This window comes from Xenopus tropicalis, chromosome 3 (genome assembly GCF_000004195.4).
Source record: "Xenopus tropicalis strain Nigerian chromosome 3, UCB_Xtro_10.0, whole genome shotgun sequence".
Taxonomy (NCBI): Eukaryota; Metazoa; Chordata; class Amphibia; order Anura; family Pipidae; genus Xenopus; species Xenopus tropicalis.
The window spans coordinates 37365383-37509561 of record NC_030679.2 but is presented as its reverse complement, the minus strand read 5'-3'; the positions used below and the strand labels follow the sequence as shown (position 1 = coordinate 37509561).

Here is a 144179-nt window from a genome sequence, read left to right as displayed (position 1 = left end):
CCCCCACCCGGCTCACGCACACAAGCACCCGCCCCCCCCACCCGGGCTCACGCACACAAGCACCCGCCCCCCCACCCCGCTCACGCACACAAGCACCCGCCCCCCCACCCCGCTCACGCACACAAGCACCCGCCCCCCCCACCCGGCTCACGCACACAAGCACCCGCCCCCCCACCCCGCTCACGCACACAAGCACCCGCCCTCCCACCCCGCTCACGCACACAAGCACCCGCCCCCCCACCCCGCTCACGCACACAAGCACCCGCCCCCCCACCCCGCTCACGCACACAAGCACCCGCCCTCCCACCCCGCTCACGCACACAAGCACCCGCCCTCCCACCCCGCTCACGCACACAAGCACCCGCCCTCCCACCCCGCTCACGCACACAAGCACCCGCCCTCCCACCCCGCTCACGCACACAAGCACCCGCCCTCCCACCCCGCTCACGCACACAAGCACCCGCCCTCCCACCCCGCTCACGCACACAAGCACCCGCCCTCCCACCCCGCTCACGCACACAAGCACCCGCCCTCCCGCTCACGCACACAAGCACCCGCCCTCTCACCCCGCTCACGCACACAAGCACCCGCCCTCCCACCCCGCTCACGCACACAAGCACCGCCCTCCCACCCCGCTCACGCACACCAGCACCCGCCCTCCCACCCCCGCTCACGCACACAAAGCACCCGCCCTCCCACCCCGCTCACGCACACAAGCACCCGCCCTCCCACCCCGCTTCACGCACACAAGCACCCGCCCTCCCACCCCCGCTCACGCACACAAGCACCCGCCCTCCCACCCCGCTCACGCACACAAGCACCCGCCCTCCCACTCACGCACACAAGCACCCACCCTCCCACCCCACTCACGCACACAAGCACCCGCCCCCCACCCGGCTCACGCACACAAGCACCCGCCCCCCCACCCGGCTCACGAACACAAGCACCCGCCCCCCCACCCGGCTCACGCACACAAGCACCCGCCCCCCCACCCGGCTCACGCACACAAGCAACCGCCCCCCCTCCCGGCTCACGCACACAAGCACCCGCCCCCCCACCCGGCTCAAGCACAAACGCACCCACCCTCCCACCCCGCTCAAGCACAAACGCACCCACCGTCCCACCCCACTCAAGCACAAACGCACCCACCCTCCCACCCCACTCAAGCACAAACGCACCCACCCTCCCACCCCACTCAAGCACAAACGCACCCACCCTCCCACCCCACTCAAGCACAAACGCACCCACCCTCCCACCCCACTCAAGCACAAACGCACCCACCCTCCCACCCCACTCAAGCACAAACGCTCCCACCCCACTCAAGCACAAACGCACCCACCCTCCCACCCCACTCAAGCACAAACGCACCCACCCTCCCACCCCACTCAAGCACAAACGCACCCACCCTCCCACCCCACTCAAGCACAAACGCACCCACCCTCCCATCCCACTCAAGCACAAACGCACCCGCCCTCCCACCCCACTCAAGCACAAACGCACCCGCCTCCCACCCCACTCAGGCACAAACGCACCCGCCCTCTCACCCCACTCACGGGCACACACGCACCCGCCCTCCCACCCCACTCGCCGACACACGCACCCTCCCAGCCAACTCACCGACATACGCACCCGCCCCCCCACCCCGCTCACGCACACAAGCATCCGCCCCCCCACCCCGCTCACGCACACAAGCACCCGCCCCCCCACCCCGCTCACGCACACAAGCACCCGCCCCCCACCCCGCTCACGCACACAAGCACCCGCCCCCCACCCCGCTCACGCACACAAGCACCCGCCCCCCCACCCCGCTCACGCACACAAGCACCCGCCCCCCCACCCCGCTCACGCACACAAGCACCCGCCCCCCCACCCCGCTCACGCACACAAGCACCCGCCCCCCCACCCCGCTCACGCACACAAGCACCCGCCCCCCACCCGGCTCACGCACACAAGCACCCGCCCCCCACCCGGCTCACGCACACAAGCACCCGCCCCCCCACCCGGCTCACGCACACAAGCACCCGCCCCCCCACCCGGCTCACGCACACAAGCACCCGCCCCCCCACCCGGCTCACGCACACAAGCACCCGCCCCCCCACCCGGCTCACGCACACAAGCACCCGCCCCCCCCACCCGGCTCACGCACACAAGCACCCGCCCCCCCCACCCGGCTCACGCACACAAGCACCCGCCCCCCCACCCGGCTCACGCACACAAGCACCCGTCCCCCCACCCGGCTCACGCACACAAGCACCCGCCCCCCCACCCCGCTCACGCACACAAGCACCCGCCCTCCCACCCCGCTCACGCACACAAGCACCCGCCCTCCCACCCCGCTCACGCACACAAGCACCCGCCCTCCCACCCCGCTCACGCACACAAGCACCCGCCCTCCCACCCCGCTCACGCACACAAGCACCCGCCCTCCCACCCCCGCTCACGCACACAAGCACCCACCCTCCCACTCACGCACACAAGCACCCACCCTCCCACCCACTCACGCACACAAGCACCCGCCCCCCCACCCGGCTCACGCACACAAGCACCCGCCCCCCCACCCGGCTCACGCACACAAGCACCCGCCCCCCCACCCCGCTCACGCACACAAGCACCCGCCCCCCCACCCCGCTCACGCACACAAGCACCCGCCCCCCCACCCCGCTCACGCACACAAGCACCCGCCCTCCCACTCACGCACACAAGCACCCGCCCCCCCACCCGGCTCACGCACACAAGCACCCGTCCCCCCACCCGGCTCACGCACACAAGCACCCGCCCCCCCACCCGGCTCACGCACACAAGCACCCGCCCCCCACCCGGCTCACGCACACAAGCACCCGCCCTCCCACCCCGCTCACGCACACAAGCACCCGCCCTCCCACCCCGCTCACGCACACAAGCACCCGCCCTCCCACCCCGCTCACGCACACAAGCACCCGCCCTCCCACCCCGCTCACGCACACAAGCACCCGCCCTCCCACCCCGCTCACGCACACAAGCACCCGCCCTCCCACCCCGCTCACGCACACAAGCACCCGCCCTCCCACCCCGCTCACGCACACAAGCACCCGCCCTCCCACCCCGCTCACGCACACAAGCACCCGCCCTCCCACCCCGCTCACGCACACAAGCACCCGCCCTCCCACCCCGCTCACGCACACAAGCACCCGCCCTCCCACCCCGCTCACGCACACAAGCACCCGCCCCCCACCCGGCTCACGCACACAAGCACCCGCCCCCCCACCCGGCTCACGCACACAAGCACCCGCCCCCCCACCCGGCTCACGCACACAAGCACCCGCCCCCCCACCCGGCTCACGCACACAAGCACCCGCCCCCCCACCCGGCTCACGCACACAAGCACCCGCCCCCCCACCCGGCTCACGCACACAAGCACCCGCCCCCCACCCGGCTCACGCACACAAGCACCCGCCCCCCCACCCGGCTCACGCACACAAGCACCCGCCCCCCACCCGGCTCACGCACACAAGCACCCGCCCCCCCACCCGGCTCACGCACACAAGCACCCTCCCTCCCACCCCGCTCACGCACACAAGCACCCTCCCTCCCACCCCGCTCACGCACACAAGCACCCTCCCTCCCACCCCGCTCACGCACACACGCACCCGCCCTCCCACCCCGCTCACGCACACAAGCACCCTCCCTCCCACCCCGCTCACGCACACAAGCACCCTCCCTCCCACCCCGCTCACGCACACAAGCACCCTCCCTCCCACCCCGCTCACGCACACACGCACCCGCCCTCCCACCCCGCTCACGCACACAAGCACCCGCCCTCCCACCCCGCTCACGCACACAAGCACCCGCCCTCCCACCCCGCTCACGCACACAAGCACCCGCCCTCCCACCCCGCTCACGCACACAAGCACCCGCCCTCCCACCCCACTCACGCACACAAGCACCCGCCCTCCCATCCCACTCACGCACACAAGCACCCGCCCCCCCACCCGGCTCCCGCACACAAGCACCCGCCCCCCCACCCGGCTCCCGCACACAAGCACCCGCCCCCCCACCCGGCTCACGCACACAAGCACCCGCCCCCCCACCCGGCTCACGCACACAAGCACCCGCCCCCCCACCCGGCTCACGCACACAAGCACCCGCCCCCCCACCTGGCTCCCGCACACAAGCACCCGCCCCCCCACCCGGCTCACGCACACAAGCACCCGCCCCCCCACCCGGCTCACGCACACAAGCACCCGCCCCCCACCCGGCTCACGCACACAAGCACCCGCCCCCCCACCCGGCTCACGCACACAAGCACCCGCCCCCCCACCCGGCTCACGCACACAAGCAACCGCCCCCCCCCCAGTCTACCCACCGACACACGCACCCACCCTCCCACCCCACTCACGCACACAAGCACCCACCCTCCCAGCCCATTCACCGACACACGCACCCACCCACCCCACTTACGGTCACCCACGCACCCGCCCTCCCACCTCATTCACAGGCACACATGCACTCACCCTCCCACCCCACTCACGGGCACACACGCACCCACCCTCCCACCCCACTCACGGGTACACACGCACCCACCCTCCCACTCCACTCACGGGTACACATGCACCCACCCTCCCACCCCACTCACGGGTACACATGCACCCGCCCTCCCACCCCGCTCACGCACACAAGCACCCGCCCTCCCACCCCGCTCACGCACACAAGCACCCGCCCTCCCACCCCGCTCACGCACACAAGCACCCGCCCTCCCACCCCGCTCACGCACACAAGCACCCGCCCTCTCACCCCGCTCACGCACACAAGCACCCGCCCTCCCACCCCGCTCACGCACACAAGCACCCGCCCTCCCACCCCGCTCACGCACACAAGCACCCGCCCTCCCACCCCGCTCACGCACACAAGCACCCACCCTCCCACCCCGCTCACGCACACAAGCACCCACCCTCCCACCCCGCTCACGCACACAAGCACCCGCCCCCCCACCCGGCTCACGCACACAAGCACCCGCCCCCCCACCCGGCTCACGCACACAAGCACCCGCCCCCCCACCCGGCTCACGCACACAAGCACCCGCCCCCCACCCGGCTCACGCACACAAGCACCCGCCCCCCCACCCGGCTCACGCACACAAGCACCCGCCCCCCCACCCGGCTCACGCACACAAGCACCCGCCCCCCCACCCGGCTCACGCACACAAGCACCCGCCCCCCCACCCGGCTCACGCACACAAGCAACCGCCCCCCCACCCGGCTCACGCACACAAGCACACGTCCCCCCCCAGTCTACCCACCGTCACACGCACCCACCCTCCCACCCCACTCACGCACACAAGCACCCACCCTCCCAGCCCATTCACCGACACACGCACCCACCCACCCCACTTACGGTCACCCACGCACCCACCCTCCCACCTCATTCACAGGCACACACGCACTCACCCTCCCACCCCACTCACGGGCACACACGCACCCACCCTCCCACCCCACTCACGGGCACACACGCACCCACCCTCCCACCCCACTCACGGGCACACACGCACCCACCCTCCCACCCCACTCACGGGCACACACGCACCCACCCTCCCACCCCACTCACGGGCACACACGCACCCACCCTCCCACCCCACTCACGGGTACACACGCACCCACCCTCCCACCCCACTCACGGGTACACATGCACCCACCCTCCCACCCCACTCACGGGTACACATGCACCCACCCTCCCACCCCACCCTCCCACCCCACTCACGGGCACCCACGCATCCACCCCACTCACGGGCACCCACGCAGCCACCCCACTCACGGGCGCACACGCACCCACCCCACTCACGGGCACACACGCACCCACCCTACTCATGGGAACACACGCACCCACCCTCCCATCCCACTCACGGGGACACACGCACCCACCCCCCCACCCCACTCACGGGCACACACGCACCCACCCTCCCACCCCACTCACGGACACACACGCACCCACCCCACTCACGGGCACACACGCACCCACTCCCCCACCCCACTCACGGGCACACGCACCCACCCCACTCACGGGCACACACGCACCCACCCTCCTACCCCACTCATGGCACACACGCACCCACCCTCCTACCCCACTCACGGGCACCCACGCAGCCACCCTCCCACCCCACTCACGGGCAACCACGCACCCACTCTCCCACCCCACTCACGGGCAACCACTTATCCACCCCACTCACGGGCACCCACGCATCCACCCCACTCACGGGCACCCACGCAGCCACCCCACTCACGGGCACACACGCACCCACCCCACTCACGGGCACACACGCACCCACCCTCCTACCCCACTCACAGGCACGCACCCGCCTTCCCAGCCCACTCGCCAACAGACGCAACCGCCCTCCCACCCCAGTCGCCGACACACGCACCCGCCCTCCCAGCCAACTCACCAACATACGCACCCACCCTCACTCCAAGCCCACTGACTGACGCACGGACCCACCCTCCCTGTCTACTCACCAACAGACACACCTACAGGTGAAGTGCTGGGCGTCCCAAACGATGACTGGTTACAACCAGTTGTGATAACACAAGATAACTATTTTAGTTAACCAAACCTGCAAAGAAATGGTCACCACTAGATGCTCCTAGTGAGAGTATTCACTCAATACACATTGTAAAACCCAAGACAGGCACATTTGTGAACATGCTTGCTGGAATGCCTTTGATCTTTTTCAGTGTCACATTTGGCTTCTATGTTAACGAAGTGTTAGCTCTGGAGACTAGAACAATGTACAGACACTCACAGATTATTTACATGTGCAGAAGTGTAATGCACTAGTCATATGGATGCTGCCTTTGAATTACTGGTGAAAGTTAAAAGCTATAGGAGAAACCCCACTATGTGTTCTCTGGTTCCTCATATTGTGCGTATATAAATATCAGTATTAAAATAAATCCCATACCGTACATGTGCTCTTGTAGCTCAGTGAGTAAGTGAAGGGGTGTATGAATGTATTTATTTGTTTATATAGTACCAAAATAGTATGCAGTGCTTTACAAGGTGTGAACACAAACGGGTATAGTTATTATAAGTTATAATAAGTAGAGAAGTTGCAAGTTCAAACCCTTATAATTGTTATATTTCTTAGTTCTCAATATTGTTTATTGCGCTACTGCTAGATCTGTATATATATTATTTGCTGTGTAGGAGTAAACTGACACTACAGCTCCTCGCACCTTAATAAATGCTATTGTCAGGCACAATATTTGTGGCTAAACCCTGTATGTGTATTAGTTTCTCAAACGTGTGTGACAGTCTTGCTCTGGACTGCAACTCTCAGAAACTTGATAATCAGTAATGCCCAGTGGGGATTTCTGAACATTATTTCTCATTTCACTTTCTCTGTGCATTCAGTATGTGAGTTATAACCCTTAGAAGGCCCGGACTGGCAATCTGTAGATTCTCCCAAATGACAAAGGGGCTGCTATAAGATGCCGTAGTAGACAGTTGGGATTTATTGGGCCTGTGGGTGGGTTATTTGGGCCAGGCAGTTATAGCTTTACCCCTTTAGATTAGAGGAACGGAGCTTCCATTTGAAGCAGCGTACGTGGTTTTTCACGGTGAGGCAGTGAGGTTGGGGAATGCCCTTCCTAGAGATGTGGTAATGGCAGATTCTGTTAATGCCTTTAAGAGGGGCCTGGATGAGTTCTTGAACAATCAGAATATCCAAGGCTATTGTGATACTAATATCTACAGTTAGTATTAGTGGTTGTATATATAGTTTATGTATGTGAGTGTATAGATTGGTAGGTGTGGGTTGTAGGTGCTGGGTTTACTTGGATGGGTTGAACTTGATGGACTCTGGTCTTTTTTCAACCCTATGTATCTATGTAACTATATCTTGATATTAGGGTTACCACTTAGATTGTAAGCTCTACGGGGCAGGGACCTCCTTCCTATTGTGTCTCATACCACATGGCACTTACTCCCTGTGTATTTATACTTATTTATTGTATTTATTATAACATTTGTCCTCCCTGTGTCTATTTCTCTACAGCTGTGGCATCTCATAACTGGTAAACAGTTATTTAGAGACCATCTCCCATAGACTCTGCTTTAATCAGATAATTCAAATTTGTAAAATGTATTACCCTTTTCTTTGTAATAATAAAACAGTACCTGTACTTGATCCCAACTGAGATATAATTACCCCTTACTGGGGCAGAACACTCCTATTGGGTTTATTTAATAGTTAAATGATTCCCTTTTCTCTATAATAATAAAACAGTACCTGTACTTTATACCAGCGTTTTTCAACCACTGTTCCGCGGCACACTAGTGTGCCGCGAGATGTTGCCTGGTGTGCCGTAGGCAGGGCACCAATGTACTAGGGGGGCACTGCTCTTGGCACCAATGTACTAGGGGGGCACTGCTCTTGGCACCAATGTACTAGGGGGGCACTGCTGCTGGGCACCAATGTACTAGAGGGGCACTGCTCTTGGCACCAATGTACTAGGGGGGCACTGCTGCTGGGCACCAATGTACTAGGGGGGCACTGCTGCTGGGCACCAATGTACTAGGGGGGCACTGCTGCTGGGCACCAATGTACTAGGGGGGCACTGCTGCTGGGCACCAATGTACTAGGGGGGCACTGCTGCTGGGCACAGAGTTAAATTTTTTAACATTTTCTAATGGTGGTGTGCCTCGTGATTTTTTTCATGAAACAAGTGTGCCTTGGCCCAAAAAAGGTTGAAAAACACTGCTTTATACTGTTTGGTTTGTTTTGTGGTTAGGCTGGTTTGGGAGAGGCCCTTTTGTTGCCATGTGCAGCACTGATATCTGACCAATGTTACATTGTTACATAGTTACATAGGGTTGAAAAAAGACCAGTGTCCATCAAGTTCAACCCATCCAAGTAAACCCAGCACACCTACCAATCTATACACTCACATACATAAACTATAAATACAACCACTAGTACTAACTGTAGATTTTCAATCAGTCCCTCCCGAGAGCCCCATACACAGACAGGCCAATAGGTATCCATAGGGGTAAGCAGAGAACATGTATAACTGCTATAGACTGCTGAGACTGACATTACTAACAGATTCATTATTACGACCTGGGATGTTAGGAAACTATCATCTGCTGGTAAGTCTAGTTCCTATTATTGATATCATTTCTGACTGCAATAAGATTTACTTGAACTTATTTATTGTCTAGGCCCATTCTTTGAAGGGATCTGTGAGCTCTAATAATTAAGCTATTGAGGAAAACAAAATTGCATAATGTGTGAAGAGAGAAGGGAAAATTGCTAAACTACGGAATTAAAAGTATATGATTATGCGCCTGATAAACGCTGTACCAACTGGATTTGCCCAGAAACAGCCCAGTGACTATTGCTTTATTTGCTTTTACCAGGGGGAAGTCTTAATCACTTTTAGCACTTCTCACATTCCAGAAAAAAGAGCATAAAGATCAGGCAGGAGAAGCCGGTGTCAAAGTGGACCCCCTACTGTGCACGTTCTCATTACTTTCCTGGCACCACCTGCTGCCTGAAAACGGAATAACAGCCTAAGAAGCCTTTTATCCCGTGACACAGCAGGGAGACGGCACGAGATAACACAAGATAAGGCAGGCTATCCTGATTGTAACTAGTTACATTTTGGGACACCCAGTCACCGACACCCACCCTTCCAGCCCACTCACCGACACACACACCCACCCATCCAGCCCACTCACCGACACACACACCCACCCTTCCAGCCCACTCACCGACACACACCCACCCTTCCAGTCCACTCACCGACACACACACCCACCCTTCCAGCCCACTCACCGACACACCCACCCACCCATCCAGCCCACTCACCGACACACATACACACCCTTCCAGCCCACTCACCGACACACACACCCACCCTTCCAGCCCACTCACCGACACACACACCCACCCTTCCAGCCCACTCACCGACACACACACCCACCCTACCAGCCAACTCACCGGCACACACACCCACCCTTCCAGCCCACTCACCGCTACACACAATCTCCCTTCCAGCCCACTCACCGACACACACACCCACGCTCCCAGCCCACTCACCGACACACACACTTACCCTTCCAGCCCATTCACTGACACACACACCCACCCTTCCAGCCCACTCCCCGACACACACACCCACCCTTCCAGCCCACTCACCGACACACGCACCCACCCTTCCAGCCCACTCACCAACACATGCACCCGCCCTCCCACCCCACTCACGCACGCAAGCACCCGCCCCCCCACCCCACTCACGCACGCAAGCACCCGCCCCCCCACCCCACTCACGCACGCAAGCACCCGCCCCCCCACCCCACTCACGCACCCAAGCACCCGCCCCCCCACCCCACGCACGCAAGCACCTGCCCTCCCACCCCACTCACGCACACAAGCACCCGCCCTCCCACCCCACTCACGCACACAAGCACCCGCCCTCCCACCCCACTCGCGCACACAAGCACCCGCCCTCCCACCCCACTCACCCAGACAAGCACCCGCCCTCCCACCCCACTCGCCGACACATGCACCCGCCATCCCACCCCACTCGCCGACACATGCACCCGCCATCCCACCCCACTCGCCGACACAAGCACCCGCCCTCCCAGCCCACTCGCCGACACACACACACCGTTCCAGCCCCACTCATCGACACATGCACCCACCCGCCCTCCCACCCCACTCATGCACACAAGCACCAACCCTTCCACCCCACTCACGCACACAAGCATCCACCCTCCCACCCCACTCACTCACACAAGCACCCGCCCTCCCACTCCACTCACTCACACAAGCACCCGCCCTCCCACCCCACTCACGCACACAAGCACCCGCCCCTCCCACCCCACTCACGCACACAAGCACCCGCCCTCCCACCCCACTCACGCACACAAGCACCCGCCCTCCCACCCCACTCACGCACACAAGCACCCGCCCTCCCACCCCACTCACGCACACAAGCACCCGCCCTCCCACCCCACTCACCCACACAAGCACCCGCCCTCCCACCCCACTCGCCGACACATGCACCCGCCATCCGACCCCACTCGCCGACACATGCACCCGCCATCCCACCCCACTCGCCGACACAAGCACCCGCCCTCCCAGCCCACTCGCCGACACACCACACACCGTTCCAGCCCACTCATCGACACATGCACCCACCCGCCCTCCCACCCCACTCACGCACACAAGCACCAACCTCCCACCCCACTCACGCACACAAGCATCCACCATCCCACCCCACTCACTCACACAAGCACCCACCCTCCCACCCCACTCACTCACACAAGCACCCACCCTCCCACCCCACTCACTCACACAAGCACCCACCCTCCCACCCCACTCACTCACACAAGCACCCACCCTCCCACCCCACTCACTCACACAAGCACCCACCCTCCCACCCCACTCACTCACACAAGCACCCACCCTCCCACCCCACTCACTCTAACAAGCACCCACCCTCCCAGTCACTCACTCACACAAGCACCCACCCTCCCATTCACTCACACAATCACCCACCCTCCCACCCCACTCACTCACACAAGCACCCACCCTCCCACCCCAGTCACTCACACAAGCACCCACCCTCCCACCAAGTCACTCACACAAGCGCCCACCCTCCCACCCCAGTCACTCACACAAGCGCCCACCCTCCCACCCAGTCACTCACACAAGCGCCCACCCTCCCACCCCAGTCACTCACACAAGCGCCCACCCTCCCACCCCAGTCACTCACACAAGCGCCCACCCTCCCACCCCAGTCACTCACACAAGCGCCCAACCCTCCCACCCCAGTCACTCACACAAGCGCCCACCCTCCCACCCCAGTCACTCACACAAGCGCCCACCCCTCCCACCCCAGTCACTCACACAAGCGCCCACCCTCCCACCCCAGTCACTCACACAAGCGCCCACCCTCCCACCCCAGTCACTCACACAAGCGCCCACCCTCCCACCCCAGTCACTCACACAAGCGCCCACCCTCCCACCCCAGTCACTCACACAAAGCACCCACCCTCCCACCCCCAGTCACTCACACAAGCACCCACCCTCCCACCCCAGTCACTCACACAAGCACCCACCCTCCCAGTCACTCACACAAGCACCCTCCCACCCAGTCACTCACACAAGCACCCACCCTCCCAGTCACTCACACAAGCACCCACCCTCCCAGTCCACTCACACAAGCAGCCACCCTCCCACCCCACTCACGCACACAAGCACCCACCCTCCCACCCCACTCACGCACACAAGCACCCACCCTCCCACCCCACTCACGCACACAAGCACCCACCCTCCACCCCACTCACGCACACAAGCACCCACCCTCCCACCCCACTCACGCACACAAGCACCCACCCTCCCACCCCACTCACGCACACAAGCACCCACCCTCCCACCCCAGTCACTCACACAAGCACCCACCCTCCCACCCCAGTCACTCACACAAGCACCCACCCTCCCACCCCAGTCACTCACACAAACACCCACCCTCCCACCCCAGTCACTCACACAAGCACCCACCCTCCCACCCCAGTCACTCACAAAAGCACCCACCCTCCCACCCCAGTCACTCACACAAGCACCCACCCTCCCACCCCAGTCACTCACACAAGCACCCACCCTCCCACCCCAGTCACTCACACAAGCACCCACCCTCCCACCCCAGTTCTCACACAAGCACCCACCCTCCCACCCCAGTCACTCACACAAGCACCCACCCTCCCACCCCACTCACGCACACAAGCACCCACCCTCCCACCCCAGTCACTCACACAAGCACCCACCCTCCCACCCCAGTCACTCACACAAGCACCCACCCTCCCACCCCACTCACGCACACAAGCACCCACCCTCCCACCCCACTCACGCACACAAGCACCCACCCTCCCACCCCACTCACGCACACAAGCACCCACCCTCCCACCCCACTCACGCACACAAGCACCCACCCTCCCACCCCAGTCACTCACACAAACACCCACCCTCCCACCCCAGTCACTCACACAAGCACCCACCCTCCCACCCCACTCACGCACACAAGCACCCACCCTCCCACCCCACTCACGCACACAAGCACCCACCCTCCCACCCCACTCACGCACACAAGCACCCACCCTCCCACCCCACTCACGCACACAAGCACCCACCCTCCCACCCCACTCACGCACACAAGCACCCACCCTCCCACCCCACTCACGCACACAAGCACCCACCCTCCCACCCCACTCACGCACACAAGCACCCACCCTCCCACCCCACTCACGCACACAAGCACCCACCCTCCCACCCCAGTCACTCACACAAGCACCCACCCTCCCACCCCAGTCACTCACACAAGCACCCACCCTCCCACCCCAGTCACTCACACAAGCACCCACCCTCCCACCCCAGTCACTCACACAAACACCCACCCTCCCACCCCAGTCACTCACACAAACACCCACCCTCCCACCCCAGTCACTCACAAACACCCATCCTCCCACCCCAGTCACTCACACAAGCACCCACCCTCCCACCCCAGTCACTCACACAAACACCCACCCTCCCAGTCACTCACACAAGCACCCACCCTCCCAGTCACTCACACAAGCACCCACCCTCCCACCCCAGTCACTCACACAAGCACCCACCCTCCCACCCCAGTCACTCACACAAACACCCACCCTCCCACCCCACTCACGCACACAAGCACCCACCCTCCCACCCCAGTCACTCACACAAGCACCCACCCTCCCACCCCAGTCACTCACACAAACACCCACCCTCCCACCCCACTCACGCACACAAGCACCCACCCTCCCACCCCACTCACGCACACAAGCACCCACCCTCCCACCCCACTCACGCACACAAGCACCCACCCTCCCACCCCACTCACGCACACAAACACCCATCCTCCCACCCCAGTCACTCACACAAGCACCCACCCTCCCACCCCACTCACGCACACAAGCACCCACCCTCCCACCCCACTCACGCACACAAGCACCCACCCTCCCACCCCACTCACGCACACAAGCACCCACCCTCCCACCCCAGTCACTCACACAAGCACCCACCCTCCCACCCCAGTCACTCACACAAACACCCACCCTCCCACCCCAGTCACTCACACAAACACCCACCCTCCCACCCCAGTCACTCACAAACACCCATCCTCCCACCCCAGTCACTCACACAAGCACCCACCCTCCCACCCCAGTCACTCACACAAACACCCACCCTCCCAGTCACTCACACAAGCACCCACCCTCCCAGTCACTCACACAAGCACCCACCCTCCCACCCCAGTCACTCACACAAGCACCCACCCTCCCAACCCAGTCACTCACACAAGGACCCGCCCTCCCAGTCACTCACACAAGCACCCGCCCTCCCAGTCACTCACACAAGCACCCACCCTCCCACCCCACTCACTCACACAAGCACCCACCCTCCCACCCCACTCACTCACACTAGCACCCACCCTCCCAGTCACTCACACAAGCACCCACCCTCCCACCCCAGTCACTCACAGAAGGACCCACCCTGCCAGTCACTCACACAAGCACCCACCCTCCCAGTCACTCACACAAGCACCCACCCTCCCACCCCAGTCATTCACACAAGCACCCACCCTCCCACCCCAGTCACTCACACAAACACCCATCCTCCCACCCCAGTCACTCACACAAGCACCCACCCTCCCAGTCACTCACACAAGCACCCTCCCTCCCACCCCAGTCATTCACACAAGCACCCACCCTCCCACCCCAGTCACTCACACAAACACCCCACCCCTCCCACCCCAGTCACTCACACAAGCACCCACCCTCCCACCCCAGTCACTCACACAAAGCACCCACCCTCCCACCCCAGTCACTCACACAAGCACCCACCCTCCCACCCCAGTCACTCACACAAACACCCGCCCTCCCACCCCAGTCACTCACACAAACACCCGCCCTCCCACCCCAGTCACTCACACAAACACCCGCCCTCCCACCCCAGTCACTCACACAAACACCCGCCCTCCCACCCCAGTCACTCACACAAACACCCGCCCTCCCACCCCAGTCACTCACACAAACACCCGCCCTCCCACCCCAGTCACTCACACAAACACCCGCCTTCCCACCCCAAGTCACTCACACAAACACCCATCCTCCCACCCCAGTCACTCACACAAGCACCCACCCTCCCACCCCAGTCACTCACACAAGCACCCGCCCTCCCACCCCAGTCACTCACACAAACACCCGCCCTCCCACCCCAGTCACTCACACAAACACCCGCCCTCCCACCCCAGTCACTCACACAAACACCCACCCTCCCAGTCACTCACACAAGCACCCACCCTCCCAGTCACTCACACAAGCACCCACCCTCCCAGTCACTCACACAAGCACCCACCCTCCCACCCCAGTCACTCACACAAGCACCCACCCTCCCACCCCAGTCACTCACACAAGCACCCACCCTCCCACCCCAGTCACTCACACAAGGACCCGCCCTCCCAGTCACTCACACAAGCACCCGCCCTCCCAGTCACTCACACAAGCACCCACCCTCCCACCCCAGCTATTCACACAAGCATCCACCCTCCCACCCAAGTCACTCACACAAAGCACCCACCCTCCCACCCCAGTCACTCACACAAGCACCCACCCTCCCACCCCAGTCACTCACACAAGCACCCACCCTCCCACCCCAGTCACTCACACAAGCACCCACCCTCCCACCCCAGTCACTCACACAAGCACCCACCCTCCCACCCCAGTCACTCACACAAGCAGCCACCCTCCCACCCCACTCACTCACACAAGCACCCACCCTCCCACCCCACTCACTCACACAAGCACCCACCCTCCCACCCCACTCACACAAGCACCCACCCTCCCACCCCACTCACTCACACAAGCACCCACCCTCCCACCCCACTCACTCACACAAGCACCCACCCTCCCACCCCCACTCACTCACACAAGCACCCACCCTCCCAGTCACTCACACAAGCACCCACCCTCCCACCCCACTCACTCACACAAGCACCCACCCTCCCACCCCACTCACTCACACTAGCACCCACCCTCCCAGTCACTCACACAAGCACCCACCCTCCCAGTCACTCACACAAGCACCCACCCTCCCACCCCAGTCACTCACAGAAGGACCCACCCTCCCAGTCACTCACACAAGCACCCACCCTCCCACCCCAGTCACTCACACAAGCACCCACCCTCCCACCCCCAGTCACTCACACAAGCACCCACCCTCCCACCCCAGTCACTCACACAAGCACCCACCCTCCCACCCCAGTCACTCACACAAGCACCCACCCTCCCACCCCAGTCACTCACACAAGCACCCACCCTCCCACCCCAGTCACTCACACAAGCACCCACCCTCCCACCCCAGTCACTCACACAAGCACCCACCCTCCCAGTCACTCACACAAGCACCCACCCTCCCAGTCACTCACACAAGCACCCTCCCTCCCATCCCAGTCACTCACACAAGCACCCGCCCTCCCACCCCATTCACTCACACAAGCACCCGCCCTCCCACCCCAGTCACTCACACAAGCACCCGCCCTCCCACCCCAGTCACTCACACAAGCACCCGCCCTCCCACCCCAGTCACTCACACAAGCACCCGCCCTCCCACCCCAGTCACTCACACAAGCACCCGCCCTCCCACCCCAGTCACTCACTCAAGCACCCGCCCTCCCACCCCAGTCACTCACACAAGCACCCGCCCTCCCACCCCAGTCACTCACACAAGCACCCGCCCTCCCACCCCAGTCACTCACACAAGCACCCGCTCTCCCATCCCAGTCACTCACACAAGCACCCGCCCTCCCACCCCAGTCACTCACACAAGCACCCACCCTCCCACCCCAGTCACTCACACAAGCACCCACCCTCCCAGTCACTCACACAAGCACCCGCCCTCCCAGTCACTCACACAAGCACCCGCCTCCCCCAGTCACTCACACAAGCACCCACCCTCCCACCCAGTCACTCACACAAGCACCCACCCTCCCACCCCAGTCACTCACACAAGCACCCACCCTCCCACCCCAGTCACTCACACAAGCACCCACCCTCCCACCCCAGTCACTCACACAAGCACCACCCTCCCACCCCAGTCACTCACACAAGCACCCACCCTCCCACCCCAGTCACTCACACAAGCACCCACCCTCCCACCCCAGTCACTCACACAAGCACCCACCCTCCCACCCCAGTCACTCACACAAGCACCCACCCTCCCACCCCAGTCACTCACACAAGCACCCACCCTCCCACCCCAGTCACTCACACAAGCACCCACCCTCCCACCCCAGTCACTCACACAAGCACCCACCCTCCCACCCCACCCCCACTCACTCACACAAGCACCCACCCTCCCACCCCACTCACTCACACAAGCACCCACCCTCCCACCCCACTCACTCACACAAGCACCCACCTCCCAGTCACTCACACAAAGCACCCACCCTCCCACCCCACTCACTCACACAAGCACCCACCCTCCCACCCCCACTCACTCACACTAGCACCCACCCTCCCAGTCACTCACACAAGCACCCACCCTCCCAGTCACTCACACAAGCACCCACCCTCCCACCCCAGTCACTCACAGAAGGACCCACCCTCCCCAGTCACTCACACAAGCACCCACCCTCCCACCCCAGTCATTCACACAAGCACCCACCCTCCCACCCCAGTCATTCACACAAGCACCCACCCTCCCACCCCAGTCATTCACACAAGCACCCACCCTCCCACCCTAGTCACTCACACAAGCACCCACCCTCCCACCCTAGTCACTCACACAAGCACCCACCCTCCCACCCTAGTCACTCACACAAGCACCCACCCTCCCACCCTAGTCACTCACACAAGCACCCACCCTCCCACCCCAGTCACTCACACAGCACCCACCCTCCCACCCCAGTCACTCACACAAGCACCCACCCTCCCACCCCAGTCACTCACACAAGCACCCACCCTCCCACCCCAGTCACTCACACAAGCACCCACCCTCCCACCCCAGTCACTCACACAAGCAACCACCCTCCCACCCCAGTCACTCACACAAGCACCCACCCTCCCACCCCAGTCACTCACACAAGCACCCACCCTCCCACCCCAGTCCACTCACACAAGCACCCACCCTCCCACCCCAGTCACACACACAAGCACCCACCCTCCCACCCCAGTCACTCACACAAGCACCCACCCTCCCACCCCAGTCACTCACACAAGCACCCACCCTCCCACCCCAGTCACTCACACAAGCACCCACCCTCCCACCCCAGTCACTCACACAAGCACCCACCTCCCACCCCAGTCACTCACAAGCACCCACCCTCCCACCCCAGTCACTCACACAAGCACCCACCCTCCCAGTCACTCACACAAGCACCCGCCCTCCCACCCCAGTCACTCACACAAGCACCCGCCCTCCCACCCCAGTCACTCACACAAGCACCCGCCCTCCCACCCCAGTCACTCACACAAGCACCCTCCCTCCCACCCCAGTCACTCACACAAGCACCCGCCCTCCCACCCCAGTCACTCACACAAGCACCCGCCCTCCCACCCCAGTCACTCACACAAGCACCCGCTCTCCCATCCCAGTCACTCACACAAGCACCCGCCCTCCCACCCCAGTCACTCACACAAGCACCCGCCCTCCCACCCCAGTCACTCACACAAGCACCCGCCCTCCCACCCCAGTCACTCACACAAGCACCCGCCCTCCCACCCCAGTCACTCACACAAGCACCCGCTCTCCCACCCCAGTCACTCACACAAGCACCCACCCTCCCACCCCAGTCACTCACACAAGCACCCACCCTCCCACCCCAGTCACTCACACAAGCACCCGCTCTCCCATCCCAGTCACTCACACAAGCACCCGCCCCCCACCCCAGTCACTCACACAAGTGACACCCTTCTAGCTCTCTATATAATATAATAATAATGTTACCTAATGAATATTAAGATTGAGTGTCTAAAAAGAGTTTACGCTCTCATACAAAACTACAGACTAACCACATATAATATTTTTAGTTTCTTATATTACAAAACATAAATTTAAAACTAGTAAAATAGACTAGAGTTTTATATATAATACATTTTCCAGCAAAGCAAATAAAGCAAAAGTCAAAGGACTTAGTTTCTTTATGGATTATGATAAGTTCTAATTTGGAGCACAAGTGATATCTCTACAGTTCCAATTTGTGTCTGTTATGTCCGGATTCCCACCCAGTATAAGACTTCTATGAGGCAACTAATACTGTACCAGCAGGTGACCTAGACACACGATTAGTTATTGGGGGATTAGCAGGTTTCCCTTCCCATATACAGAATAAAATTAGGTGGCTAATGTAATGAAATGACGAGATCCCAAGTGAACTGTTAAGGTTATATGGATATATATATATATATTAATTAAACTATATAGAGCAATTTTAATACTATGTTATTCTTTCATTGTGTAAAATCAATATTTCTGAACTAGGCTGAATCACAACATGACATTCTTAATCAGGGGTCCCCAACCACCGGGCCGGGGACCAGTGCCGGGCCGTGGGCTGTGCTGAACTGGGCCACCTCTGGTCCAAAATACCTGTTATCTCAATTCTCGAATGTATTACACAGCCATGACAACAGCAATTCGAATCCCAGGAAGCTTTCTACTTATTGCGACAAGGCCCAAAGTACTTAAAGTTCCATACTAAGCATCAGAGGATGTCACCCCTTAGGTGCGAGTAAGAAAAGCAAGGGTGCTGGGCGCATCTAGTTGCAGGGAAACAAGCTTAGGTCCCCCAATGAGTTTGAATTATGATGAGCTGTATTATATTGTATGATATAATAATAATAAAATAAAGTGCAATAATAATTACATTTACATCATATATGTAATAATTCAATTATATACTATGCATTGGCTGCGCCACCCCCCCAACCACAACCCCGGTCCTTGGAAAAAATGCCTTGCTTGAAACCGGTCCGTGGTGCAAAAAAGGTTGGGGACCACTGTTCTAAATGACATTTTTGTAAAGTTAAGTAAATAGTAATGTTTGAATTAACTATTGATTTAAGATGTACTGCCAAAACTTGTAATTAGGGGATAAGTCATTTTTGGTTTCATGATGAGTAGTCCTAAAAACTTATACGTGTCTAAAACGTGCTTTAATCTGATTGGTAAGCCAGCTAGGACCACCTTATACATCATGTAAGAACAATCAATATAAATAAAGGTCTGCCCACCAATCAGGTAGGACAGAACAACTAGGCTACGTGTCTGCGTCTGTTATCTTGCATGCATACAGCTGACAATCCTTTGGCTTCATATTCTACATTTGACCTTAACAGAACAAATGACACTATTATATTAAAAAAAATTGTCCCATCCGGGAACTTAATTGCCTGTGGGTAGCCTCTCTCTCTGCCATTCCTAACCGCGCAGTTGTATTGGGTCGTCTGACGTCACGCGCCTCAAAAGACTACAGGTCCCCACGGCGGACAAGCTTAGTATCTGCAGAGGACATGGTCAATTCTTTCAGCTCTTCCCTTTGTTCCTGAAATATAAAAGAAAGCAGAAATGTGAGAAATGAATCTATACATTTTTTTTCTCTTGGAATTAGACCTATAAGGGAAGGAATGGAAAGTAAGTTGTATCCACAAAGAGGAGATGTGTCCAGTGAAGGGTCTGTTATTGTTGGACATTTTTTATAGTTTAGCCGAGCAGTATCAGTGCTGTAAGTGTGTGATAGTTGTTGATAGTAAGGAAGGCATACTGTGCAGAACTGAATTACTCTGTACTTCAGTCTTAATACACAGAAGTTTTCACTACCATAGAGCTGCCATATTTTGATAGCCTGTTGGTTGCTATATAGTCACAAAGGCAAATAGTATGGCAGCTCCCACCTATATGTATGAATGGTAGTGACAGAAGTTGGATGCTATGCAGACAGACAGAGATGCTTTGTACAAATGAAACCAATGAATTTCATTAAGTGACAACATTCTCATCCCACTCATTGGCCTAAAGGCACAGTCAGTGACTCTCAAAATGTTAAAATTCATTTTTTGAAATATTTTTAGCTTTAATGCTACTGAGTGAACACCCTAAGATTTACCTTCTCCAATAGTTAAAAATAATAAATCAGGCCCTGTGTCCATAGTAAGTAAAAGTGCCCGTTGGAGGCAAAAAAGAGAAAATACAGTTGGACTCATTTATCATCTGCTCAGTAACCCATAGCAACCAGTTAGTGATTAGGTCTGGTCAGCTAACTGATTGCAGCAAAAATTTGATTGATCACCTTGGATTACTTTCCAGCGTTAATAATTGCCTCCCTGCCATACAAAATATTTAATGCGGGGCAGAGAGATAGAAAAACAGGCCAAATGCAAAATACAATTTGTTATGGGGCTGATAGCATAAGTAATGGGACAAATGGCCACTAAGTGCTCAAGGGGCAACTAGGCCATAGGGCTGTATTACTGGTAAAAAATTAGCAATACATTGTTTTAGTCCATACTGCCCCTTCCATGTACCCATTTTCCCTCCGTGGCTAGGGCATATAAAGGGAGAGTGCATGAGACATACTAATAAATGTTATTTTGTAAAAGCAAAAAGTATTGGTATTTATTCCGTTATATTCAATTACATGTTAAGGTTAGTACATAAGAGAAGCAGCAGATACCTGGGGGCAAAACTCTAAGGTGCCTGTCAATACTGGCAACAGAAATAAAGTAATTTATAGTGTCGCACAGGGATCCCCAAATGCCCAAATGTAACAATTTTATGGGGCGCCCGACTGAAATAAAAGTGTCTATTTACATGCCCAAATCCTGGCTCTGTGTCTCCCAATCCCTGAGTATGGGGCGCCCGACTGAAATAAAAGTGTCTATTTACATACCCAAATCCTGGCTCTGCGTCTCCCAATCCCTGAGTATGGGCGCCCGACTGAAATAAAAGTGTCTATTTACATACCCAAATCCTGGCTCTGTGTCTCCCAATCCCTGAGTATGGGGCGCCCGACTGAAATAAAAGTGTCTATTTACATGCCCAAATCCTGGCTCTGTGTCTCCCAATCCCTGAGTATGGGGCGCCCGACTGAAATAAAAGTGTCTATTTACATACCCAAATCCTGGCTCTGTGTCTCCCAATCCCTGAGTATGGGGCGCCCGACTGAAATAAAAGTGTCTATTTACATACCCAAATCCTGGCTCTGCGTCTCCCAATCCCTGAGTATGGGGCGCCCGACTGAAATAAAAGTGTCTATTTACATACCCAAATCCTGGCTCTGCGTCTCCCAATCCCTGAGTATGGGGTGCCCGACTGAAATAAAAGTGTATATTTACATGCCCAAATCCTGGCTCTGCGTCTCCCAATCCCTGAGTATGGGGCGCCCGACTGAAATAAAAGTGTATATTTACATGCCCAAATCCTGGCTCTGTGTCTCCCAATCCCTGAGTATGGGGCGCCCGACTGAAATAAAAGTGTCTATTTACATACCCAAATCCTGGCTCTGCGTCTCCCAATCCCTGAGTATGGGGCGCCCGACTGAAATAAAAGTGTATATTTACATGCCCAAATCCTGGCTCTGTGTCTCCCAATCCCTGAGTATGGGGCGCCCGACTGAAATAAAAGTGTCTATTTACATACCCAAATCCTGGCTCTGCGTCTCCCAATCCCTGAGTATGGGGCGCCCGACTGAAATAAAAGTGTATATTTACATGCCCAAATCCTGGCTCTGTGTCTCCCAATCCCTGAGTATGGGGCGCCCGACTGAAATAAAAGTGTATATTTACATACCCAAATCCTGGCTCTGTGTCTCCCAATCCCTGAGTATGGGGCGCCCGACTGAAATAAAAGTGTATATTTACATACCCAAATCCTGGCTCTGTGTCTCCCAATCCCTGAGTATGGGGCGCCCGACTGAAATAAAAGTGTATATTTACATACCCAAATCCTGGCTCTGTGTCTCCAACCAGCGCTAAGATTAAAGTCTTCTCCAAAGCCGATTTTAGGGGAAAATTCTCCAAATTCGCTAAAATTAGTGAGAGGATCAACATCTGCTAGTCTGGGGGGGTCGTCATCCAAATATTTCCAGTCTTTTTACAGCTAAAATAAGGTTTATCTGCCAATAAATCTCTCAGAGGGTCTCTGCTCTTAGCTTTCACTGCAATGACAACCAACCGACTCAACCAACCGACAAAACCAACCGACTCAACCAACTGCCACTTCCATTGTGACATGACAAGTGCTGCCATTAAAGAGGCAGTGTACCCTGCTGATGAGAGAGGTTAATATGGCATTTATTTGCCTTTAGATGTACAGTACATACATAGCATTGCTTTGTATGTGTGGCTTTTTGATTAAGTGCAGTTACTATGCTGCCATATGTGTTGGGAATTGTGGGTTCACAACTGAAATAAAAGTGTATATTTACATACCCAAATCCTGCTCTTAGCTTTCACTGCTATGACAACCAACGGACTCAACCAACTGCCACTTCCCTAGGAGTGAAGTCCCCTCTCATCACATGACAAGTGCTGCCATTAAAGAGGAAGTGTACCCTGTTGATGAGAGAGGTTAATATGGCGTTTATTTGCCTTTAGATGTACAGTACATACATAGCTTATTCTTTACAAAGAGCACTGCTTTGTAAGTGTAAGCTTATAGTAAATTAGCCCTTCTATTACCACAAGCTACACTGTATTTTACCCAGGATGAGACTGTATACTTCAGGGGTGAGCCCTCGCTTTATATGGAGGCCAGGTAGATGTGTGTTATATTTCTTAATAAATGGATGCCAGTGGTTCTTAACCTTGAAACCATGAACTGCCCCAGCCCGGGGTACCTGCAGCGCTTCGTCATTCCGACTTTAACAGAGAAGTCGGCTTCTCACTCTACTGCGCATGCGCCTATTGTGTTAGTCTTAGCGAAACGAAGCCGGAAGGAGGAAGCGCATCGCTACAGGTACCCCGGGCTGGTGCGGTTTTCTCCTAACAGGGGCAGCCTGGGGTAAACATTTTGGCACCCCCAAGTGACTTAGCATTTCCTTGTCCTTTAAACGGATTAACATGATCAGAACAAGTTTTTTTAATGCTTTTTATATTTGACCATGGGACTGTATTTTCTGATATTTTTCTTTTGAATTCCTTCCACCTATGGAATTTGAGCTCTATTATAGCAAATGAGTCCAAAGTTTTAGGCACAAATATGGATCCTCTGTATGGAAGGAAAATTACAGAAAACTGCAACCAGGGAACCATACACAATATGACTGAATGGATCAAAAAATGGCTACAGGGCAAATTTACCTTCACCTGTTACTTTTTCTTTGAAAAATTAATAACTGACCTAAATATATATAGTTATAGTTACATATAATATATATAGTTATTGTCAGTGTAAATTCCTGTTCCATAGTCGGCTGTAGAACCCATATAAGCTGCATCTTTGCTTTGCCTCCTCCAGAGATGAAGTGGTAGAATCATGGCTTTTATACCATTCCCTTGTCTGCTTCTGTCTCTCATCTCTCATGCATGCTCTTCTTAATTTATTTATTTCCTTTATTTTAATTTCCTAGTATTCTCAAGCAATATTGTTCATAAATTAAAAAGAAATAAGAATGAAATACCACACAATCACTCACTGCTGCAGCCTGCAGTATACAGTACTGTATTTGGAATTGAGTTTTATGTACCTATACCGTATTTTGTAAAGCAGGATTTAATATATTGTGGTCACCTAAATCAGCCCATATATTATTTGTTCATCTATACTGAAGAAATTATCTATCTAACCAGGTCCGGACTAGGGGGCAAAATAGGCTGGTATCTTGAGTACACAGAGACCCAAACAGGCCCCCACAGGCCCGTCGTTAATGCCCTACACGGGCCGATAAGCTGCTGAATCGGTCTAAGGGGCCGATATCGGCAGCTAGAATCAGCCCGTGTATGACCACCTTTAAACATGTAATGGTATCTGGGCCTAGTGTAACTTTGCACTGTGTTTTTAAATACAGCGTTAAAAACAGGGTCCTGTAATTTTTATACTATGTCTATATTTTTATGGGAATTGACCCTGGATATCAAGTTATCTGCTAGGCCCTAGGAGATCTAGCAAACACTTAATAATTAGTATTTACAAATAGGTTTCAAGGCTGATTAGAGAGCTTCTTTCACATAACATTTTTCCATGTTAACCATGTTGTTGTAGTTGTTGTGCACAGCAAAGTGATAACTCCTGGTGGAATCAGCCACTTAGACCTGATAAGTAACTTACAACAAAACAGTTTGTGAAATGAATTTAATATCCTCTAGTGGAGTTTATAATAGTAACCATTCCCCATTAAGGTTAGTTGGGTGATGTTTGAGCACCTAAGTTTTCAAACAGATTCTCAGTCGCATTAAGATCTGGGCTTTTAATTGGTTTTTATACGACATTCAACTTTTTGTTCTTAAATTACATTATTCATGGTACTTTGCATTTTTGCTTTTGTATTTTTAAAAGACGGGCAGAGGTTCATTTGTAGGTTCTCATTTTAACAATATTTTAATATGGCTGAAGACAGGGAGCCTTACAACATTATGCAAAAAAGATTGTAGGTATTGTGCAGGTTTATATTTGCACCACACATATTGCTTTGGACGTTGGTGTATATTTACTCCAGTCTGGATTACATAACTCTGTAGCTCCTTTAGTATGATTGTGGCTTTTAAATTTACTTATTGATTGCTCAGAGATTTTTGATGAAGATTTTTTCTGGGCAATGTCTGGGTGGCTTAATGGAACTTCCGCTTTCTCATAATTGAGCCAACAGTGCCCACTAAGACACCAAAAATGTGAATATTGGTTTGCACTATTTTTTTCTAGTTTTTTTAGGATCCTTTTTATTTTAGCTTCAGCAAATATATCCTTCAGATTTACAACTCTGCCAATTCTGTAAAGCATTGGTTTACAAAATATTAGCAACACCCCTCTGCCGAAAAGTACCACGAGACAGAAAACTTCAATAATCTCTCCTGTATCCTATGCTTTATTATTTATATGTTGCCATTTGCTGTTAGCAGTAGTTAACAGACAAAATTGCTCTCCCTCACTCCCTTTTTTCTTATGAGGTTATTTATTGTGAATCTACCGTTGTCTCAACTTTTTCTAATTTCATGATTTTTCAGGCAATTGCCTGGAAAATACTGTACTGTATGGGGAGCTAAGCAGGGCTGGGAGTCAGTGCTTCTCGCTGCTCCAGGAGACTCCTAAGTGGGTGTGTTCATTCCTGTGACAGAAACTGCAGTTGCCATATTTTGTTTATTTATGGAATAACATTTTCAGTAAAAGTTGTGGCCGTTAACTTCTCTGACTTGAAAGGCTTGTTTGGCCCCAGGTTATTAAAACTGCTTTTCTATATGTTCATGTAGAAGCAGTGGAAATCACTACATTTACCAGATTTTTTCATAAAATGAAGAAGTATTTATATAGAATTAGCCCTCAGATGCTTCAGTAAGACAGTTCGTTCTGAGTTTGCTGTGTAAGTCACACCTGAGCGGGTTCATACATTCAGCTTTTGTTTGGTATAAAAACACTAAATCATTGTATGCACCTTTCTGTAAATGAAAACTGTGGAGCAATTTTCAAAAGCCCAAATTATCTAAACTGACACCAGGATTATGTTGTTGTAACACCTTAAAATCTAATAAAGTAAATAAAAAGCCTCTTAAAAATTAATTGATTATGCATAAATTATTTTCCTGGGCAACTCTACAATTTCTGCATTGCACAACCTGCATTGCACACAGTTTTTGTATTGAAAAATGCATAAATATATATTACTACTTGTAGTACAGTTTCTCTGTGCAGTTTGTCTATATCAGAGAATATGCTGTGCAATGTGCCCAGATATGTTCTGTGGTACACACAACTTGTTTAAAAAATGTACTGATGATGATTAAGTTAATTACACAATGTGAACTTATTTGCATGGAGATAAATGAATGCTGTCATATTTAATATCACAGCCTTGAATGGAGAGTTGAACAAACCTCACATATTGCAGCGGCGAGGGCTAATTCAGTTAGCCGGGGCCATTCAGTGTGGAACTGGTCGATGCGCTGTGCATTACATTGGATACGGGTGCCTCTGTGGACTGGGAGGACAAGGAGTGCCAAAAGATAACACCGGTTGGTATGTAGCTTTAAACAGTGATTATAGTTAATAATGACTGAGCTTTCCATTTATGTGACTGGTTATGTTTTCAACTGGTAAAAGGTTAAGGGCATAAAACATATACATAGGTAGACACAATCTAAGCACAGCCCCAGTCCCTGATTCAGGTGAATCCAAAGTGATTTCAAACTTTAAGCTGCAGCAAATCTGACTGTACGCCATAACATTTCTTAGTTTTTATTATTTCAGCTAGTGATATTTGGGTTGACAAGAAGTTGGCCCGCACTGAACCAGCCCTGACCCACCTGCTCTGAGCACTAACTGACCCACCAAGCCATCACTATTTATGTACCCGTGCCCTAACCAGCCATCTGTGATGTCACTGAATGGGGTGGGGTAATATTGCCACAAGCATGTAAATAGCGATGGGCAGAGGTGGGAACAGGGCATAATGATATCATGGGTGGGGTGGGCCAAGGGCTGCCTCCTTTCCTTTCTCTGACCTCTCTTGCTTCTTCTTTCTCTGACTCAGCGAATGGCTACCTGGCCAGGGCCTCCTTGCCCTTCTTGTTCTCTCTTATACTTTATTTTCCTGCAGTTCTACAAAATTCTTTTAGTTAACCTCTGTTTGTTTTTTTGTTATTTCAGATGTTACAGCAATAGCAAGGTTGTGGTCCTTGCTAGCATGGAGTTGAATAGTGTCTTTCAAAATTAAGTACTTAATAGCAAGGATGGTTATTTACTATGCTTAATAAAGCTGCGGGCGACCCTTACCCACTACAAATTGCTGCTGGTGTAATTTATTTGTGGGTAGTGTGGTCTGGATGGAAGCATTTAGGGTTCTCAAAGGGGGGATGCATCGCCACAGTCTGAAAGATCCATTTAGTTGGAAAGGTCAGCAAAACTATTCCTGAGTTAGGCACCCAGTCAAGGCTCAGAGCAAATAGATAAAGAATAGTTTCACACAACTTCCTGGGATATGGTTTTCATTAAATAATTATTACATCTACTTTCAATAAATAATTATTACATCTATTTTTAATAAATAATCATGTCCTTTCTTCACCTGTTCTTTTTTGCTTTAATTATTTTCATATGCTTTATTCCAATAGAGGAGGTGGCATCTTGGGTGCATCTTGTGCATGCCCCCTGTCTTTTTTGTATTTATGTTACCATATGCAAACATGATTAGTCAGGATAAGTAAACATAAAATGTTCCCACCAATCACTTTAAAGGAGAAGGAAAGGCTAATAAAGAGTTAATCTCAAGCTGCAGGCCGCCTTCAGTTGTCTCAATAGTGCCCTTAAGTCTCCCCATATTTCACTTGTTCAGATGATCAGAAGCCAAACAGGAAGAAAAAACGCTGAGCTGTGTAAAGAAAGTTCCCATAATGCCTTGCTCCTGCACAGTCACTCAGACCAAGTGAACATGCTCAGTGTGTAAGAATATGAGTCAGCTTCCTGCTGATTGGCTCAGATCCACATTCCTAAGGGGGGGGCACAACTGGCACAGCAATTACAGACACAAAAAATCTTTTCACAGAGAAGTCAGTGCAGCGTTTCTGTGAGTGCCTATGGCTGTATTTACATAGACCTTTCTGATAAAGCTTACCTTTCCTTCTCCTTTAGGTCTAATGTTCCATGGAGAGACTAGTCGCCCGTGATAGATCTCTGCTACAGTGGTTGACTAATCTTTCATTCGGCAATAGAGGGTGGTGGAATCACTGGTGGAAAGGCCTGTGCATTCTTTCAGTTTTCCAAAGTCGTAGCAAGAGAATAGCCGCTCGCTGTAGCAGAGATCTATCGCGGGCAACTGATCTCTCCGTGGGACATTAGCCTAAAGGAAAAGGAAAGCCTTATCCACTTGGGGGGGGGGGGGGGTGCCAAAATGTTAGTCGAATTTTTATCACTGTTGATAAGATATGAATCTGAAATGAGTAAATTGGATCTCTCAGTCACTCTTTGGTGCTATATCTAATTTGTTTACACAAATGATTTTACTGCCTAGAATTGTTCTTTTAAATGGCATTCAAGCTTGACATTTGATTAAGAACAACCAACAGCAAATTATTATGGAAAAAATAATTCACTGAAAATGGAAGTTTAATTTACTTCATGTCATAAACTCCTTGTCTTCCTTGATCCTACATGTCAGTACACTTAGGGACACATTTATCAAAGTACAATTTTCGTACCCTTAAAAAGCACAATACAAAAAAATATTATCAAAAAAATTTTTTTTGTATTGTGCTTTTTAAAGTACGAAAAATTCGTATATGATTGTTCCGTATTTTACGATCGTAAAATGCAGGAAAACCTTTCTGACTTTGATCCTTGTGTGCATGATTTTTGAAGTCTCCCATAGGACTCAATGGCACTCTGCAGCTCCAACCCGGCCCAAGGAAAGTCTCCCATAGGAATCAATGGCACTCTGCAGCTCCAACCTGGCCCAAGGAAAGTCTCCCATAGGGCTCAATGGCACTCTGCAGCTCCAACCCGGCCCAAGGAAAGTCTCCCATAGGGCTCAATGGCACTCTGCAGCTCCAACCTGGCCCAAGGAAAGTCTCCCATAGGGCTCAATGGCACTCTGCAGCTCCAACCCGGCCCAAGGAAAGTCTCCCATAGGGCTCAATGGCACTCTGCAGCTCCAACCTGGCCCAAGGAAAGTCTCCCATAGGGCTCAATGGCACTCTGCAGCTCCAACCTGGCCCAAGGAAAGTCTCCCATAGGGCTCAATGGCACTCTGCAGCTCCAACCCGGCCCAAGGAAAGTCGCCCATAGGGCTCAATGGCACTCTGCAGCTCCAACCCGGCCCAAGGAAAGTCTCCCATAGGGCTCAATGGCACTCTGCAGCTCCAACCCGGCCCAAGGAAAGTCTCCCAGTATGATGAATTAAACAATATCTTCAAAGGTGAATACAGGTATTTAAGTGAAAAACAAATAGATATGCCAAGCACAAAAGACTATTTACCAGCAATATATTTTAATACTAGTGTGTGCCCATTTCTTCATATCAAGGCAGGGTCATTAAAAAAAAACAGGAATGATTGTAAATACTGCTACAGGTATGTACAACCAATGAAGGCAGGCACGACTGTTGCTATGAATTTGCCGGAAAATATGGGTGCAAAACCAAATTGGGACAATACAGCTGGACTTGTAAAGACAACACTGTAAAATGTGGTAGGTATAATACATGGACCACTAAGAGCTGGCAAAGAATCCAAACAAAATATATAACAACAGTGCAATCCAAAGTGGCTCCAGTGCAGTTTCAAAGAGTCATAGCTTCCTTGTAGTAAACATTGCTGTTCTCGAGATTTCTCTATGCCACATATGAAGAAAGAGACTACAGTTTTTTTTAACCAAGCTGACCTTCTAGTACAATTAAATTAAAGCCTGAGATTCTACTGAACTGTGTTTAGCTTCCGCTGGTCAGACCTACAACAGCCAATTTGAAGGCTTTGGGAAGGAAGTCAGTTGCAGTAATTACAATGAATTAATTCCAGGAACAGCCGGTGTCTCCTGAAAGATGGTTACTCTAGTTACACGAGTTATCTGTGCTTTATATTTGGTAAACATGCATTTCAGGCACATTTACAGTAGTACATATATCTCTATACTGTATATACTAAATTATTTTTCTATTCAGCTTTCTGAAGACTCCATGAATAAGTAGGACAATAAACAATGTTGTAACATGCTGTAACAATGTTAGCACATTCATTTTACTAAGTGCTATAAAAATACAGAATTCACCTTCAAAATCCTGACCTTGGAGGATGAAAACTGGCCAAGCATGTACAGTACATGCTAATTATATTGTCGAAAAAAGTCATTTTAGAGTATTATTGGTACGTGTACGCTGGCCCACTCATATGTATGCACTAGGAATATTGCTCAGTCATGCCAGTGCATGGTTGGTGCAGATGCAGCTTCTCTCCCTGCTGTTCCAGTTGTTGGGTCCAATGGTGTCTGCTGCGCAGTTCAATTTTCCTTACCCTTTCCTGCCTATGTTAGTAGTAAACTGCATGTATACATGGGTGGTGGTGGCTTAAGTCCTGAATTATCTTTCTGTGGGGCACATGGAGGCACTGGAGGCACATTGTACCACGGGATTGCACCTTGGGTTCAGGCTCTTTGTGTAAACAATTAGAACAATAGGAAGGTGGCCTTATGATGCGTTGCCCTTGTATGCCCTCCAAGGCCTCCATCTGTTTGGCCCATGGGCCAATTGGTCAGAGAGCAAGCTATATCAAAGTATATATGGCCACTAAGTTTACTGGTTGTCGCTTTGGCAGAGTCAATTACAGAAATGTAAAAGTTGTTTTGATTGGCATAAAAACAAAAAAAAAACATAGGCATGTGATTTGGAATATCTGATTAATGGCATCTGGACTGCAATGGCTGCACTCCTGTGGATGTTAAAACACTATAATAGGGATCTGGGGCCCTTGTCCTGTTTAAAACAAAAGGTCCAAGTCATGGTCCCCCCATATATCAGGGTACAGATTATTTATTTTCCAGAAGGAAATAGAAAATGTGTGTCATTTAGATTTATAGATAAAGCTGGGTACATATGGGCCAGTAAAAGCTGCCAATTTGGCCCCCCGTGTATGGAGGGCTTGGTCCTGCCTTCCTGCGACAGGCAAGGACTGCATCATCACAACCATAAGGTCCTCACCCAATGTGTCACTGTACTCCTGCAGGGGCCAACAATCATATCAGTATGATTTGGCCCTGCCCATGGATGGTCAACTAGGAAGGACATCAGCTTGTCTTGGTGAGATCGAAAGCCAGTAGAGGACATATCCATCAATGTTACACATTGGGTCAGCAGGGGTGTCAAGCACTGCAGCCATGGACCCCAGATCACCTCAGACATCTTTGGGCAGCCCTGGGACAGGTATGTCAGTACTGACTGGGAGGGTATAATTCACCAATTATTGCCAAAAGATGAGAAATGGAGGAGCTGTAGACTTCAAGTAAAGTAATATAGCATTTTGTAGCGTTATAGAGGAGTTCAAGTCCCAGGTTATGGGGCATAATCAGTAAGCATACCAGTGGGGACTTGTTACATAGAACATTCAGGGTATAGGAGGTATATTACAGCACTTCTCCCTAGAAACATTGAATGAGGGAACAGTCCTAGAATACATGACTGTAACAGCCCACATCTTGACAACACTTTACAAACTGATCAGAGGTCAGTGGGTACAACTTCAAAAGTCTATACAGTGTAAGATACACTCGATAAAGAAACTTTACTTGTATGTACCTGTGTCGGACTGACATGGTTATAGCAGGAACCTGCTTTTCAATGTCTACCAACAGTTCCTTATCAAGATCCGGTATATCTCCGATCTATTTTTCTCATGATTTGGCCATAAGATGATATAAAACCAGGACATCGGTTTGCTGAGGTCCTCAATTCATAAATATGAATCAAGGGTAGAGTCCACTACTTCATTTGGCCTAGTTGGAAATTAAGTTCTAAAGGCATGCCAAAGTTGAAGATACCGGTACCAGAAAAACATAGACTGAGGTAGGTGGTGACTATCTCTGAGGGTCTGAAACTGCTGTATATCCCCTTTTCAGCTATGTCATGTAGAATTTAGATTTCCTGGGTGGCCCAACAGTTAGTACCTGGTAACACATTAAAATGTTGAATAGACCCATTTCCCCACAGTGACATCCAAAGGGACCGTACGGGTTGCACCTTTTGCAAACGCTTAAGGGTCTTTAAATGCTTGGGCAACTGTGACCATTGTGGTTGTGGTCATAAAAAATGAGGAGGTTCCGCCAAGGCTTCCATTGAGCACTGCACTGTGGCCTTATAATGATGCCCCCACATGTGGATCCACTCCCCTGGCTCTACATACCAGTATGCTGATCAGAATGCTCTACACTACAATGGGAACCCCCAACTGTGATACTGCTCCTACTTTTTATGTAAATGTGTAATTAGCTCACTTTCAACTAGAACTAGTTTTCCAAAAGACTCTACAACTGACACTAGGTTGTTGGCAAGGTATATTGACTCCATGATTAGTTTAACATCTCCTATAGGCTAGACTTGCCTTCAGTGCATGTCCCCATCTTGCTTGGGATAAATGTTATCAAACATGTTGCTTTTTCTAAGCTTCTGCTGAATTATTTGTAGTGAATGGAGCAAATAAAACAATATGATATTGTCACTAACATTCATCATTCACCATATTTATATATAAAAGGGCTGTGGTTTATTTGCCATTTATTTTCCACTAAACAGGCACTGAGGTATAAGGGTACTTTTCTGCATTTCTCTCATCATATTGTTTGTGTCCGTTTAAGGGAAAACACTCTTTAACAATGTGCCAATAACAGCGCATCCTCCTATGCACTGATGGTTAGTGTTCATGTTTCGGGCTCTGCCCTATCTTCTTTTCACATCCTGCAAAACAATTAAAAAATAAAATATATTAGTAGCTACTATCAATCTATCTACGATCTATCTATCTATCTATCTATCTATCTATCTATCTATCGAGCACATTGGTTGTAGATATCCTGTCAGACTGACACAGTCATAACCGTTGATCCTGCAAATGATGTGCCCTGTTTCACATAAGCACTACCACAGATGCAGATCCGGTCTGGATATAACGTACAAAAGTTTTATGGAAGCTGCACAGGACTAAGAGGAAGCAGGTACTGTGCTCCCAAAAAAGAGTACAAAAACTGGTTTATAAAAAGAGTTTATACATTATGTACTCTTGTGTTACAGCGAATTAATACACAGGTTTATCAGTACATATTATACATTATAGCAACATCCAAAAGAAACCTTTGTGCACTTACTGATTGAAGCAGCCTGATGAAATATCTTTGAAATGATCGTACGGGTTTTCTGTGGACAGTACAGCAAAGCACAGCCAACAGAAGTCTTTGTTACATTTTCTACAAATCATCTTGTTGCAGCCGCCATCTTTCTGTAGAAGTAAACATGCAGTGGGTACTATTAAGAAATTTATGGTTTATAGGTTGCGCCAGTTTAATAAAACAATTGCAGGCAGTAACACAATGCTCCCAGGGACTTGTAATCCACTGGAAGGTTTGATGCAACTGATTTGTATGCACACATACTGTATAACTAACTATTATTCTTTAACAAAAAATGGAGAGTCGGGCAAGGACTTAGTGCTAAAGGTTGCAGTTTGTTCCTTGACTTGCCTGGATACTGGCATTGCAGTTTGGGCACTGCTGGGTATTTGTCTCCAGCCATTCAGTAGATTTTCTTTCCACTGCTTTTAGTATCTTATGCTTGCCATAGCGCTTCTCCAGTAACTTCTTACCAGCCGCATCTGCCTCCAGGTATTCCTCACGCACTAAAATTAGCTTTTCTGGGGTGAACACTGCAAAAAAACAAATGAAATGAATTGCTTTTACATAGGTTGAAAAAAAAATTGACCTTTAATATCTAAGTGAAACCTGCTCCATTTGAAGCCTCATGAATTTGCCTCAGAGAGGGAAAAATTCCATTCAGACTCCAAAGTGACAAATGGACTAGTCTCTGGATCACCTTTCTACTAAGAGCTATTTTCAGTAGCCCTGTATTTTCTGGTTTGCTAAAAAGCCATCCAATCTCTGAAGCTATCTACTGTAATACATAGTAACATAGTAAGTTGGGTTGAAAAAAGACATACGTCCATCAAGTTCAACCATAATGCCTATATATATAGGCTATATATATAGCCTATATATAACCTGCCTAACTACTAGTTGATCCAGAGGAAGGCAAAATGGTAATGTATCAGCCAGTGTGAATTCCACAACTTCATAACTCAGTGTAAAAAGCCCTTTCTGAATATTTAGATGGAACCTCCTCATGTTGTGATGACCCCCAACCATAAAATTATTCCTAAGACCATTGGAAATATGTGTTTTCCCATAGTCTTGGGCTACCCCAGTGAAAGGGTCATTCGACCCCCAAAGGGGTGGCGACCCACAGGTTGAGAACCACTGCTTTAAGCTCTTTTGAGCAGGTGTATAAAGCTACTTATTCTACAGTGCTGCAGAATATGTTGGCCCTTTGTAAAAACATGTTAATAATAATAATGAAGTCATAAGTCATTTCTTTTAGAATCACATTGTTGCCATAGCTCTTTTTCAGTAACTTCTTACCATCGTGGTCCTCCTCCAAGTCTTCCTCAACCAGCTTTTCTGGGGACAATATGAAATGAAAGCCAAGTGAAAATGACTGTGTTTGCAATGTAGCAGGACCAGCACTCCCTTGGTAAAAAAAAGGGGATTTTAGACTTACCGGAAAATTCCTTTCTAGTAAGCCCGGACTGTTATTGCACACGTAGAGGTTTTGTCTTTCTTTCACCTCTTGAGGCAGTCAGAAGAACAAGACTCCTCTTTCCCAATATATGTGCTGGCTGTGCCACTACTTACCAGATCAATGTAAAGCTCAGACAGGTGGAGACAACACAGTAGAAAGATGAGCAAGAGACAATGGCAAAAATGATAGTGAAAAATGAATAGACCCAAGACCATGTACTGAAAACCGGTGAGACTAACCGGTTAGTCTAAAATCCCCTTTTCTCTAGTTGGCCCTCCTGTCAGTGCAGACATAAGGGTAGAGCAGAAGTCATCCATGGTTACGACTGCCTGCAAAGTTTTCGGACCAAAAACAGCAGATGCGAAAGTAAAAACATGTAAATTGTTAAACTTTGAGCACTGGAGACCAAAACTGCATGGTATATTTTAAATGGGGCCTTATAACACTCTGTAAAGTAAAATAATGTTCTCCTCCTCCCACAAATCTATGCACCTTTTAATACAGCTAAAACCTTGTTTGCCCTTGCAGCTGCTGCCTGGCATTGCTTGCTACAGCCAAGTTTATTATCTACAAGGACTCCAAGGTCCTTCTCCATTATGGATTTGCCTAACACAGTCCCATTAAGGGTATAAGTGGCTTGCATATATTTACATCCCAGGTACATGACCTTACATTTATCAACAATGCATCTCATCTGCCACTCATATGTCAAAGGTTTCCGTCCTTATTAGAACCTCTCTCTCAATGATTACCCCCTATCCTTATAGATTGTAAGCTCCTTTGGGCAGGGCTTGTATCGGTTATTGGTTGCTTTGCATGTATTTATGTATGTCCAATGTATAAACCCACTTATTCTACAGTGTTGCAGGATATATTGGTGATTTATAAATACATGGTTATAATATAATAATAATAATAATAATGAAGTCATAAGTCATTTCTTTTAGAATCACATTGTTGCCATAGCTCTTTTTCAGTAACTTCTTACCATCCTGGTCCTCCTCTAGGTCTTCCTCAAACAGCTTCTCTGGGGACAATATGAAATGAAAGCCAAGTGAAAATTACTGCTTTTCTTCATCAAGTTCAATAAACTATATATTATATATATTACACACACAAGCATATATATGCAATATAGCAGGACCAGCACTCCCTTGGTAAAAAAAAGGAGATTTTAGACTTACCGGAAAATTCCTTTCTAGTAAGCCCGGACTGTTAGTGCACACGTAGAGGTTTTGTCTTTCTTTCACCTCTTGAGGCAGTCAGAAGAACAAGACTCCTCTTTCCCAATATATGTGCTGGCTGTGCCACTACTTACCAGATCAATGTAAAGCTCAGACAGGTGGAGACAACACAGTAGAAAGATGAGCAAGAGACAATGGCAAAAATGATAGTGAAAAATGAATAGACCCAAGACCATGTACTGAAAACCGGTGAGACTAACCGGTTAGTCTAAAATCCCCTTTTCTCTAGTTGGCCCTCCTGTCAGTGCAGACATAAGGGTAGAGCAGAAGTCATCCATGGTTACGACTGCCTGCAAAGTTTTCGGACCAAAAACAGCAGATGCGAAAGTAAAAACATGTAAATTGTTAAACTTTGAGCACTGGAGACCAAAACTGCATGGTATATTTAAAATGGGGCCTTACTAGCACTCTGTAAAGTAAAATAATGTTCTCCTCCTCCCGCAAATCTATACCCCTTTTAATACAGCTCAAACCTTGTTTGCCCTTGCAGCTGCTGCCTGGCATTGCTTGCTACAGCCAAGTTTAATTATCTACAAGGACTCCAAGGTCCTTCTCCATTATGGATTTGCCTAGTGCAGTCCCATTAAGGGTATAAGTGGCTTACGTATATTTCCATCCCAGGTGCATGACCTTACATTTATCAACAATGCATCTCATCTGCCACTCATATGTCAAAGGTTTCAGTCCTTATTAGAACCTCTCTCAATGATTACCCCCTATCCTTATAGATTGTAAGCTCTTTTGGGCAGGGCTTGTATCGGTTATTGGTTGCTTTGCATGTAATTTTGTATGTCCAATATATAAACCCACTTATTCTACAGTGTTGCAGGATATGTTGGTGATTTATAAATACATGGTTATAATATAATAATAATAATAATAATGAAGTCATAAGTCATTTCTTTTAGAATCACATTGTTGCCATAGCTCTTTTTCAGTAACTTCTTACCATCCTGGTCCTCCTCCAAGTCTTCCTCAACCAGCTTTTCTGGGGACAATATGAAATGAAAGCCAAGTGAAAATTACTGCTTTTCTTCATCAAGTTCAATAAACTATATATTTTATATATTACACACACAAGCATATATATGCAATATAGCAGGACCAGCACTCCATTTGTAAAAAAAAGGGGATTTTAGACTTACCAGAAAATTCCTTTCTAGTAGGCCCGGACTGTTAGTGCATGCGTAGAGGTTTTGTATTTTTTTCACATCTTGAGGCAGGTCAGAAGAACAAGGCTCTTGACTCTTTCCCAATATATGTGCTGGCTGTGCCACTACTTAGCAGATCAATGTAAAGCTCAGACAGGTGGAGACAGCACAGAAGCAAGAGACAATGGCAGAAACAATAGTGAAAAAGAAAGTTGTTTTGTATGGTCAATATGTGGAACCTTGCATAGGATCTTCTAGCGAATTGACTAACAGACTGGTCCAGCCTATGCTTTTTCCTTTGAGCTTGAAAAGTACTTTTCCACCCATGATGTCCATGATTATTTGCTTAAGGTCGGGGCCAAAAAGAGACTCCCTTGTGAATTTAAGGGCAAGTAACCTGTGATGTAGCCAAAGAGCATGTTGTGCCATGACTAAGCTGGCTGCGGCCTTTACCACTAGTCTGCCAATGTCCATAACAGCATTTGAGAGGATGGTCAGGTGCAGTTCAAGGTCAGATGTAAGATGATGTGAGGAGGAGGGAGGTTTGCAGGCCAGTTCTTAAGCCCAATGTCTCACAGTGCAAGCAAGATCTGTAAAGGTGACTGCTGGCCTAAGAATTGATGCCATCTTTGTAAAGGACTTTTTTAGAATGGTTTTCATCCTCTTGTCCATTGGGTCCTGAAATGCAGCCTCTTCAGCTTGCAAGATGGTATGCTTGGATAGTCTGGCCAAGGATGAATCAGTTTTCCCAGTAGGTGTTTTGAGGTTCCCGGTTTGGCCAATGAAGTATGGTCCTCTTCACTGACCTCTAAGGAGCTAGAATGAGGAGAGTTATTCTGAGTCACAGAGAGGCTCTGGATCTAAGTTGGAGAGCTGGCCCTCCTCTGAGTTGAGGAGTTGGAGGATGTAAGTAGGGGGCATGGTTCCCTGTGCTTCTTAAGTGGTGCAGTATTAGTGAGGGAGGATTTAATAGGATGTTTGATACAGTCCAAAAGGCTACCAAGCTGAGGTGACATCGGTGAGGTGGATGGTAGAGGGATCTGAGAGTTCTGTGATAGGATGCACAGGGGTCTCCTCAGTAGCTGTAGTGTGAATAGGAGTAGCACAAACAGTTGCAGGGGCTGGATGTGGAGATAATATAGGAGCCTTAGGTGCTTTGGGCTTGCAGTTAGAGCAGAAGTCATTCTTAACTTCCTTAGAGTGCGTTTACTCTTTTTTCACCTAGAAGGCTCTTCAGACTTTTTTAGCTTCTTTGCACTGGCACATGCAACTGGGTGAAGATCCTTCACTAATTCATTAAGAGACTGGTAGCAAGAAATGATACTGACGCGGGTAAGGGAGATAAGGTTGTTTAGTGATGTCTCGATGTGTCTGGAAAAAAGAAACTGGAAAGTAGAGATGGAGCCAGCCTATGTATGTGGAAGAAGGAGTCAGGAATCTTGTTCTTCTGTTCTGCCTACAGAGGTGAAGGAAGATAAAACGTCTACGTCTGCACTAACAGGAGGGCCAATAGAAGTGTTTTTATTACACGGGGGGCATCAACAGTTTGATGTCCAGTTTGCATAGGATTATCAAAATGTGTGGCATGTAGATTTTAAAAAACCATAGCCTATTTGCCCAATGTTTCAGCCTCCCCTACTTATTTTAGCATCCAGACGATATAAACAATAAACTGATCACCTGCAAAATAAGTGACAAAAGCAAGTTTTCACAATTCTTGAAGTCTTACTGGGTCTCCTAATGTCCTAATGTTTTATTAAATTGGCAATAGATAGTGCGAGTTTAAACTGTTGCATATAAAGGTGAGTTTCTATCTTATACAAAGCCCACATTATGGGGGTAAGGGGGATGTACACGAGTCAGGTCCTTATTCTGTATTTAGATGTGATCTGTGCTTGAATAAGGGGGTAAAGGGAGAGTAAAACGATCATTTACTTTATATATTTTGCACTTTGCTTTTCAATTCCTGCGGGACCCCCTATTGTCAGTTCTGCCCAGGGCACTAAAACACCCAACCCTCATCTGATTCTACTAACCTGTTGTTATATTACATCCTGCAACACCATGGTAGACCATTTTACAGAGGGTACAGAAAGCGTAATTGCAGTTGGAACAAATACCCATCGTGCCCCCAGGCTCCAGCATGACTGGAGTTTGGCAGTTTAGAAGTGGGCAGTAGACCACATCTGCCATCAGATCCAGGCTGGACTGCAGCAGGAGACGGTCATAGCGGCTGAACAATTCTTCCCCAACCAGCAACTTCACCTGCAAAGAAAATGATATTTAGCAAAAGCCTAGTTGTTGGTTTTTGTCCTGCAGCCTCCTCTGTGCTTTGGGCATCACAGGATTATATGCTGATATTTATGTATTTATACTGATATGATCTATGGTCAGAAACAGACACAGTGCAAAAGATAAACAAAGTAAAGGTTGTTTGGTTTCCTTTTTAATTGTATTTTACCTTTTATTATACCTCAGATAAAAGTGGGTAGATAGACTATGTTGCTGCATTTTATTCCATTTAACAATATTCTTGGAAAAAGGTTGGAACTGATTTCCTAGTGTAACGCCAAACACAACAGTAGTGAAATGCTGGTTAGCACAGATGCTTGCACCAGGAAAAGTTGTGCAACAAGCATCTACTGTTTCAGCAAACTCCCCACCAACAGGCTACAGCATAATGAGCACGTGCAGTGTCATATTTACAACTTACAAAGTGATATCAAAAATGCTCACAAATGCTCAAGTGTAACACTATTTAGAACAATGCGGTCAGGGTCGGACTGGGGGTGCAGGGCCCAAGTGATCTTTCCAGACACGTTTTCCAAGTATTTTTAGGTTTGTTGTGCTGTTAGGGCACAGGCTGGGCTCTCTAAATCTTCTTGAGTGGCTGATATATATATAGTCTACATTTCACTATAATAAAAAAGGGCAATCCAACTAAGATGATTTATTTGAGATTATTTTATGCTTTATTCAGAGCTATTCAGACCATTGATATAAATGACTGGAAAAACACTATAAAGTCCTTATTTATCTAATACTTTGCCAATGGACACACAGTGCCAGTTTTTGAAAAGATGCTAATTTACTTCAATAAGTTTACAGAATGGAGCACCTTTTACTCCAATTTGTGAAACAAATACCACAGTTTAGAGTACACCTTTCTAAATATCCCTTTGAATGCCCTGCCATTCACTTTCCTGGTCCAATATTATCAACTTTAAGCACCAGCATCAATACTTTTAAGAAATTCCGGACAAGATTCTGGCTAATTTGACTTCAAAGCTTTTGGCCAGAGTTCCAAAAAATCTCCTGGTGTACCAAGGCCCTAGTGAGGCAATTCCCATTATCCCTTTTCTTTCTACCCCCAAACCATTTAGCATAACAGCTATTTAACTGTAGGTTTATCTGATACTTAGCAAGAAACATTGCTGATTTTCAATGTAATATCCTTTTCTTATTCCCTGCTCTAGCCACCTTCCCCAAACTTTTTTCTCTCCTGCCTTCTAATACATTATCCCTGCCTTCCCTGATCTCAATATAATCTACATTTCTGGGTTCCTGTTTATTCACTGTGTTAATTTGGTCAGCATGTAATGGGCTAATATCTAATGTCTCCCAACTTAGCTACATGCTATAAAGATACACCATTAATGAACGTGCACATACACACAAGAATAAAGAACACTGTATATGGGTTACCTGTGCAGGTGTAGCAACAGAAGAGCACTTTGGCTCAGGACAGTTAAGAGCCTGGACCTGCCCATCCTGTATCTGAACTGTATAATAATCCTTAAGGCAGGCGTTGCAGTAGATATGCTCACACTTCTTAAAGTGAGTGCACTCGCTGCCCACCTTTTCTGAGAAGCAAATGTTGCACATATACCATTTGCTATCAAAGCACTTCTTCTGCTGAGCCTCATTAAAGTCCAAGATGCAGTCAATAAGGGCAGCGACAGATTCCACATCCTGGATAGCCCTTTTGTCCCAAATCACTGCTTCTGCTGGGCCTGTGGCACTACAGGAATCAGATATCCCCGAGTTATTCTTTATGCACTGTGGTCCAAACTCACAAACTTGTATTTCATATGGTGAGTTAATCTTTAAGTACTCCAGAGTCCCCTCCTTGAGAAACTGCATCCAAGCAAACAAAACAACTCCTCCTGCGTATTCCTCCCATAGGTCATCCAAGCGCTGACACAGCAGGGCAAGCTGGGATAAACAGAAATACAGAAATATTTATGGCTAATTGTCTCCTAATTCTCATCTCCATGCACCTGTAACAAGGCAACATCTAACTATAAAAATGGCCATCAAAACTATTCTTGAAAAGGCACAGCAAAAAATGCAATCAGGCTTTTTTTTATGACTTTTTAATATATTTCAAAATTAAGTTGTAAAAGACACAGCCAAAACCTGGCAAGACCTTCATAGAAGCCAATGGGAAGTATATTTTCAGTAAGTAATAAAGAAAGTTGCGAATCATGTTTTTTTAAAATTTGCAACTGCATTTTCATTTTTCCAACAGCTTTTGTCGCCACAACAAAATGTAATTGCAACCAACCCATACAATATTTTTCATTATAAAAATCATGTTTTGTTGCTATTATGTGAGTATTTTTAATAAAAATGCATGGTGCAAGGTTACATTCTGGATAGTGGCACGGTACTTACACACAAAGTACCACTGGCCAGTGGGGGTGCTTAACAAACTCCATGCACCAGTGAATTACACTTTACCTGACCTATAAATGTATCTGTTCATACATGAGATGCTGCTATACACACGCACTAACATGATCTAATTGTGTCCTGTTCTAGTAACAACGGGGAGCAATAAGCAAGTAACTCTCACAATCTAGTTCAAACAGAAATCTAAATTAATTAACCAGGGGTTACTTTAAATTCAAATCAATATACAATGGCCCTCTACTACCCTTACTCATTGGATACACTGAATGACATTATATATATAATATGAACTCTGGAAGCAGTCTGTGTGTGAGCTGACAGGCAAACCCTGCCTGCTAGTACACAGAAGAAAGTGGATCTGATGTGTGTGCCATTAGCTTTAAGCTTTAGGAAGTAGTACATTTCACAATAATAAATAATTAATTGAACTAGAATTTAATAGGCATCTATAAAGCTGTAAAGCTGTAATAAAACTCTATAATGCATTTTTACTGGATTCTGTTCCTGTTTCATCTCTGAAGTCACCTATGTGTAGAAGTTGTGAGGAGCCTGCAAGGTGTGTACTTTTGTTTATCTTTTTTTGTTTTACCTGACTTGGAGAAAGCCACTTGCAGCTAAGTGTGAAGGCTGGAGGGTCAGTGGATGGGTATCCTGGAGGCAGTTCAAAGTTCAGTATAATAGGAGGTAGGAAAGAGACAATACTCTCAAAGCTTCCCATGTATTCATTAGATGCACAGTCACCTTGGGTAAGCACAGAGTACAAAAACATTCAATATAAATAAACATTAATAAACCAAGCTACTACACAATGGGAATCCTCGTGCCCAAAATTTATTTCATAGGAACCTTCAAATCTGTGACAAAAAGAAAAAAGCAGCAGCTTAATTTTTCCTTGACCAAAAAATGTATCTATTTTAATCTATTTTAAAAAAGACAATTGCTTGTATTAAGAAGAGAAATGTTTCACCATGAGCTTGATAATGAAGAGTAACTGCATTAAATGTCTTCTCCTCCTCCTCCTCACACAGTTTCTCTAAAGAACCAGAAAGTTGCAATATGAAGGAGCTTTCTGTTTGTGCGCCCTTACATGCAATAAATAATAAAAATCATATATATTTCTTAATTAAAGTAATGGAGAGGTATTTATTTTTGCAAGCCCTATTCTTTGAATTCATAAAGGAGTATACTGACTCTGTAAAATATAATATGTCTTCCCGGCGATTCCCTTTGTTCTCTTTGTTTAGGTGGAAAGGCATTTCTGAGATCTGTCACAGGTAACTAATCTCTATGTAGGACATTACCCTTAAACTGTGCAAATTAAAATTAATGTCCAAAAAAAAGCTAACAATGTGTGTAAATGCATGTCTACCTTTTTTTTCCTGAAAAGAAAGGACAATGGCATCAATGGGGGGTTGCTATCTATCAAAGTATAGAAGAGCAGGAGGTGTGTGGGCTGTATTGAATGCCAGCATAACAGCAGATACATGATTGTCACATGCCTGGTGTTTCCTGTGATGATCCTGACAACCCCCTTAGCTTGTTGCCAAGAGGCTTGTCATTTTCCCCTGAACCTTGTTTACATCACCCCTGGCTCCTTGTGTTTTCACCCTTGAAAGCTCTACAGAGAATGTAGCTACTATGTTTTTGGCCTAATAAAAAGTAAAACATACTAAAGTATATGGCCATTAAGCACACATGGACTAGAGCAGTCCAAAACTTGCAGCCTGCGGGTGTACCTTGTGCAGCCCGACCTCTCCCTCTTTGCCACTACAGTCCCTCCCTGCCCTGTTCCACTCCTGGGCAAGGAAAGTGCTTAAATTTTCCTTGCCTTTAAGACAGGGTTATTTATAACATAACGCCACCATTGGCATCTCATTGTGCTCCTCCTTGCATCTAATTAAAATGTAAAAATGTATATTGCTTTCATGCAGTATACATTTCATAACATCAATGCATGTTACTTTAATGCTACTTTACAATTACATGTTGGGCAGTCAGTGCCATATGATGACAGATGTTACTGTACAATTTAATGTTGCGTGGTCAGTCTCTAGTAGTTTGGCCTTAAAGGTGGTTGTGGTAATGTGGGCATGGCTTAAAGTAGGTATTGTTTAAAGACTAGACATGGTCAACACTGATGTCCATTATCAGCCCTCCTACACGTAGGTCAGAAATATTCTGGCCCTTGGTACACAAAAAGTTGGACAGCACTGGACTAGAGAAACCTTCAGCATGTTAGGGCACTGAAGTGGTTACTTGAATATCTGACTCACCTTTTATGGCTACGCTAAAGTTTGGAGGAAGATCTAGACAGACACATATTTCCCCTCCTGGCGCAGTCTCCGATCTCTTGAATTCATCTTCAGAGTATATACTAGCGAGTGCTAGCAGTTCATCCTCCTGCGCTTCCTTGTCTTCTCTTGCCATTGGTTGTCTGTGCAAATCTGTAATATATTACATCCGTTAAAAAAGAGCAGATATGTCTTTTGCCATTATGGTGGGTTAAAAAGAGTAATTCATAGGAATCAATACAGTGGCTGTCTCTTATCAAAGGAGAGCTAAACCCCAAATAATACATTTATGCTAACTTATTGTGCCTCTGTGCTTATTTACAGTTTACATTTATTTTCCATTTTAAGTGGTTCTGAGATATTCGCAGTTTTAAACTGTTAATATAAGACTAGGATCACTGATATTCTAGGCATTTAAAAACCTGTTAGCAGTTTAAAACCCCTAATATATAATAAACCACTAAAAATAGAAAAGTGCTAAGAGAAGCAATCTGAGTAAGTTTACATTATTTCATTTTTGGAGGTTTAGGTCCCCTTTATGATATAAGCTGTGATGTTGGTAAATAAGCTGAACACGATAGTCAGAAAATGTTTCAGAAGAAAAGGAACCCAATATGGGCCAACATGAAAGACTAATTTACAATTTACAAATACACTGATGGTTAAGCACTTGGCTAAGGGCAGTGGCACACTGGGTGTTGTAGCACCTGATTCATCATCATTAGTTGCTTATTGTGTGCCCTCTATTTATTGTGTTGTTTCCAATAGTAATACTGCCTTCCCACAGGGCACAGGGTGCTACCCCGGTTACTTTTTTTTGGTGTACTTTGTATTTCTAAATTACACTGTTTACATAGCAAATAATTCACTCTTCCATTTAAAATTTTATTCATGAACCAATATTGGTGTGTAGGCAGCCATCTCAGTGCATTGTGCCTGAGTCTGAGCTTTCAGAAGGAGCCAGCGCTACACATTAGAATGGCTTTCTGGTAACCTATTGTTTCTCCTACTCCCATGTAACTGGAGGAGTCCCAAGCCGGACTTGGATTTGTTACTATTGAGTGCTATTCTGATACCTACTAGGAGCTGCTATCTTGCTCCCTTCCCGTTGTTCTGCTGATCGGCTGCTGGGAGGGGGGTGAAATCTCTCCAACCTGGAGCTCAGCAATAAAGTGTGACTGAAGTTTATCAGGACACTTTTATATTTAATTAAATATATTTAAAAAATCTGTGTTTTTGAAAAACAGATTTCAATGCAGGATTCTGCTGGAGAAGCTCTATTAACTGATGTTAATCAGTTAAATATATGTTATGTTAAATATATTTTCCCATGACAGTATTCCTTTAAGTAGTTCAGGAGGCAGCACCAAACAGTCCCTGTTACCTGAAAGCATTCCTGTGAGCCCTTGTCATGTAATTGTCTCTTGGAAATATGGCTGTCCAAAGTGCAATCACCTGACAAGCACTGGCACAACATGTATGTATGTATATCTTTATTTATGAAGTGATACGTATGTACGCAGCGCTGTACAGTAGAACAGATTAATACAAACCGGTGGTTATTAAAATAATAATAGATAAATACAACATATAACAATAAATACAAATAAATACAAGGTACAGTTGCAATAAGTTAAGAATCAAAGAGACAAGAGGATGGAGGTCCCTGCTCCATAGAACTTACAATCTAAACAGGCACAAAAATTAAATCCCCAGTGTCATTAACCCTTAAAATCATCTTGTTTTAAACACAGACTTCCAAAAGGTTTATTTGAACAGTACTTGCTAATAGAATATTTAAGTATGTAGTGGAATTACGTCTAAAGCAACTGGACTTTTTGAGTTTGTTGCAAAAGACTGGTAGGGCATTTCCCCACATGTAAACCCTTTAATTAAAAGGTGAACTAACCCTTTAAAATGAGGTAATAGGTGTGAAATGTATTTGCCCTTCCTGCGGCGCTTCCGCATTATAACCCGTCCCTCAGCTGCGCTTCCCAATGCTTGGGATACAAATGCTCACTCACTGTAATACACACCCTCTGGCCAGGGGGAATTTACAGTACAGTTGAACTACTCTGACTGCTCCATTATTACTCACTGTAACGCTGATAATGAAATCTACCTGGTGCTGCACCGTGTGGGCAACTCTGTCCCGGTCCCACCAACCTGTGTAAATGTTACCGTATCAGCCGCTCTTCCGTGTACATGTACATGTATTCATGTATGGACTGCACTGTCAAGGCAACACTGCGGGAAACACTGCCACCTGCTGGCTCATCATTTGCTGAGAAGGAAAGTAGTTAAGTAACGTCAGTCTCTATAACTTTACAGCTTGGCTATACAAAAATACTGCTGAAATACTCCTTTTGGCAACTACGAGGTTACACCGACAGTAAAAGGAAAGCAGCCAGATCACCTCATTAGTCGTAGTCGGACTACTTTGGGGTTTGGTGCCAGGGGTGCGCCCCCACCCACCCATCCCGCTCACACCTCATCTTGTGCCAGACAAAGGCTGCTGGGAATCACGACTGAGCGCTTTTCAATAGCTGAGTAGCAAGTGAGCTGCGGGCAGTTTTGTCATATATTCTGCCTAAATTATTTCCCTTACCTGCCTCTCTTCCAATTACAACACATTGGCTTGACTAAAAGCCCGCTATTCATTAGTTATATGAGCTCTGCCGGAGACACACGCTGCTTATACTGAATTATCTGTGCCCCTGTTTGTACCTGATAAATAGAAATAATTAGGCAGCAGAGCAACATTATATTAGGGCCCAGCCCCAAACTAGAATGCTGAAGCATATACCAAACCATCTTATTAGTCAGTATAGTACCCCATTGGGCGCCCTATATCTCACAGGCAGTTACAGGGTCTGCTTCTTTATGGTTCTAGTGTGCAGGGGCCCCAGATCCCACACTGTGTGTCTCTGCATTATTATTTCCTCTCTGCAGTTTTTGTGTCACAGAATCAAAATCAGACACTGGTTAAATTCTGTTATCTGATCAATACAGTGTCAGACTGGGCTAACCCAAGCCAAGGGCCAGCTACCATTTTACATTATCCCGCTGCTACTGTACTCGAAGCGCACCTGCTGATGTGTCCGGCCTGGTGAGTCCCAGCAAATCTGACATTAAATCAATAAAAAATCAGTTATTGATGAGTAAACAATCCACTCTGTTATGGATGTCATGGCTAGCTTTCCCATATGCTCCAGGAAATCATTGTTCTGCCTTAAAGGAGAAGGAAAGGTAAAACCTAAGCTTTATCAGAAAGGTCTGTGTAAATACAGCCACTCACAGAAACACTGTACTGAGTCCTCTATCAAAAGAAACAGGATTTATTGCCTTCTTTTGTGTACATATGTACTTTGGTATCAGACTTCCTCTCTCAGAAAAATCCTTCATTCCTAGGACCAGAGCCTGCACAGCTTTTTCTTATCTCCCTTCTCCTGCTCCCCCTCCCATCAGAATGTCTGATCCTAGAGCTGCAGCACTGAAGCTATGGAGACCAAGCTAAAATGGCAGCTGCTATCTTAAACAAACAGAGGGAGCTTCTATGGACGTTTACTCAGGTATGGTAAAGCTTTCTGCAGAATAAATATTTTCCTTCTCCTTTAAATTATTTTTTTTTACATTTATCCTGAGACAGTTTGAATTGGTCTTTTTTTATTTTCTGTGGATTTTTATCACTTCAGATACCCTAGCAACCAGGCAGTGGTGCAAAGAGAGACTGGAGTATGAGCAGGAGAAAGCCTGAATATTAAAATATATAATAAGAAATAACAATAAAACTGAAGCCTCTAGAAAGGGGTAGAAGAAGGCAAATAATAATTTAATAAACTATAAATATAAAAAATGAAACAAACTGAAAAGTTTCTAATAGGTTATTCCATAACTACCTCTTTTTTTTAAAAATGAGAAACTAGGGTTTGTTTGGAGGGGTTGAAATTGATGGATTTTGGTCATTTTTCAACCTAATTCAACTGTGTAACTATGCCCTGTGCCAATGGGAATACCTCCTTGATAAAAGCTTAATTGCAAAAATGTTGAGGTGATTCTTCAGTAGCCTGGGTATCTGCTCTCCTGCACACTTTATTGTCACTTTGTGCACGTACCTCAACATGTTACTGATATTTGCTGTTTTGCACACGTCTTTTTGATGCCTGACTGTAAAGAAATACATTTTCTATTAAGATATTTTTGCAATACTCCACTGTGTGCCTTTTATTCAGTGTGCAGGTTCAGCATGGATATATTGTTAGATTACCATAGCCTCCATTTTAAAAGGGGGGGGGGGGGGCTGGTTGTGGTCCTAGCACCTGGTTCACCATTAGTTGCGTATTGTGTGCTCTCTATTCATCATGTTGTTTCCAATGGGAAAACCTCCTCCCCACATGCCAGAGTGCTACCCAGGGACTTCATGCAAGGCAGGGGATTGTAAAACCCTTACTAAGCTTAGATACAAGTAAAGGTGCAGGACTTTCTGTTAAGCTCGGTTCCATTCCCCTAACCTGACTGTTGAACAAAGTCTTTCCTGTTGATGCAGAAACAGTACAATATGCAGTTTTATCGTCTCTGCTACAGAAAGAACACTTTGTGCCTTCCCACTGCGATAAGCTGTCCTGAGTGACAGCAGGAGGGTGGGCCATCATACAAATCCCTTGTCTATGGTTTAGAGCCCCATAAATTAAACTATGAATGAAAAGGCAGAGCCTAAAAGCTAAACTCCACAGGAGATTTTGTAGGATGGTGTCGGGTCGACAAAATGCATCCTACAAGTCAGATGTAGTTGCATGGGTCAAAATATAATAGAACTGATACAAATATCTGATGTGTAAACTACATGAAGCAGCACCTAGTGTGGGTCAGGTTTGGGCTTGAGTACAGCAGATGCAGTAGGATCACATGTCTGCATTTCATTTGATGGAACCTGGAAATGGAGGTTCTGCTGTTTGCCTATACCCTAGTGGGCCCACCACCGACTTCTTCCTCTGTATGTGACTAGTTTATATCTTGTGACCTCTGCCCTCTTGAGAAAGTAAATGCACAACTTTTTTAAAAAACTTAAAATGTTTGAGACGGTGAGGAGAAAAAACAAAACCAAAAAGGTCATCAGTCCCTACCTCCTCACCCTATTTAAACTTGTGTTAGGCCGTGGAGGGATGGGGCAGCCAAATAAGTGGCCAGCCCCCTTCTTCACCCAGCAGGCAGTCAGTCCACTATATGTATTTTATCATTTACTCTGCCAAAAAGTAAAGCTGGCCACACAAGGCCAAGATCCATTTGTTTGTTGAGGTTGCCCAGTTTGGCCACATACATGCTGGACCATAATACGATGATCCAATTGCATGTCCTCCGACTAACAATGGGAGTCCTGTCTGTAAATCTGTGTGTAAATATGGATACAAATAATTTAGCAAGGGTACTTATAATCAAGTATGGAAATCCCAAATAGGTGCACATTTTTAGGTGTTTGCTAGGCTTGGTTTAAAGTGCTGTTATATTTAAAGTAACCGTTTATATAAATGTATAACTAAAAGAGACAACTGCATCATAACATTCTTTCCTGTAATCAACACACAGAATATTTTATTGTGATAAAAGATTTATTATAATATAATACACTATATATCTCTTTTCTTAAATACATTTAAAGAAAATAAAAATAGAGATTTTACTCAATAACATTAACATGACAACCAGCCATAGTTCCCTAAGCATTGTATGAAGTTATACATACATCTAATCCTCTGACATTTTAGAAGTTTAGGTAGTGGCGTTTTGAGATACTGGGGCAAATCAAGCACACAATCATTTATGTTTTAAAAACACTGCGCCACTGGCATTTTATTGTGATATTTTTAAATCTTTCATTTATATTGAAAGCAAATTAGCAGAACACCTCCTAAAATATTACAGGAGATTCTGCAAAGAAATAAGGCCTCAATTACTAAAGCTAAACAATTTCTGAAGACAACCCTGTGCCCACACACAAGCACAGACACATGTTTCCTATATCTGTAGTTATGGAGCCAATCAACATGCTCCATTGGGTTACAATGAGAGTTTCTCAGTTCAGTGTTATAAGGATATCTATTTTAAACCGATTTGCAAAATGGATTCTTAAAGTGAAATATACCACTAGTGCTATATGTGATAAGTAATATGCTTAGTAACCATCTTGTCCCTTAGAAATGGCACAATAGCTTACACAGTCAACGGAACTCTGTCCTATAAGGAATAAATACGTAAAATAAGGCACTAATTATATGTAAATCCTGTTACTATTTTACAGCTATAACATTGTAAACAGGAAGCCCAGGGGGTGAGTGACAGAAAGGTTATATAAAACAATACTTGGTATTATACAGTACAGTAAAGCATACAGCTAAATAACTGCCCACAAAATGCACAGCGTTCCAAAACAGAACACATTGATATGGATGTTGTACAGGGCACCAATTTTAATTGTGATTTGGCTGAATCCAAGTCCTGCTTAAAAAGGCTGTGATTCTGCCAAACCCCAAACTGAATCCAGAATTCAGTGCATCCCTAGTAGCATTAGCTGCTATGACAAATGTAACCTCACTGGGTACTGATTTCCCACAACCCCTAAGCTTAACTTTTCAACAGCAGCCTAAGCACACTGAGCATGTGCAATGCCACTGGCACACAAACAATGGCCTAACAAAATAAGAATATGCAGAGAAAATGGACACATTTGAAGGTCTGGATCATAACTGTTATAGGGCCCATAAAATTCTGGGCTGCTACAGTAAGTTCAGTATCTAGAATACAGCATTTCTAGCCATATTCTTTATTATGGTTTAGCTCCCTTTGAAAATGCATTCTATATGTATAAACTGTACACTGTGAATATTTACACCTGTATTTGTGATGGAATACAGCTGGCATCCATAAAAATAAACTCAAGTAATGATTTAGAGGAGTGTGGGTTTTTTTTCTCTTTTCTAATATAAGTACCCTTGATACCGAGCACACATCTGCACACTAGTCCGTAAAAGTTTCAAAACTTTTTTTTGGTGAATGGAGCATATAAATTCCTATTATATGGAAGTATGGAAGGGTATAAGGGCACAGAGTGGAGCGGATTGGAGGTTGGCTTGGAAAATGTTCACTTTTGCGTTTTCCAGGCCAACCTCTAATCCGCTCTGTGTGCGGACGCACACACACACACACACAGTTGCCATAGCCTTTAGTGCAGGCACACAGAGGAGTGCAAGAAAACGGAACCACTTCTCTCAGCCTGGCAGAAAAATGCAGGCCTGAGAGAAGTGGATCTACGCTTTGTCTGTCCTCGCCCTTAGCATAGACTATTCATCACTCCTCACAAGGCAAGTGATTCGGCAGATGTAAACAAGCGTATCCTATGGGAAAAAAAAACCTCAGAGAATATATTTAAAAGTAGCGATCATAAACAATGAGCCAACACTAAGGAAAACCCCATTTTAAAATAAAGGAGACAATAACAGTGCCATTACAGTGCGTCTTTTCCAAGATTTCTTATGCCCTGATGGTTAGGCTTCATGCCTTTTGTGGCTCAAACAATCTGCAAAACAATTTAAATAAAATATATTAGTAGCTATATATTATATACTGTATAAGTATAAACTATGTAAGTTTTTTCTGGCTTAAGTCATTAGTGTAACTACCCATCTGCTGTACACAGGACTGGAGCAAAAAAAAAAAAAAAAATCTACCAATTCGGCTACCCCTTTACTAAGGGACCCATTTGAAGAAATTATTGGTCACCCTGGTGGTCTACTAAAATTTTTTTGGTCCTTAGAGTATTAATTATGAAGTCATGCTTGGCACCATTTCTGAAAGGGGGAGGCTATAACATAAGAATGTTCACATTTTCACTAATACTTTCTCCTAATGTGGGCTGAAACACTGGATACACAAGTATGCTAAATAAAAAGCATTGAGTCACAAGGACAGTAGCGCTGGTCTTTGTTAACATATGCAGTATAAATATGTATATAGAAAATCCCAGGTCCTGAGCATTCTGGATAACAGGTCCTATACCTGTTTATATACAATCATATGAAAAAGTTTGGGAACCCCTCTCAGCCTGCATAATAATTTACTCCACTTTCAACAAAAAAGATAACAGTGGTATGTCTTTCATTTCCCAGGAACATCCGAGTATTGGGGTGTTTTCTGAACAAAGATTTTTTGTGAAGCAGTATTTAGTTGTATGAAACTAAACAGGGGCGGGCCGAGCAGACCAGGCGCCCTAGGCAACCCGGTCGGCTACCTCACCCCTACACCGACGTCGTGCACACCCCCCACCCCGTGTGTTTTGGCACAGTTTGCGCAAAAAAGATTGTGATAATGGTTACAGACAACCCAAAGATCACCTCCAAAGACCTGCAAGAACATCATGCTGCAGATGGTGTATCTGTACATTGTTCTACAATTCAGCGCAATTGGCACAAAGAACATCTGTATGTCAGGGTGATGAGAAAAAAAGTCTTTTCTGCACTCACGCTACAAACAAAGTAGCTTGTTGTATGCAAAAGCTCATTTAGACAAGCCACAGTCATTTTGGAACAAAGTGAAGAACACCGCATTCCAAGAAAAACACCTGCTACCTACTGTCAAATTTGGTGGAGGTTCCATCATGCTGTGGTGCTGTGTGGCTAGTTCAGGGTCTGGGGCCCTTGTTAAAGTCGAGGGTGGGATGAATTCAACTCAGTATCAACAAATTCGTCAGGATAATGTTCAAGCATCAGTCACAATGTTGAAGTTACAGGGGTTGGATATTCCAACAAGACCCTCAACACAGTTGGAAATCTACAAAGGCATTTACAGTGGTGTGAAAAACTATTTGCCCCCTTCCTGATTTCTTATTCTTTTGCATGTTTGTCACACTTAAATGTTTCTGCTCATCAAAAACCGTTAACTGTTAGTCAAAGATAACATAATTGAACACAAAATGCAGTTTTTAAAAGGTTTACGTTATTAAGGGAGAAAAAAAACTCCAAATCTACATGGCCCTGTGTGAAAAAGTGATTGCCCCCCTTGTTAAAAAATAACTTAACTGTGGTTTATCAATTTCAATTTTCAATTTCAATATCAATTTGTGTAGTCACCCCCAGGCCTGATTACTGCCACACCTGTTTCAATCAAGAAATCACTTAAATAGGAGCTACCTGACACAGAGAAGTAGCCCAAAAGCACCTCAAAAGCTAGACATCATGCCAAGATCCAAAGAAATTCAGGAACAAATGAGAACAAAAGTAATTGAGATCTATCAGTCTGGTAAAGGTTATAAAGCCATTTCTAAAGCTTTGGGACTCCAGAGAACCCCAGTGAGAGCCATTATCCACAAATGGCAAAAACATGGAACAGTGGTGAACCTTCCCAGGAGTGGCCGACCAACCAAAATTACCCCAAGAGCGCAGAGACAACTCATCCGAGAGGCCACAAAAGACCCCAGGACAACATCTAAAGAACTGCAGGCCTCACTTGCCTCAATTAAGGTCAGTGTTCACGACTCCACCATAAGAAAGAGACTGGGCAAAAACAGCCTGCATGGCAGATTTCCAAGGCGCAAACCACTTTTAAGCTAAAAGAACATTAAGGCTCGTCTCAATTTTGCTAAAAAACATCTCAATGATTGCCAAGACTTTTGGGAAAATACCTTGTGGACCGACAAGACAAAAGTTGAACTTTTTGGAAGGTGCGTGTCCCGTTACATCTGGCGTAAAAGTAACACAGCATTTCAGAAAAAGAACATCATACCAACAGTAAAATATGGTGGCGGTAGTGTGATGGTCTGGGGTTGTTTTGCTGCTTCAGGACCTGGAAGGCTTGCTGTGATAGATGGAACCATGAATTCTACTGTCTACCAAAAAATCCTGAAGGAGAATGTCCGGCCATCTGTTCGTCAACTCAAGCTGAAGCGATCTTGGGTGCTGCAGCAGGACAATGACCCAAAACAAACCAGCAAATCCACCTCTGAATGGCTGAAGAAAAACAAAATGAAGACTTTGGAGTGGCCTAGTCAAAGTCCTGACCTGAATCCTATTGAGATGTTGTGGCATGACCTTAAAAAGGCGGTTCATGCTAGAAAACCCGCTGAATTACAACAATTCTGCAAAGATGAGTGGGCCAAAATTCCTCCAGAGCGCTGTAAAAGACTCGTTGAAAGTTATCGCAAACGCTTGATTGCAGTTATTGCTGCTAAGGGTGGCCCAACCAGTTATTAGGTTCAGGGGGCAATTACTTTTTCACACAGGGCCATGTAGGTTTGGATTTTTTTTCTCCCTAAATAATAAAAACCCTCATTTAAAAACTGCATTTTGTGTTTACTTGTGTTATCTTTGACTAATAGTTAAATGTGTTTGATGATCAGAAACATTTTGTGTGAAAAACATGCAAAAGAATAAGAAATCAGGAAGGGGGCAAATAGTTTTTCACACCACTGTATGCAGAGGGAGAAGTACTATATTCTGGAATGGACGTCACAGTCCCCTGACTTGAATATCATGGAAAATCTATGGGATGATTTGAAGCAGGCTGTCCATGCTCGGCAGCCATCAAATTTATCTGAACTGGAGAGATTTTGTAAGGACGAATGGTCAAAAATACAGCAATCCAGAATCCAAACACTCATCAAAGGCTATAGGAGGCATCTTAAGGCTGTTATATTTGCAAAAGGAAGCTCAACTAAGTATTGATGTAATATCTCTGTTGGGGTGCCCAAATTTATGCCCCTGTCTAATTTTGTTGCACATTGCATATTTTCTGTTAATCCAAAAAACTTTATGTCACTGCTGAAATACTACGGTTTCCATAAGGCATGTTATATATTAAAAGGAAGTTGCTACTTTGAAAGCTCAGCCAATGATAAACAAAACTCCAAAGGATTAAGAGGGTTTCCCAAACTTTTTGCACAATGGCTGTAGATATCTTGTCAGACTGACAGTCATCATTTTTTTTGTGCAAATGATGGACCCTGTCTTACATAAGCTCTACCATAGACACAAATCCATTTCACACTAATATATTGAACAATTTTACGCACAGGACTAAAAAGAAAGTAGCGAGACTGCTCTTTTCAAAAAGGGTCCATACAACAATTTTAAAATACCTAAACATAAAGTAAGATTTTTTCAAAAGTGCAATGATCAGATTATATTTTCTTGTGTTACAGTTACATCATACACAAGTTTATCCCTATATATTGTAGAAACTGTTGTGCACTTACAGATTGAAGCAGCCTGATGAGGAACTATTGAAATGATCATATGGGTCTCCGTTGGATAATACAGCCAAGCAAAGCCAACAAAAGTTTTTGTTACATCTTGTACAAAACATCCTGTTGCAGCCATCTATTTTCTGTAAAAGTAATCATGCAGTGGTTACCATTAATAAATGTATGATTTATAAGTTGTGCTAGTTTTATAAAACAGGCAGTAACACTATGCCCCTAGGGACTTGAAATACTCAACTTAAAGGCTCAATGCAATTAACATAAACCAAAAAAGTTGGTAGAAATACTACAAGAAAAAGGAGAGTTGGGGAAGCATGGCTACCGCTAAGTGCTGAGGACCTATCAGTATGTCTGCGGACTTGCCTCTACATTGGCTCTGCAGCTTGGGCAACGCTTGGAATTCTTCTCCAGCCATTCAAAAGATCTCATCTCCACTGCTTTAACTATCACATTCTTGCCATAGCGCCTTTCCAGTAACTTCTTTCCAGCCGCATCTGCCTCCAGGTATTCATCGCGCACTAACAGAAGCTTTTCTGCGGACAGAATTAAAAGAAAGCCAAATAAAATGTACTGCTTTTGTTTACCATATCAAAGCAGAAATTTCTGTACTTCCAGTAACTATACATATAAAGTATATATCATAGCTGTGGTGTTGCCATAAAACCAACTCCACAGAGCTATGAAATGGGAGTTGTGGAGTCAGAAGCAATTTTGGGTACCTGGAGTCGGAGTCCCTGGTATATTTATTGTACAAATATATGTAAACATACAGAACAAAAGAATGACCAACAATCACTTAGTGATCACATTTTGCCCAACATTGCAGTCCATATTACGACCTTTCTCAAAAAGTCGTCCCCCATAAATACCCATCCTCTGTGAGTCAAAAAAAGGCGCCAAATGTTGTCAAAATACTATAGTGTCTGTAGCAATATTATGCTATATACATATTACCGACATACTGACACATCCTTTTATATCTGAAAAAAAGACATTGACAAAATAATTTATACCCTAGACTTAATTTTTGGAAAGAATAACCAAAGTCAGATTCTTACTATAGCCATGAAAGAGCTTCCTAGATTTCTCTACTGACAGTTTGGACCAATTTGTTGCAAACTGCTTCAGTTCTCATTGCTGGCCATATTTAGTGTTTTGTTTTCACCATTCCTGGGTTCTTTCGAAGTGTTCTTTGGGTCAGTGTCTTCCTGGAAGATCCATGATCTGCTACAGAGACCTAGGCTTCTGACACTGAGGTTAATGTTGTGCTCCAAAATGCTTTGATAATATCATTGTTCCATGATGCCATGCAAATACTCAAGGCATCCAATCTACAGGGGCAGAGCAGCAACCTCAAAATATCAGTGAATTTCCTCTATGTTTGACTGTAAAGCTGTCCATACACCTTCAGATCTGCTCGCTTGGCGATGTCGCCAAGCGAGCTGATCTTCTCCCGATATCCCCCACCTACAGGTGAGGGATATCGGGAGAATCCAGGCTAATTCGGCCGTTTGGCCCTGGGGCCAAATAATCGATTTATAACAATGGGTATAGCCAAAGTTAGTTCAACGAGCCGATGCGTTCCCCGATCAGATATCAGTCGGGCAGGCCCATCGGTAGTGCCCATACACGGCCGATTAACTGCTGAATTGGTCTAAGGCAGGGCTGTCCAACTGGCGGCCTGCGACCCCCCTCTGTGTGGCCCCCCACCTGTCTGGCTTCTTTGATGGTTTACCTTTGTGGAAGCTTTAAATGGTATCCGTACTGAGATTAAATGGCCCCCTGCATGGTTCACACCTCAGATTCAGGCTGGAATCCCCCTGTATTGTTTAAATATGTAATCTCCTGTACTGTTCACACCTTTTAATCCCTACACTGTTCACCCCCTGAATTGTTCACACCTCAGGCTCAGGCTCTAATCACCCACATTGTTCTCCTGTTCACACCTCAGACTGTAGGAGCAGTGCCAGCATTGTGTCAGTGTATGCTGTCTGTGTGTGCCATACACACTGGAAGCATAGGGCAGAGAGAGTATGGCACACATAGGCAGGGTAGGGCAGGCAGAGTATGGGACACACAGGTAACATAGGTCAGACAGAGTATGGCACACATAGGCAGGGTAGGGCAGGCAGAGTATGGCACACACAGGCAGGGTAGGGCAGGCAGAGTATGGCACATACTCTGCCTGCCCTACCCTGCCTGTGTGTGCCATACTCTGCCTGCCCTATGCGGTCTGTGGGAGGTGAACCTGGCAGGGGTTTGTTCTGGGAGTTTGTTAGCATTTGAAAATAGTCATTATATGGTCCCTAAGATGTGTAATTATGTGCTGGGAGTTGCTATGCTATCCACAGGGGAAGAGGAGGCATAGGGATTTAAGGTTGTGTCTTAATATGGCATAATATAATTCTTTCACATAAAAGTGAGCACCAACCATTTGGGGTTTTGCTGCGCTATCACCATTAATGTGGGTATAGTCTTAAAAGCTCTTGTGATAACATGGATGTGGTTTTAAGTGGGTGTGGTTTAAAAAGGGGGAGTGGTCAAACTGGATTCCATTATCGGCCCTCTACCGCGTTGGCCAGAAAGATTCCGGCCCTCGGTACCACAGAAGTTGGACAGCCCTGGTCCAGGGACCGATATCGGCAGCTAGAATCAGCCCATGTATGGGCACCTTAAGAACAGTGCTTTTGCTTTGTTCAGGTGTGTTTTGATGAACAAGTTGGGCCTTTTTATGTTCTTTGTCAGGAGTGAGGTCTTTCGTTAAGTTGGGGAGGGATAGTGTTAATTTTTAACTGTTGCTTACAGAAGTCAGCTTGAATCTGTTTGGGAGTTGATGGAGGTTTCTTTCACTCTTTCACTCGAACAATCTTTGTTCTTGTTCAGAAAGAGTGGCTACAGTGCCTTGGCCTTTAAATTTCTTTATTTCTTTATGGTGGGCATAGGAACATTAAGCTTTCTGAAGATGTAACTTTTGTTCATTTTGTCTTAAATTTTTTCTCTCACCTCCTCAGATAGTTTACTGCTTTTCTTTTGTTTCTCTATGTTCTGTGTGGTGCATAAAGAAACAGGTTTCATCTGTATTTCTAATGCCAAATTTTGCATTGAGCAGTTTCTTCGCTGGCCTTTAAGATCTTAGGTCAGTAAGAGACATTAGCCTCCCCACTCATCAGACATGAACAAAGGCAAAATCTGCAGGTTAACTATCATGTTTGAAGCTAAACATATTAGTTTTTAGGAAGCTTAATTAGGAGGAGGTATGTATCAATTCTGCCAATGTTTACATGTGCCCCCACACTTCCGCGGTTACATACTTGGATCCTGGCTTTCGTGTGTGTTCATATTGACGTACTCCTCATAAACAGATGCTTTGTCCTTTAGTTTATTTGTGAGGTGACAGTCTTCCTGTGTTGTAACTGACCTTCATTCTGACTAAATCTCTGCCTGACTTGATTCCAGTTTCTGACCTCTGGCTGGCTACGGATCCGATTATGCCCTATGGGCTCTCTGATTATCCACCTAAACTTACCAAAAGAGACTGAACATTTGAATCCCAAATGCTATATACTTTGTACATTGCTTTTAAAATTAGTGCAGGCCCACATTGCCAGTTCTGACCAAAGTACTATGTACCAAAATAAGCACCCAACTGTCATCTATTCCACTAACCTGATGTTATATTACAATATGCGACTGCATGGTAGGCCAATTTGCAGAGGGTACAGAAAGCGTACTTGCAGCTGGAACAAATACCCATTTCGCCCCCAGGCTCCAGCATGACTGGAGTTCGGCAGTTTGGACGTGGGCAGTACACCACATCTGCCATCAGATCCAGGCTGGACTGCAGCAGGAGACGGTCATAGCGGCTGAACAATTCTTCCCCAACCAGCAACTTAACCTGCAAAGAAAGTGATCATTTGCTAAAGTTTAGTCCCAGTTTCCGTCCTTAAGCTTCCTCTTTTCTTTTGGGTATCACAGGATAATATACTGATATTTTTTCAAACAAAGTAAAATTTGGTTTATTTGCTTTTATTTTTTCATGTTCAAGTGGTTGAAACCTTGAAAGAAGGTTGGAACTGATTAACACACAGCAAGAATCAGTGTCCTTTTTAAATCACCAAGCTGGCAGAACAAGCTAGAGCGGCCTGGGCTGGCGTGCATACATAGCGGATTTTGTCTCAGAAACACAAAACTATGTATTTTCAAGACAAAATCTGCTACATGTGTCTGCATACAGAGTAACACTGTGCCTATCTGTGCAGATACAGGAAGCAGCAGACGGGAGTACATTGGCTTTTCTGTTCTTGTGTAGAAAATGCAGGCAGAGAAGAGCTGATCTTCAGCCCTGCATGCCATTAGCCTCAGGAAGAGCTGGTATCTTGTTACCTGCCCATTGATCTGCTGATAGGCTGCTGGGGGGCAGGGGAAGAGAGCATTTGACATCATGTCAGTTTGCAGTGTAGCAGTAAAGAGAGACTGAAGCTTATCAAGTCACAAGGCTTAGGGGGCATGGGAAAGTATGAAAATGGCTTGGCTCATATCAAATTTCAAATTAAATACATTGCATAAGAATATCTACAGTATTTTCCCTTTTAAAAAGCTGATTCCAGTACAAGATTCTGTTCAAAGCTATCAACTAATGTGTTTAGAAAAAAAAAAACAGTTTCCCTGTGACAGAATCCCTCTAAACATATAAAGCTGTTCATTATACAAGGAGTGTATGTGTAGACTGGTTATTTTGTTATGGGGGATGTTTCTCCAGAGACCTAAAAACCAGAGAATGTATCTCTCCTAACATATCTGGTAAAATATGTCCCCAGATATCCTGAGGCTGTACCTTTGGAGAAGAAGAAACAATTGGAAAAATTCAATCAACTATTTGATGATGGGCAGTTAAGTATCTTATTTTAATTAATATTAAAAATCTATTTAATATGCCTGACCATTTTCCGAGTTATTTTACTAGTAACATATAAATTTAGGTTAAAGGTACACATCCATCACGTTCAACCTTTTGATATAAATGAAAGCGACTAGTTTATCCAAAGACAAACAATCCCATCTGAAGCCTTCCCAATATCTCTCAGAGGAGGGGGAAATTCCCTTCTGACTCCAAGATGGCAATCAAACTAGATCCTGGATAAACTTTGTGCTAACAACTAAATTCAGTAACCCTATATTTTCTGGTAAAAAGCCATCTACCCCCTATCAAATCAAACCCTTTGCTTAAACATGTATATTTTTTCAGTTAATTCTTTACAAACTTATTTGTGACTTACTGTATACAGGGTTGTACTGGCCAGAGTACCAGAAGAAGAACCACCTAATAAGGCGATTCCCATCATCTCTTTCTTATTTTCTCCCAAATGATTTATCATTATGAGAGTGGGCCCTGGATGTGAGGTTTACAGGTTAGTTACTTGCACTCACCAACTTGTAATTCTGCTGCAGTTGTTGTAGGGTTCACAAGGAGGCCTCAGTAAACCCAGTCTGATACTTAACAAGTAACACTGCTGATTTTCAATGTAATCTCTTCCCTGTTCTATACCCCTTTCCCAAACCTTTTTATTCTCCATTTTCTAACACTTGATCCCTGCTTTCCCCTATTCCCAACATATTCTACATTTGTGGGTTTCTGTTTATTCAGTGTGGTAAATAGGCCAGCATGCAAAGGGTTAAAGTATAATGCCTTACAACTTAGCTACAAGCATACTACATAAATTCAATATTAATGAATCAAGAGCACTGTTATGGGTTACCTGTGCAGGTGTAGCAACAGAAGAGCACTTTGGCTCAGGACAGTTAAGAGACTGGACCTGCCCATCCTGTATCTGAACTGTATAATAATCCTTAAGGCAGGCGTTGCAGTAGATATGCTCACACTTCTTAAAGTGAGTGCACTCGCTGCCCACCTTTTCTGAGAAGCAAATGTCGCACATATATGATTTGCTATCAAAGAACTTCTTCTGCTGAGCCTCATTAAAGTCCAAGATGCAGTCAATAAGGGCAGTGACAGATTCCACATCCTGGATAGCCCTTTTGTCCCAAATCACTGCTTCTGCTGGGCCTGTGGCACCTTATGCACTTTGGTCCAAACTCACAAAGTTGTATTTCATATGGTGAGTTAATCTTTAAGTACTCCAGAGTCCCCTCCTTGAGAAACTGCATCCAAGCAAACAAAACAACTCCTCCTGCGTATTCCTCCCATAGGTTTTCCAAGCGCTGACACAGCAGGGCAAGCTGGGATAAACAGGAATACAGAGATTTATTCAAGGTTTTTTTACTCCTATTTATCATCTTCATGCACCTGCAACTAGGCAATCTCTAACTTTAAAATTGGGTGTAATTAAAACAGAGCAATGGTAACTGAACTGAAAAAGCCAAGTGCACTTTTTTCAAATATTCTATGGTGTAATATAAACTCAACCACCAATACTGCTCTTCAACAGACACCAAATGCGAAGTGGAGGAGAGGCCAGCCTAGAGTAACATGGTGACATACAGTTGGAGCAGAACAAGCAACAAACATGGGGAACAGTCATAAAACTGGACAAAGAAAGACAGAAGTGGAAGCCCTCTTTTGTCGCCGCCTTATAAGCCAGTGGATGTAACAAAGGATGATAACTATTTTCAAATACTTATGTAGCAATAGAAGTTAAAAAAAGTCTCCTGATAAGTTAGATACTGCAGAACATAAACAATAAACCGAGTAAAGATTGCTCTGGTCTAGAGTAACAACAGGAATTGAAAAAGGCTAATGTCACATGGGATAGAGAAACCCTCAACAGCTCCCAGTAACTTAAATAAAAGCCACACAAAGCCAACAAGTGTGAACCTTTCTCCACCTGAAAATGGTTCTTCACCAGTAGAGAATCATGACATGTGACAATAGCCTATGCAGTTAGCTCTTATTAGTCGAGATCAGTGATCCCCTATCAGTGGCTCCTAATGGCCTCCAAGTAGGTGCCCATTTTTAAATTTTTGGCTTGAAGGCAAAATTTTGGAAGCAGAGACACAGTTTTACTCCAAGCAGAGCCTTCTGCAGGCTAGCAGTCCACATGGGGCTTCCAAATTGCCTTATTTGTCATCCCCAAAGAACTTTTTTCATGCTTGTGTGGCCCACCAACACTTTTTACATCTAAGTGTAAAAAAGGTTGGGGATCCCTGGTATAGATAGTTTCTGGACCAGGTCCAATTTTTGCCCATGTTATTAGATCAAAAGATATGTATTTTAGTTTAACTTTGTGTTTGTTTAATCTTACGATCATTGCTGAAGCTATTTTTTTTTACCTGACTTGGAGAAAGCCACTTGCAGCTAAGTTTGAAGGCTGGAGGGTCAGTGGATGGGTATCCTGGAGGCAGTTCAAAGTCCAGTATGATAGGAGGTAGGAAAGAGACAATATCCTCAAAGCTTCCCATGTATTCATTAGATGCACAGTCACCTTGGGTGAGCAAAACGTACAAAAAGACTTCAAATATTCTATATACATAAATATTTCGTAAATCAAGTACTACAACTACACATTAGGAATCCTTATGCATGGATATTCAAAAATGATCTTGTGGTTCTTGTCCATAAATATATTTGTTATTTATGATATACTGTAATTATAAAGCCCTGTCCAGGGAATTGCAGGGACAGAAACAACAAATTACCCTTTTTTTAATATATGGTATTAAAACACTATGTTTCACACTTTTGTATTTAAAGCCAATTTTATCTAAACATTGTGGGCTTTCTCACTTAAGGGGCATTTCTTGAAGGGAACTTTTCTTAAAAAGAATATAGGATTCCACATACCTTAAAAACAAAAACTTAATTTTATAATATTTTATTTTTTATATTTTATTATAAGCGTGAATAAACAACTGATTTGGAAAGCCTCATGTCTCCCAGGCAGTCCTGACATGTGTAGATCAAAACCTTCAAGCAACACATACATTTTCAAAGCACCACTCAAGAAATCAGAATACTTTAGACTGAATGGGATAAGTGCCACTAACAGTTAGTTGACCCCTGAAAACCATATATTTTTAATTCAACATGGGTATCTATGTCTTTCCATGCCACAATGCAAAGTTTTACTGAAGTTAACAGTTTTTATAAAATGTTTCAAAAAGTACTCAAACATCCACTTTCCATCATTTTCTCTCTTCTGGTGGAAAGAGGAAACATCCTAAATAGGTATTTGGGGGGGGGAGGGGGGCCCCAAAATGAAAGTAGTCCATACAAATCGTCATGGGGTTCATGGCTGCTCAAAAGTCAACACCCTCTCTGCATACGCACCACAAACTAAGCTAACCCCATATGCTTTTGCAGCATTTACAACATTTTATTTCCCACATATCATTAGGTACAATAAACCAAATATGAATGCCAGGGCTTTCTAAACAGCTGATACTCAACATACATAGCGTTACAAGTATGTGGCTTTTAGAGACTCCAACATAAAAACTGTGCAAGCCAATTAGAATGGATTTCACTTCAGCTACTGCATAACCAATGCTTTGCATAATGTTATTTGTGGTAAAAGCTGCAAAAACTAATTTGACCCCAGGAAAGCACAAACAAAAATGTTTACTCCAAACTACCAAACACTGAACAGACTGAAGCCCAATATGCACAGGATTACATAGTAACATAGTAAGTTGGGTAAAAAAAGACATACGTCCATCACGTTCAACCATAATGCCTATATCTAACCTGTCTAACTACTAGTTGATCCAGAGGAAGGCAAAAAAAACCATCTGAAGCCTCTCTAATTTGCCGCAGAGAGGAAAAAATTCCTTCCTGACTCCAAGATGGCAATCGGACCAGTCCCTGGATCAACTAGTTCTAAGAGCTATCTCCCATAATCCTGTATTCCCTCACTTGCTAAGAATCCATCCAGCCCCTTCTTAAAGCTATATAATGTATCAGCCAGCACGACTGATTCGGGGAGGGAATTCCACAACTTCACAGCTCTCACAGTAAAAAATCCTTTCCGAATATTTAAATGGAACCTCCCTTCTTCTAAACGGAGTGGGTGCCTCGTGTCTGTTGGAAGGACCTACTGGTAAATAAAGCATTAGAAAGGTTATTATATGATCCCCTTATATATTTATAGATAGTTATCATGTCACCTCTTAAGCGCCTCTTCTCCAATGTAAACAGACCCAACTTGGCCAGTCTTTCTTCATAACTGAGACTTTCCATACCCTTTACCAGCTTAGTTGCCCTTCTCTGGACCCTCTCTAACTCAATAATGTCCCGTTTGAGCACTGGAGACCAAAACTGAACAGCATATTCTAGATGGAGCCTTACCAGTGCTCTGTAAAGGGGAAGAATAACCCCCTACTCCCGTGAATCTATACCCCTTTTAATACAGCTCAAAACCTTGTTTGCCCTTGCAGCTGCTGCCTGGCATTGCTTGCTACAGCCAAGTTTATTATCTACAAGGACTCCAAGGTCCTTCTCCATTATGGATTTGCCTAGTGCAGTCCAATTGAGGGTATAATTGATTTGCATATTTTTATATCCCAGGTGCATGACCTTACATTTATCCACATTAAATCTCATCTGCCACTTAGCCGCCCAGATTGCCAGTTGGTCAAGATCCTGCTGCAAGGATGCCACATCCTGGATAGAACAGACTGGTCTGCAGAGTTTTGTGTCATCTGCAAACACTGAAATATTGCTTGTAATACCCACCCTCTATAGGCTGTGGGCCTATAGAGGGCCGCTAAGGGCAGAAACAAGAACTCTGCAGAATGCAATACAGTCATTAAAAATTCAATAAATAAATCAGAGCATTAAATTAACTGGTCTTCAAACCCTCTCATCTGTAGTCCCACTACAGATTTGGTTTTATGTGCACAAACAAGCGAAGAACAGCATTATAGAACTGAAAACAAACTTTTAAATTATCATACTGTATATGTTATGATCTGTGCCACTAAAAATGGCCACACTTCCATAATCAATTGTTTTATTTTTGCCTGTAATAAGATATTTGTACTCTAGTTAGTATATACGGTATTTGTTAAATCTAAGAAAAACAGACACAGAAAACAGATGTGTGACAGAAGAGCACAGCCCATGTAGTAAGTTCTGTAGTTAAAATGCATCTGCAGTCTAACCAAGATACGGAGACCATGACATGCCATATACCATGATACATATATATCTCAATATTGCAAAATGCTCTTTCAGTACATAGCAGGGTAGGTTTGTGGCATTGTTTCTTTTGCATTTTGACTTCCACACCCCGTCTGTTATACTATGTAAGCTTTCCTCATCATAGCGCAAGTGAAAGAATAACAAAATACTCATGCAGGAAGGGCACAATACCTGTGGTAAATTGTGTTAAAGAAATTGTATGCCACTTTGACCAATAGGAGTTCAATAAGGCTTTTTGTTTTAATTAAGTCAAACTGCGTCTTTCTCCATCAGCACCACTGTTTTTGTTAATCTTCCTCTTGCATTATATATGTTACTTTATGTGCTTATTGGCCATAAGGAGCCTCATGCATATGAAAAACATGCTAAAGTATACGGCCATTAAGCACACATGGACAAGAGAAACCTCTAGCATGTTAGGGCACTGAAGTGGTTACCTGAATATCTGACTCACCTTTTATGGCTACGCTAAAGTTTGGAGGAAGATCTAGACAGACACATATTTCCCCTCCTGGCGCAGTCTCCGATCTCTTGAATTCATCTTCAGAGTATATACTAGCGAGTGCTAGCAGTTCATCCTCCTGCGCTTCCTTGTCTTCTCTTGACATTGGTTGTCTGTGCAAATCTGTAATATATTAAGCACAATATTAGCTTCCATCATAAATAGCCTAAAGAGCAAATATGTCTTCTGCTATTATGGTCAGAAGTTTTGTGTAATCCCTCCCCTCTAACATATCAAACATATATTTTATGATTGTGGAAATTTTCCATGGAGGGACGGGGCAAAGTCATTAACCAAAGGCAATCTGTTCTCCTACACTAAGCCTATATAAAGTAAGCATGTGCTAAGGCAGTTTTTTTTGCATAAAAACCATGTAAACCACCAAACAGAGCCTCTTGTAGGGGCTACCCAATAACCAATCACATCCCTTATTTGGTACCCCAGGTACATTTTTAATGCTTGTGTTGCTCCCAAACTCTTTTTGCATTTGAATGTGGCTCATGGGTAAAAAAAGTTTGTGGATCCATGTGCTAAGGTAACACCAGCTTCTAAAAATATGTTGTAGGAAATAAATTTATTGGCAAAACCCAACCCAACTCACAGCTTCCATAAATGTGTAACTAGGGGGGGCTGATTTAGTAGAGAGTATAAATAATAAAAATGTGTAGCATTACGGATAACACAATAATAGGTGATATCATTTGGTGGAAAAGGTTCCATCCTCATGCCCCAGTCCTGTTATTCATGGCAGCCCAGGTTCAATACCCATATCAGTTCCTTGGGAACTCATCTAATTTTCCTGTACTTCTGGCACCAGCACTTACAGTGTTAGCGATTAATACACAAAACAGCACAGATGGGAGAAAAGCAGCAGAAATTGCTGACTCCCATTTATAGTGTAAAATAGAGGATCTGGGACTCAAAAGCAGGTATTGTCCCCCAGGGAAAACTATGCCTAAATACACAAATATATCTCAGTAAGCCTCTGCTATACCAATATTACATATCTTATTATACATATTCTTGTGACTACAACCAACCTTGGTGGCCAAATAAGAAACCAGGCAGATGTGTGAATAAAAAAGGCTTGATGATGAATAGGAGAAGGCCTGAATGGAAAGATAAGTAATAAAAAATAACAAAACCGTAGCCTCAAAGAGTAGTTGTGTGTGGGCCAGACTGACCTGGGCACAGCAGAAGCGGGTTGCGGGTGCCTGTGTCTATTTATAGTCTTTAGCAGACCTTGAGTAGGGAGCGGGGAGAGAATACTCCCTGCGATCCCATGGGGTTAGTGCTAGCCGGGGGGGTTAAGTAGACTCCGGTGGGGGTCCTATTGGGCACCGGGTTCGCGCCACTGGCAGGGGTAGCGCTCCCATTGGTAGAGCAGGGCCACGGGATGCGAGGGGTTAAATAGTTTGCACACTCGCAGGGCTCACCTCTTCGTTCGGCGAGCCGTGTGGAGGAACTGCAGCCTGAACTTGCTGTGAGAGCAGCAGCGTCACAGAACATGGCAGCTGGGCGGAGATTATCCTTTCAAGAAATTCGTGACTGGCTGCAGAAGGAGGCTGGTCAGGAGGAGCTTAGGGAGCTTTCTCATATTGTAGCTCCAGCTTCTGACACGCCTTCTGAGGAGGCGGCAGTCCCAGCACCTGGCAGGGGAAGAGGAAAGAAGAGAGCAACAGTTACTCGTTCTGTCAGTGCAATTAAAGCTATAGCAGCTGTTAAGAAGGCAAAGAAAAGAAGGGTGGCTTCTGCAAGTGGTACTTCAGCTAATACTTACCAATGGCCAGCAATGTCTCCTCCTGCATCCATTGTTGCTTCGCATGCAGATTCAGCAGAAGCAGTTCCTAGCACATCAGCAGCTGGGGAAACAAGTCGCAGGAAGGATGGTAATGTATTAACTCCTTCTCATTTAATTAATTTTCCCTCTCAGAACACTGCCACAGCAGACACCCATAGGGATTTTGAAAATTATGTCCAGAACTTGGTACAGGCTATGTTAACTCCTACTGCTGATACCTCAAAGCCACAGTTTAGGACAGGGGTTCCTGAATTGTGCCATAGAGATATCATTACGTGTAAAGGCACTTTGTTGGGTTTACACTTACCTTTAGCTGTAAAGGAAAAAATTTATAGGGGTGATTATATTGATATTTTATCTTTGTTGCCAGCGGCTAAAGAGTTCATTAAAAAAAAGGATGACTCCGAAGAGGAAAGGAGAAGACCGGTAGCCAGGACTTTTTCAAACTGGCTTCAGGCCTTCTGCATTTTTGCAAATTTATTATCATCTAAACAGCCCCAATTAGCGCCAAATTTATTTAAGCACATAGACATAGTGCTTGAGGCCTATAAGAGTTTTGGTGGAATTGGGTGGTTTATTTATGAGGAAAGCTTCAGACAAAAGATGGCGGTGCATGCTGAATTGGAATGGGGCTCTAAGGACATTGATTTATGGCTAGGAATGATGTCCTATAGAGTGCAGAACCCCAGCCTAGTTACTAGTCAAAAGCAACCAGGTGCTAAGCCTAATGCATGCTGGGCATTTAATGAATCGGTGTGTAAATGGCAGGCCAATTGCCGCTATAAGCATGAGTGTTCTAGTTGTGGTGGCAACCACCCTGCTTTTCGTTGCCTTAAAAAATTCATGTCTAACACCTCAGCCAGAGGAGCAGGTAAAGAGCAAGTGGCAAAAGGCGAACACCCCAGTGAAGGTGGCAAGCATGGAGCCCTATTTAAAACTTTACCCAAATCAGGGGAAAGCATCTCTAATTAGGTCTGGTTTCAGTGAAGGTTTTTGGATTCCCCATTTTGACAGCCCTAAGTCCCAGCCAGTTTTTGCAAATTTGAAGTCTGTTATGGTGGCCCCTGATACAGTGAGGGAAAAAATTCAAAAGGAGCTCTTATTAGGGAGGATGGAAGGCCCATTTCAAAACATCCCCTTGGAAGGTTTTAGAGTTTCCCCGTTAGGTTTAGTTCCTAAAAAAGAGAGAGGTCAATTCAGACTGATTCATCGCCTTTCTTATCCGCAGGGTGAGTCCATAAATGATGGAATTGACCCTGAGGTTTGTTCCGTAAAGTATGCCTCTTTTGACCGTGCCTTATCTATGTTGAATCAGTGTGGTAGAGGTGCTTGGTTGGCAAAAAGTGACATTCAGTCAGCTTTCAGATTATTACCCATTCATCCGGGTTGTTTTAAATTATTTGGTTTTCATTTTGACGGGCAATATTATTTTGACAAGTGTCTTCCAATGGGTTGTTCCCTTTCTTGTTTTTATTTTGAACTTTTTTCTACATTTTTAGAATGGGTAGTTACGGTGGAATCCGGTTCTAAATTGGTAATGCATTACCTAGATGATTTTTTATTTTTAGGCCCATCCAATTCCAAGTTATGTGCATCTAATCTTGAGCATTTCATTTGGATTTGTAACAAGTTTGGAATTCCGTTGGCAAAAGAGAAGACAGTTCCCCCTTGTACAGTTATACAATTTTTGGGCATTGAAATAGATACAATAAAAATGGAATTTAGGCTTCCCCAAGACAAACTAGATAAACTTAAGGAGCTTGTGCGATTTGGCCTGCAGTGCAACAAAATTAAACTGAGGCAACTACAATCTTTACTCGGTCATTTGAATTTTGCAACTAAGGTTGTCCCAGCAGGGAGGGTTTTTAGTAGAAGATTAGCAGCTTTAACGGCCGGGGTTAAAAAGCCCAATTGGCACATTAGAATTCCGAAGGCATTGAAAGAGGATTTGGCCATTTGGAATTAATTCTTGTGCTCATTTAATGGGAAATCAGTATGGCAATCCGAATTTTTAGATAATGATTCCCTTAACCTTTTTACTGACGCAGCAGCTTCCTGTGGTTATGGGGCATTTCTACAGGGCCAGTGGAGTGCTGACAAGTGGCCAGAGCAGTGGAATGATTTTGGTTTGTTAAAAAATTTGGTATTTTTAGAGATGTTCCCGATAATAGTGGCATTGGAGTTATGGGGAAAAAGCTTGGCAAACAAAAGAATTATCCTTAATTGTGATAATGAAGGGGTAGTACATGTAATCAATAATCTTACTACCAGCTCCCCACCTGTTTGGAAACTATTACTTCATTTCATTTTAAAAACACTCAAGTTAAATATTTGGTTTAAAGCTAAACATCTTCCTGGCTATGCTAACAGAACTGCGGATGCTCTCTCACGATTCCAGATAGATGTGTTTCGGGAACTGCAGGATCAAGCAGACCCCATGAATACCCCTTGTCCGCCTCACATATGGGACATCGTCTGGATGGAGTAATGGAATTAGTTTGTGACTCTGTCTCCAAAACAACATGGGCAGCTTATTGCGCCGCATGGAGGGATTGGGTTCAATTCCTTGCATCTCACCCCATAGATAGTGAGCAGGTGGAAATATTGGCACGATTTGTGTTTGAAGCATATCAAGCAAAGCAAACAGTGGGCAACATTAAGAAAAAGCTAATGGGTATTGCGTTCTTTCTTAAATTAAAAAGTCAGCCGGATATCACTAAGTCCCACTTGATTAGGCAAATGTTAAAGGGTATGTCCAAAAAGAAACCAGTGATGGATTTAAGAAAGCCCATAACCCTCACCTTGCTTGAAAAGTTAATGCATTGCCTGGAAACAATTTGTTTTGACTTATATGAAACAAAGTTATTTCGTTCGGTATTTTCCATTACGTATTTCGGGGCTTTCAGGATTGGTGAAGTGGTAGCTTCTACCAAAACAGCAGTTAATGGTTTACATGTGCATGACGTCTCTTTATGTCAGCACAGGCTGAAAATTATTTTGAAAAGATCCAAGACCGACCAACTTGGCCTTGGGAAGAGCATTTGGTTGGGCCTGATTCAAAACATTTTACTATGTCCAGTTTCCAATTTTCTAAGCTTTATGAAGGTACGCCCCAAGTTAAACACCCAATTATTTATTCACATGGATGGTACCCCTGTTTCTAAATTCTAGTTTAACAGAGTGTTTTCCAAATGTTTCAAAATGATGGGAATGCAGGATTCCAATTTCACCTCCCATTCTTTTAGGATAGGTGCTGCGACCCAGGCATCCTTACTGGGATTTAGTGAGGAGCGTATAAAGAAGCTTGGTCGTTGGCAGTCCCACAGATTTCGCTCTTATATAAGACCGGCATTTGTCAGTTCTTGTTCTAACTAATTTGTTTTTGCACAGATCCAGTGCTGAAGACCGTTTGGATCATAGGAGACTCTTATATTACATGGTCAGAGAAGAGGGCCAGGGAGAGACCATATGGACTCAATTTAGAATTCGATGAAAATTCTGTCAAAGTTATCTGGAAAGGAGTTCGTGGTATGATTTGGTTTCAGGTGATGGAAGTTTTAGCTCAAATGCAGTGGGAATGCGGTATACCTAATATAGTTTTATTGCATGTTGGGGGAAATGATATCGGGAGAAGCAGTTCGATTAATATCATTAGGATGATTAGGAGAGATTTATCTTACCTGCATGTAATGTGGCCTGAAGTCGTGTTCATCTGGTCAGAGGTTGTATCCAGATGGATATGGACATCTAATTGGGGCCTGAGACACCTAGAAAAATGTAAAAAGAAAATTAATTTTTCTATTGCAAAATTTACAAAAACGGTAAATATGTTGAGTTATAGACATGTAGATCTTGAAGGAGGTGGTGTTGGCCTGTATCGTGCGGATGGAGTGCATTTATCCGACATTGGCCTGGATATATTCAATATAGGCCTGCAAACAGCAGTTGACAGAGCTTTAGTGAGATGGGAGGTGGCCAAGCCCCACTAAAAGTTCCTTTCGTTTTTTAGGGGGCTTGTCGTGGAGGAAAATTTGTTAAAAAGATTATACAAAGATGCTGGCCGGGTTAATGGCAGGATTTTTATTTGATAATTTTGGTATGACGGCCTGCTGAGGTTAGCAGAGGCTGGTCAGTCAGATAAAAATGTACAAGTTATTACTTACTGGAACTTAAGTTGTACTTTGACATGATTAATAAAGCAAGCTGCGGCCTTACACCACCTCACTCATGGTCTCTGCGTAGTTATTGTGCATCAAAGTTCATTATGTTAATGCGAGTTACTAACCCCAAGTAGGGAGCGGGGAGAGAATACTCCCTGCGATCCCATGGGGTTAGTGCTAGCCGGGGGGGTTAAGTAGACTCCGGTGGGGGTCCTATTGGGCACCGGGTTCGCGCCACTGGCAGGGGTAGCGCTCCCATTGGTAGGGCAGCAGGGCCACGGGATGCGAGGGGTTAAATAGTTTGCACACTCGCAGGGCTCACCTCTTCGTTCGGCGAGCCGTGTGGAGGAACTGCAGCCTGAACTTGCCCCACCCACCCACCCTATTTTGATATATAAATATATATATATATATCTATATAATTAAAAAAAAAAAAAAATTTGGATTCATTCTGGTTTGTCGCAGCTTGCATGGAGGAAAATTTGTTAAAAAGATTATACAAAGATGCTGGCCGGGTTAATGGCAGGATTTTTATTTGATAATTTTGGTATGACGGCCTGCTGAGGTTAGCAGAGGCTGGTCAGTCAGATAAAAATGTACAAGTTATTATTTACTGGAACTTAAGTTGTACTTTGACATGATTAATAAAGCAAGCTGCGGCCTTACACCACCTCACTCATGGTCTCTGTGTAGTTATTGTGCATCAAAGTTCATTATGTTAATGCGAGTTACTAACCCCATGAGATAACTTACATAGCATGGATGAGATAATAAATGAAACTTTAGTAAATCTGATCTTAGTGCTGGGCGGTATGACCAAAAATTTATATCACGGTATTTTTCAAAATTATATCGGTGTCACGGTATTTGACTGTATTTTTTTTTCCAATTAACATTGGTGGCCAGGGCCCCTAAATAGTTTGCAGGCCACCCCCCCCCCCAAAGACAGTGCCAATACATTGCCCCCCCATACAGCAAGCTGGCCAGGCACTAGTGCTGGGCGGTATACCGGTATAAACCGAACACCGTTTTTTTAAAAATAAATGATATAAATTTTTAACATACCGGCATACCGGTGTGCGCGCCTCCTGGCAATTTTTCTTAGTATTTCCGGGTTGCGCGCGTGACGTCAGCGCGCACACTCTACAAAAGCACCATCAGAGTCAGACACATCGCTGGAGCTTGAGGAACCAGGTAAGTTGAGTTCCACTCACTGAACACCAATGTGCGCTGTCGGGGGTGCCTGGCCTGCATATTTTATGGGGGTGCCTGCGACTGCCTGGCCAGTAATTTATATTTATGTGAAGGGGATGGGGGGGTGTTTGGGGTGGCGGGGGGGGGGGTTTGGGGTGGCGGGGGATGGGGGGTGTTTGGGGTGGCGGGGGGGGTGTTTGGGGTGGCGGGGGGGGGTGTTTGGGGTGGCGGGGGGTGTTTGGGGTGGCGGGGGGAAGGGTGTTTGGGGTGGCGGGGGGGGTGTTTGGGGTGGCGGGGGGAGGGGTGTTTGGGGTGGTGGGGGGGAGGGGTGTTTGGGGTGGCGGGGGGGAGGGGTGTTTGGGGTGGCGGGGGGGTGTTTGGGGTGGCGGGGGGGTGTTTGGGGTGGTGACCTAATCATGCATGGGGAAAAAAAAATACCGTCAAATACCGTGATACCGATATAATTTTGAAAAATATCGTGATATAAATTTTTGGTCATACCGCCCAGCACTACCAGGCACCCCCATAAAATATGCAGGATTGCAGGCCAGCCCCCCCCGAAGACAGCGCCCCCATGCACATTGGCGTTCAGTGGAACTTACTGAACTTCGGGATCCTCCAGGCCATCGATGCGGCCCGTGCCGCTTCTGTTGCGTACTGACGTCAGTACGCATGGGGCGCAACCCGATCTACACCGGTATGGGGGTATTTAAAAAATTAATATCAGTTTTTTAAAAAAAACAAAACGGTATTCGGTATATGGCGTATACTGCCCAGCACTACCTGATCTGGTGTTTTTTCTGTCTATTGCACTATAGTAAATAAACACTTTTTACTTAGAAACCGACAGGCAAAGGGATACATAGGAACTGAAACTAATTTATTACCTTTTGTTTTGATCAATATTAGTAAATCATACACAAGAGCCATGAATAGCCTGTAAATTATATACCTATAACTGTTGCTTAGTGATGTCATTAGTTATAATCAGCACTCAGTGATGTAATTTCACATGACTCACTGCAATTTGTGTATTAAAATAAATAATGCAACTCCTGTTGTACATTGTAAAGTATCAGGATATTACATGTAACTTCAGTGTTCCATGACCTGTAAAATAAAACACTCTCCCTTTGGCTTTATACTTTTGTATGGTCATGGAATTTATAGGCAGCGGCAGATTTTAGTTTGCTGCACCCAGAGGCCGCAATGATTTTATCAGTCCCATTATATTTTGACAAGTGCAACTACCAGCAACATCCTACAAAATCTCCCAAGTAGTTGAACCTTTCTAAAAACATGTGAAGCTGGGCATACATTGAAAGATCCGAGCATCTGGTGAGGTCGCCCAACGAATGGACCTTTCTCCGAAATGTCCACCTTGAAGTAGGCGATATTGGATTGATACGTTCAACCAATCACAACAACGGGGATGCAGGCTGTTGGGGTTAGGACTGCATCGAGCCAATGTGTCTGATATCTGCTCCATTTTTGGCCAGATATTGATCAGCAGGGCTGGTCTTATAAACCGTGAGGCCCAATTGGGACAATTTGGTGGGGCCCCCTACAAATGGTGGTGCCAGCTGGCACAGGACAGCTTTGTGTGCTTATTCCTGCTGGTGCGGGGCCCTATTGGGCCCAATAGGTCTAATTGGCCTCAGGCCGGCCCTATTGATCAGGTAGGCCTCTCAGACTGAAGGAGCCCAACTGGCAGCAAAAATCTGCCTGTTTATGGCCACCCTAATAATAAACAGACATGAATAAAACGAATGAACAGCTCTATTGCACAATATATATTTGCTGTCCTTTTATAACAAATACATTGAGTGTAACAATCCCAATACTGAGCTTAAAAGAGGTCTTTTACACACAGACATGGCTCTAGATGTGTGAAAGCCTCAGGCAGCAGCCATACACAAATGTACAGTATACTTTCTACACGTTATACCTTTACACCTAGGGTGCTGCCAGCGCTCCTGCGGGACCGATACTTGGGTGGGACACTTTAAACATTCCCCATTAACACTCACTGTAACGCTCATTATCAAACCACAGAGACAAGACGAGACTATTCGTATTAGCGATTTATCCCACCCACCTGCGCCAATGTGCCTGTAGCCGCCGCGCTTCCGGGTACAAAGCCGCACTGTCACAGGCAAGTAGCGATGCGACTCCCGGCAACTTTGCGGAGATACACTGGCACCTGCAGGTTCGGAGGATCCATTCGCTTCATTGCTCGGAGTTACAGCGGGGAAGCAGCCACTGCAGCGTCAGATTTTACAGCGATGCGCAATTCTGCGCTCCATGGTAAATGGCACAACCCTTTGACATAACTGGTCCAACCTTTTCCAACTTACAAAGGCTACTAGCACTTCTCTCTTCCCAGTTACTATCCCATATAGAGGCTGTATCATACGGGAACACACCCCTTCCAATAAAAGAGGAAGAAGGATTTTCAGTGCAAGACAGAAGCATAAGGAAATGTAGCAAAATGTGTGACATAGCGCCATCTGCTGTTCATACCGAAAACAGTCATGACTGCAAAAATCCCTCAGTGCTGCGCTACAGTAATTTGCCAAATTCTTAAAGGGAAATTACTCCCAATGTATGATTACGGTTTGTATTCCATATATTTAAGGGACACTTCACTTATCGGGGAAGAATAAGCTGCAGTTACAAGACTATCCTGAGAAATCATTTAATGAATTTGCTTTTATATCTGCAAGCTATAAAGGCCATTTTGGTTGAAGCATTCAAGTACCACAGGGCGGGCACCTAGCCTGCTTGACTTGTATGGCATTATTGTTTGAATAAGTATTTAATGGAAGCTTCATCTCACGGAAAGGATTTCCTACCTATAAAATCAATTAACACTGCTGTACAGTTTCTGAAAGTATCACGTATCAACAGCACCACCTGCTGGTCAGCTTTATGACTATACAATCCTGGAGAACATGTTGATGTTGCTCTGCTCAGTAAAAACATGAGAAATGTCATTTGAGGTTTTTGCTTTTTTGCTAAGCAGAGCAATAGCAGAAGAATTTTCAGCTTTCCTTCCAAACATGTTCCTCCTGACTGGAATAGCTTTGAAATAAAAAAAGGAAATAGCAGTGGGGAAAGAAGCCATGGGCAATAGCCATGAAGGATTTGGACAGTTGCCTCACTCCATGTGTCTTTATCAGAGTTAGTCTAAAAACCAGTGTAATCAGGTATTCAGATGTATGTTGGTGTAGTTTCAGCTGTATTAGCATGTAAGATGTTCTGGTAACTGGTTGGCATGGCTTGGAAGAAGATGTTCCCAGCAAACATTCACAAATTCTAACAAGCTACACCACTCTATATTCACTAGAGCAGTGCTGTCCAACTTCTGTTGTACCGAGGGCCGGAATTTTTCCGACCTACGTGGTGGAGGGCCGATAATGGAAGCCAGTTTTGACCACTCCCCTTTTTGAAACTGCACCCACTTGAAACCACACCCATGTTATCACATGACCATACCCATGTTAATGGTTGTAGTACAGCAAAAACCTGTCATACTCTGCCTGCCCTATGCTGCCTGTGTGTGCCATAATCTGCCTTCCCTACCCTGCCTGTGTGTGCCAGACTCTGCCTTCCCTACCCTGCCTGTGTGTGCCATACTCTGCCTTCCCTACCCTGCCTGTGTGCCATACTTGGCTGGTTTGTGCCATACTTGGCCTGTGTGTGCCATACTCTGCCTGCCCTACCCTGCCTGTGTGTTCCATACTCTGCCTGCCCTACCCTGCCTGTGTGTGCCATACTCTGCCTGCCCTACCCTGCCTGTGTGTGCCATACTCTGCCTGCCCTACCCTGCCTGTGTGTGCCATACTCTGCTTGCCCTATGCTGCCTGTGTGTATGGCACACACAGGCAGCATACAGTGACACAATGCTGGCACTGCTCCTACAGTCTGCACAATAACTATATATTAAAAAACTTTTTAATTGCAGTACCACCTCAGTATATGTTCTTTTTGTAGTGTGCAGGGATTATTTGTGGGTTTCTACTGCTCCTGAGGTGTGAACAGGGGAACAATATGGGTGATTACAGCCTGAGCCTGAGGTGTGAACACTGCAGGGGGTGAACAATGCAGAGATTAAAAGGTGTGAACAACATAGGGAATTACATATTTAAACAATACAGCCTGATTACAGCCTGAATCTGAGGTGAGAACCATGCAGGGGGGGGCAGTTAATCACAGTACTGATACCATTTAAAGCTTACACAAGAGTAAGCCATCAAAGCAGCCAGACAGGTGGGGGGCCACACAGAGGGGGGTCGCGGGCCGCATGCGGCCCGCGGGCCGCCAGTTGGACAGCACTGCACTAGAGTATGAGCCTGATTGATTTTCTCATTGATTAAAAAATTAATATACTAATGCCAGACAAACTGGCATCAAGAACAGAGCCCTTGTAATACTTTCTATGTTTGCTTGGAATACCCCAGTTCATGGGCGTCCGCAGAAAATTTTCCAAGGGGGGGCAAGTAAGCTAGCATCATCCTGCAACAGATAAATATATATATATATTTTTTTTTTTTGCAGGATGATACTAGGGGAGGCTAAATATGGCCCATACACAGACTGACCTACAGCTAATGTGACACTTAGTGGATTCACTGCTGACGTAAAAAGTTAACCTCCCAACTACCTCTTGCCGTTCCCACTGACTCCCAGGGATACTGTACAAAAGTGTGGGTGGGGGTGCTTTTTTTTTTTACCCTAAAATGTTTAGTATTAGTAGTAAAAGTATTCATACGCGCACTTCTGTTAGGGGATCTGCAAACATTTGTGTTTGGGATCAGTTAGCTTAAAGGGGTAGTTCGCATTCGAATTCACTTTTATTTTTAATGGTTTTTCAGTTATTTAGCTTTTTGTTCAGCAGCTCTCCATTTGGTATTTCAGCAGCTATCTGGTTGCTAGGGTCTTATTTACCCTAGCAACCAGGTAGTGATTTAAACAAGAGATGGGAATATGAATAGTTAAGGGGCCTACTTGGAAAAATAAGTAATACAAAATTATAATAATAATAAAATTGTAGCCTCGCAGAGCAATATTTTTTGGCCCCCATTTGAAATCTGTATAGAGGCAGAAGAGAAAGGCAAATTATTCAAAAAAATTAATTAGGAAGACCAATTGCAAAGTTGCTAGGAATAGGCCATTTTATAACATACTAAAGGTTAACTTAAAAGTGAACCACCCCTTTAGATGTGTTTATGTTAGTTTTATAGCAAGAAAGGCAGTGGGTACTGACTCCCCATTATATACAGTGAGATGCAGTCCGTATTTACAAACCCAGCACATTATATGCCATGAGGAGCAGTGGGTACTGATGGCAGATATTCAGGCCCTGGCACTATAACACTGGCACTGATACACAACATTGGCCCCACTGTAACTTACTATAAATGAACAAAACAATGACAAAAAAAAAAAAAAATAGTAAGTGCAAAAAACAACAACACATATATAAACACACAATGAGCTTTTTCAGAGGGAAAGAGTTAACTTACCCTCCATGTGTTAGGGTAGGGGATAGATTATAAATTAAACAATTTAAGGTCAGCTAGTGATTCTTTAGAACTGTATAGTACCTGTGGGATGAAAACTGCAGCAAAAGTTGAGAGTTGGTTCTCAGGTAAAGTTACAGCTGCAGATTCATCTTTTCAGTCTTTATTTCTGTTTCCAGTTTGCAAAATCTCCCGATCCCTGTGTGCATCTGTGCTCTGATTGGTCAATTTTACTGTCTGTCAAGGAAGCTGTGCTCTGATTGGTGAATCCACAAGAAGAAAGATCCAATCGGAGCACAGCAAAAACGGGCTTGAGGGGAAAGTGCAGAAACGGAGTAAGGTTTTTGTTTTTTTTGCTACTTTTCCAGGGGGGGGCAAGTGCCCCCTCTTGCCCCCTTCTGTGGACGCCCATGCCCCAGTTGGATGCCTCCAACTGCTGACGACTCACCCCTCTATTCGCACCACTTAACTACCAGTTTATGTTGCAAGATTATCAGCAAGGTTGCATTCTCTGTTAAGCTGGCTTTCACTGAATCCACTTGATTGCCGAGGGGCAGAAGAGGCACACTCCTAGGATGTAGTGGTGGTGGGGGCTCTAGGCACATACCTCTTTTGAACCCCTAGTCTGGTCCCTTGTCCTCCCACCACTAGCTCTTCCATTTACCCCAGTCATCAGCACTGGTGCACAAGTTGGGCAAGGAACCCAAGGCTCCCTGGAACACCTTGCCGGCTTAGCCTGGTGAGGTTGTCAAATTAGGGGCCAAACGATCGAATTAGATCTGCCCGATTTTAGGCCAGATGTTGGTCGGGCAGGCCCGTCATTAGTGCCCATACATGACCCGATAAGCTGCCGAATCAGTTTAAGGGACTGATATCGGCAGCTACAATCAGTCTGTGCACCTTTAAAGGCAAGGACCGCATGAACCAGTCAATGTGCTCCTCGTCCAACAGGATTTTCAAACCTGCACAGTTGGCATCTGTCAGATATTGGTCAGGTAGAGTGGGGAGGGCCACACACACAGACTGATAAGCTGCCAACGTGGTCTGTCAGCTTTTATTGGCCTGTGTATGGCCACCGTAAGAACTGCAGATCTATCAGCAAATAGCAGTGCTAAAGTGCTGAAATTGTGCTTGTCCACTTTGACATTTGTACCTAATAGGAAGGTGCATCATTGGCTTTACACAGGCAAGTCAAGAGTTAAAAGAGACGGATGCATTCTTGCTTGCACTAGTTGTTGAAAATCTATGCAGCTATCACATGATTGTGCAATAATAGCTTTACACACAAGTCTGATGCCTGAAGTGTTCTGCTAGCACAGCTAGATTTCTGCTAAGTAATACTGAGCCTGCTTCCTATAGCCGACATACAACCAAGAAGCTGTTCTGTACAGAATGTCTTGTAGATATTATCCCAGATCTATCTGCTGGTAAACAAGGGAGTTGCAGAATAAGCACATTTTCCAGTTTTCTTTGGTATCTTGAAATAATTCAAATAAATGTGAAAATTCACAACACTGCAGTACTTTATTTATTTATTAGTGGCACAGTGGAAAGCCTTGTTTGAAGCTGTACAGAATCTTTTCAGAATTGCAAGCAATTTTGTAGCCACTGGGGATGGAAGTCCTTCTGCATATTGTAGATGAAGAGGAGAGCATCATAATATTTTTAAAGATATTTTTAAAGCAGTGAATCTGCATTATGATGCTCTCCTCTTCATCTATATTGTGCTAGAAGGCTAAGCGGGAGCCATTGGGGATCGATGCATCGAGCTTGCGAGCAGTAAGGCTGTGCAGTTGAATAGCTAAACTTTGATTCTCCTTCTGCATATTGGTTTGTGCCCTGTGCCCCCCAGTGTTGCGCCCTAGGCACGTGCCTTTCTGCCTACTCCTAGTTCCGGCCCTGGTGGCGCTTTAAAGTAATTAAAATAAAATGTAATGTTGCTCTGCACTGGTAAAGCTGATCTGATTGCTCTGTCCAGGATCAGGGTGGACAGAGTTGGTGGGGCCCGGCCCAGACCCGATCCCCACCTGTCTCTTCCCTGTTGCCGATGCTCCCCTGAGGGGGTGTGGGGGCCCTTGGGGTAGCACAATCCAGTCCGACGCTGTACAAGATTAACACCATTTCGTTAGGGCAATGACACACGTAGTGCTTTGTTACCTGCAGAAAAAAATGGATCTCTGCATGAAGAATGAGAGATCCAAAGTAAGTTGGATTGCCGAAAGTAAAGTGTTTTCCATGCAGTGTTCTCCTTTTCTTCTCCATTAAAATATATTTTTAGCCTCTCTGAGGGGGCGGCAAAGTACTGTGTGTGTCATTGCCCTTAAAGGAGAAGGAAAGGCTAATAAAGAGTTAAGCTGCAGGCATACCTTCAGTTGTCTCAATAGTGCCCTTAAGTCTCCCCATATTTCTCCTGTTCAGATGATCAGAAGCCAAACAGGAAGAAAAAACACTGAGCTGTGTAAAGAAAGTTCCCATAATGCCTCTCTCCTGCACAGTCACTCAGACCAAGTGAACATGCTCAGTTAGTAAGACTATGAGGAAGCTGCTGATTGGCTCAGATCCACATTCCTAAGGGGGGGGGTGAGTTCTTAGCATTCTTGAGGGAGGGGGGAGCAGCAGAGAGGAAAGAGCTGAAAGCTGCATGTCTCTGGCAGAGGAAAACAGACACAACTAATCTTTTTACAGATAAGTCAGTGCAGCTTTTCTGTGAGTGCTTATGGCTGTATTTACATAGACCTTTCTGATAAAGCTTACTTAGTTTTTACCTTTCCTTCTCCTTTAAAGGCTAGCCCACACAAGCTGTCGGGAGATCACTGCTTTCACCCACATCTACAGAACCTATACATCACTTTAGGCTCCTACACAGTTCTAAGTCTGCAAGCAATCACTGGGTCTGTTTTCTCTTTTATTAGTATATTCCTGTAAACCAATAGGATTAGCAAAATATATCTTTATAAAAGTGTCAAATATATTGCCCCACTCTGTACAAATAATGAAAATATCGTACTTGCAATATAAACTGATATGTATATATATATAGAAGATAATGAACCGTTTGTTCTATATGATACGTATTCATGCTAAAAGCGCAACAAACTCTGTTTCAATAGGGACCTGTCACCCTACAGCTAATATCTCATGGGGCAATTAGTCACCCGCGGTAAATCTCTGCTACCGCGGGTGACCAATCTCCCAGAGAAGCCTATCCACCTACAATAAAAAGGAATTGCCGTTGGAAAGGCCTACGTATGGCTTTGGGTTTTTGAAGATTCCCACAGGAGGAAACCTTGTGCAACTTTGCAACCCACACCTAGTATTGAGTTTTTCCTGACACATCACTATTGTGAGGAGTTGGCTTGGCTCCAGCACTTCCTTATATAAGCTTCTTAAGGGTTGGTGCCACCTACTGGCTGAATTAAAAATTACCATAACTTTTTACATATAAATCTATAATTTACCTCCTTATACACCCTGATCCCTACTTCCAGTTTTAATTTAAAGGTAAACAGTTTTTTAAAGTTTTTATTAACTGCCAATATAATTAATTTTGTAACAACAGTGCCACCTACTGGTCATTTGCTGTAATTGTACAGTCAGAGAGGTATACCTTTAGAACAAGGCCCCCAACCTTTTTCGCACCAAGGCCCGGTAGGAGGCAAAAAAAATTTTCCACGGAAAGGGGGGCGTGGCGCTGCGAGGCACAAACTTCAGGCGCGTTATACATGCTGGGGGTGGTGGGCTCGATTGCTCCTTTAGGTGTGCGTTGCATGGTTTTTCTGCGCTGCGGGAACTGATGCGGCCCACTGCCATGCCATCCATGGCCCGGAACTGGTCTGCGGCCTGGCGGTTGGGGACCCCAGAAGGAAAACAGAGAAGTGTTCTGATGTTGCTCTGTTCAGGAAAGAGATCAGAAGCTTCAGATACCCTTTCCATCTAATTCCTGAACAAAGCAACATGTAAATTGCGAAAGTGCTTGGAAAAGAACCAAGCACATACATTTTTTAAGGAATACTTATGCTATAAGTTCTCATTTACACATGCAGAGCGCAGGTGAGACTATGCAAAGTTTTTCACAGCTGTTGTGCAACTATAGTATACGCCACTCTTTGAAGGTATTTGGATCTAAACCTGCTACTTGCACTTTCAAAGTCCCACTCAAAGGTGGCGGCAGCTCCAGAATTGCCATAGTTGTAGGGCCAGAAGGCAAAAGAGGCTAGTGCCTAGGGTGAAACACTACAGGGTACTGGGCCCAAGATTCCTTATCTAAGTTGGCACATCAAATCTCCCTGCGCCACAATGCAGAGGGCGGAATCAGTGCGCAAGTGGAGTCGCAAGGGATGGAGTGCAAGCAGAGGCTGTGTGTGTGTAGGGGGGGGGGGCAGGTGCACTTGCCTTGATTGCCCTCCCCTTTAGGCCTGGCACTACAGAGCTGCCTGTGTAAAAAGACACAGCAAACGGGCGCCAAAAGAATCAGTGCAGATGTCATTTTGCAAGGGTCTATTTTGAAGCCCAGTTCAGACCTGGCTGAAAAGGATGACATCTTAACACCGCTTCTGTTCAATTGTGCCGGCACATTGCCACATCATGGTCACAATTATGGGAGAAACTGCTGCAATGTGGGTGAAAAAAATGCTGACTTGTCCTCAAACTTGAACTTTGCACCCTACACTTGCTCTTAAGTTGGCCATACACGCACCGATAATATCATACGAAACCTTGTTTCATACAATATTCAGAGCGTGTATGGCGGCTCGACAAGGCAACTGATATTGCAAAAGGCTGCGGATATCAGTCGACTCATTGAATGGCCAGGTCAAAAGATTTTGATGGCGCTCAAGCAAAATCTACGCTCAGGGCTGAATCTGCAGAAGGAGGTAGAATTTCTATTGTTTCTACCTCCATATTGGACGATTCAGCCCTGAACATCAGTGGTGGGTGGTAATGACCTTTTGTGAGACCAATTGTCGCATGAAAGATCGAAATTGCTAAGTGTATGGCCACCTTTAGTTTCACCCAAAAATGAGCCCTATATTTAAACTAAATTGACACTTGAGCCCTATCTGAGAAAGGCTTTCTGCCGAAATGTTTGGGTAATTCTCATCATCGGCCAACTGATCGAATTATAATGGTGGCAATGGGCGCAGTTGGTGCGGTCGCCAATCTGACTAAATCTTTTAACCTGCCGATCAATATGTGGCCAATTTCAGGCCAGATATCAGTAAGGCATGCCCCTCGTTCCTGCCCCTACATGGGCCGATTGTAGCTGCGATATTGGTCCCTTGGAACGATTTGGCAGCTACAATCGGCCCGTGTATGGCCACCTTTACTTGTGTGTCTCTTTTTGCCTGTGCACATTTTTGTGGTATGTATTACTTTACAATTTTACGTGTTATTTTCTGTTTTTTTGTAATTAAAATTGATTGCCCTTTGCATATATAAAAGATAACTATTTTTTAATACTACCACTGTGCTTGTTTTGTGTGTGAAACCCTTATTCTATTGAAAATCATTGTTTTTGGTGCCCTATATGGGGGTACAACTTTTGGGTTTTTAGCACCAAACACCTATACTGTATTTTGAGAGTGTGAAGTGAGTGGCCTCCATTTATCTCTATTTATAATACTGGTACTGGTGACCTGTGCATTGTTGATAAATGTATCCCCTTCCCCTTTGGACTCCATATTGCTAAGTACAGTGTCTGTCAGTAAGCCCCTCGATTCCTTGTAGCGCTCAGTGCATGTCCCTGGCGAGTAACAGTGTGTCTGTCAGTCTTCCTGCTGTGTGTCCGTCTGTGTGACATGTCGCTGTGTGTGTCTTTCCCTTGCTGTACTAGTGTGGCAGTCTCCTCCTTGCATTGCTCCCTCCTCCCTCCATAGGGCAGTATTGGCCATCATTCAGTCGTTCTCCTTCCCGCAGCCGCCGCCTTGGTAGCAGCTTTGCCGGAGCCCACGAACAGTTTTCCGCCCGGGTCACCTCAGCAGAGATGTCCGAGCAGAGCAGCAGCAGATACCAGCAGGTAAGAGCCGGCTCCCGGTAGCGCTGATGCTCATAGCTGCCTGTGAAGTACGTGAGAGCCGCGGCTGTGGCGGAACAGACTAGGCCGCAGTGTTATTATCTGTCTGTGGGGCCATTTAAACGCTGGAACTCGTCGGTAGAAACAGAGTCGTCAGTGTTGGGGGCTATTCCTAATGTTTCTTATCTGAAGTACCTTTTATATGCTAACTAACATATTCTGCGTGTTAGTGCCCGAATTAGCGATACGGAATGAATAATTGCTTAATCCTGGATTTTAGTCTGACTCATTATAAACGTCCATTACCAGAATGGGATCTGCTCTTCCAACCTGGAGTTTTCTGGATAAGGGATCTTAGACTAAAAAACATTAAAACATAAATGTTTTGCCTGAAAGCAATATGCAGCATAGGTTCCATCAAGTACAAGTACTGTTTTATTAAAATAGAGACAAAGTAAAAAAAAAAAAAATGTTTGCTTTAATAGGACTCTTGCGGAAATGGGGTTTCTGTATTTTGGAGCCTTCTGGATCATAGATCCATTAGTAGATAGATACATTAGTTTTAATTGTAGAAAATACTATAATTAAGTTTTCTACATTGCTTGTGAGTTGTAATACTGATATTGGATCCTTTATATGGAAACCCTTAAACCAGATAATGTGGAAATACATATGTCAAATGCAGATGTAATGCTTCAACTACAACAGTGCAGACCTGGCTATGTTACTGTGTAGTTAATGTGTTTGACAAGACTTGGAATCATGTGACAACATACAATTTTTATGAGGTTTGATGTATATGACTGATTGAGATGCATTACTGTTGTGATGTAAAGCAATTTCTTCAAATACTTGCGTTTGTTCCGCCGCTTTGGGCTAAGATCTGCTGGTTGAATGAGGCCTAAGAGCGTTCAGTATTTATTATAATGGACTCAGGTTTAGTGCTTAAATAAAATGTATGATCAGTTCTTTCTCTGCCACTCACAGAAACAATTGCTGGTCCTTGACCAGGTCATTATCACATTTTTTGGTCAGTTTAATGATATTTGTGTTTGTTATCCTGTATATCATTAGATACATTTGTGTTATTTAAAACCTTGGGTGATGTTTACAGAAAACAAGTGTCAGCTCATGTCTGAAACACAGGCAGTTTTTCTTGTTTATCGACACTGATCGTAAAATCCGCCTTCACCTTTGAATCTTTACTACAAGTTACTAACTGTATTAAGCATTGCATCCCTTAAAGGAAAAGTTACACTAAAATTTTTTAATTAAAAAAGCTATTCTTCCCTGCACCAATAACTGCCCTATCCTGCAAACCACTTAGTATCTTAAATGCTTTAATAGAAAATACCTGCTAAAACTTGGCTTCCTGTAAATTGAACTACGGCGATACGGCGAAGGAAGGAGCTGCATCCACTATTCGACGATCGATTGATGGAGCCTAGCCTTCTTTCTGTATAGGAAGGAGTCAGTTGCTAGATAAATACATGCTGTTTTAATGCAGACATTGTGTGGAGATTCGACATTTGAATGAGATAGCCAAGTAGGCTAATGCATACAATGGGCATATTGTCTGAGGCCCCAATACACATCCTGACTGGGGTATACAGTGGGTCAACAATGGGTGACTGGCAAAAAATTACCAGTTTTTCATACTAACCTTGTCCATTTACGGCTTATTGTAGTTCATGCTGTTGTTTACTGTTTTCAGATGTTAAAGGAACAGTAACACCAAAAAAGGAAAGTGTTTTAAAGTAATTAAAATATAATGTACAGTTGCCCTGCGCTGGTAAAACTGGTAAGTTTGCAACAGAAACGCTAATATAGTTGGGAAAAAGAAGAAAAGGCACAGGCACATAGCAGATAACAGATAAGCTTTGTAGAATATAATGGGGTTTTATCTGTTATCTGCTAAGTAACCTGTGCCTTTTTTCCTGTAAATGACTGCCCCCATGGCTACACAGAAGCTTTATTTATATAAACTATAGTAGTCTTTCTAAGGAAAACACACCAGCTGTACTAGTGCAGAGCAGCATTACATTATATAGTAATTACTTTTATACACTTTCATTTTTTGGTGTTACTGTCCCTTTAAGAAACTCCCCGCTGTGCCCTTTAATATATTTACAGAGTGAGAATCCTAAAGTGTAGGGGAAAAAAACAGGGACCACAGATTAATCATAAATATTTTCAACATAATAATATGCTATTAATAATATACAGCAAATTGCATGCCTCATTATTGATAAATTATAATTTATAATCGCTGGGCAAGTCAACATTTCTTTCTTTTTTTTTTTAATTCAAGTCATGTTGTTAAAGTTCTAGCCAGTTCCTGAAGATTGCTATGGAATGGAATGGAATATGCCTCCCTGAAGACCTGTCTCAGTAATGTTTGATGCAATTAAATTGTGTCAATGTGTTAAATTGTGTGCAATTATAGTTGTGTGCCATTGCTAATGATTTTGCATGCTTTGGTGCCCATGTTTAAAAGAGACTCTGTGGTGGGTTGAATTTGCCTTAAAGCCCTTGCACAATCCTTGTCCCTTGGAAACATGGCTAGTCAGGGATGTTACAAAACTCAAGCTACTTGTCCATAGGTATTTGCTCAGGGCCCCATTTGCAGGCCATTCTACAACCAACCACCAGCAATAGCCAGGCCCAGACGACTGGCAATCTGTTGATTCTGGCAAATGCCAGAGGGGCTGCTGTAAGATACCATAGTCACTATTTATAGGGCTGGTGGGGGCTGTTTGGGCCTCTTTGAAATGCCAGGGCCTCTTGAATCCCAGGCCTGGCAATAGCAGGATGGTGCAGGACTTCCCTGTACATTTGCTGATTGGATGTTGCCTAGTATTACATTAACCTTTCTGATATATGCTGTGCTTGTGTCTGTGCTAATGATCTTGTATAGCTATCATTATTTTAGGCCCAGGGGATTTATCTGTGTAATGTTATATTTACAGCATAATTGCAATGCATTAGTGTTTAGCAGAACTGAGCATCAGTCTGACTTTGATGCACTGCCACTTGCCCATAATTAAATTCTGTGCCCCATTCCCTCAAACCCTAACCATTTGTATGCAGCTCATGTGAAAGCACAGCTGTACAATAAAGTATGTCTTTATTTGTAACTTACAGGATGTTTATAAAAGAAATTGGAGAGGAGCAACATAAAGCTTGAAGCCTGCTTGTCACAATCTCATTGTATGATGTATGTTTGTATTGAAAGCCTTTGTGGCCATTTACTGCTGTTGCAAATTTCATTGCCAGCAAATCACTATGTTTGTTCCCTCTCTATTTCTAGTCTTCTATTTTGTGAAATTTTAGTTTCACAAGACTCTCACTTAGATTGCAAAGGAGTTTGAATGTTCTCTCATGCTTTTGTAGGTTTCCTCCAGGTGCTCTGATTAAAATAGGCCCTGAGAATTGTGATAGGGACCTTAGGTCATAAGCTCCACAGGGGCAGGGACTAATGAGTGATGTATAATGTGAGTGATGTATAACATAAAAAGCTGAATAAAAAAAGTCCTTTTCAAGTTAAACATGAAACCCAAATTCCTTTTTTTAATAACACATCCATATCCATTATAAAGGCATTTAAAATATCATATATTGCATGCCCCCACCTCTATGCCTTAGGCAGACAGTAACTTTAGCTTTCTATTCAGCCCTTCCTAGATGTCACTGCACTTCTCACTTTCCCCTCCCCATCACCTACTTATGTAGCCAGTGCATGGGTATGGGCATCTGGTCCTCCAACAAGATTTTGGGGTGATGCAAAGCTTGCCATACTAACAGTGTCCACAAAATGTCAGCTGCCTACTTGCTGTGAATGAATAGTTCCAAGACGGAAGGAAACAAGATTTATACTATCTATATTGTGTAAATGAAGTTTATTTTGCTCAACTAACATGATAAAAAAGAGTTTGGAGTTATACTTAGGGCTCTGGCACACAAGGTAGTTTAGTTTAGAGCCCTTAGGTGACAAGTCCCCTTTAAGCAGCAAAACAGTGCTTACCTACCAAGCCATAGGGCCACATCAGGCACCTTTTAATCTACTGGTTACCCTGACTTTTCTTTTTTTCTGTTTTAAAGAGATACTGACACCAGAAATAAAACCTTTTTACATCTATCAGAACAATGTCTTTGCATGCTATTTATAATTTTGCCATAAAGGTATTTTCCCAATGCTTTTACATTAGCTATCTGGTGCCCCATGTTCCTCTATGAGTGGGCTGCCATATTTGTGCAGCAGGGGGCCGTTAGCATTAGAAGCTGTAACTGACAGGCTGAGAAGGGACAGTCAGATTGGCAAAACAGTCAGGTTCAGGAACTTCAAGTAACACTTACTGAAGCAACCCTATCGGCAAAGAATGGTCAACTTTACCTATAGGTAACTTTTTATGTATATTCATATTTTAAAAAAATTGTTTTTTCCTGTCAGTATCACTTTAAGGCCAGCTACTAATTGTGGTGTGCCCTCCAAAACTGTTTGTTTGTATCCTGGCTTTAGTACACATGGTGTGGGTGCATTTGTATGTATTTTACATTGGAAGTGAGGTTGCAGCTTGTTGCCTACCAAGAACATGTTTCTGTAAATGTAATAGAGCAAGGGTGGTTTATAACCACTATGGAGAATGCAGCGCAAAATCATGAATATAATAGCAGGATCAATTTCATTTATATAGAAGTCTCATGAGAAACAAGATCCTACAACAGCCTTAGAGGCCTCTATGTTAAGTGAACATAACTGGGCTGACCCTGACTCTTGCAGCAAATTTTTCATCAGTGGATATCTAGTACAAAAGTGCCTGTAGGTCATAATTGCTTTTAGAGTAATGACTTCCCTGTAAATGGCTTCTGAAAATAGGTATCATAGAGAAAACATTGAGATACATTTACCTTTACCAGAATAAATGGTCAAAAGGTTTCTTTGGCACTGGAAAAAAAATAAAATATATATATACAATTACCTATGCAGCTGGATGTATATCAGGGCAGAAATACTGTACAGGTATGGAATCCATTATCCAGAAAGCTCAGAATCACAGGAATCATGTCCAATAGACTATTTCAATCAAATAAGTCACATTTAATATGATTTTCTTTTAAAACAGTAGCTTGTACTTGATCCTAACTAAAATATAATTAATCCATATTGGAGGCAAAATAATCATATAGGGATTATTTAATGTTTAAACAATTATTTTGTAGACTTAGGGCAGGGGTACACGGGGAGATTAGTCTTGCCGCAACTAATCTCCCCGCAATGCCATCTCACCGACTAGAATGTAAATCGCCAGTGGGATGGCATACGCGGCGCCGCAATTTGCCGAAGTTGCCCGAAGTTTCCTCTCAAGGCGACTTTGGCAAATCGCTGAATGATTTACATTCTAGCCGGTGGGATGGCATTGCAGGGAGATTAGTGACCCGCGACAACGAAGATTTGTCATGCGGCGACTAATCTCCCCATGTGTCACTGCCCTTATGTATGGTGATCCAAATTACAGAGATACCCCTTATCAGGAAAACCCTAGGTCCCTAGTGTTCTGCATAACAGGTCCCATAGATGCTAAATTCTGGGGCTTTTAGAGCAAGTGCAACATTTTTACTGCATTAAAAAAGCACCTGGCCTCCACTCCATAAAAGAGATACAGGCCTTCAGCCAGGGGAGTATTCTAAATGACCTCAATGCAGCATATTAAATGTATTTTTAAGTGCTTTATTTATATTGTACCAGTTGCTGTAACTTAAAAGATAGGTAAACCTTCAAGGGAATGTATTTGGGGAACAGAACTAGATGGTCTGACTAGTAATTCAATTTGATCTGGTTGTAGGATCTGTCACACCCCCATTCATCTCTTTTGCACTGCATTGGAATTGGTTGCATGGCTAATAGGATGCATTGACTTGAAAATTGCATGTTAAAAATTTGAAATACCCTGAAATATTAATTGCAGTTGCCTTTTAATTGGAATAATTCAGACTCAGTTGGGCGATAGCCTGTAGTGAATGATTCTTTTAAGTAGCCCTTTTCCTTTAAATATGCTTTCTATTAGAAGCAATTTGTATTGGAGTAGCTAAAAAGGTATTTCCTGGTTCCTGTGTCCGTTAGTTGAGCACTAGATGCACCCTGTAAAGTTCTGCATTTACACAAGTCAAATAAATTACGTCTGAACATACACTTATTTTCCATGTGAAAGAATGATCTGCTCCAACCAGAGAGTTCCTTCTCTGGTTGCTGGGGCATGACATAAGCATAAGGTTCGGAAAAATGCTGATTGGTAGCACACCATAAAGTCTTCTGAATCCGGGTTCAGTAACCAGTAACCAGTCGACCCTATTTTTGAACTGAAAATGAACATTTTGCATACATGTATACACTTAATTTTTTTTTATATCTGTTACTTCTGTTTCTTAAACCACAGCCTCGTTACTAGGGTAAACTGGACCCTAGCAACCAGATAGCTGCTGAAAATCCAAAATGCTGAACAAAAAAGTATAAAAAATTAAAACCAGTTGCAAATAGTTTTAGAATATGAATGACTTCATAATTCTAAATCATTTTAAAGGTGAACCACCCCTTTAAGGTAAGGTACCATTCATTTTGACATTAGGGAATGCATCATAACCAATAAGATTTGCCCTCTGAGTGGGTCTTAAGTCTATGATTAAAGTGGTTTTTAGGCATTAACTTGACAGGTTAAAGCTACTCATCCTGGCTGGATGTGAGAATGGACAAAAATGATGGCAGATATTCTAAAGCTCCAAGTTTTGTGTTAAAGTGATGTGCCAAACGATCAAATTAGCCTTGATTCTCCCGATATTGCCCAACCATAGGTGGGGGATTTTAGGAGAAGATATCGCCAAGTGAGCGGATCTGAAGGTGTATGGGCACCTTTAGAAATGCGCTGAGTCCTGAATCCTTTGTGAAAGATTTGTCGAATACCAAACCAAATCCTAATTTGCACACGCAAAGAGAACCACACGCTGCAAAAAATTTGCTGCTTCCGTGTTTATGTGACAAAAAGTCACGGGATTTTAAGGATTTGGATGTGGTTCGGCCAGGAGTGTGGATTCACCAGAATCCTCCTGAAAACCTAGAATCTTGGTGAATCCTGGACCGAATCCTGGATTCGGTACATCCCTAATTTGGCTTTAGCAAATGTGCCAGGGAAAGTAAAGAATTGTGTGTGCAGCACAGGTAAAGTAAACTGTATCCTGGTAATGCTCCCCTTTATAACTTGCAGTAAGCGCTATCTGGTCTGACCTGCCTCCTCTACATAGCCCTAGGGTGTAGTTGCTCTTTCATGCCTTTATTGAAAGTTAAAAAGAACAGCAGATTTTAGAGTTTGAGTTCTCAACCATAGATTCATCTAATACATCAACACTCATAGGTTATCCATCTAAAAAGGAGTTACCCCAGATACAAAAGGTGCAGGTGCCTGCAAACCTCACTGTTTTAAACACTTTTGCATTAGCCACAATTGCACCTTGTCCTTTTTAGTGGTGGGCATGTATCACTCGAAATCACTGAATTCTCAAGTGATATTGGCCTGTCATTGAACCCGACAAGTGCTATTACTGCAATTCTCATTTGGTTTAAATAAGAAGGGTAGTTTAGAATCACAGGCACAATGCTACATGCTTATTAGCCACATATATGGAAATGGAAATGCACAGCCATTCCAGAACTGTGGGGCTGGCGCCCCTAATAAGGGAACCCATGGCTTCGCCTGGGCCCCTGACGGACGACTACATTTGGGGTTTGTGGCGGCTGCCTATTCATCGCCCTGCACATCCATTGTAGCCCAGTCTGCACACAAGTGGCTGTGAGATTTAGGGTGAAAACTATTTTACTACATTTTTTGTCATTGAATACAAAAATGCATATGTGAGGGAGTGGAGAGGCCTAAACAATTGTTGGATGGCTTGCATAGAAAAAAACATCCTCCTAACAAGGGCAGCTGGGAGGTTTGTGCCACTACTATGTAAAGCCCCAGACATGCCATTAAGCCCCAGCGGGGGTCAAACATATGGGTGACTCCTGAATAACATGGGAGGGCTGACAGGTTGGCTAAGCTTGTAGACCCCTGACCTATTGCACTCTGACTATTTCTGCCCTTTGATATCAACTAAACTGAAAGGACAAGTTAAGATGTCTGAAGCAGCACCTATATACAAATGTACACAAAAAATATCTGGATGTGGTTATATGTGCCAAATGTGTTAATAAGCACAGAGCCCACATTCCACACATCCATTTTCTGCCTGCCTTCTTTACCTACTGAAACCAAAACACATTCTTACAAAGGGTAACTTGATATCTTGTCTTTCCTATATCTTGCTTCTTCAGCGTGTTTACCATCTTCAGACAAATGCTGACTCAACAGAATCCATTTTCCTCCGTGACTGCTAGTTTAAAATCTGAGCTGCTTTGTTTTGCTCAGGAATACTGTTCTGTGGGAACAAAAGGTTTTTATTTGTATCTATTGGAATAGGGATTATGTGAGCGTGTACAGCCAGCTAAAGCCACTGGTCAGTAAAGCTCCCCATGCACGGGCCAATCCGCTCGCTTGGCGATGTCGCCAAGCGACCGGATCTTCTCCCGATATGCCTCCTACGGGTGGGCGATATCGGGAGAATCCAGGCTAATTCGATTGTTTGGCACTGGGGCCAAAGGATCGAATTATAATGACGGGCATAGGCAAAGTCGGTCCGGGGACCGCATCAACGAGCTGATGCGGTCCCCAATTTGACTAGATTTTCTAACCTGCCCAATCGAGATTTGCCCGATTTCTGGCCAGATATCGATCGGGCAGGCCCGTCGGTAGTCCCCATACATGGGCCGATTACCTGCCGAATTGGTTTAAGGGACTGATATCGGCAGCTAGAATCTGCCCATGTTTGGGGACCTTTAGACGTAGTCAGGTTTACTATGCCTTTATATATGCGCACATAAAATATTCAAAAACAACATTCCATGTTCCATATGCATCCGCTTACATATATATTAATGGACTGATGGATGGTTACTGTGTGAATCACTAGATGCCAGTCCACATTGTTGGCCAAACAGCATTGTCATATTTATTGGACCCATGACTTGCTAAGCTTTGTACTCATGCTCACAAATTAAATGAATGAGAAAACTATTGCAGGGCTGTCACACAGCAAAAATGCATTTTCAGACTTGGCTTGTAAGTTGGCTGCAGTCATTATTGGCATCATGGGACTTATTGAATAACTTTCATGTTCCTTGGCTCTTGCTGTGCCCTGTGTTTCCATAGGCAAAAACATACAATTTACAGAGCTGGCAAGTCCTTAACAGCTGTCACTGTAGATTTTACAATTTACAGCAGGCAAGCAGTTAAAAAAAATTATAATAGGGATATCTATTGTATATTATTTTTGTAATTAAAGAGTTCTTCACATATGTCCTTAAAGGAGAAGGAAAGTCTAATAAAGAGTTAATCTCAAGCTGCAGGCACGCCTTCAGTTGTCTCAATAGTGCTGAGCTGTGTAAAGAAAGTTCCCATTATGCCTCACTCCTGCATCGAGACCCAGACCAAGTGAACATGCTCAGTTAGTTAGACTATGAGTCAGCTTCCTGCTGATTGGCTCAGATCCACATTCCTAAGGGGGGGGGGAGTGAGTTCTTAGCATTCTTGAGAGAGGGGGGAGCAGGAGAGAGCAGAAAGCAAAGAGCTGTGTGTCTCTGGCAGAGGAAAACAGACAACTAATCTTTTGACAGGGAACTCAGTGCAGCGTTTCTGTGAGTGCTTATGGCTGTATTTACATAGACCTTTCTGAGCTTACTTAGCTTACCTTTCCTTCTCCTTTAGGGCTCTGGCACATGGGGAGATTAGTCGCCCACGACAAATTTCCCTGTTCGTGGGCGACTAATCTCCCCGAATTTCCATCCCACCGGCGAAAATGTAAGTCGCCGGTGGGATGGCACACACTGCGCAGGCGATTTCGGCCTTGCGAGGCATTTTCTGTGATTTGCCAAAATCGCCTGCGCATTGTGTGCCATCCCACCGACGACTTACATTTTCGCCGGTGGGATGGCAACTCGGGGAGATTAGTCGCCCGCGAACAGGGAGATTTGTCGCGGGCGACTAATCTTCCCGTGTGCCAGAGCCCTTAAAGCCACATGCCTCCTTTCATCCACAGAGAGCAGTTGTGCTGCTAAATGGGTGCAGTTTTTAGTTTTGCTGTCTTTATATTTGGTTCTCAAAGCCTCCAGTCAAAGGGGTTGTTCCCCTTTAAATATCTGTTAATATGACGGAGAGTGTAATATTTTGACACAATATGCAGTTGGTCTTACTTACTTTTATTTTTTAAGCTTTTTGAATTATTTAGCTTCTTGTTTAGCTGTATGGGACCTGTTATCCAGAATGCTCGGGACCTGGGGTTTTCCGGATAAGGGATCTTTCCGTAATTTGGATCTCCATAACTTAAGTCTGCTAAAAATCAATTAAATATTGAATAAACCCAATAGGATTGTTGCTTAAGTTGCTAAAAAGGGGTATTTTATAACACTTAAAGTTAACTTAAAGGTGAATTACAATTTTAATGCACAGACAGTAATACAACAGGGGAAACTATTTAATGGTCACTGAGTATGAGTATGCAGCAGTTTCCATAGACTACAGTTCATATCGATGGTATGAATGCAGGCCGCTATCAATGGAAGCTTCATTCAGCTTTGCTAGCAAATAAATATTTTTCTTTCACAGAGGCACCGTTTCTATAAAGTTATTCTGAATACAGATGATTGGGGATTAGTTTGGAGATAGGCAGCTGTTCTCTTGATTTTATTTCACTATTTCTGGTGTGGGGATTTTATTGTTGAGCAATTTAGATTTACAGGTGATTGATTAATATTTTTTCACTCTTTGAAAATAAAAAACTTTTTTTAAGCGCGGACAAGGTTTAGCATCTACAGATGAAACCAGTTAGTGACTGCAGTTATTGCAAAGGTTTCCGATTTTGCACGACTGAACTGTGTTACACACGCACAAGATTAAGGCTTAATGTTTTTGTGTCACATAATCCTAATAATAGCATTACAGAATCTTTGAGATCTTAGATCAGGTTGTCACATGCCCTTGAAAGCGTGACTAGTGGGGAAACGGTCTAGTGTGCATCAACTAAAGCAAATGACAGAAAGTCTGCTGATGCATGCTGATTGAGGAAAAAAGGTGCAGATAAAGTAACGAACACAATGGAAATGATTCTAGAGTTATAGGAAGTTTTAATGTATAAAAATGTAGAAGAGCTTATACACTTCCCCATTGTTTTTGGCACAGTGAAATTTACATATGCCAATTTATACTATAAAGCCAGAGTCACTCCTTAGTGTAATATTTACCATGAACCTCAGTAGTGTGTTAAGGTGGCCATACATGTTACAATTACGGATGGTCACAGTAAAGTTCACTTGTACCCTCAACATTCAGAGCTGAATCGTCAGATATGCAGGTAGTTACAAAATAATTCTACCCCTATCCTACGCTTGCCTTTGCTTGGGCACCTTTAACAGGGCCTGATCAAAATTTTCTGTCCTGTCCGATTTTCAAGACTACTTTTGCGGTATCGGGCGCTGATCAGTAAATGATCAGCATTGTTTATTTCTGCAGCCATGACAAGTAGCTGCTACATGCAGCTCTGTGTCGCTCCACCTTTTAGAGTTTGTTTTTATGTGTATTAAAGGGCTTGTGCCCTGCAGTCAAAATATCCCTGCTTAACCTTCGCAGACACTTGTTTCTTGTTGATGCAGATAGTTTTTATGTTTCCTGCAGTTTAAAAAGGCTTAGGGAAACACAGCGCTACATGTCATGGCTTCAAAATAGATAATGAAATAGATGTGCTGTCTCTATGTGTGTTTTAGCAGAGTCAGTTCTTAGTATTGTGTATGGAAGGGAATTTTCTGGAGTTTTGTAGCCACGACAAGAAGCAGGCCACAAGTAGCACCGTGTCGTAGCCCTTAAGCTACATGGGACTGATTCTTGGCCTGTGAATAAACACAGAACGTAGATTTTGCTTGGGCCCATTAACCTGGCCGATCGAGGAGAAGACTGATATCCGCAGGCTTTTGCGATATTGGTCACCTCTTCGAGCCGCCATACACGCACTAAAATATTGTACGAAACAAGGTTTCATACGAAAATATCGGTGCATGTTTGGCCAGCTTAGGAGTGTGGTCAGTAGCTATTCCCTCACTAGAAATAGCTACAGATAGGGCCATACTGGGTGACTTAATCACCTGTATGACCCTGGTCTGTAGACTTAGGCTAATGGCACATGGGTTGGTTAGTCTGCTGACGTACATACACCAGCAAAGAAAAGCAAATCCACTCCCACCCTGACCTTAATTTGTGTGCGCTGACATGGAATCAGTCCGCTAATGTACACACACAATGGGTTTTGGTGCTAAAATGCATGCGCATTTAAGTAGTTTAAGGCAGCAAATCAGCTTTTTTTTTCTGCTGGTATATACACCATAGGAGAAACTGACCCATTAGCCTTTTTTCGTGACTGGGAAAACAGTAAACATTTCTTTTTATTTTTTTTATTTAGTCAAAAAAAGAAAGTCGCCCATTACATGTACTCATGTTCTTATTTCTTATGAATGACTTGTTTAGTCTCAATTGTACAAAAACTGGAAATGACTGAAAAATAGATGTTTGCAGCTTTTAGTCACTTGCTAGTGATATTTGGTAAATATTGAGAGACCTGCGTTCCTGCGTGTTTGTTTATGCAAACAGATCTTGACACCTGTTACATCATTGCTTCCTTAGGGCGCGGTCACACAAAGCTTATATCCGCTTCTCTCAGCCCTGCGTTATTTCGGCCAGGTTAAGAGAAGTGGATCCACTTGCCTACACTCCACTGTGTGCAAAAGCAGACATTTTCCAGGCCGACCGCCGATCCGCTCCACTCTGTGTGCCCCCGCTCGGGCAGTTGCCATAGTCTTAAATGCAGGCACACAGAGGAGTGTAGGCAAGTGGTTCTGCTTCTCTTAGCCTGGCCGAAAAACGCAGGGCTGAAAGAAGCGGATATACAATTCGGATGACCTCTCCCTAAGGCAGATGTTCCTATAAACTGTAATAGTTACATAGTAAGTAATTCCTCACAGCAGAAACCTGATCCTTTCCATTCAATAAATAATATTCCAGCAAGAAACTACAAGGGTAAATATAGGATTATTGTACAACTTTTCATTATTTTGCTGACAGATTATGTGTATGATTGTGATGAAAGCTCATTGAAAAAGGACAACACTGCTAATCTTATAAAAGCCAACAAGGTGTGTGTAAATACAGTAAAAGTGAGACCCATGAAACTCCCAAAACACTGAACCATATCAGAAGATATGCCCCAACAAAGTCAAATCCCATGCATCTGATTTATATGCTTCTGAAACTGCCAAAATTAGTCATTAGTAGCCACCTGTAAGGACAACTCGGTCCCATTAGCGCAATTGGTAATCAGTTTTTGCTTTTGTTCTTCTAACCCATGTATGGGATACCATATCCAGAAAGCTCCAGATTACAGGAAGGACATCAGGCCATTTTGAGCAAATAATTATATTTTTAATTTCCTTTATCTCTGTAGTAATAAAACAGCCTATTGTGCTTGATTCTCAGTTTGTATACATCCGAATTGGGAGCAGAACTACCCTGTTGGTTAATTTAATGTTTAAATGTTGTTTTTTTAAGTAGTCTTAAGCTATGATGATCCATATTAGAGAAAAAGCACTTATGTGGAAAACCCAAGGTCCCAGTCATTCCATAACATAGATCAGAAACCTGTAGTATTTTTTTTCTAATGAGCAGTATAGATTGCTGCTATTCTGAGTGCTTACTGTTATGGTGCCGGGGGCTGTTCCTGCCTCAATCTGCTAATAACAACCATGGACATAATGTAAAAGATTTTCTGAACCTCACTATGTTCTGTGGAAACACAGCATCAAAAGTTAGTTGGTTAACATGCTTCAAAGTAACCTTTGATGTGAAGATATTAAAAAAGCCCGACAAGGTGTGGGCACCCCCACTCCTGCCTCTTAAGCTATTAAGTTTTTTATGTGTGTAATTCCTTGTGATATCCTCAAAGTAATTTTCAGAAAGCCAAGATGTACAGCAGGGTAATCCCACTGTGTTTGTGTTGTTCTTGCATTTGTATATGAAATTATAAACATGCTTAGAGCACGCTGTAGTAAAGGAGAAATCATATACCTTGTAGGCCATTTCTTGTGTACAGATCTACCCATGACATTAAAGCTGGCCACACATTTTCAGATTTTAGTCTTCTTCTGACGAACGTTTGGATCGGTCGTACGTTTAAATACAATTCTGAAACTAACATTTAGACTGAAATTGTAGGATAAAGCTCTAAAAATACAAATGGGAGGATGTTCTGAACATGAAATAGCTGGCAGGCACCAAACATACAAAAGTGACATTGTAGGTTCCCCAGGATATCAATACATGCACAGATTTTATTGTTAAATTTTCTAACCTGTCCGATTGTCTAAATCAGTGCTGTCCAACTGGCGGCCCGCGACCCCCCTCTGTGTGGCCCCCCACCTGTCTGGCTGCTTTGATGGCTTACTCTTGTGTAAGCTTTAAATGGTATCAGTACTGTGATTAACTGCCCCCCCTGCATGGTTCTCACCTTAGATTCAGGCTGTAATCAGGCTGTATTGTTTAAATATGTAATCCACTGTGTTGTTCACACCTTTTAATCTCTGCATTGTTCTACCCCTGCAGTGTTCACACCTCAGGCTCAGTCTGTAATCATCCCCATTGTTCCCCTGTTCACACCTCAGGAGCAGTAGAAACCCACAAATAATCCCTGCACACTACAAAAAGAACATATACTGAGGTGGTACTGCAATTAAAAAGTTTTTTAATATATAGTTATTGTGCAGACTGTAGTAGCAATGCCAGCATTGTGTCACTGTAGGCTGCCTGTGTGTGCCATACACACAGGCATCATAGGGCAAGCAGAATATGGCACACACAGGCAGGGTAGGGAAGGCAGAGTATGGTACACACAGGCAGGGTAGGCAAGGCAGAGTATGGCACAAACCAGCCAAGAAAGGCAAACACAGTGAAAGTATGGCACATGCAGGCAGGGTAGGGAAGGCAGAGTATGGCACACACAGGCAGAGTATGGCACACACAGGCCAAGTATAGCAGAAACCAGCCAAGTATGGCACACAGGCAGGGTAGGGAAGGCAGAGTATGGCACACACAGGTAGGGTAGGGAAGGCAGAGTATGGCACACACAGGCAGGGTAGGGCAGGCAGAGTATGGCAAGTTTTTGCTGTACTACAACCATTAATATGGGTATGGTCATGTGATAACATGGGTGTGGTTTCAAGTGGGTGCGGTTTCAAAAAGGGGAGTAGTCAAAACTGGCTTCCATTATCGGTCCTCCACCACGTAGGTCGGAAAAATTCCGGCCCTCAGTACCACAGAAGTTGGACAGCACTGGTCTAAATGACCGATCGCCATGGTACGAAAATTATCGACTATGATGACCTCAGATGCCTCAAGTGCCTACTAGGTATGCTCACTGCCTCTGCTCCACTTAAAATCAATCAGACATGCCCAGTAGACACATAGTCGGAGAGAGAAGGGGTGCTCAGAAAGCAAAAGGGAGCAAAGTTTCATGCTAGGCAGGGAATTCTGTAAAAGATTTGTAGTTAAACTGGCTCTAATAGAGAAGCAAAATAAATGTTATTCAGGGGCTGTACTGAATAATTTTAGAGATTAAAAAAAAAAAAAAAAAAGATTTACTTATTCTTTAATATTGCTGGCATTAAATAGAAGTGAAAATAATTTGTATATCTTGCCTGTTATTTAAAATCCAAAAATATTGTTTAGCAATATGCTTTATGGAAAAAAGTTATTATAAAGACATCAGATTTCCAGGGCAACTACGGGTGCCGCAAGAAGTGATGTTTATAAAGGTTAGACTGGTGTGTTCAGTGCCCACTGGGCACCCCCCGCTGCGACCCCACACCTGCCCCTCTGGTATTTAGGCTCTAACAAAACCTGACCTGTTTACCTGACACTGAGGGAATAAGGATTTTTTTTTTTAAACTTACAATGCATTTCAGGTTTTCAAAAGCTGCTATATGTGATCCTTCTTTCCATATCCCTGGATATGGAATCCCATTATTTAATCGTATGTACTGGTATTATTTAAGTTGTCTCTTAAGAACTCTTAAGAAGCTTTTTTTTCTCTTGAAATAAAAGGACTGCTAAATAATGAATTACATTGTGAGGAAATACTGAGTTAAATGGCCAAGAGCAAAAATATGGCTTTTAACTCTACTAATGCAAATTTCTGAAAGGCATCCTATTACAATAGCCATTTTATCTTCCTGGAGAGAAAAATAAAGGAAAACAAGTTCTGTAGAGTCAGTTATTAACTGTTTAGTTTGTGACGGACCATGATCTACAAATCCAGTGTGTAGTAAATTAAGTAAAAATGGTATGGGCAAATAGCCCATTTATTCATATTCTGCTATTAAGCAGTGGCGGGCCTGGCCGACACCCTAGCAAACTGACTGGCCATCTGCTTCGCATTTATGGATGTACAAACGTGTATTGGCCAAGGGGGATGGTTTGAAAATACATATCTGCATTATGGGACAAGGCCGCAGCCTGGGGGAAGGGAGCAAAGAGTTACACCTCTAGCGCCCCTCCATGGTTGCACCCTAGGCACGTGTCTTTTCTGCCTACCCATAATTCCGGCCCTTGATTTTAAGGGTGATGGCACATGAGAAATGTAGTTTCCCACATGAAATCTCTCCTGCATGCCACAAAGCTCCTGAAAATAACTTTGCATTGGGGGTTAATGTACATTTCCAAATTGACTATAGGCAATGGAGGCAAGTAAGTTTGATTACTTTTTTTAGCTGCAGTGATTTTCATTAACCCCCATGCAAAGGTACGGTATTTAAGGAGCTGTAAAAATTGGGAAGTAATGGGCAATGGTGAGATTTTGAGCACTCACGATTATTATTAGTTATGGAGATGGCACCAAATCCCGTTTAAGAGCAAGTGCCAAATCAGTCAGTCTATTTTTGCTTGTGAACTGCAACAGCTGTGCGTTTGGGCAGTTGCCATAGAGGGCAGTTGAGGGGGGGGGGGGGCAAATGCACTACGTTTGGCTTTGCATTCTTAGTGACAAATAAATAATGGGCAGCAAAAAAATGCCCTCTGTGCCAGTACCCTAAAGGGTTAATATTTTAAAAATAAAACATTTGCTTGAAAACAATGAATATATTATTATATTAGTTAATTAGATCAGTGTTGTTGAAAATATGATTTGCTTTTAGTTTTTTTATTTTCAGAGTTGTATCTGCTTTTCTGATTACATATTTCCTCCACCTACCTTGTAACTACCCTGGAGATATTCATCAGACTTTCTGACCCACAGCATGAGATGCTACAAAATCTGATCCTCCACTCTGTAATGTAAAACTGACCAGACACATTTGCATGGTTTCTTCTTTTCATGTATCTGCATGCAACAGTATTTCAGTCAGAATGAAATGGATAAAGATGCAGCACGCAGCGTGCCCTTCGGGCAGTCGAATCGCTTAAGGTGGTAAATATTTTATGTAGTTTTTAGATCAGTTCCATTATGTTTTAGACATATTCTACTACACGTCTAAAACAACATTCTTCAGTACATGCAATAGAAAGATAGTGGACAGCAGCAAACTACATCCGACTTGTTGGATGTAAACTATGCGACAACATCAAACAAAACCTCCCATATAACTCTCCTAAGCTACTAGGTGCCACCCACTGTAGAATCTATGGTGCCAGCATAAAAGTCCTCTCATGCCAGGGATGTAGATTTTACTTTCCGGGGTTGCATTAAAAATCACATTTTGCATCAAGATCAAAAGGGCTAAAATATCTTTATCAAACAACAAGGATTTGTGGGCAGGATAAAATACTTATAATTAAAGCATAAAAAGCCCACTTTTCATATTGTTTCATGGAAATTATTTACAGATAATGATATAATCTCTGTTTATGCGGCATTAAATAAGATGGATAAAATTGTAAATGAATGTATGTGGTGATGTTATTACTTTACCTATTCTCTCCCCCAGCTGCTGGGATATAAAGGCATAATAGCTAAATTTAGATAATGACTACTGATCATGACTCATTTGTGGTATACAAACCGCTAGAAGTACCAAGTAGGCATGCAAGTGGAATTATATATTTACTTATAATGTTAGGAAAAATGATAAGAACATTATCATTTATACATTAAGTTATGTTTGCTGGTGTAGTTACAACAGAAATGGTTGAGTTAATTGTCATAGGATATAATACTACCTTAATAATATGATTTCTCACTTGATATTCCATTAACTTAAAATGTAGACACTGTGAGTGATTTTCTATTTTTTTTTACCAGAGAATCAATATTTGCACTCTTGCAAGATTCCCAATAGCCTAAAATTACAAATGTCCAGGGCACATCAGGACTTAGGCAGGTTATTTTTACATGTACTTATCATGGCTGATATTTTGGTGCATCATTATACACTTTTCTCAAAACAAACCATTTACTAAGCATGTTCCTAGGCCAAATCCAAACCCTAACATGCTTACACTATTAATTGAAAGAACATCTAACCACATACAGGGCTGGAACAAGGCTGGGGCATTACAGGGCATGCTAGAAACGTGGCCAGGAACCTCCTGGAAAAACCAATGTAAAGTTGATGGCCCTGCACATAAATAATTATTTATAAAGGCAGGTGCTGAATTGCTCAAATGTGGTTTCCTGTAGGAACAAATCAGCAATTGGTATTGACCAGTCTACTGCCAGTTAAAATATGAAGGCAAACATTTGCTTTGCTTTTTGCAACTGCACCTGTGCAATTTAAAACTTTTTTTTTTTACCGTACACAGGTATATGTATATATAGGGGGGCACTGGACTTTTGTCCTATGCCCTCCTATACATACATATAATCCAGTGCCCTCCTGTATATGCTTTATACAGATATAATCTTGCTTTTGTAGTAACCTGTTTCCAAATGTAAATTAATACAATGAGATGATTTGCAGATCATTTAAACCTTATATTTAATTGTAAATAGTACAAAGACAACATATCTGATTTTAAAACAGAGCAATGTTATTGTTTTCTGGCAAATATATGCTTATTTTGAATTTGATGCCAGCAACATGTCTTCAGAAAAGTTGTGACTGGGGCAAATTTCCCACTGTGTTGTATTACCTCTTGTTTAAACACTCTGTAACCGTGAATACAGGATTTCAGCAGCTTAACAGTCTCCTTAGTTGTATTTCTATATATAACGTGCCAGATGTTTTAAATGGGTGACGGCAGGCTGATCGGTTTAGCGCCTGAACTCTCTTACTCTGGAGCCATGCTGTTGTAATATGCCCCAAATTCTTTGTAATATTACACTGAGGAAAATTACTTGGCAATATTTGCCTTCGCCCTCTCTGTTTCAGAGTGGAGTACCCCTCTATATCTTTCCTGTACTTCTGGGAGACTCAGCCACTCTGGGATCCTCTTTTTATACCCAGTCATGTTACTGACTTGTTGCCAGTTGATGAGAGGCTCCACCATGGGTTGTAACAGAGAAACTGGTAGTAATCTAGAAATAACGCATCTCAACCAAAAATAAACATTCTGTAATTTATTTATATATGTAATTTTAGTTGTCAGTGTCAATTTTGTTTGGTATCTTACTGCAGGGATAACAGTCCAAGGGCTTTTCCAATATGTTTTCTCAGGAAATTAAATTTTAGTATCAAATTTCCATTGGACTCCATAGTGAGGAATGAGTATATGATTCTTGATGCACCATGCTGGCACTTCTAACACTACCTATAGAATTGTACAGACAACCTATATATGGATATATATATGGCCATGTGATAATCAGAAATGTCACAATCTGACACAGCCTGACTGCTTGTACTTGTGGTGTCAGATGGGTTGCCGTTAAAGTTAGTAGAAGGTGACAGATGCAGGTTTGGGTGCTTATCTGCCGACTGAAATATGCTGGTATAATAAAGGCACTATGGACCAGTAGCCTAAAATGGTTTATATTTTAAGTCAATATAAAAATTAACTACAATACTGTAGTTCAGATTATGCTTTTTAATGTGTTTTTTTATTTTTTGTCTTAGTTACAAAATGAAGAGGAGCCTGGAGAAAATCCCCAGGCTTCCACAGATGCCCCTCCACCATACAGCAGTATCGCTGGTGAAAGTTCAGGTGAGTGAATTATACAATGACTGTAAAACCCATTGCCCTTCAGAGTAGTCATCCCACCCTATATAAAGGCACAAGAGAAGTCTTGCACGAGAAAAAGATCAGAATGTTCATAAGACCTTTCTCATGTCTTTCCTGATCAGAGCAACATCAGAAGAGTCATTTGTTTTCATTTTGAAAGTATTCTTAAATTTGTAAAACTGACCAGCAGGTGGTGCTGTTGTTACAAATTCATTATATTAGCTTTTAAACCAGCAAAAGATTAAAAAAAAGTTGACATTTCCTTTAATCGCAAAGCTGGCCATACACGCACCGATGAAATTGTGCAAAACCTCGGCGAGACAAGGCAACCGATATCACAGAAGGCTGGGGGAACCCGGTCGACTTGCCGATCGGGCAGGTTAAAAGATTTTGATCGGGTGCCATTGAAAATGCTCGAGCAAAATCTACCTTCAGGGCTGAAGGAGGTAGAAATCCTATTGTTTCTACCTTCATATCTGACTATTCAGCCCTGAGCATCTGTAGAGGGTGGGAACGATCTTTTGAAAGATTGAAAATCGCCACGTGTGGCCACCTTATGATGGTTCTCTGTTCATAATATTCAGTTGGAAGCTTTCTTAACTTAGCACACATGGCACACATTATTTCTGTATCAAGCTTTTTTTCCTCATTGCATCTCTATTATGTACTTAAATTACATATTTCAAATTGCCTTTATTTGCCAAAAGCCCTACACTGAAACTGATAGTGTTTGGGGATTGTGGGTTACTACAATTTATATTTATATAAGTTCAACTGTTCCCTTCTCTTTCTCTCTGTATATTTGTTTGTTTTGACAAAAGGACTTTTTGACTACAAGGACGAGTTAGGATTTCCAAAGCCACCTTCTTACAATGTGGCAACGTCCCTCCCCAGTTATGATGAAGCAGAGCGGACCAAAGCAGAGGCGACCATCCCTCTTGTCCCAGGGAGAGTAAGTATTCTGATTTACTGCCCAAAGTTGTGCATATAGTCAGGCTTTGCCATTTGCGGCACAATGTGACATGGGAAAGCGACATGTCACTTTAAATTACTTGTTTTTTTTTTTTTACACACAATACACTGTTCTTTTAAAATATAGAGGATATAACCTTTACATATTCCTGGTATGCTTCTTTTAAAATATATGTTACCCTTATTTTGTATCACAGAATTTGTAACATTATCAAGCAATGTCTTCAAATACAAAGATAAAGGCTTTCATATCCTGATACTATATGTGATTGCACAGTATGTTTTTATGTTAGTTGTTTATTGGCAAAGATTACTGCTTTATGTTTGGCTGCCACTCAAGATATTGCTTTACAGCAGAAAAAACACTATGATGCAGTTCTCTACCTATTAGGATTGTGAACAACAGAATCCTGCTTTAAAATCTGTCTTTCAAAAGAGCAAGCAGATTTTTTTTACATTTAATTTTGAAATTTGACATGGGGCTGGAAACTTCAGTCGTACCTTACAGCTATGCTGCAGTTTGGAGTGATAGCACCCCCCCCCCCCATCCCCCGATCAGCAGAACAAAGGGAAGGTAGCAGCTGCCTTAAGGTGGCCATACACGCTAAGATTCGCTGGCGAGGTCACCAAGCAAGCGGATCTTCTCCCGATTTCTCCACCCACAGGTGGGCGATATAGGGCTAACTCAGTCGTTTGGCCCTGGGGCCAAACAATTGAATTAGAACGATATGTATAGGCGTCCGTCAGTTCGGGGGCCACATCAACACACCGATGCAGTCCCCGATCCGAGTAATTTTTAAACCTGCCCGATGGAGATCTGCCCAATTTCAGGGGCAGGCCCATTGGTAGTGCCCATACACGGGCCGATAAGCTGCCGAATCGGTCTAAGGGACCGATATTGGCAACTAGAATCGACCAGTGTATGGCCACCTGCATTGCTAAAATGCTCCCATGTGGGAGAGATGACGCCTACACACCAGTATTACAACTAAAATAAATACATTTTTGGTTTATGAATAACATTTTAAATGGGAGAGTGAATTATTTGCTATGTAAACAGTGTCATTTAGAAATAAAAAGTATAGCATAAAACTCATGACCGAATCCCTCTGTAATAATAAATAATTAAATATGGTAAGGTTAATTTAAGTCATAATCCTGATAAAAAAAATGCCAAGAAAAGTTGCATCTGTATACTTTAAAAGTGTTACCAATACATATTGTGGCCACCACTTCTACATCTCTGCTCTATGTTTGTGCCTAATTTAGAGATGAAACACTCCTCTCCCATGCTACTAATGTTCCATAATGTGTACAGCTCTGAACAAGCCTATGTAGAGGTGCCTTCATTCTATAAAAGCTTTTTTGGGTTGATTTGCGCAAGAACAGCAAAAAAGCATAAAGTATTGTAGGTGAATGATATATTGGGAACCTACCTGGACGCAAGTTGCTGGCAACTTTTAGACTCGCTGATTGGCAGAAAAAGTGATGGGCAGGTCAGAAAATTTCCAACATGCACAAACCCTGCCTCACTTGTTGACAAATTGGCCCCTTAGTCTTCCTTTATTTTATAACCTGCATCAAGCCAAACCCTGGGTGTCCTGCCTATCACTAGTATGAATTTGGAGATATCCCATCCCCTGCAACCAACAACTACTTTCTCCTATTAAATTAAGCTTTTATACGTTTTTTTTTCACTGAGGAAAGTATCTTACACTGCAACAGTTTTTTATTAAAATAAGTGACCTGTCATTTGCAGAGGATGTTTCAGTCAAATGAAAGAGCCCCACATCATATGCTTTTGATAAGATGTATAAACACATATACATTTGATTTTGATTTATAAACACTGTTAGCATTTAATGTAGGGATCCCCAAACTTTCTTACTCGTGAGCCACAGTCAAATGTAAAAAGACTTGGAGAGTAACACAAGCACCATAAAAGTTCATGGAGGGGCCAAATAAGGGCTAAGATTGGCTATTTGGCAGCCTCTATGCACACTGTCTCCTTACAGGAGGCTGTATTTGGTAGTAAATCTTGTTTTTATTTAAAACTTGACAGCAAGTCAGGAATTTAAAAATAACTACCTGGTTTGGGGGCACTGGGAGCAACATCCACGTTTTTTTTTGTTAAAGATAGTTATTTCTCCATTAAAGGTGATTTAAACCCAATTACATTAATCTTAATTCAGTAGTGGTTTCTGACTTCTTAGCAGTTTTAGATTGCTAATATCAGGCTTTTACTTATGGCTCTCTTTGAAGACCAGAGTGTCCCTAAGGCTAGTGTTTTCTCAGCCTGTGTAGAAATGCAAGTAGAGAAAAAGCAGATCCGGTGTCTTCTACTTTGTGTTCTATATACAATAACAGGCATGGTATCCGCAGAGAAAATGGCTATTGTGCCACTAGCCTAAATGACTGTGCAGTTTCTGTATAGTCGGTTACTCCTAGTGCTGCTGACTCTCCAAATTTCAGAGAGAGCTGTTGCTCTAAAAGCCTGGAATTAAATTGAAAAATGCAAAAGTGCTCAAAGAACACTCTGAGTTAGATTACATAAGTTCATTTTTTTGGGTTCAGATCCCCTTTAATGAGATAGTAGTAATGTGTGAGGGTGTAGCTTGTTGATCCTGTTTGGTTTTAAAGCTAAGAGTTAATCAGGTAGCCACTTACAATCACTCTTATTAACAAATATTTATACATCACCAACATACTCCACAGTGCTGTAAAGCAAGAATGTGATGAACATTTGTTGTGCTTTTCTCTTTTTGGATATGATGTTCTCTCTCCCACAGCACAGGGAGAGATTGGATACCTTTGATGATTTCTTCCCTATTTCACTGGAGGTATGGCAAATGCTCCAACTCCTCAGTAGAAACAATCCTACTAGAAATAAGGTCTTACTGTTGTGTATGGTACAGAAATCTATGTAGATAGCCTTCTTAGAGAAGATAGTGGTACATATAGCTTTGTAGCATTTAGACCAAGGTGTGGTAATAGGTTATATACAAGTCTCTTTGTTTCTGACAATGCGTACAAACTATACTAGCAAGTACTTTAATTTTGTGTTAGATATGTTCTTCTTTAAGGCCTTTTCAGGTAAAATTCCATTTGGCTCTTCACTTTTTAGAATTCCCATAGCCTGCTGAATATGCAGGATTTAGCTCTGCAGTATAAGGGTGCTTTTATATTGAGAGACAGGGTAATTGGTCTCTTACACTGAGAGGAAATGGAGCAAGTTTTCATATCAGAAAAGGATAAAAGCAGCATCCCACAGTTTTACAATGCCAGTACACTACTGTGCCCCCTTCCCTGAAGTTATTAAAGGAGAAGGAATGGTTCAATGTACTTTTTTTTTTTTTTTTGTACGGTAAGTGATTACAGTCACTGGGGGGGCATTTTTGGGTACCCCCCCATCCCCTAGTGATTGAACCTTTTCTTCTCCTTTAAGCTTAACATTGTCATGGTTTTAATAACAAGTATTCCAACGGCTATGCCCAAGTCTCTGTTTTTAATTCAGGTGCCACTTATATATAATGGAGTCCCTTCAGCATTAATTTTAAACTATCAAATGATCCAGTGGTTGACTGTGTCATACAGACAATAGGTTGGTCTAAATGAGAAACATTTCTTTCAGACTAAACAGAGTTTTTGCAATTAAAGCAGCCCATGTTTGCTTTTCCCTCCTTATATTAATGTTGTTATATCTTGGAACAGAGTTTTCAAGGTGACCAAAGATAAGAATATTTCCTATATTTTATAATTAAGGCTGAGAGGTTCTTTATTTTTATTCTTGGCAATGAAAATGAAACATGTCGTCAGAGTTTAATGTTTTACCGTTGTGCACAATGCGATCACTTCATTGGATTCCGTTTTAATGCCTTTGCAAGGACACAGAATTAAATAACCTATTTTTGTTTTTAACAGGATGACGATTTTGTGGCGAGGGATGATTTTGATGATGCAGATCAGCTGAGGATAGGAAACGATGGCATTTTCATGCTTACTTTCTTCAGTAAGTAGAAAGAACATTACAGAGAAATGGACAGATATTTAAGGTACAGGTGTAGGATCTATTATCTGGGACACTAAGGACCTGGGGATTTCTTTCTTAGGAGTATTTCCATAAGTAAGGGCACCATTTTCTAAGGATGTAAGAAAAAAAAAAAAAAAAATCCAGTAGGATTGTTTGTCACCAAGATAGATTTATACAGTTTAGTTACCATGAAAAAAGGTATTGTCTTATTATTAGAGAGGAAAAGGAAATCACTCAAAAATAGAATTGTGTGCTTAAATAAAACTCTTTATAAATTTATATTCCTGTATTTTAGAGCTGTCTGGATAATAGATGTCCAAAAAATATGTTCCATAATGGTAGTACAGGTATAGGATCCGTTATCCAGAAAGCTCCAAATAGGTCATCTCCCATAGACTCCATTTTAATTAAATAATTCATCATTTTAAAACATATAATTTTTCTCTGTAATAATAAAACAGTACCTTGTACTTGATCCCAACTAAGATATAATTAATCCTTATTGGAGGCAAACAGTCCTATTGGGTTTATTTAATGTTTAAATTATTTTTTTTTAGTAGACTTTAGATATGGGGATTCAAATTACAGAAAAAATACCCTTATCCAGAAACCCCCAAATCCCAAGCATTATGAATAACAGGTCCCATACCTGTTACAGTGTTTTTCATTCAATGCAACATGCAGATCCAAACTGATTTTGGTTTGGTATTTTCCTTTTATCTTTTACTCCAATGCAATTATTCTTAACTTTGAGTTCCCTGTAATGCATTGCATTATTACATAACAAATTCAGTTCTGCAGTGCTATTTAGCAGTGTTTTTGGGCATCAGTTTTCCAAATGATTAAACAAATCTCCTTTGTGTTCTCACATCAGTAGGCTAACTTAATGAAGAGGTGACAGCTTGTGAGTTATAGGCATTTTTTGGCCTGGTGAAGTAGCAACAGTTGCTGCTGTTTTTTTATTTACTAAAAATGAAGGGAATTCAAATAATACAACTGAAAGTGTGGCATTGACCTTATTGCAAATTTTATTTTCAGTTGCTTATCTTTCTATTCAACCCCGCTGCTATGCATCTTATATTCTGATTTTCAAATTGCTGCCTTGGTTACTAGGGCAATAAAGCAAATATTTTGTAGTTAAAATTCACATCAGGTTACATGTATACACAGTATATCTGTTGCCCCAGTCATTTTGGTACAGACACACATCCTCTCACATATAAAGCCACAAGCTTACATTCTGTCCTCTCTCAGATCAAGGAGCTGAGGTTAATGAGTTACATTCTCATAAGACTTTATATTTTCTGGTTTATAACCACATGAGAGCTATTCTAATGTGGCGGCTATACAGTGTTAAAAAGGGTGTTTCAAGATATGTGAAAAGTATTAAAAACCAGAAGGTGTTTAAAGCAAATAAAGTGTTATATAAGATTGTGACTGAACTTTGTACTTGTGGTACAGCAGCAAGCAGCTGGCATTAGAATGTGTGCCTTGTTCCTGCATGCTGTCTTGGAGCCACTGTTCCAGGGTGCAACCCTAGGGTAAGATAGACTGCTCACTCAGCAGGTCTGGCAGCAGCTAGTAAAGATTTGGGGGTGGCAAAGGGCATTTGATGCGGGGAAAGGGGAGATAGATTTGTTACAGATTTTGTTAACACAGGGAGAGAAAGAGCAGACAGGTTGTGAGGTGTTCACCCCAAAGGTTTGCCATTTTTAGTCAAGATGTTAGGAAGGACAGAGCTAGTGAGGCAAAGCAGATCAAGCTACTAAGGGATTCAGTTATGAGAAAGGTGGTAGGGGAATGTGTTGCCAGGACTGCACATGGTGTGTTGTTTGCCTGGTGTAAGGCTGTAGAACCTAGAAAAATGAGGGGTTGATGATTGAGGGGTGCAGGGCAGAGGTTAGGAAGTGCAAAACCAAAAATGAAGAGGTGCAAATTTAAGGGAGAACAACTCCAATTATCAATTATAAAAAGTGTATCAGCCATCTGAGCCTTCCACAGCCATTCTCTAATAATCGTATAAAATCCTACACAGAATTACACACTGCACTAATGCCACTAAATCACACGCGTCATAATAACAGCTTGTTTTTGTGACTTGTAACTAGGGATGCATCAAATCCAGGATTTGGTACGGTATTTGGCCTTTTTCGGCAGGGTTCGGATTCAGCCAAATCCGTGGTCATGGCCGAACCGAATCCTAATTAGCATGTGCTAATTAGGATTTGAAATGGTCAAATGCCACCGCATGAGCACGGAAGTGGACGACATTTAACACTTCCAAATCCAAATTAGCAGATGCTAATTAGGATTTGGTTAGATGTTTGGGTGAATCCCTTACGATGGATTCGGGGACTTGGGGGTTCGGTGCATCCCTGCTTGTAACTCTCTTGACTGTGCATTTCTGCATGGTATTTTATAAGATTATTGAGGGGTGGCTGGGGAAGACTTAAAAGGGACCTGTCACCCTAAGAAATAATTTCAAATGTTCATCTTATCAGGTTAGTCAATCATAATAAACTTCTTAACACTATATAAATGATTTAAATCTTGTTTTCTTCATACTTAGAATTCCACAACCACAGCAAGCAGGAAGGTGCCATTTTGTTAGTAAGGAAAGCTTTGCATCATACCAAAATCTTGTTTATGTGCCAGAACGGTGGACCTGATGCCCATGCTCATGCCATATCAATGCCTTCTCTTTTTACCTTCACAGTGGCATTCCTGTTTAACTGGATTGGCTTTTTCCTTTCTTTCTGCCTAACCTCATCCGCAGCGGGCAGATATGGAGCCATTTCTGGTTTTGGTCTCTCTCTAATTAAGTGGATTCTAATTGTACGGGTGAGTCCTGTTAAAACTAGGGTTATTTGAAAGAATGATGGGTGTGGCCTAAATTTTAGTTATACAGGGGTTGTCTACATACACATACAAATCACACACGGCAGATCATCCACTTTTCCTATGCCTCTGACAGGCAGTGTCAGTAGTGGAGATAGGCCCGAACATGCCTACTTTTATGTTTTTGAACTGTAGAGGAAGCAGACCCCGAGGCTGCAGGGGGCCCCCGGACAGCAGCAGGCAGGCACACATGAATGGCATGGAGGGGGTGGTTGGCTAGGTTACTGGGCACCGGCCCTTTCGAAGATTTTTTTTTTTCTGTGGATGCAAAAAGTGCATGTCCTTTTTTCATTTTGTCATTTTAACATAATCTCTTTTTTTCTTGATTTTATTAGTTTTCCACTTACTTCCCTGGATATTTTGATGGGCAGTACTGGCTTTGGTGGGTGTTCCTTGTATTGGGTAAGTACAGATATCTTGGTTATGTAAATGATTGCTTCTCTATGAAAATTGGTTTGAGCAAAGGTGAGCTAGATAATGACTAACGAGCATACTCACTGATACTTATGAAACATTTTTCAACACCTGGCAACCTTGTTAGACTACAGAGGCACCAACCAACTTACAAGCTATTTACTATCATTATAATAATTTGAGTAGGATTAACAGAGCCAGCTGGTATTATATTCTCTGAAATTTATTGATGTATCATGTACTCTGGATCCTGATTTGGAACGATTTTAAAAGATAATCGCCTGACATGTTTATCCAACAGAAAAGTTATACCAGCATCAATACTGTAATAAAATAATTGGAATTTTAATTCTTTATTTCCTCTTTCCTTGTTCTGAAAAATTCTTATATTTGTTTATAGTGATACGGTCATATGAGAAAGTTTGGGAACCCCTCTTAAAATTCTTTGGAGTTTTGTTTATCATTGGCTGAACTTTCAAAGTAGCAACTTCCTTTTTAATACATAACATGCCTTATGGAAACCGTAGTATTTCATCAGTGACATAAAGTTTATTGGATTAATATACAAAGTGATCATAACAAAATTAGACAAGGGCATACATTTGGGAACCCCAACAGAGATATTACATCAATACTTAGTTGAGCCTCCTTTTGCAAATGTAACAGCCTCTAGATGCCTCCTATAGCCTTTAATGAGTGTCTGGATTCTGGAAGGTGGTATTTTTGATCATTCGTCCATACAAAATCTCTCCAATTCAGTTAAATTTGATGGCTGGCTGATGGCACAGCCTACCCAGCCAACAGGTGCATTTGTATGGCTTTCCTTTACTTCTCCTATCTATAGTTGCTACACTGTGGGGCCCTATTGTGTTCGGGATTCTGCACCATTACCTTCTACTTGCCAATCCCCCTTAGATGCTGTTATCTCAGTAATTTAGCAAATTGAATTGATTATGGCTATGCTCATGTATATGTCGATCTCTTGCAGGATTCCTCCTCTTTCTCAGAGGTTTTATTAATTATGCAAAGGTTCGGAAGATGCCTGATAACTTTTCCACTCTCCCCCGGACCAGAGTTCTCTTTATTTATTAAAGGTATAGTGCATTTGCTTATATCATTCAAAATAGAACTTTACTAAAATAAGGTATATATAGAAAGCTATCATTATTTGAGTAACATGACATACATAGCCAGCTGTGCTGTACTAAACAGTACATTTTTAAGGGACACATATTACTATGTATAACTGTACCGTAACAGCCCCCTACCTTGTTCTTCCTCTGCTTTCCATTATCACCAATTGATCCTAAGTGCCTGCCTTTGGCCTGTGAAGGTGAGTGATGCAAGTAGAGAAAGAAACACAGGAGTGCTATGTGGGTGCTGGTTGCCACTCAGTTCACTTCTGTGTTGTTCAGGTTCTGGAGCTGTTACTGAATCTCCATTCGGTGCAGTTTTGTGTCATTTGCCCCAAACCAAAGCAGTATGTTTTCCTTAAATACAATACAGTAGAACCCCCATTTTAAGTTTTTCAGGGGACCAGGAAAAAAATGGTGCAAAATTCGGGAAAATGTAAAATCAGGGAAGTTTATTATGTGTTATATATTAGTGGGGCCACAAACGATGGTGTAAAATGCAGGAACACTTAAAACCAGGGAATATAGAATTGAGGTTTCACTGTATATAGGTACGTTATAGTGTGTTTCTGGTTACCTTCCCTTTCTGTAGGTTCAGGCTTTACATTTATTTATTGCAGATTCCTTTATCCTGGAACCTGCAAGTAGGAGTTTATTACCTTTTGTTGCTTATATTGTAGCTCTTTCCACCCCTCTGTAATACTTTTCAAATGCTTACTTTGACGTGTGTATATCAGGGGATTTGTACTTATATACCATAGACATCAATAATGTCAGGACATCACCTAATGATACTACGGGTACTAGAGAAAGGATTGAGTAGTTAGTGGGGATAGCCCGGAATAGGGAGAATAACATGAGCAAACACCCAGCAAGAGAGCATACTGGACAGACAGCCAGAGTGACAGAATGGTTATAGTTTCCCTTTATATTTTTTTTTTACTAAAATAAAAGGTTGAATCACTTTTAAACTTTCATACATGTACAAATGGCTTGTATGTAGTTTAGTCACACTATTGCCAAATGCATTACATGAAATTTGCTCCCCTTCTATAAAGGGTCGGCCTCTAACTTCCCATGGCAGCTTTACCATATAGAGGTCTTAATGTATACATGACAGAGGAAGCTGATAATAACCATCTCCATGCAATTTCTGGAAATATTCTCCCCTTTTACTATCAGACATAGTAATTATATATATATATACAGTATATCTGTGTGATCTAATGATTTATTATGTTTATAATATTATAGAATAGTGCTGGAGTAAATTGCCATTTTATTGAAAAAAGCTTCCCAGTAGCCTTAACACTGCATGTGTTATGCCATTATATTTAAGGGGTTCAGGACACAGCTATATTCACCCTTTTTTCAACATGAGCAAAATAAGTAGAGCTGATGCTGAAAATGAATTTGTTATGTATTAGTTATTTTATTATAAGCATTATTTTGCTTTGCCATTTACTATCTTAGCATTAATTAGCTGAGTCAGTCAGTATACTAAGTTCTGCATAAACAACCCCCCCTCCCCCCCAATTTGCCCTTTATTTTGACTGATTTGGCTTACAGACATGTGCACAGTTTTTCTAACTACCTAGCAAAACACAAATATGGACTCTCTTATTGGCCTGTTCATTGCTCTCATATTGTACAAGGGGTGAATACTTACTCTTTAAAATAGGACAAACCCCCTGCATTGGGGAACATTTTGTGGCTTTGCTGTCAGGAGAAAAGCGATGTGACTGGTCCATCCTGTGCATGTACACCGCTTACTGGAACCCCCTTCTGATTATCTTCTGTGTACCTTTTTCATGCAGATGTATTTCGGTCTCAGCCTTCCTGCATCCACCATCGTCCCCCGTATCAGAACACACAGGACACCTGCAGGAAGAGAGTGAACTACTCGAAAAAAACTGAATGGGGAATAAAATCACGTAGGAATTAAAAATACAAAATTCTGACAAAAACATCAAGAAAACAAATAAAATAAGTAACTGCTGAAGATAATGAAGAAAAGGAGCATTTTTTTTTGTTTGTTTTTAGGTGTACAACTTTAATAGTTCTTGCAGAATTCTGGAATCATTAGTGGCTACTGTATAAAATCAAAGCTATCGCAATCAGTTTGTGATGTACTTAATAAAAAGCCTTATATATTGTTTGTAAAGGTTTCCACTGCGGTTACTGCACCTCTTGTGCCAGCAGGGGGCAGCATTGCTTTATTTTGTTTTTCCATCTCTTCTTTTACCTGCAGCGCAAATGTCTGTGTACTGTATTGTGTTTTGCTTTAGTCAGTCCTCAAACTTGAGGTTCCATTCGCTAGGCTCTTGCAAGCAGCACCCTGGTTCTTTCTATAAATATAATTTAATAATGTGTATATAACTTGATCGACAAGCAGAATTATGACATACACACTTAACTGGAAGGAAAACTTGGTTGTTTTTTTTTTTATTAAATAATTAAAAATATTATCTGAATGAAATTGTGGAAATTGCAGCAAAATAGAGTCTCTTTCCCTGCCGTAGTCCGAGCATTTTTAACAGAACCGTTGTACATGGTGATTATGCACAAGTAGGCACGGTGTAACCTTAACTTGTAAACGATAGCAACCAATTGGCTGCTTTTACTGATCTAGCAAAGTTGAAAATGATTGGTTGCTATGGATTACAAGGCAAGGGCAAACGTTGCCCATGTTTCGGTATAACCCAGTAACAATAAATAGGCAATCTTTATATTTAGTGTAGTCAATAACATATTAATTTGCCTATAAAATGAGCCAGTACTAAAAAACTGAAACCTGCTTTTGTGAAAGAAGCCATAGTACATACATAAAGCTGGAGTTATTTTGCTTTCTTTAAAGCACCCAAAGCCCCTTTGGCCCTTGAGATTTTCACAGGCGGTAAAGCAATGGCCTTGTTAATGGGAAGCTCAACAGAACCTTGGGCCCGACTTGGATCTCTACTGCCATATTTGCTGTGTTAGATCTAGGGCTTGTTGCTTCGGTACTGTTCGATTCCCAGGTTTCCAACTGGAAAATCTCATTCTAAGTGATTTACCCTCTAGCTAGCAACACATGGGCTTAGCAAGTATCCAGGCGAATAGGAACACCGGGCTTTGCAGCATGTCAAAACATTTTCCTAAATTCTAATTTATTCTAAATGATACGTTTAGATTCTATAAACCTTTGGAGCTTCTTTCCTCAAGCAGGGTCATAATTCATTTCAGCTGCCAGAGGGTGGTCCGGGTGGTGTTTATACAACCTCCAATACATCGATGCTTTACTGCTCAAATTGCAGGCTGCTGAACTCCACTCACATTAGTAAAGGGGTGCAAGGCTAGAATGTTGTCCCCTGTGGGCAGCAGAGTACAAATGGGCACCACATCATGTACCTGTACTTTATTGTGCTTTTAAATTGTGTAAGCAGAACTTTGCATTTTGTGTAGACTGATATGCACCTTGTTTTGCCAAGTGGCAATTCACTTTAAAGTTTTATGTTAAAAAGAAATGTAAATATAGCAGAATATTAATAAATGTCACTTATGTAGCTAATCTGGGAGTATCATTTGTTATTGCAATGATAGAGCTGGGGCACTGGCTCATTATGTACATGCATTGTGTCCCATTAGTTCACAAAGGGGGGTTCTTTACAAATTACTATTGTTTCCCTCAGCTGGAGTGCAGGCTCTATTAGCCCACAGCTCCAGTAGGTAAGGATGCACCAAATCCCCCTTTTCTGGATTCGGACGACTACTGAATTTTTCTTAGTATAGGGGTAAAATGCAATATACGTCATAATAAAGTTATCCATGTGGTAAACTATATGGAAATGAAACCTTAATAACAGCTATTTGCAATTTAAGCCAATAAATGCATTTTGTACATTATAACTAATGTATCACATTTAAAAGGGGACGGCTTGTTCCAACTAAGGTTTTCCCTTCAAGCAGGGCAAGAAGCCCTGGGTCCCCATATTGATGATTAAAGGGGATGTAAAGGCAAAGAAAAAAATATTGTAAAAATGTTTTTTTGTTTTCATTTTATGTAGAGAAGCAGTAGATGCAATTTTTTTGCCTCACATAAACTTCTTTCACAAATGAATTAAGGTGGATATCCCTGTAGTGAGCACTATTTTATTTTTTGGTGTACTACCACCATTAAGGTGGCCACACATGTGGCGATCTGACGATGTTTTGCGCACGAAACATTGTCAGACCCGCCACACACCGTCCAGGGCTGAAACAGCAGATTAGGAGGTAGAAACAATAGGATTTCTACCTCCTTCTGCCGATTCAGCCCTGACGGCAGATTTTGGTCAGGCGCCTTCTATGGCGCCCGATCAAAATTTTCTAACCTGGCCGATTGGCAAGTCGTCCGATTTCATCAGCTTCCTGCGATATCGGTTGACTCGCCGACATGCCATACACGCACCGAATATCGTACGAAATGAGGTTTCGTACGATATTATCGGTGCGTGTATGGCCAGCTTTAATGTGGGTATGGTCTTAAAAGCTCTTGTGATAACATGCGGGTGGTTTAAAAAAGGAATGGTCAAAAACAACACTGTCCTACTTGAACTTTCGAGCAGTGGAATGACTAGTTATTGTGCCCCATGGGGCCCCTGATATTTGGGAACAAGACCGTTTCTGTAAACATATATTACAGTTCCTTATCAGTCCTATGGGGACTCCTATAGTTCTTGGGCCCTCCAACAACTGCAGGATCTGTTTTCTCTATAGTCACACCTCTGCTTACAACTAAAATGATTGGTGGATTTCTATCACAGTAGAAACGTATTGATCGTTTGTGTAGTGCACACAAGGGATGTGGCCAAAAATGTTGGTACTATGTACTAGAGTTCATGAGGGGGGTTTCCAAATAAATGAATACAGGGCCCCAACATTTCTGATGGCAGCCCTGCATGTGATATTGGTATAACCGAGACTTGTTTGGATATGTTAATGTTTTGAGTAATAGTTTTTCTGTGGAGGACAATACAGGTATGGGACCTGTTATCCAGAATGCTCAGGACCTAAGGTTTTCCGGATAAGGGGTCTTTCCATAATTCGGATCTCCATACCTTAAGTCTACTAAAAAAAATATTTGAACAGTAATTAAACCCAATAGGATTGTTTTGCCTCCAATAGGGATTAATTTTATCTTAGTTGTGATCAAGTACAAGTACAAGGTTTTGTCTCATTATTACAGAGAAAAAGGAAACAACTTTTAAAAATGTGAATTATTTGATGAACATGGAGTCAATGGGAGATTGTTTTCTGTAATTCAGAACTTTCTGGGTAATGGATTTCTGGATAATGGGTCCCAAAATTGTACCTGCTTTTGAGACCCCCCTTGTATGTTATTTGGATCATTCTGACCATAAATAGAGTTACTTTAGAAGAGCAATAGTCCCCTTGTCCTCAAAGTTAAACTACTTTTCCAGTTTACTGCTGTGGTGCCCACCGGCTCCTCTATGCTACATTGTCTTTTGAGAGACATGTTTTCCAGTAATTCCTTGCCTTGGAGAGATTCTGTGTCACATATTTGCTCAGGTGTAGCACGCAAATATTATGAAATCCCCAGGGGGTTTGTAATATCTGGCGTTAATGCTGCATTAGGTAACCCTTTCCTTCTCATTAATGCTATGCTGTAATGCAGATAAGAATGATTAGGATTCAGCAGAGGTACATTCTTGTCTGATATATGACATATGAATTCAACCAGCTGTAATCTTGCCCCAACCTCCCTCTGCATTGGGATAGAATGCTGATACATACAGGAAAGAAATTTAGACTAGAAAATAATATAATAATTTTTGCAAGATGAGCAAAAAAAATGGTGACTGGGTGCTTATTTTATATGCTTGCTGAATGGTTATTACATAAGCCAGAGGCTGGCCGAGCAATAAAGGCACACAAGGCCAGCCAAAACTTTGCACCCCTTGCGTGCTCATTAGAAGCCAATGGATCCGAGTGACCCCCTGCTTGCCACAGCTCTTGTCCGTCACCCTATAGAGCTCCATAGTGTTCCATACAGGGAAGGCTGAGTAGGAAACAGTAGGTACATGCCTACCCCAGTTCTGGAACTGACACAAGCATTCACTAGGTAGCAGTAACTTCCTATGTTTTGGTTTGCAGGGCCTTATTTTCTATATAGGAAGCAGAGAGACCACTATTTTTCATTTTTCTGTGATCATTGCATACACAAACTTTCCTGTATCTGTGCAGAGGGGAGGGGGCAGCCAGAGGTCCAATGCTTATGGCAGCATCAGATTGAAACACAGTGTTAATGGTATGGAATGTAATATTGTAATAGGTACAAACTTGCTCTAGAAACTCAATCAGATACTTGCTTCCAAAGAGTAGACCTGTTCTATATTCCTATGGATTAGTAGAAGAGGAGCAAACTTATTATTAAATTATTATTAACAGAACATATGTTCTCCCCAACAATTATTTTGTAGGTTGGGGGTAAGTAAGCTGGATGTAAACAATTTTTGATCTCTGCGGGCTTGGATATGACTGTGTATAGCATAGAATAAAGCAGGGGGCCCCAGCCTGTTTAACCTGTGTGCCACATTCAATAGTAAAAAGAGTTGGGGTGCAAAACAAGTTCCTTGAGAATGCCAAATAAGGGCTTTGATTGGCTATGTGGTAGCCCCTATGTGTACTGGCAGCCTACACTAGTAGACCTGGTTTTTATGCAACCAAAACTTGCCTCCAAGCCAGGAATTCTAAAATAGGCACCTGATTTGAGGCCACTGGGAGCAACATCCAAGGGGTTGGGGAGCAACATGTTGCTCGTAAAGCTGGCCATACACGCACCGATAATATCGTACGAAACCTTATTTCGTACGATATTCGGTGCGTGTATGGCATGTCGGCGAGTCGACCGATATCGCAGGAAGCTGCTGAAATCGGTCGACTCGCCGATCGGGCAGGTTAGAAAATTTTGATTGGGCGCCATAGAAGGCGCCTGACCAAAATCTGCCGTCAGGGCTGAATCGGCAGAAGGAGGTAGAAATCCTATTGTTTCTACCTCCTTATCTGCTGTTTCAGCCCTGAACGGTGTGTGGCGGATCTGACGATGTTTCATGCGACCGATGGTCGCACGAAACATCGTCAGATCACCACGTGTATGGCCAGCTTAAGCCTATAGTTCTAGATTTTTCCTGAGGAGAACTGTACAGCTGATACTAAAGCACATTAATAAATACCTTTTTTAATTGTTAAGATCAGATCAACTTTTCTTATCTCAACATAAGATCTGTAACTACTGTGACTATTACTCTCTTATGAAAATTCCAGCCATACAGCATGACATAATTGCTACTTTGTGGGGAAACCAATACAGATAATAAGGATGCACCAAATCCAGGATTCAGTTCGGGATTCGGCCAAGATTCATCCTTTTTCAGCAGGATTCGGCCAAATACACGTGCCTGGCTGAACCAAATCTGAATCATGTAGATATTCATCATATAAACACAGAAGTTAAAAATTTTTAACCCTCTTTCACCCTTCTGCATGCGCAAATTAGGATATAAATTTGGATCAATATTTGGGCAAATCTTCTAAAAAGGTCTCTGTGTTCGGCCGGATATTGGATTCAATGCATCCCTAACAGATATCAATTTGAATACAGGTATGAGATCCCTTATCCAGAAACCCGTTATCCAGAAAGCTCTGAATTACGGAAAACCTGTCTCCCATAGACTCCATTTTAATCAAATAATTCAGAATTTTAAAACTGATTTCCTTTTTCTCTGTAATAATAAAACAGTACCTTGTACTTGATCCCAACTAAGATATCATTAATCCTTATTGGATGCAAAACAAACCTATTGGGTTTAAGTAATGTTTTATTAACTTTTTAGTAGACTTAAGGTATGGAGATCCAAATTACGGAAAGACCCCTTATCCAGAATACCCTTGGTCCCGAACATTCTGGATAATGGGTCCTATACTTGTACAAATTTCTGTGCAAGCACAAACAAATCTGTAATTTGTGATTTTTACATTTTTTTAATTCTAATTTTCAAATAAATCCCAACCAACACTACTATATTTTGCATTTTGTACATTTCTTTGAGCCTTAATTTTTTGTACCTTTACACAAACCTGTATTCCTTTATTGATACCTTCTAACAACTTCTGCCTTGTGATTGTGTGTTCCCCTCATAATAACTCTGGGCTAGCAAGCTCAGGGAATGACATACAGTAAACTTCAGTTAAACAATGTGGTTTGGGCCAAGCTTGTGAGCAGACACACCCTCCACTGTGCTATTTAATTTGGTATGCCATGCAGAAAATTGTCATGTACAGCTGTATGAACAATGGCTTCCTAGCCAAAGCTTGTTGGTATGATGGCTGAACACTGGCACACACCTCTCCTAGTTCACTGTGTTTTTCTCTTCCAGCAGAGAACGAGAAACAATCAGATGTCTTTGCGGCGCCCCGGATGTGTTTTGTGCACACTGCCATTGAGAGCGGCTTGTTTTGGTTTGCACGGCCCAGGTATCCTTTACACCTGGAGGCTCTGTTTGCTCACAGAAGCAGTTAAGAAAGGTCATTAGGGTTGTCATGCCAAAGAAGTTCCTATGGGAATCATTCGAGAGATTCAATGCCATGTTTTCTTAACTGTATTTGTCTTCCTGTTTTGTTTGCATCTGCTGTATTTTTGGTATCTCGATTGAATGAGTTCAGGAAGCCGCACCTTCTTATGATTTCCTGGTGTTCCACGGAACAAAAAAAAACTTTGACCAAGAGGATCATACCATTATGGACACCTTCTGACAACTGATTGTAAATGTATTTACCTACAACCTGATACAATAAAATGACTGCACGTGTTCATTTTAAGCAGTGACGCCCAACCAGTGGCTTGCGAGCAACATGTTTCTCACAAACAGGACTTGGGATTTATATTAAGGCACCCAAGGGTCTGTGCCTAGGGTGGCAGGTTTTGGGTGGGCAGCCCCCAGGTGCCTATTTAGTCATTACTAGTTTAGAAAAAAAAATGCTTCGCCATAGAAAAATCCATAGAAAATCTGGTGACGGAGCTGGGAGAATGTGTGCTGTGCGGACCTTAATACAGCCCTGCTCACAAACCCCTTGGATGTTCTTCCCAGTGGCCTTAAATCAGATGTTTAATTTGAAATAGTTGGCTTGGAGGCAAGTTTTGCTTGCATAAAAACCAGCTGTACTGCCAAACAGAACCTCCTGTGGACATATAGGAGCTACCAAATAGCCAATCACAGCTCATTTTTGGCACACTAGGATTTTTTTTTATGCTTATGTTGCACCCCAACTCTTTTTACATTTATATGTAGCTCATTGGTAAAAAGAGTTGGGGATCCCTAATATTATGACTGCTCAAGTGTACAGTAGGTAAGGCACAATGAGGCTCCTGCTGGGCTGTACTAAATGAACTATTAATAACCAGAGAAACCAGAAAAAGGACTTAATAACCTTACATATAACATAAATAAATACATTCCTGGTGCACATTCCTTATCTTAAATAGCAAAAGGGTCAAGTTCTAGGAACCAATTGTGTGTAGGTATGTACAAACCAGCACCAATGGGCAACATATATTGTAGTATTTGCGCCATTTAATTTAATCACAGAATGGCATTGTTATTGTTTTTTCCTGAACCAAAAAGGACAAAATCAGCAGAATCTGTTCCTCTGCTAATGATGAGTTCCCTAGGAACTGAAATGGGCATTGAACCTGGGCTGCCATGAATAACAGGACTGGGGCATAAGGATGGAACCTTTTTTCCCAAAAGATATCACTTATTATTGTGTAATCCATAGTATCCATATTCATTTTATACAAGTCAGCTCTCAGAGTTTATTTTGCCTTAGCACCTACTTACCACATACAGGATTAGTCTAGGAAAACAGGGTGCTCCCTATTGATTGCTATTGAAGAATGGGAGTCAAATGGAAATGTATAAGAAGTTTAAATGACAAAGTAAGAAACTGAACCCCTAGTCTGTGGCCTGGTTTGTGCCTTTGCAGAGCTTGGTGTTTGGTCATTTGTAGTTAATTTGTTGAGTGGGTGGGACAAGGCTTACCTTGTACTATTCATTTTATTTTGTAACCAAAAGGTTTTCCTTCTGTATTTACTGTATGAAACTGTAACATTTGGGTTATTGGGTGGAAAAGGGCTGGGCCAGTACAACTGCCTTAGGGCTACAGAGTTTTCTTTGCTCCCCAAGTCATTTTGCAAACAAACAGTCCTCTGCCCTCACCAACAGCAATATATGACAATATGTTGAGGTTCTTTAATACATTGACTAGGGCAAACATACATTTAGTTCCTTGTTTGCTTGTAACATTTAGTAACCCCCTTGATTTAACACTCGTCCTCTGCTCCTCTCATTTGTTCTTAGTTTACTTTTATTTTTGCTCTTTCTCTCTCAGTTTTGCTTCCCTTTACCCATGTCATTATTTCCTCTTTCACCTTATACTCCCTTTTCCCCCTATTTGCTAATAATCTGTTATTTGGGCTTCTCTTAGTGTTTTGAATACCTGTGTGTCAGTTTATATAAGGCTACTGAGTTCTTATGGGGAACATGGAATCTACACGAAAAATGAATATTGAAATCAGATTGCCTATATCGTCTGTACTGGATCTTGGGGCAAGATGCGGCACTGTCCAAACTGTATTTATTAATGTGCCCACCCCTAGTTTCTAGCTAGAAACCCGGCTAGGGACCGGGGCCCATAGCCAGATACACCATTGCTTGCCCCCTGCTTTAGTTGATGAGGAACAGTGCTCAGCCGTGCACTTTGAGCATGTTTACTTGAATTTCCCTTTGTATTTATATCCCCTTTAAAAATGTAGGCGCAAGTGCAATCATCCTATGTGATCTCCCTGCCTCTCAGCATCTGTGCTGCATTACCCAGGATCCTCTGCCAAGCAGCCATTTTGCAGAAGGTTTCTCAAACTCTAGCTATTGTTAAATATTCTTCTGTTTTTCAAGCTAATTCTGGAGCCTTTGGTTGTGTCACTTCTGAAAAATCCTTACATGGCAGTACGTTAGATTTTGGCATTTCATGCAAATTGAATTTGGGCCGGCAGCACCCTGAGGATCTTGACTCACAGCAAGAAATGTCACAGCGCTGCACACGTCAGTGCAAGATGAAATTGTTTTTAACAGCTCTGCTCCTGTAATCCTGGTGTTGAAACAGCTCAGTTCCTTTGAAATGGCTAAGTCAAGCATGTCGTCCTTAGAGTAATGGGCTTAAGAGGAACTTCCCTGGAATCATGTAGCGACAGAGCCTAGTAGGCAGGATTTTGCCAGTAAGAGGATGTATGCTAGTTGCTAGGCTGGAGCACTCCCACTGAGTATTTGTCACTTCACTGCCTTACATCTCGGGCTCCCAAGTCCCTCTGAATTACATGAACTTTAATGGCAGCCCAGCTATCCCAGTCACTGAAGTGTCAGAAGCATTTCTCAGTTCTTTTTGCATGACAATCATCCCATGGCATGGGTCTATGCAAGGTTACATAGGCGTCTGCCACTATTGCCCCCTATTAGTGAAGTTAACCTTTTCCTCTTTGGAAAACAGAAAACATGCAGTATAGGTTTACTAATGTGATCTCTGGATGCTGGCTTATTAAAAATGCAACATGCGGTGCCCTATGGATTCATAGGGCACAGTTTCTTTATTTACAAGGTTACAAGAATCTCAGCCTGGTGCAAGATGGCAGCAGTAGTGACCCACACCCTGAGCAGAAAGGTAGGGGAAATTTCCTTATAAATGCACAAAGACCTGGTGCTGAATGGCTTGTTGTAAGATAATTGACTTCCTTGTATGCATGTGTATTTCCTGATTAAGGGAAGGGATGGACATTTCATATATATTTGTTTTAGCAGGGGAGTTTTGGCACCTAGTGCTGCCCCAAGGTGGTTTAGGGGAGGCCTTTCCCTTTACCCATTTACGCTTAGTTTTTGCATCAGAGGGGGTCAAGGAGGGCCGCATCACCAGTGCAGAGAGTGCAATATCACATTTTGATAATGAAAATGTCTTGTTTTTATATATTTATATTAAATTTATATATAATAAAGCATATTGTTTCCAAAAATCGCTTTCTACACTAGAAAAGACAAAATTCTGATTTAAAAATCTGAAGTTACCAGGAGCGGCTTTTTGATGCCCCTGGTAACCTGAGGGCCCCTGCCACCTCAGACAAGTTTCTCAAATCACCTCATGGTAGCAGTGCCCCTGTCTTTTAGCTTCTTTTACCTTAATCTGTCATGGAGACCTTTGGCAAACTATCTGTGAGTTCATAACTTGCCTCTCTTCTTGTGTTCTTCTTCTATAAAGCCACCTTTCTCTTCAGGTTGCACTCCCAATTACTTGAGTGCCGTATTTAAACAGTTTCATCACAATTCATTTTACTAAGGCAAAAGAAAAGTGTTAGCGCCACCTATATGGTATCCAGTACCAGCAGTGAGGCTCATGGGTAGCGGCGGATAAAATACTCTTTGTCAAAAAAAATCCCTCCTCATTACAATAACCAGATTATGTGGGTGTTCCACCCTTTGTTAGATTATTGCTTCTCTTAAAAAATGGTATTGAGCGGCTTTATAAAGAACATATAAAGACATTATAACCGGAGACAACAGAGAAGTATAAAAACTCAGATCAAGAGGATGCCTGATAATAATGTTGACTTTACAGTTTATATGACTTTTTTTTGTTGAAGTTTATTACTAGAGCCAGTGCATTACTGAATAGCAAAACCCACAGTCGCCTATAAATCTCATGTTAAAATGTAACTAGTGACATAATAATAAAATGTATTTGCAGCAAGAGAGACATAATAATTTAGTATCAAGCTTATTACTTTTAATGACCATTATCTGCAAATATGTATTGATCTTTCTCTGTCAACATTGCTAAAGAGGATGACTTTGAAAAAAGAAAGCCAGAAAGGGAACAGCTTTACAGAGGCACAGTATAGTGATTTCATGGCTCCATATTGGAAGACAAAATCACAACCCTAGGGTGAGGAACACTGTATAGCAAGACTCTATAAGTGTTCTTTTCCATCTCTCTAAGCTTGGTTTTACTAAGAAGGCCAATTGTTACCAGGGGGCATTCTTTTGTGACTCAACAATGATGAAAACTGGCATTCTAAACCTTGTTTGAGTTACCTGCTTTAATGGAAAGCAGTTCTGAGAGGCAGGGTAAGTGCCTACTTGGGCCTTATGGGGAAATTGTTGGTTTATAATGGTCCATTTAGAAGCCTACCAGCATACCTGTGCCTGACTGTGTATTTACAGATTATTTCAATATGTACATGTGTTAGAATTTCTTTTCCCTATATCACCCTTGTTCAGGTGGGTGATATCAGACTGATCTGATCAGATCATATTGGCGGGAAGCAAGCCACTGGGCAAGTACCACATCAGCCACTTCAAGCCGATGTGTTCCTCATTCCAACTGAAGTTTTAAACCTGTCTGATCGACATCTGGCCAATTTTCTGCCAGATATCAGTTGGGTAGGCACTTTGGAGGGCTCTATACCTGGGTCGATAAGCTGAAAACTTGGTCTGTAGGCAGCTTTTATCTGCCCCTGTATGGCCACCTTTACTCAATGACCTTGCTATGTCTCGGTTTGATAGATTTAAACAGCTACAACCAAGGCCCATTCATATATAGGCATGGTAACCCCTTTTAACTAGGGATAATGTGCAGCAAGAACACATTTATGAATACTATACACATTAAAAAAGATGCACAAAAGGTGCTTGTTTGTTAAGGTGTCTATCAGTGTTTAAACAGAGCTGGCGGGAAGTATTAGCTTCTATATCAGCCCCTTATCTGGGACGATATTTATTCACACACATTCATCAGTCACGAGTCTGACTAACCACATTGACACAGGCTTTAAAAGCCCATACACCATACTACTGTGTAGCTGCCATTGTGTTCCCATCAAGAGAAAACATCCGATTCACAATGATGGGGCTTTACCATTTATGTAATGAATGGGTGTGTTCATTGAAGGTGCTTATGTACACTGCCAGAATTAATGAGAAATGGAGAAACAGTACTTGGCACTAGCAAAGGGAACACATTTAAATGATTTGGGAGGGACACATAACGCATAGGAGAGAAACGCATTTCAAAATTATTTCAGGGAGTGATAGTAATATGATACACTAAGTTAAATAAAATGGAAAATATATTGCAGTCGTTATCCATAGTGATGTCATCAGTTATAATCACTTCTTAGTGGTGCCACTTGTGTCACATGACCCGATGAAACGTGTGTCTTATAAACATAATGTAACCCCTGTAATGAAATATATTAGGGTGGTTTATGACCTTATAAAAGCATTTATTATACTTAACAGAGTGTGCATTATTTTCTACATTAACTGCCTCTCTGAAATGTTTTACTATCCTCTTATAGCTAAGGTAGTTTCAAAGTGTTTTACATTCCAGATTTTTTAACAATTAATCTGTTTCACTTTAGGCTAATGCCCCACAAAGAGATTAGTCGCCCACGATAAATCTTGGCTACCACAGGCGACTAATCTCGCCTAAATGCTTTTCCACTAGCAACAAAGTAAATCGCCGGAGGAAAGGCATACCCATCACTTTTCCAAAGTCACATGAAGTTTCCTCCTGCGACAAACTTTACGAGACTACAGAAAACAAAGGTTAAGGAAAGCCCTGGAGATATAAGCGTAGGGGCTGCATGACAAGGGATCCGAATAACCAGCAGCCAGATTACACTGGTTTATGTTTAGAGATTGGCAGAACCAGGTGCAACTGTGATTAGGTGAGAAGGAAAGAGTTAAGGTAGGAGAAGGCTGGCCTGGGGAGGGGCGGAGAACGAGAGGGATGTGATGTCAGAAAAGCACTCACTTCCTTATCTTCTGAGCAGGTAGAAACATCCCACCCACCCTCCCTCTTTTTGCATATTTTGAGAAATGTCAGGAGTTTCTCTTCTTTTGGTTTTCATATTATCTATTAATAACTGAATGTGGAATTTTACCTGAATGCATTTTATATTGTGCTTTCTGTATCTTTATATGATATAAACTTGAGAGTCAGCTTTGTGTTTAATTCATGTTAACAACGATTTCTTGATCCAGGGAATGTTTCCGATCGCCCAGGGGGTCAGGAAGGAATTTTTTCCCTCTTGAGGCATAATTGGCACTAGCTTCAGGTTGGGTTTTTTGCCTTCCTCTGGATCAAAATAGTGGATATATGATAATATATTTTAAGTTTTATTTGTCACAGCAGCGGTAGGACCTTGCCAGAGTACTGCACAGGTCATTTTAGCAGAGGGAGAAAGGAGGTTCTCTCCTGTGACTGCACGGTGGATTGATAGATACAGACGCTACTACTGCTTGTGCTAGGTGACAGCCTGCTTGGATTTCCTATCATCGAGACACTGCAGATCCAGGACCGGCAGCAGGGCTGCTGAACTTCTCTCATGGTTGGTAATGCAGCTCCTGCTGGTAGCAGAGTTTGGGGCCATCCTCTCTGTAGGTAGAGGCAGTCTAATACTCATTCAAGTCTTCAGCGAGGAACGGCAGAGCATAGTAGCGACCTCTTATGGAATTATGGCTTTAGAATATTGCCTTGGGTTAGGCTGGCAAGGTCCTATTTATTTTATAAAATGTGAATAAATGCTGTGGCCATTTTCTCCACCTCTATCTCCTGGTGTTTCATTGAGATATGTAAGAAGGGGGTTCAGTGGGGTGCCTCAAGGCGAAGGGTCAATTGAGGAGTCCCCTTGTCATGCCCTCTCACTTCACTTTGTTGCCGGTGAAAATGCATTTGAGAGAGATTAGTCGCCCATGGTAACATTACCTGTTGTAGTTATTTATGTATCATTCTTATTGTACTTATTTGTGCAATACTTTACTCTGATTGTTCATAATTAATCCTTCCCTGGTGGAGATTACGCTATATCTTAACTATTACATTCATACACACATGGGCCAGTTTTATCAGAAGCCAAATAAAGTGCCTGTACTGTGTTTTTGGAGTGTGGGAGGAAACACAATGCATCTACAGGACGAATATATGTAAAGCTTGTATAGATTGTAATTGAACTCAGGATGCCCTTACGCACAATATTCATTCTAATTGGCATAACTGAGTGGTGGCTGTGCCTTTCCACAAAGAACTGGGACTCCCTGCCCACCTATGTGCCTGCGGGGGGGGGGGGAGGCAGCTTTGACAGCAAGGAGGCATGGGCGAAAAGCCAACCACATATCTGCATAAAACTGAACCAAAGCTTTGTATCCTTATTTAATAATAAAGGTACAAGATCTATTATCTAGAATGCTTGGGACCTGGCATTCTGCAGATAATGGGTTTTCTGTAAAAAAAGTCTAAAAAATTAGAATTATTTGGTTAAAATGGACTCGGATATCGGGTTTCTGGATAAGAGATCCTATGCCTGTCCTGGGGTTCTTGTAAATGCTATTTCTGGCAGATCTATCAAGCTTATCATAAATAAATAAACTTACACAGCATATGATTGATAAATGACTCCCGAGTGTCTGTTAAAAAATAACATTGCCCTATGCTTTTATGAATAATGCAATCTAAACAGAGCCAACATTCACTTTAATTTCCTATGAATATCCCCAAATGATTTTTGGCATAGATTGACCTGCAGAGAAGGAACACCTTTTAAACAAAGCATGTCACAGACATGTATGTATCCTTGTTTGACGTGACAGGAGATAAAATATATGAACTATTATTATTTTCAAAATGTATAAAAGGTCAGTAAAATGCCCCTTTAAAAAGGAAATGCAACAGTGCCGGCGCTATTACAGCTAATGTTTGTAAGTTCCAGACAGTCCATCTTGTTTACTGTATTGTGTCAGCGAAAGCCCCACAAGCTGCCCGTGTTTACAAACCTACTATAAAAAAGGAGTCATGCCGCTCTGTGATAAAGTTAATTATTTCCCTATGTTAATTATGCTTAGGCTTTTGAGCTGTTGCCCTGTGGACCAAACTTTACGGGCCTTAAAAAAAATTGGACCCTATATTTATACACAGGCCAGTTACCTGATCAAGTATTCATTATTTACTCCCAGTATTAAAGGGGCTGTTTGTCTTTAAATTAACTTTTAGTATGAAGTAGATACTGATATTCTGTGACAATCTGCATTTGGTCTTTATTTTTTATATTTTTATTGAATTATTTAGCATTTTGTTTTGCAGCTCTCCAGTTTGAAATTTCAGCAGCTATCTGGTTGCTAGGGTCCAAATTACGCTAGCAACCAGGAAGTGGTGTAAATGAGAGACTGGAGCAGAAGAGTCAGACAAGAAAGGCAAATAATTCAAAAAGTAAAAAAAAAAATAAAGACCAGTTGAAAAGTTGCTTAGAATTGGCTGTTTTATAATATAGTAAAAGTCCATGGGTCCATTGGGTGGATAGCACATGGGGTGGCCATGTATATGGTGGATCAAGTGGAACAGCTATATGTAGGAGACAAAGAAGAATATCAAATAGTCCAATATATATATATATTATATATCTAAGTTCTTCTGTCAGTTGATTATGTAGGCTGTATCTGGCCAACTCAACACTGCAGTACAGATCCCCAGAGAAAAGCAAGGAGCTGTGTAGCCTCAGTGATGTGGCTAGCTAGTCAATAGTGAGTCTCCTACTAGGCAGGGAAAGAGTCCAGTGGTTAGTGGGCTAGTGAGGGACTGGGCTTACAGATGCAAACTCTAATTAAATAGAAGCTCAATATTTGATAAAATTCTTCATTTGACAATGTATGTAGAACGAAGCTAAAAAAGCAATAGGGGAAGAAGATGAAGAGATTATAAAGCATTTGTAATATGTACAGATATATATATGTTTTGCATTTTCGTAACATGTTTTGGATCATGAGATTCTGTCATATAAAGGGTTAACATATTACAGAACACATTTTGTTTACATTCTCAGTTTAGTGGAGCGGCCCAACTGACAAACCATTCATTGTGTGCCACTACCTGTCTCTAGGGTCGCTCGGCGCATGAATATTTAAATCCACTTCCCAAACTTCTTTCACAGCTTGGGGGAAGTCGCCCTCACTTAGGCCTCCGTAGGGCCATATTAGACAACTTTAGTGGCTTTGTCTCTAATTGGAGGAGACAGCTTCCCTCCCTTATTCCAGGGTTAGTTTATATTTAAACAAAATGATCATTTAGTGTTTGTGGCTCTCTGCAATTTGCATGGCCAAACAATTTGTGCACAGAAAAAAATCTGAATTGTGCAGTTTCACCACCACTATTAACCCTTGTGTCTTGTTAGCTGCGAGAGTTTGTAATCTAATGTGGGGGGTAAGTGTAGATTAACTTCTGAATGTAAAATAAAGGTTCATTCATACTGAGAACTGAGTTACATTGACTCTCCATAGTGTCCCGCCATAGAGCTTCAGCAGCCAATCAAATAACTCGCTCCATAAGGGTTCTGGCACACAGGGAGGTTAGTCGCCTGCAACAAATCTCCTGTGTCTCGGGCGACTAATCTCCCCAAAATGCCATCTTGCACGATTTCACTGAAATCGCGCCGCTGCGTATGCCATCCCACCGGCGATTTACATTTTTGCCGTTGGGATGGCAATCCGGGGAGATTAGTCGCCTGCGAACAGGGAGTTTTGTTGCAGGCGACTAATCTCCCCGTGTGCCAGAGCCTTTAAAGTGCAGGTAGCTCATACTACCTGCAAGAATCCTCGCTATAGTCGTCTGATTCTCTGGGACTTTTTGCACTTCTTCCCCTGTTCAAAGAGAAATCTTAAGCTTCCTAGTATGCCTATGCGCTGATTCCTCAGGTTGGCACAATTATAAGGATATAGTTTTATAGGCTATGCTAGGATTCCATTTACCTTAGCGACCATGTAGAGGTTTAAATGGCAGAATGGAGGATGGATAGGGTCTGAATAGTAAGATAACAAAAATGTTACTAACATGGGCAAAGTGGCACAGAGAAAAGCAATGCTACCTTGCAGCGCTATAGTTCTAGGTATGATTCCAGTCAGTGCAATGATTCTGTATAGCTCTAGTGATGTGTGGGTTGAAAATTTCAGCCCATGCCTGACTCTGCCAACCATGCTGATTTTTGTACCTGCTCCCAAACCTCTTCACTGAGGTCATCAGAGGAGTTGGGTGAGAGCATGTATATAAACAAGCAGCGTTAGTCCTTATTGGGGCTTGAAACAGTGCAGAGAGATTGGGAAGCAGAAGGGGTGGCAGTGAATTCAGCAGTTGGTTGTCCCAGACTCACACAACCTGTGGGTAAAACCATGGATTCCAACCTGCTAGGGATGCACTGAATTCAGTATTCAGTTCAGGATTTGCCCAAGATTCGGCCTTTTTCAGCAGGATTCATCTGAATCCACGCTCCTGGCCGAACCTAATCCTGAAAATCATGACTTTTTGTCACGTAAACACGGAAGTTGAACATTTTTCGCCGCATACTTCCATAACTTAATTTGCATAGGCAAATAAGGATTCGGTTCAGTTTTGGCCAAAATTTTTACTAGGAATTAGGGGTTTGGCCAGATCCAAAAAAAGTGGATTCAGTGCATCCCTACATCCTGCACATACTGTAGGGTTGCCATTAAAACTGGGAAGGGGCATTTTGATGGCGTCAGGGGACAAGACAAGTGATGTCAGGGGTGGGGTTATTACAGATTGAGGTGCGACTATGGGATTGTGGGCGTGGTTATGACATCAAGGATGGGGTTACCGAACCACTGAGACTGGCTGGATTTCTGCCTTGTTTTCAGATGGTTGAAGAGACCAGACAACCTACTTCAAAATGGGTGGCAACCCTACCCGCACATTACTAGTAAGTCCCACTGGTCAGGGACTGATGTGAAAATCATGCACACCTGCAGAGGCATCTATAAGGGATCCCTAAAACAAGATGGTGGTGCAGTGCCCAGTAGATTAGTACCCTGCATTAGTAAGCTTTTCAGCAAAGAGGAGCGCAGTCCCAGGGTCCCATAATAATAATAATATAGCAATTATAAGGGGGTGCAAAACAAACTGGAATATCTGTTTATCCCTTTCCTGGGCCTTTAAGCCAATCCAGTCTGTTTTCTTTCTGTAAGTCTAGTAACCCCCGTGCTGCTCTCCCTTGCCTTTTTCCCCAGTTAGAAGCTGTTTTGTTCTACATAAAACGGAATCAGGTGACTTTCTGTTTTGTGGCTTTTCCACACGACTTTCAGTTGAGAAATGTTAATATGAAGCACAGTCATTTTTATTCCATTCTTTATCGCACTTTTTCTTCCTGAGCAGAGACAATTTGCCTTGAGCTGCACCCTAGCTTTGCATTTCTACTTTAAAGTTACTGTGTTCTCACAACAGGAGCGGCGAGTTGTTTTGGGATTCGGCAGACAAAGCGCTGAGCCTGGCTGCCATGTCTGTTTTAACAACCATGGCTACATTGCAACTTCAGGCTCCAGACAGACTCCATCCTGCTGTTAATTTAGTACAAACACTTATAGCTTCCTTTCTAAGCCCATAACGCACAGCAAGCGCACAATCCCTCAGGCTTTCCTGTGTCCCCACTCCCTTATAGTCTCTGACTGCTGTTTTACTCAGCCCATATACAAGACTGCAGTTATTTATAATATACAGGGGTCTTACAATAACTTAACAAACAAGGGTTACAGAATAAAAATAGGATCAGTGGGCCCACTATGACTCCCACATATGACTATGACAGTGAAAACTTATTGGATTTGATTATACACAGTTTAAATGGCCCATCACCCGCCTGCCTGCTTGTGCAAGTGTAGGCAAAGTAATACTTTCAATATATCCATTTATGCACTGGTCTTACTGGCATGTCTGGGGTTAATGGAGTGCTCATTGGCCATTTCTGCAGTTAACTTACTGGCATGTGTGGGTTTTTTTAATAGCTTTTGGTTTTGTTTTTTTTTGGTCATTGTTTTATGCTTTTTATGGAACTTGCCTGAAAAATGCTAACTAATTATAGGGCTTATTTAGAACCACAAGTGTAGTGGTCAGCTTGCACTTTTCCCTGCAGCAAGTTGCACATAAAGCCACTTTCATTAAAGGTATACATGTCTTAGTTGCACTACGCGCTGCTTAGTCGTTCCTGCCCTGTGTTCTAAATCAAGAGCTATGATTATTGAAACAGGGTAACCCTGGAGCTACCACCATCTCTTGACCTGGTGGTAGCTCAAAGGTTCCCATAGTGCCCTGCAGCAGTTACACCAAAAAATATAGGGTGCACAAATCAGCATGCAGAACACTGGAAATGGCACCAGACAGACATTAAAATATTTGGCACAACTGCCCCCAATTTGTGACAAAGTGCACATGAGAGGTTCAACGTCCCTTTGCACCTGTAATGACACTGGAATTCTGGAAAAAAAAATCCTCTGAATTATGGGAAAAAAACATGAAGATTTGCTCACTGCTCTTGTAGAAGTAAATGAACCCTTATATGTAGCACTGTTTTGTAAATGCATTGCACCTGATCGATATTGGGGCCACGTAAGGGTGTTCCTAACATGAATAATTATTTTTCTGTAAGCTGCTGATAAGCCTCTGGCATCCTCATTTAGCCTTCACCTTGCTTGGAGCTGTAAAAGTACCTTTGTTAGTTTCAGGCAGAACCAGCTTATAACATGTAGTGGGCTGATTATTTTTTATACATTGTTTCTGAGGGCCAGATTATATTTTTTTTTTATATTCAAGACTTTTTATTGTTTTTTGCATTTACAAAGGGTCCATTTACCCACATGGTTAATCAGAAACAATGCATGGTATAGAGAATATACAGTATATCTAAGTCTGTGGTGTTACAAAATAACATTTAGTCTAATGAATTTGTACAGTCACAGGTATATGTTTCTCGTATGGCATATTCTGGAGTTGTGTAGCGTAGTTCTCTTCTTGATGTCCTATTCCGATACACCAGGTTGCCATGTGGTAGTGGGCCTTCTTTTAAGTGAAATATTCAGTAATAACAGGGGGTGAAGACAGATAGAGAAAGGAAAGATTGGGTGGGGGGGGGGGGGAGGTAGGTGTAGTGGTTAAACTTGTGGAGATGAGTGAGGGGAGGGGTAGGTATGGGAGGGAAATGGGGGGGTCCTGTCAGGGATGGTTATGGAATTAAAAAAGAAGCATTGCACGATTTCTTATATTGAGGCAGAGAGTTTTACTTGGATCTGCTTCTGTGTTCTAGCGTATTAGCTCATATTTAGATGCAGGAGGTAAAAAAAGGTACGTACCTGGGGTCGGAGGTCCGTCCGGGGCCCGTGCCTAGCTTGACAGTAAGAGTATATTTAAGGTTGTTGTATTGTTGGTTAGAAGTCTTATGCGAGACACAATTGCCTGTAGGTGTCTGAGTTGGTGAATTCTCTCCAGTGACACCATTTAGTAATACATTTCTGTGAATCTGCTGCAGAATTTAATTTCAGCTCCTCAAATTCTCAATTTCTGCCACCTTATGCAGCCATTCTCTAATTGAGGGGGTAAGGGCCAGATTATATTTAAAGAATGATGACAAACAATGAAGTCTTAAAAGGTCCACATTCAGTTGGACAGCCCTGAATTCGAATACCGTCAGCCCAAAAGGTATTTACTCGCCTTTTGTAGGGACCTTAGTGTGTTGGCTAAGGGCTGTTATACCTCTAGAGTGCACCTATAAAGATGCATTGTGTAGTTATTCATTGTGCTCATTAGTGGATGGCACAGTTTGTCTAACCCAGTTTTGTGGAAGTCCTTTGGTATGTGCATGAAGAAAATGACCCTTTTAAAGGAAAGAAAGGTCTATGGAGTGGTCATCTAGAGGTATTTACAATGTTCTAGTCTAGAGTAATATCTGGGTTAGAGTACACATATAGTAGGAGAAGTTATTCTATGCCTTTAATCCTCTAGAAGTCACCTTCTATCGTGTCTGTATAACTGTATCTCTGGGCTCCCTCCATTTCTCAAGTTATAGTAAAATCTTTTCCCTATCCTTCCATTTGTTGATGGGGGAAATCTACTGCAAGACCCCCATTAGTCTGGTTGCATACCCCAAATAAGGGTAGTTCCTTAGCAAAGTTGGGTCATAAATACATTTTTAGACATCAAAATAAATGTTGATGGCAGAACTCCCTGATTCTCACTGCATTATAAATTTTGAGAAAAAAGGGCTGCAGATGAATTTGTTCTTTCCTACTGGATAAATCCCTGGGGCTTTCCATGTTTTCCACTATAAACCATCAATATTTATCATCCAGCAAGACTTAATGAATGAACTGGTAGCATCAATTATTTTTATTGGCTGCTCTTGGTAAGACTATTTTTATTTCCCTGAAAGAATTATATAACACCAGGATGATATCTGCTTTGCCAAGCTTTCTGTGCTTTGGAATGCAGCTACGGGGGGAGCTACCAGAGAAAGAAGGAAGAAGAGAGAGTGATGAAAACTTGTGAATGAGAACACATGATAGAAAGCAGGACTTGCCCACACACACCATCTGGAACATCTCAGTACAATGCATTGGAAAGTACCCCATCCAAGCGTAAGCACCCTGGAACATAGCCAACAGCTTTACTCTTTCGGCCACGATTTCATGTGTGTGTGAAAACCATGTTATGTTGTGGCATTAAATGAAAACGAATGACCAAACCAGCCTACTAGACACCCATCACTGCCCTTTTAGTCAATCTGCTGCGGAAATCCTCCTGCTCTCCCCTAAAAGTGAGGCTTCTCTTTTGCTGTTTTAAAGGCTAATGGCACGTGGATTGTGCACTGACAGGGATGGGTTCAACCCACTGGTATCACACACAGAGGCGATTTCAAAACAAAAATGCATATGTTATTGTTTCTGCAGGATGATCCTGTGCTTGTCAGGCAGGGATGGATTTAAATAATTTGGGCACCTAGGCTGCATGGCCAGATTACCCTCCCTGCCCCAGACTGGGCCTCCCCTGCTTCTTTTTTGCCGCCCTAGGCCCAGGCCTCTGTAGCCTGCCCACCAGTGATGTGTGGGCAGGCCTGATACCTGCGGGACCCACGGGTCGGTCGGGTTCGGACTGACCTCGGCACATCACTTTTGGGTTGTAGGTCCAGGTTTAGCTCTTCTGCTCGTGCTCCCCCAGCCTCTCTATTTTTAAGTGGGAGCCTGGCATGCCCCGCCCCTTTTGTGATGTGATTGCAGGGCGGGCTGGGGTCTACAAATAGAAGGGTCGTGTAGGGTTTGGGTTGGGAAAGGGCGGGTTAGGGTTGGTGCGGGTCGAACTTTTCTTCACCTGCACATCACTACTGCCCACCAATCTAGGCCTGGTCAGCATACACATATTCAGGGAGAGGCAGCAGCGGATTGGCTTTTCTCACATGTAAAGGACCCATGTACCATTAGCCTAAATATAAAGACGGCTATACAAGCTGATAAAAGCTTATGTCCTGACCCCTCCAGACCAAGTCAACAGTTTATTGGTCTCTGTATGGGACTCCCCCAAAAGCCTCTTCCAAAATCAGCCAGATGTCTAATTGGCAGGTAATAAAATCCTGTTGGGTTAGGACTGCATCTGTGTGGTACTGTGTTTGTTGTTCCCATGATTCATATAAACATATGAAATCCAGACAACTAAAGTGACAGCAAGCAGAAGAGGACTATTCAAACTTTGGCCAAATAATCAAATAACATGAAAAAAGTAAAGTAGGTTATTATGTGAAAACACAGAAAGACAAAATGGCAACATTAAATATACAAAGCAAAGTGCTGCCAGGATTTGCTCAGACATAAAAATGCTATTATTACCCTCTGTGTGTAGGGTCAGTAGATATTTATACGCAGTAGATTTGTTAATGTTCCTTGGCTCTGTTTCCTTGTAACTGCTGACATAAGGAGAAGGCCGTCAAAATGAAGGATTTCCACTTAGTCACATTCTTTTTTAGATTTCCTAAGGTAGAGTTGCCAAAGCTACTTCAGGAGCAGCTGCCTCCTGCGCTCCGACGGTGCATGGTTTGTGCCAGCTCCCATGAACTTGTAAACCAAGGGACCCACGCTGCCGCCTGTTCTGCTTGTAACCAGGGAGACTCTACTGGACTGTAAACATATTTGTTTGGAAAATCATTCCTTTGTACAGTATTTCCTAGGTAACACGTTTTATCTGTACTTGAAAAAAGAGACACATTTCTTTATACAGCAGCTTTTTTATATTCTTGAGTTTTGCAAAGGCACAAGCTAATAGTAAAGATGCTCATTATTAATAAAAATATAACCCAAATTTGTAAAAAGCAGACAACTTCATATAATACTTGCCTTTCCCTGCCGCCATATTCTTTTTCACAGTTGCAGTTGTAGTCTTCTGGTGGGCCCTTGGCATCTCAGTCCGACACTGATTAGGGCAGCCATCTTTGCTTTTGGCTATAGCTCTGGCTTACTTAATGGCTCTGTGTCATAGATATCCTTTGGAAATTGTTTTTTAATAGTCCCCTATTGTGCCAATGCCATGATTATGTGCTAACAACCATATTAAATGAGAAGATTATACAGAGGTCTAAGCTTTATTACTATTGTCCCTGCCTACTGGGAACTAGGCTGTTGCCAGGTGATTAATATAAGAATAAAAAGGGCCATTTCTAGTGATTGACATGATATAGACCTAGACTAAGCCTTTATATCTTAAAAAAAAAATATTTGTCCCTAAAGGGGTCACCTTTTAGTTAACTTTTAGTATGTTATAGAATGGACAATTCTAAGCAACTTTTCACTTGGTCTTTATTATTTATTTTTTTATAGGTATTTAATTACTTGCTTCTTCTTCCGTCTGCTTGCAACTTTTAAATGGGGTCACTCTCCCCAGCAGCCAAAAAAAAAACTATTGCTCAATGATGCTACAATTTTATTGTTACTTTTTATTGCTTATTTTTCTATTCAGTCACTCTCTTAATCATATTACAGTCTCTCATTTAAACCACAAATTGTCTTAGAATATCACTCTCTACTTCCTACTAAAAGTTAACTCAAAGGTGATCAACCCCCTTTAATTTATTCTTATTTACCAACATCTGTGTTTTTTCTTTTAGTTTTAGAGTTTTGTCAGAAGACATTTCAGATATGTTGCTTCCATCCCTGTCATCTCTCCTATGTTAGTGTGCCTTTGTGTTTATGTATGTTAGTTTGCCTTTGTGTGTTATATATACAGTATACTGTATATATATACATATGTGTGTGTATACAGGGGTGTATGTGTGAGTTTATTTGTGGTGTGTATACAGGGTCCGACTGGGCTGTCGGGGCACCAGGAAAAAACTCTATGGACCCTGGCTCTGGTGGGCCTCAGTAGCCCTGACCTGATCCCCACCAGACGCTCCCCTGAGCCGCAGGTCTCCCTCTCCCAATGTGCTGAAGATAAGTTTAAATTATGCTCTCAGGAGGGGGTCAGACAGGTCGTGTGAAGGCTGCGAAGGGGGCTCCTAGGGGGGTGCATGGGCCCCTGAGGCAGCATCCCCAGTGGACCCTGCACCTCCCAGTCCAACCCTGTGTGTATATTTTTTATGTGTGCATATGTGTTTTTCTGTGTGTCTATTTGGTTTTATGTATTAGGTGTGTAGGGGCATGTGTATGCTTAAGTGTGAGTATATGTGCATTACAGTGTGTGTTACAATGTGTATTTTTATAAATAAGTATGTATGCGTGCATTTGGGTGTGATCTGTGTATGTATGTTTGTGAGGTTAATGTGTCTATAACCAGTTTGCATTCCTCCCTTCTGTGCAGATTGGAGTGTTTTTCGCCTTCCTCTGGATCATCATTCCATGAAGACATTTGCGGCTCCTGGGATCACTTTTACTGCTTCCAGGTTGAAGGTTATTGTGCAGGCCTAGCCAGATGGCATCACCTAGGGCAGGGCTAGAGGCATTTGTGCAGAAGGAAGGGCAGGGGGAGGGAGGAGGAGGATTTAACATTAGTTCAATGAATAGGACTTGTGCTGAACATACTGTTAGCCTATTGTTTTTAATAACAAAAATCTATTTAAAAATGTCTTTGTGTTATTTCTTAAACTAAACTGTGACTGTTTTGTTGACTAGGGCCAATATGCATATAATCTGTGTATTCATAATCTACCTTCTTATTAATGCTTTTCTTTATACCTTACAATTATTTACATGAAACAGTGTTTTATGTATAATTATATATGATGTGAGTTGTTTTATAGAGACCCTTGTTTAAAGCACCTCTGTAACCACAAAAGACATTAAAGGAACAGTAATACCAAAAATGAAAGTGTATCAAAGTAATTACAATATAATGTACTGTTTCTCTGCGCTGGTTTAATTGGTGTGTTTGCCTCTGAAACCCTACTATAATCTATATTAGTGATGTCCAAATTCTGCGGTACTAAGGATGGAATTTTTCTGGCCTACATGAGGGCCGATAATGGAAGCAAATTTTGATCACTCCCCTTTTTTAAATTACACCCACTTCAAACCACACCCAGGTTATCACAAGAGCTTTTAAGACCATACCCGCATTAATGATAGTATGGCAGCAAAAACCCAAATGGTTGGTGCTCACTGCAAGGATATCACCCTTCATTCGTATGTGAAAGAATTATATTATGTCATATTAAGACACGCCCTTAAATCCATATGCCTCCCCTTTGGATAGCACAGCAACCCCCAGCAAATAATTAAACACCTTAGGGACCATATAATGACTATTTTCAACTGTTAACAAACTCCCAGAACAAAGCCCTGCCAGGTTCACCTCCTACAGGCAGCATAGGGCAGGCAGAGTATGGCACACACAGGCAGCATAGGGCAGGCAGAGTATGGCACACACAGGCAGGGTAGGGCAGGCAGAGTATGGCACACACAGGCAGGGTAGGGCAGGCAGAGTATGGCACACACAGGCAGGGTAGGGCAGGCAAAATATGGCACACACAGGCAGTGTAGGGCAGGCAGAGTATGGCACTCGCAGGCAGGGTAGGCCAGGCAGAGTATGGCACACACAGGCAGGGTAGGGCAGGCAGAGTATGGCACACACAGGCAGGGTAGGGCAGGCAAAATATGACACACACAGGCAGGGTAGGGCAGGCAGAGTATGGCAAACAGGCAGGGAAGGGCAGGCAGAGTTTGGCACACACAGGCAGGGTAGGACAGACAAAATATATGGCACACACAGGCAGCATAAGGCAGGCAGAGTATGGGACACAGGTGAACAATGTGGGTGCCTACAGTCTGAGCGGATGTAGGCTGTGGGCCGCCAGTTGGACAGCACTGATCTATATAAACAAAGTTGCTGTGTAGCCACAGGGCCAGCCATTCAAAGGAGAAAAGGCACAGATTACTTAGCAAATAACAGATAAAAGCCCATTATATTCTACAAGGTGTATCTGATATCTGCTATGTAACTCGTGCCTTTTCTCCTTTTCTGCAGCTCGAGTGGCTGCCCCCATGGCTACCCAGCAACTTATGTATATAAATTATAGTTAGAGTGTCTGAAGCAAACACACCAGTTTTACTAGTACAGGGTAACAGAACATTATATTTTAATTACTTTAAAACACTTTCATTTTTTGGTGTTACTGTTCCTTTAAGGTATGGGGCTACTATATAAAATGCTTGGACTTTTGTAAATTGGATCACCTTACCCTAAGGCAAAATAAATTAATTAAATAATTAAATAAACCCAATAGGATTGTTTTGCCACCAGTATGGAATTGTGCAGCATAGTTACCATCAGGTACAAGGTACTGTTGTATTAATCACTTAAAAAATGTGAATTATTTGCTAAACATGGACTCTGGGAGAAGGCCTCCCCATAATTGAGAGCTTTCTGTGTTAGAGATCCAGTACTAGTATATTACTTTGAAATTTGCCTGTAGAATATTTATGGTCCAGCATTTGCTGACCATTTGCAGCGGATGAACATAACT

General features: G+C 43.6%; 2 protein-coding genes and 1 long non-coding RNA gene across 11 annotated transcripts; 2 read left to right on the top strand and 1 right to left on the bottom strand.

Moving 5' to 3' along the window:
• Positions 1–31678: 31678 nt before the first annotated feature.
• Positions 31679–76421, bottom strand: rnf14.3 (ring finger protein 14 gene 3). 8 transcript variants are annotated; one of them, XM_031898795.1, is made up of 12 exons: positions 68240–68381; positions 66756–66926; positions 63433–63584; positions 62219–62382; positions 41620–41965; positions 39951–40179; positions 37713–37751; positions 36508–36546; positions 35360–35398; positions 34409–34590; positions 34037–34167; positions 31679–33629 (listed from the first exon to the last, which is right to left on the bottom strand). In XM_031898795.1, exons 1-12 carry the CDS (start codon positions 68310–68312, stop codon positions 33623–33625), a joined length of 1572 nt encoding a protein of 523 aa, XP_031754655.1. In that variant the 5' UTR covers positions 68313–68381; the 3' UTR covers positions 31679–33622. The 8 variants fall into 8 exon arrangements, with proteins under 8 accessions (XP_031754655.1, XP_031754657.1, XP_031754656.1 ...); XM_031898801.1 differs by lacking the exon at positions 68240–68381 and adding an exon at positions 76057–76421 and having other exon boundaries at positions 33420–33629; XM_031898802.1 differs by having other exon boundaries at positions 33420–33629; positions 41773–41965.
• Positions 60165–63162, top strand: LOC105945983. The gene is made up of 3 exons (XR_001169534.3): positions 60165–61034; positions 61431–61553; positions 62592–63162. It is a non-coding gene; the product is annotated as an uncharacterized LOC105945983 (long non-coding RNA).
• Positions 76422–85244: 8823 nt separating the features above from the next.
• On the top strand, positions 85245–118820 carry ndfip1 (Nedd4 family interacting protein 1). 2 transcript variants are annotated; one of them, XM_012959155.3, is made up of 9 exons: positions 85245–85499; positions 105721–105808; positions 106648–106778; positions 109588–109638; positions 110720–110807; positions 113545–113669; positions 114062–114128; positions 115129–115234; positions 117091–118820. In XM_012959155.3, exons 1-8 carry the CDS (start codon positions 85467–85469, stop codon positions 115230–115232), a joined length of 687 nt encoding a protein of 228 aa, XP_012814609.1. In that variant the 5' UTR covers positions 85245–85466; the 3' UTR covers positions 115233–115234; positions 117091–118820.
• Positions 118821–144179: the final 25359 nt, after the last annotated feature.

Excerpts from the sequence above, each read along its gene's own strand:
- rnf14.3 (XM_031898795.1), bottom strand. The coding sequence starts at position 68,312 with ATGTTCTGTGACGCTGCTGCTCTCACAGCAAGTTCAGGCTGCAGTTCC. Across the intron at positions 62,383-63,432 it reads AGTGGCTTTCTCCAAGTCAG|CTTGCCCTGCTGTGTCAGCG; the intron begins GTAAAAAAAAAT and ends TGTTTATCCCAG. Across the intron at positions 40,180-41,619 it reads CTGTTGCTACACCTGCACAG|GTGAAGTTGCTGGTTGGGGA; the intron begins GTAACCCATATA and ends TTTTCTTTGCAG.
- ndfip1 (XM_012959155.3), top strand. The coding sequence starts at position 85,467 with ATGTCCGAGCAGAGCAGCAGCAGATACCAGCAG. Across the intron at positions 85,500-105,720 it reads GCAGCAGCAGATACCAGCAG|TTACAAAATGAAGAGGAGCC; the intron begins GTAAGAGCCGGC and ends TTTTTGTCTTAG. Across the intron at positions 113,670-114,061 it reads AGTGGATTCTAATTGTACGG|TTTTCCACTTACTTCCCTGG; the intron begins GTGAGTCCTGTT and ends TGATTTTATTAG.